The sequence below is a fragment of the Lacerta agilis genome, chromosome 7, assembly GCF_009819535.1.
Source record: "Lacerta agilis isolate rLacAgi1 chromosome 7, rLacAgi1.pri, whole genome shotgun sequence".
In the NCBI taxonomy this organism is placed as follows: Eukaryota; Metazoa; Chordata; class Lepidosauria; order Squamata; family Lacertidae; genus Lacerta; species Lacerta agilis.
The window spans coordinates 30,839,462-30,961,357 of NC_046318.1; the positions used below are offsets into that span (position 1 = coordinate 30,839,462).

The 121,896-nt window shown below is 41.1% G+C and overlaps 1 protein-coding gene across 1 annotated transcript; it reads right to left on the reverse strand.

Annotated features, from left to right (window-relative positions):
- Positions 1-47,092: 47,092 nt before the first annotated feature.
- CTDP1 (CTD phosphatase subunit 1) lies at positions 47,093-97,947 on the reverse strand. Its single transcript, XM_033154761.1, has 13 exons — positions 97,319-97,947; positions 91,392-91,475; positions 89,777-89,870; positions 88,580-88,708; positions 86,284-86,434; positions 79,950-80,040; positions 77,793-77,959; positions 75,226-76,290; positions 74,537-74,678; positions 70,995-71,225; positions 69,674-69,833; positions 61,029-61,201; positions 47,093-48,102 (listed from the first exon to the last, which is right to left on the reverse strand). The coding sequence occupies exons 1-13, from the start codon at positions 97,630-97,632 to the stop codon at positions 47,961-47,963; spliced, it is 2,943 nt and encodes a 980-aa protein (XP_033010652.1). The 5' UTR covers positions 97,633-97,947; the 3' UTR covers positions 47,093-47,960.
- Positions 97,948-121,896: the final 23,949 nt, after the last annotated feature.

Genomic DNA, 121,896 nt, shown 5'->3' on the forward strand with positions numbered 1-121,896 from the left:
ACATAAGCAAGGATTCAAATTCCTGGTGAGGGTATAGCCTAGGAAATGGGCCACTAAGGTAACAAAGGAAGTGGCTCAGCACCAGAGGCCAAATAGGTGGGCTCCCTCCCTCCCTCAACTTGTTGGTAGTTAGAAAGACATAAAGCCAGAGTGGAGAGTTGAGTGATAGGAGTTAGAAGCTAGAAGGGGTTGGGGGGTTGGGGACAACAAGCTGGGAAGCCAGAGAGATGTTTGATTTCTGTTTGAATCCAAGGCTGTGACTATGGGGGCAGCAAGGCCCTCTTGGGGTGTCAATGCTGTCATCCCATCCATCACAGGTTGCATATATATGTCAATAAACCATGTATCATAAAGACACCATCTCCACTGACCCTCATTCTGAAGGAAACATGAACCCTGTGTAAGTACCTAGAACCTAGAATATTGCACAACTCGAGAGTTTGCAACTACCGTATAGATATGCCATAATGACACTGCTTGCCTCTGCAGGTGGCAACTTCATGCAGGGAACAAATTCTAAGAAGCTGCTCTAAGACATAAACCGAGTTAAGGTCTCCCTTAACTTTACCTGGGCTTGACAAAGACAAAAAAAGGGGACTGTGTCTCATGTACACATACACCAATGTACAGAATAACTGAAACAAGTTTATCCTGAATATAAACCAGCAGCTGACTCTATGCTTTCAGCTCTTGAAGGATTAGCTCTTACCATTTACTGTACAAGGCTGTCTCAAACAAAACAAGCCCAAGTCCTCTTTGTCACTTAAATTTCAAACGAGACCTTAAACAACGGACACAAGGGAGCTAAATTACAAGCATTAGATTCCAGATGAAATCTTAAATTATATTGTTACACACAGTACAGTGAACACAGTGCATGCAACCAGAAAGTATATTCTATAAATACTAAGCATAATATGCACAGTATTTTGGCATCTAGTTTTTAAGTGAAAACACCATAACCCCTTGTTGAAAAACATTCGGAGCTCTTCTGTTATAAGGACGACTGATTTCTTCTAAATTTGATAAAAGTGAAGTTTTACTCTTAAGGGTCACTTGGTTCATCCGTGTTCATCCATACATTATAAAATGCAGAGGGCAGATTCACTTTAGCAAAACAAAAAGGCACTTTGATGACAACCCAGCCCAATTATCTGAAAGCCAAAACAGGGATGATCAATTATAGCTTACACACACAGCGTTCTCCTTCTAAAAATAAAACCCACTAGTTTTTCATCATGCAACCGTTTTTTAAAAAACTAATCTTTGATGCATATCACACTTATAAATTATATGATACCATTTTAATTTATTTACCTATCACAGTTCCAGGAAAACCTACTTTCCTATGGGGGTAAAGTAGGTGCCATTTCCCATGCGGGCAGTTACTAGTAGCAATAAATTATCTTACAGATGGAGGAGGTGGTGAGAACCTGGCAGCAGCTTGGCTCTGGGTCACAGAAACTACAAGTCAGCACCCGTCCCATACGAATTCAAGACCACCCTAAACAAGACGCGATGATCTATTCTAAACCACACACACCTTGGTCCTGCAACTGAGCAGATTTTGAGTAAAGTGAGGTCTGGACTTTTGGAGGAAAAAAAAAAGAGAAAGTAAGCAACCTCACTTTTTGGTTTGTTTTTTAATGCCCTTGTTTATTAAGTCAGAATGCAAAATATCAACTATAGCAGCTCCTGAAGTTTGCTTTCTTCCTACCTAATGAAGAAAGAAAGGAGACTCATCCACTCATGTGATGAACCATTAGGCTGATAACAGGCGATGCACCACAGCATTCCATTTCAGCAGGAATCTGAGGAGTTCAAGAGAGGAAAAATAGCAGAGGAAGTCCCTGCCAACGCCTTTACAGACAATCTACGCCACCCAGTTCCTTGCACCCGGCATGAAGGAAGGAGGAGGGGAGCACTTGGGGTTTCCTTAGCATTTTGGTAACCTAAAAAAAAAAAAAGCAGGAGGCGTTTAGATGCTGGAACTGGTTCTCTCTTTGAAATCAAGTTGGACCGGATCTCATTGCGCATATCTAGCCCCTTTAGCTGAGCTACGGCGCTATCCTCGCGCGCTTTAAGGCTGCAATGCTACGAGGTCTTCGCCGGGAACAAGCAGTACTTGCACCCGAGTAATCACGCCGCAAGGGTCGGGCTGCGCGTGGAGCCCTTTTTTTAACGGATCTGGCCAATTCGCAGCTCCTACCCAAACTTCCCGCTCGCCTCGGCGCCGGCTCCTTGGCTCGCTCACCTCCACTTTCCAGCAACTCTCCTGCTTAGCTCCTTCCCTCGCGCTGCGAAGCCGCTCGCCAAGCTCCGGCAGCAACCAAAAACGGACTTTCCCCCCTCTCTCCTTTCTTGCCCCGCGGATGGATAGGAAGGAAGGGACGAGGCTGCGCGCTCCCCCGCCCCGGCAAGCTGCACCCTCTCGGCTGCGCGCTGCAGGTGCTTCCCCAATCCCGTCCGGCCACTAGTAGCAGGAAGCCGCCCTGCCGGCTCGGAGGAGGCAGCCCAGAAACGGGGCGGGAGAGCAGGACGCCTCCCCGCGCCACCTCGCCTCAGGCGCCGCCTACTGCGCGCACACTCGCTTGCCGCGAGAAGCCCCGCAGAAGAGGCCGTGGGGTGCAGGAGCGGAGACTCCGTCGCGCTTCCCGGAGCGGCGCCTCGCCCCGCATTGCCGCGCGTTTGGGCGGGCTGCGGAGGGCGCGAGAGCTGCGTGCGCCCCAGGAGGCCGGCGAGGGCGGGAAAGCGGGCGGCTCGCTCCTCCCGCGCTCCCTGAAGGGGCTTTTTTGGCGGTTCCCCCGCTGCTACGAAGTCCTAAGCAACGAGATGACAAGCGCCTCCGCCTCGTGAGCCTAGCACTGGAGGGTCTGAACTTTTCTGGACGAGCACTCAAAGTGTTGCAGATATTAATATTGCCACTGGAAGGATAAGAACCTGCTCCTCATTGTCCGCAACCATAAAAATATTATTCAAACTTTTACTGGCACAACTCTTTGAAATAAAGCAGAAAACATCAAATGATAAGGCGCCCAAATATACATACAGTGTCCAGCACAGGCTTAGCATCTTACAAAATATGAAATAATCCAAGCAGATCTAAAAGCAAAGGTCTCTTTCTCTCCCCACAGCCTGCATACCAGCCTCCAGACTGTTTACTCTCCCTTCAGGAGAGCTTCTTTTACATATTCATTGACTTTGGGAGAAAAGACTCAAAAGGCAATTCCCTTCAAAATTGAGATTTTGCAACCCAGTACCTCTCACATGATCTTGGGTTACAACATTCAAACATTAGCTACCAGAGAAAAAACCATCAGTTAATCATTAACCTAAGGAGATCTCAAAGTGCTCTCCTTGCTTTCAATATAGCCCCATGGGGGGGGGCACCCCATGTTGAACCTTTCCCCCAATATATATTTAGTCATTTTTCATTTCTGTGTCAAAGCATTATAGTTAATGCATGCCCAAATAAAAGCAGCCACAACATGACCATATACTGTAGGTCTACCTTCACCCCGCCACATCGAACAGGAAGCCATGACCAATTTCCTTCAACCTGACCACGATCCCATCGCTTTTTGTTTTAACACCTGAGCCTGACAGCGCCCACCCCATCCCCAATGCAGCAAGTAGCTCTAAAGGTCTCCTGCAGATATTAAATAGACTTTTCTTTCATAACGAGATTGAATAAAACAATTAGTCTCACTTGATGCCGTTATGTTCTCGCCTTCATGTCACAATCGCAGTTGCCCCAGGCTCTGCATCTCTCTCAACTGCTTTCCCACCCAGCTTATACAACATACCTGGAGAGTTTGTGCTGCTGTGAGACATATTCCTCTGAGAGTTCAAGCAGTTGCAGGGCATTATCTAACATGCAAGAGACGGGGGTCTGCGTGTTTTTCAATCGTTTATGAAATGCTAAGTAGTTGCCTGTGACCTTTCGAGGTATTACAATTGGCATTCCAGTTCCAGCTAAAAGGAGTCAGCTTTTTGTACCATTCAACAGGAACAACTCCCCCTGTTGCTCTGGTGAACCGTATCCATTAGCTCGTCCATTTGTGCGATTTCTAAAACCTTGAAAAGCCTTTCTATAATGTAGGGATGAATCACATTTCCTGCCAACACAATTTTTGCTGCCACCGTCAGTAATAAATTGCAAAATAACTTGCAAGTTATTACCTTCAACATACAGTAATTAAAATCAGTACGGAAACATCAAATTTCAGCAGTATTTATTCTCACTGTCTGGCTTTAAAAAAATCTTATTTCTCCTGTGTCTCAGACTGTTTTTGATGATACCATAAGGGCTGCTTATTGTTCCCAGACCTGGAATCTTTCCTCCTTTTGCCCATAGTTTTGTCAAGCAAGTCTTGCCGCTTTCAGTTTGTAAATATATTGAGAATTTCCTCTCTTCACTCTAGAGCCACCACTACAGGTTTAGTTCAATTTCTTGTTATTTCCTTCACTGCTTATTAGAACATTCTACATTTGGGTCTTCCTGTTTCTACTCTTAAGCCACTGTCTTAAAATGCTCTTGCTTGGTTGATATTTTCTGCTGCTCATTCAAATATTTATACTCTCCTCTCCTCAGAACTCCCTTGGTAATTCATCTCCAGTTTAAGCTTCTTCTACTTACTGCCTACCGTATTCCTCTGTATCACAGGTGAGGAAGCTTCATTTTATGTGACCTTGTTCTTCCATCTCATCAGAGTTGATGAGAGTTTACTTCATCCCCAATGTTATGGCTTGGGGAAAATAAGTTTCCTCTCCACCCCCACCCCCCATCTGACTGAGACCAAATGGATAGTCTTGTCTCTCTCTCCATATGCATTGTGTGTGTGCTGTCTGTAGCCTACTAAAGAAAGGAATTACCGGTACTTTTACTGTAGGCCCTATGCTTTCTAGAATAGTTGCTGTTAATAATCTCTTGTACTTCCAAATCCTTTCTGTGTACATATTTGAGAGTAACCATCCAACTCATTAGAGCTTACTTCTAAGTAGACTGCGTAACCTGAGATAGCAATGGTGAAATTTGGTCTTTATTTCGAATTAGGTAATAACCAAGTAGCCTCTGTCTGCCAGCATGCAAACCCTTGGCAGCAAAAAGGTTGCCCTCTCCTGCTCGTAATCTTTAACCCCAGACTCTTTCTTTATATGTAACAATCTTCTAGCTAAGTCTAAGATTACTGTATTTGCCTCTCCTTTGATCCGTTTTCCCTTGCTGCTTTCTAGCCCTAGAATGTCCTTGCAGCCCTGAGAGACATCAAATTCTATTCCTCTTTTTAATTTATTTTTACCTCAGGAAACATCTGTTCATCCTGCCTTTTCCCCAATTGACCTTCCTTTTCACACCTCTTCCTTTCCTCCTTAAAGTGTCTTACTTTTACTTTTAGACTGTAACCCTGCAGGTGGGGGCTTCTTATTTATTTATATTGTTTTTAAATGCAGCACAATTTTAGGTAATAAATACAGAAATAGCAGTCACATTAACCAATTGAAACCATCATATTTGTATCAAAGAACACCTACACAAAACAGAATAAAAGCCTGCCTGTCAAGCATTACATTTCTAGCACCTAAAAGTGTCTAATCCAAATATTTGATTTAACTTTGCAGGTGTCATATATCATCTACAGTGGTACCTTGGGTTACATACGCTTCGGGTTACATACTCCGCTAGCGTTAAGAACTTTGCTTCAGGATAAGAACAGAAATCGTGCTCTGGCGGCGCAGCGGCAGCGGGAGGTCCCATTAGCTAAAGTGGTGCTTCAGGTTAAGAACAGTTTCAGGTTAAGAACGGACCTCCGGAATGAATTAAGTACGTAACCAGAGGTACCACTGTATGAGGTAATCTGAACTAAGCCGCCTTCAAAGAAGAGCAAAAGGAGAAAGTTTAACTGATAGGACTTAAGTGAATATTCTCTCAGATCTTATCCAGAATAGTGACACCTTAGTCGAGAAACTTGTGTATCACTGTAATAAATAACATACAGAAAGTTAAATAGGAGTGCCTTTTTGGTCCCATCTCCAAGATTATTTATTTCATTTATACCCCACTTTTCCTCCAACGAAGGCAAGAAAGCATTCATGGTTCTCCTATCCCATTCTATACAGGGGCGGAGCAAGGAGGGGGCGTTGGGGCGCAGCGCCCTGTGTCACCTGGAGGGGGGGTGACACTCGGCACCACCCCCGCAACTCCCAAGCTGCTGCCCGGCACCCCTTTCGTGCGGCGGCTGCTCGTGCAGCAACTCGTGAAGCTGCAGCACACAAGCAGCAGCACAGACGGGCGTGAGCTGCCGGGTGTGAGCAGCTGCCGCTCGGACAGGCTTCAGCAGCTCTTCTGAGCAGCTGCTTGCACCTGGAAGCCTTGCAAATTGCTGTGTGAGCAGCCGCTGCACAGACGGGATGCCATTGCCTCAGCCTGTCTGAGCGGTGGCAGCTCACACTGGCAGCCTGGACGGACTGCGCTCCATAGCGCGCATGCGTCATGACGTCACAACGCACAATGTTATGGAGCAGCACCCCACCCCGGGGAGGGGTGCCCCCGTGTTTGCTGCTCCGGGCGGCAAAGCTGCTCCATACACTACTGATTCTATACTCACAACTACCATATAAAGCAGATCCTCACCAGGCTGAGAACTGGTGAACGCTGAGCACTGCGGTTAGATGGTGACCTGAACTCAGGTCTTTCTGATTCTAGACTGACATTTCAACAACCACACCACATTGACACCTTCTGATCAAGTGCCAATAAAAAATAAAATAATGCAACCAGTGACAGCACCAATAAAGCTGCAAAATAAGCAGCAGATAAAGATAGATGATAGATAGATAGATAGATAGATAGATAGATAGATAGATGAGATAGAACTCAAACCATGGCTTAAAATATTTTTTAAAAGTGGGAGAATAATAGATTCTCTGCCTGGCATTAAAATAACAACAACAATGTAGTTACCAGGAAAACCCTGATGAGGAGAGGATTACAAAGTATGTGTGCCACCTCTGAAAATGCTCTCTTTCGGGTCAACAATCACCTTACTTCAGAGGGTAAGGGGATCTGGAGGAAGGCCAGCACAAGCCATTTCGCTGTCTTAGGCAAAGGGCAAGCTGTCGCCAGCCAGTGAGCAAACAGCACCCACCAGCAGGCACAGACACTCATAGATGCCACAACTCGGCTCCTACTGCAGACAGGGGAGCATAGAATCGCAGAACAATAGAATCGTATAGGTGGAAGGGACTCCTAAGGGTCATTTAGTCCAACTCCCTGCGATGCAGGAATCTCAACCTGTGCTTCCCCATCCAATTAAAAACCCAACCTGGACTCTGCTTAACGTTGCAAATGTGCTAGTTGTTTTATTGCTGCGTCCGTCAATGAGTCCGAGCAGCTTGCTACGCAAGCATGTACTGGTTTGGATTTTGAAGGTAAAACGTTTGGCTAGCAATTTACCCATATTACAGCTGAACTACTTTTGCACTTTGAGGCATACATTTTTAACATATCTTCAATTACTTACATTCCATTGCACTTTATGAAGTAGTAGGCATACAAACACTTAAATCCAATGAACAAGTGAATCGTTCCCAAATGTTTATTGTGACAGGCTTTATGATTGTATGGATCCTAAATAAAAAAAACCTATCTATGCAGCCCTTTTTGCATTTCCGCACTTTCTCATATTTGCATTTGGCCATGTGGAGGAAACTACATTCTAAGTTGGAACTGTACATTATGTAATTGCAGTTCCCACTAGTAAGGAAAGAAGCCACTATTTGGTTTTTTAAAACAACAACAACACCTTGACTTTTAAGCAGTGGGAACCACTGGAGAGATCTTGCTTATTGGAGATTAATAAAACTACATCAAACATTATTCCATTTCACCAGACTTCAGAACTGAGCCCTTCTGTTGCTACTGTGGTCATAAAGGAGAAAGAGAAACTTGTCTTGAATCTTCCCATTTCTTTGCAGCTCTGAAAGATATAGAAATCCAGGCTATTTTTACTCCAGTCATAGTGGCATATTTTTTCTTACTGTCATGCACAGTAGATTTATATCTTCAGGAATCATTAAGAGACGGGTTGCCACACAGCAACAAATAACATATTCAAGTATATTATAATTTTCACAATCATTCGTCCTTATCCAATAAACACAAGAATCAAATACTCAACAACCCAGAAATAAGAAGACAAATGTTCAGTTTGGTAAACTAAAACCATACCAAACATATTTTATCCTGTGGTTCACTTAAAGTATCAGTCATGGCAACATTCTGAGGCTTCTTGGTGCATTTGGTGTAGTTGAATTTTCATGTTGAATTGCTGGGGGGGGAGGACTATTGCTCAAAATTAAAAATGCTGTTTAAACTCAGGTATTACATATTAATAAAAAAAAAACTTTTGTAATAATTTAGAGACTAATGGGTGGCTCTTAACCAATTCCCCCTCCTCTTAGGTTGTCCCACAACAGACTAAATCTACCATTCAAGACAAATTATTTTTTCTGGCATGTGGCTGCAACTCTTAGACTGAGTTTACTAATAACACAGAGAGGTGTGAGAAGCTTGCTTCAGATCCAAAACATGGAACAACAATTGGCTGGTTTAGGATCTGACCTTTAACAATGTTTAAGTGAACAGTGTGAGGATAGAGAGCACAAACATGTTCAGGTAGATGAAACATATTTTCCTATCTCACAGAGTTCTTGCATATTTGCTTCTGTAATGCTCATCCCCTATAATGTCCATACACGTGCACTTTCCCAGAATTCAAGCAGTATATGAGGAAGTGAAATCGTTTATTTTATTTTATTTTATTTATACATTTCCAGTTTATTTTTTTACATACATTCATCATCTTATCATAGTCTTGTATGGACTTCTCAACCTATCCTTCATTGACATCCTATTTCACATTCTTCGTTTTGCTGAGGAAAACTGAATTTGGTAAGGGCCCTAGGCAACTCTGTATTTGAGGGGACAGAAGTAGTGCCTCAATTGAATCTTTCAATATTTTCTCTTTCATGTCACTTCCCCGATAGGTTTAAACTACTGCTGGACTGTCCTGTAGTATAGACATTGGCATCAACAAAAAAATTATTATGAGAGAAATCAGACACTCTAGAGTGGCAAGGCTACTTCCATGGACGTTTCTAGAATGTAAAGTCTTTAAAGATTAATATGAAAGTGACCAGAGGGAGGCATCATCTTCAATCTTGCTTCCAGTGTCTTAACTAATTTATAACTTAGAATGTAATGTTTAGGCCCTCCTGTCAGCATTATTCTGTTGCACACATCATTACTAAGCCTAGCGATTTTTAAGGGACTCCTTTAGATCAGGATACTCAAGGTCATCCTGTATTTCATGAAGCCTCACTCTGCTTCCAAAATTCCACCTGTTATTTATAATGAAGAGCTCTTTCTTGACTTTAAGCACTTTTCACAGTACACATCAGACATCCAGAGACAGCAAAATTTTTGACTACATTATTTGCTGCAAGCAAGGCAACTGACTTATTTATATTATTAATACACTGCAGGACACCAAAGAATACAACATCTTTCCTGCATTTGATCTTCATTTCAACATCAGATGCGATCACTCAGTTTATACTTATCTGAATAAACCTGAATTTTTTTTTCTCCTTTGCAATGTCTGCTTCTGATTTCCACACATAAACAGAGCAGCAGGTTGCCTTTATAATGATCATAACAGAACATTCCAAAACTACCTTCAGAGCAGTGGCAACAGATTAGAGAAGGAAACATTTAAATCAGTAAAAGAGAGAGATGAAATGCAAGCCTTATGCATAACTCAGTTTGCTCAAAATAATTGTCCTGCTGGAAGACTCTCATTCCAGAGGTCTCTGAGAATATGTCTGACACTAGATGGCTGGGAGAGCACTACAAAAACTATGTTTAACATTATCTTCAACCTACTTCCGAAATCTTTCTCAGTTAAGGTCTAATAACATTACCGGTAATTAAAATCAAAACCACAGATGAAATAAAGGTCTGCAAGCCCTTGGCAATGCATATACTGTAATATAAATACTGTACAGATGTTTATTATAATAACAAGTTTTACTTCTCTACTCTTCAAGCATAGTTAGTGACTGAACAAAATAGTCAGTTTCAGCACTTCTACTTTCAAACAGCATCTAGACAATTTTTTTTACATTCTTGGAAATTAATATATTTCAATGAATGCCTAGCAAATACCTGATCATGCAGCCACCTTGCTGAGAGTCACTGCATGGTATCATATTATGTACCCTGTTGCGCTAGCACATGCTGTAATAACAAACATAACCAAATCCTCATCCAATTAAAGCCAAACTCATTTTTAAAGCACTAAGAAAGAGTTGATTTCAGAATAAAAGATTATTAAGCAAATCCCATTCTCCATACTCACTTTGTCTCTTTAACATGGAAAAAGTGCTTCTGGGCAGAACAAATTGGATAAATGAAAACAAAAGTTATTCTTAAACCCATGTGAGTATTTTTGATCAAAATGGCAAAATAGGACACCAAAAAATGTGTGTAGTACCAAGCTTCAAATCTACACTCAGAATAGCAACTGCTCAGGTTTTGAAGGTGCTTTGATTTTCTGGAAGCTCCACTTTATCTGTGAATATATTCAAAAGCACATTCAGAAGTTGGAGCTCTGTGTAGCGAGCCATCAATCATTGTATACCAGAGTCTCTGTGACTTGTATCCAATGCCAGTCAGCGCTACACAGTCCACTTTGAAATGCTATGTTTGCTAGTGCCGGAAGTGTCCCTTATGGAATAAAGAGATTAAAAGCAGCATGTGCCTATAGAAAACGAATGAACACTGGAAACAATCACACTCAAAATTAAGTTTAATCTTTCAGTGCAATAGAAGCACCTAAGGTTCTTAAACTCAGCTGTACATTTACTGGGAAAGAATGTTTCCCCCCCCTAAAACTTGAGAATGAATAGCCCTTACCTGGACAAATGGAACAAAGTATTTGGGATTCCAGCTTGCTTCTGGCAATTTTTTTAACCTCAAGCATCAGTGCTCTTTAAGTACAATTCATTGATTAAAATTAAACATCTGCTCTAAAAATATTGCATTTGCTTTTTTCTTCAAACCTCAAAGAAAACATTGGGCTACAAGGCTGAAAATAAGAGCAATAAGAAGTATTGGGGACAGGTTGAACTCTTGTTTCCTAATAAATGCTAATGATGGAACTTGCCAACGGCTATACCTGCACCATGTTGTTATAGTGGTTTACAGAGATATTGTTGCAGCATATCAGGCAGATAATCTAGTACAAATGTTTAGATATCAGGGAGTTTGATTTCATTAACTGGACATAAAAGGGCCACCTGGTGAAACAGATATAGAGCAGACACCCTGTATGGTGTAGACTAGGCCCACCACCCCTTCTATAGCCCCATAGCTTCTCAAAGTGTCTGAAATTTTGTCCTCTCCAAAGACTGATTGGGATTTTTGCCTCTACAGCCCAACTTAAAAACCACAATAAACATACAGTACGTGACAATCTTCTATGCATCATTTGCACTTCTCACCCTACAAATTCTCTCTCTCCACCCCTCTATATGTCTTATTAGTTGTTCACAGTAAAAGAATATCTAAGGGGCTTGCAAAAAATTAAGAGCCAAAGAAATAGCATGAAAATGAAAAGGCTACGTAACAATAAAACCAGTGCAACAAACATAAGCAGAACTAGCAAAACAACAAAACTTCAGAAGCAGAAAATAGGTATCAATAAACAGTGGAAACAACAGGTGGTTGGTTACCTGATGCCAAAAGGCTGTTACTGATAATGCCAGACTTCACTGGAATGAGCATTCCACAAGTGGAGAGAGACACAAGAGAAAAAGCCTTCTCCTTTGTTACTCCCTCAGAACGAACATTCTATCCTCATGCTAGTCTGGCCTGGTGTTACACTGAGTAAATGTTTGGGCACAGCTGAGCTAGACCAAACCCACCTAGACCTCAGTGACACATGTCTCCTTCAGTGGTCAGATTATTGGTGGGCATGGTCTTATATTGACCCATCTGGCATTAAGCAATAGCACCACCAAACCAGAGAGCTCAGCAGATACTTCTGGGGAAATTGGTGAGGGGGCCTAAGAAAGGGATGATGCTAAGTATACAGACCTTCAGTTTTTCAGTGGTGGAAATTAAGCATGGATATATTATGCTCAGATAAGAATGGTCAGATCCATCCGTAAGACTAAATAACAGTCTTGTTGTTTCTCATCCGTGTTCTGAATACCAGTACCATATAAATAGCGTAAGTCATTGAATATTCATTAGCAGCTGAAAATGTGGCTAAAATGTTAGAGAGCTGAAATATTAACTATTGTCCACTTTCTTCCTCTTCCTAGTATTTAATCTAGGTGAGGCTAACACTATTAGGAAACAAATGACCAGAAAGGCTTGAGCTAGATTAACTGCTGCATTAGGTACAAAGCAGACTGCATAATTAATGGAGTATCTGCCTCTATGAATCTCTGCTCAAGCCCAGGTTCTCATAACGCTTCTGCATAGTGTTTGGACTCAGCTGAGCCTGGACACCAAACCAAAGGAGGCCTCATCTGAAGAGAAAGAGCACCCCCCACCCAGACTTGAATTGTGTGGAATCGATACCCTTTGAGGCTGACTTCCCAGATAACACCTTGCAAGAGAGGAGTGCAATATGGAGGGACCAAACATTCCATGACAGGACTCCTCATCATCACTGCCAGGAACCCCACAGCAGGTGCAACAATGGCTTTGTGCCAAATACCAGCATCAGAGACGTTTGGCAGCAGCTTCTCCATCCTTAGTCCTACCTGGGGGGAAGAGACAAGCACTAATCTATGTTCTGGATCAGCTCTAGGAAGAGGTCGGCCAGCTGGTCCACTCTTCAGTTTATGCTTGTTGGTTGCTAGTGCAACAACTCTCGGAGAACAGCTGCCTTGTCCAGCCCTGCAAACCCAAGTCCTGATGAACAGCTCCTCAGCAGGTCTAGTGTACACTATACCTGCTTTTGTGGCTCAATTCATGCTGGACAGCTCCCTGGCTATTTCAGGTCTTCTTGCTTGATAAATACCTGACCCTTGTGCTTTTGTTTCCCTTCAGCACTGGGGAAAGGCGGGTGTCTGACACAAGGCCTCTTCTCCATGCAAAGCCTGCACCAGAACACTTCAAACTACAAGGGAAACCTCATGCTATTAAATGTTGCTCCATATAAAAATGTTCTCTGCACACAGGTCTGAAAATTTATGGGGTCCCTTGTTAACAGTCCTGTGCTGCGCTTTTTAGAATAAACAAATTAAAAAATTAAAAAATTAAAAAAAATCCTTCCAGTAGCACCTTAGAGACCAACTAAGTTTGTTCTTGGTATGAGATAACCAACTCAGACTGCAATCCTGTACATACTTATCAGGGAGAAATTGCTATATAATTCAGCAGGACTTACTTCTGAGTAATATACAGCTTCTTTGGCATAAACCCACACTAGGTTCACCAGGGACAACTTCTGAACAAAAGTAAAGACACTCAGCTGTTAAGTTAGGTGCTATTTGTAAAACTGCAATGTTCAAATGTATATAAGTAGCTTTGCAGGGGAAGATGATTGGGAGAAAACCAGAACAACTTGGCCATACCCTATAACTTCTTAGCAGCCCCACCAGGCCTAGTGGGCACCAAAAACCACTGAGTGTGGCCAATAGTGCTCAGCAACACCTGAATTAGTGGGGGTGTATTCCAGTTCATATAAATATACTTTTGCCCCACCCAAAAAGCATCCTGCTTAGATTAGCAAAAATGTTTTACAACAGTCCAAACTAGATTGCAAACATAAGGACATCAGGCTCAACCACACTATAATCAGGTTTGGTAGGTAATACCTAAAAAAAAAAAAAAGCCTGACACTGAACATGCTGTTTGAAATTTACACTGGTTATTGTACTGATTAAGTTACAGGTGGGTAGCCGTGTTGGTCTGCCATTGTCAAAACAAAATCGAAAATTCTTTCTAGTAGCACCTTAGAGACCAACTGAGTTTGTTCCTGGTATGAGCTTTCGTGTGCATGCACACTTCTTCAGATACACTGAAACAGAAGTCACCAGATCCTTAAATATAGTGAGGGAGTGGGGAGGGGTATTGCTCAGAAGGGTGGTGGGAATGGGTGATCAGCTGATAGGTGTGGAAAACCTGTTGACGACTCTTAGGTTTTCCACACCTATCAGCTGATCACCCATTCCCACCACCCTTCTGAGCAATACCCCTCCCCACTCCCTCACTATATTTAAGGATCTGGTGACTTCTGTTTCAGTGTATCTGAAGAAGTGTGCATGCACACGAAAGCTCATACCAGGAACAAACTCAGTTGGTCTCTAAGGTGCTACTAGAAAGAATTTTCGATTTTGTTTTGTACTGATTAATTTTGAGTTGTTAAAGGTATCGCTTTGCTTGCTCTGTTTTTGAAAGGAAAAGAAACCCACTGTGACAGTTTTGAGGGGCTTAATGATAACATTGACCTTGAATGCCTCTTGCTATATAGTTTGCAATCTGAGGGCGGGAAAGATGCAGCAGCTTCTTGAGTCTAAAGACAAGCTTTGTACTTATTTTATGCAGTGAACAACAGAATGTGGAACTCATCAGGAGCCCAATTAATGTTGCAGCATTATTATTATTTTTAACAAAAGACAGCCATTCAGAACAAGTTCTGCTTACATGCACAAGTCCGGATGTTACTGGACTGTTCAAACCAAATTCTTCAACTTATACCGGTATGTGTTTCCTGTGCCTTGCTTCTACAGGAATGTATCAACCTTTGCTTTAATGCCATGTAATGTTATATATTTGTTGTTAGAATTGTAAAGCCATAGCTTCACAGAGTACTTGTCAGGCATGACCTATCTTCACCCCAGAGGATCAGTAAATGGTGCAAATGAAAAGATTATGTATGAAGAGCTGCTGCTGTAGGGAAAATGTGCCGTGAACAATCATCTCATCATTTAATCTTTGGCTTTATCAAGCAAAGTGTACAAACAAATGTATATGAAGAACACTCAGATTCACAGCAAGAATGGGGGAAATGGAAAAGAAATTGGCTAATGCTCTGTTCCTTACCTATTCCTAAAGTTGTAGTGACACCAAAGGGGTAGAAGGGTGAAAAATCCTGGCCCCTTTGCCTCGTCTTTTGAGAGAACCTCAATGACAGCAGCAACTATAGAACGAACAAGTAAGTGTTCTGTACACAACCCCCTCATACACATAGCGTATATATATACAAGACAAAGTGACCCCTTTAGGATTTAGACCAGGCATAGGCAAAATCCAGCCCTCCAGATGTTTGGGCCTTCAATTCCTATAATCCCTGACCACTGGTCCTGTTAGCTAGGGATGATGGGAATTGTAGTCCCAAACATCTGGAGGGCTGGAGTTTGCCTATGCCTGATTTAGACCCTATGTTGCCTTTTATTTTCTTTTGTCACCCCACATTTTTGTTCTTAGACTGCTACTGGCCATTTCCATTTTCTGGAAATGATCCTGAGGTCTTCCTACAGAAGAGGAATTAAGTGCAAATAATTAACTTAGGTCAAAGCAATATGCATTGTTACCCACTGGACCTTTTGAAGTTCAGTTTGCATAGGATGTGAGACTAAAGGAGACATTAAGTGTCTTTTGCTATCCTTGTTAGCCTAGCGGGTGATTGGAGTCCTTTCAGAAGTGTATATGAGGAAAATTTCACTTCCAGCACACTGAAGGCTCACTATCACTTGGGTTATGTCTGCACTGAATTGCAAAACTTTATTTGGTATCATCTTGGCTCATGTTACTCACAACACAGTTGCCTTCAGATCTGTTCTTCCCAATGCCAGCTAAGCTTTATGTGAAAACAAGGCTTTTAAGACATCCTTGCCAAACTTCCTAGTTCATTCTGCTTAAACCATCAGTTTTTGATGTTGATAAATTCTTATTGGGTCCGAGATGTTCTGGAATTCAACTACTGACCTCATGATAAAAGGCACTTACCCCTTACAATTTCTACTGAGCTGTATCAGATGCAGACATAGCATTAATCTAGCTAAGCAGTTCTGTTTAGACAAGTTTTATATTCTCTTTTGCTTCTTAAAAACTGCATCCATATATTCCACCAGAGGTTTATTTTTGCCTACTGCTGCAACATTGAGCAGACATCTTCACTGAACTGTTCACAGTTACAATTGAGAGCTTATGCTGAGAGGCACCAGCTAATTGAGAAACCAACCGTGTGTATGGAAAATGTAAATGAATTCTGCCAATATGCTTTGACAAAGCTCTTCACTGGTGCCTCACCACAACCATAGGGTAGACATAGGATAATGAGTTAAACCAGAAAAGAACACTGTTAATGTTGGCATGGCTATCTGATTTCCTCCTGTTTTCCCTTATAATACCTCCTCCCCCAGTAAATAATTGTGTGAGACAAATTAGCCTTCATTAGGAATGTTTTGTTGTTGAATTTAATGACAACTACAATGAAAATAAGACTCCTGTGCTCTGCATGGCTCCATGCTAGGAAGTGACTTGGTGAGCGGAACTTCTCTTGGTACAATATTGCAGAAGGAATCTTTCTCTGCCAAAATTCTCCCTGCCATGTGCTTCTGGGATAGGCTGCACAGCTTTTGACATTCACATTAATTTGTAGAATTATCAGTTTTACTGAAAGCACAATATTCTTAATTTTTTTCTACCTGAAAATGATGAACAGTAAGTATAATTAAAAAACAAAAACAGGTCAAAAGACAGGTGCTGTTTAAAATCCAGAGCTACCACTGAAAAATAAATAAGTATTCTAAAAAATACATTTGGCAGTAAGTCTGTTCCAAATGGAATTATTAACTTCAACTTTAGTCTTCACCAATTCCAAACCAGCATGTAGAAATTATTGTTGCAAGTTTGGGTGCTTCTGCTTTACTGGATTCCGCTCTGGATTTCCTGGTTACACTTCCCCAGGAATGTCTTCCATATTTGATCTCACCTAATTGGAATCAATTTCCTATCTAGAATCCAGTTTTGGGGACACAGTCTCTTTGAATCTTCTTAGGCAATCTGATGGCAACATTATAATCTCCATTTGCTTTATAAGGAGATTGAAAGAGTCTGCAACACCAAACCAGTGGCCATGGGGGAAAGACAACCCACCCACTTCTGAAGACCCCTGAAGTGAAGATGCCCTTACCAACTGTCTTCAGGACTTCACCCTCTTAAAAAAACACAACACCACTGCTTTGTAATTCAATGGCAATGCAGTACTGAAGAATATTCTCTTGCCCCAAAGATCTTTCCTGGACACTTGGTATACTGTACTGGGAGTTTATTTGCAATCTGAGGTTATGGGTGTTTGCTAGCACTCATTGTCCTGGTCGGCAAAGCAGTCCTGCACTCGCGCATCACAGAAGAGTTCCATCACCCTGTCAGGGGACCAGCAAAATGTGATGGGAGGCTTTTGAACCCTAATGCCATAGGTGGTGGTGGGTTCTGGCACTACCCTTCCCCTTTATGGTGTTGCTGCTACAGTCCATTTGCTTAGTCACCTTCTGAAACCTTTTGGCTGTGCACTACTAGCATTGGTGAGGAAGGAGAGAGGGCAGCTGGATTGCAACAACCACACAGCTGCGAAAGAAACAGAAGAATATCAGAGTGCTTGGGAAAGTACAGAAAAGGTCAGCCAAAGCAGTCTGGCACTTGGCATTCCTCCCCCCCCCCCCCCGTGAGCACAGGTATAGTGTTTGAATATATTTTATACAGTTCAGAAGAAAGACATGATGGGCAGAGGTTTGTAAAAGAACTAGCTGGAGAGAATGAATGTAGAGAAAAGTTGCTCCCCAGACCTAGAATTCAGGGCCACCCAGTGTTAACTGCTCAGCAGGACAGGCAGAAGGAAGAAGTTATTCATATAGCACATGAATAACTTATGGAGTTCATTACTTCAAGTTGCATGTTGATGGCCATTAGCTTAGCAGGCTTCAGAAAAGATTAGGGCAATATTAATGGATCGATCAATCAATCATCGTTATTAGCCACGATAGCTAAGCAGAACCTTGATGTTCAACATAATATCATCCCCACAATTTCTAATGCTCATGTTTGAGTGCTGCTGCTGTGGGCAAAATGGCACCATCCACACATAATACAAAGGCGGGGGAAAGCTAAATGAGGTGGACTGCTAAAATAGTCCAGTAAGTAGGAGGTGTACGTATGCTCATTGGCCACAGAATTCTGATTGGCGGACTGGGGGAAGGAATGGAAAGCTACGCCACGAAAACTCTTGTTCTAATTTTTATTATAAAACTATTTGGGTTCCAGTCCAGTCTCTTTCTTACAGTGCCATTAGGGAGAAGCAGCTCACTCGCAAATGTTGCTCTCCATGCATGAGCTGCTGATGAGAGAGAAGGGCTTGTACTTGGCAGTAAAGGATTCATACACATGGGAGTTACAGGCATGGGGAGCGGATAATCTCTCAGATGTTTAAATTAAAAATGCATTATTTTTCAAATTATATTTTGAAATGATCCTTGGAGAGGGAAACTAGGAAACAAAAGTAGATTCATTTTATGTAATGTGTATTTTTCTCAAACTACTTATGATTGCCCCAGGAGAGGAAAATTGTTGGCTATAATAATAATAAAAAAATCACCTGCTCACATCACATATATGCTTTCGATTGTTAGTTTGGCTAACTGTGTAAGCCTCCTATACATGTCTAAAGGTAAAGGGACCCTTGACCGTGAGGTCCAGTCACGGACAACTCTGGGATTGTGGCGCTCATCTTGCTTTACTGGCCAAGGGAGCTGGCATACAGCTTCCAGGTCATGTGGCCAGCATGACTAAGCCACTTCTGGCAAACCAGAGCAGCGCACGGAAACACCGTTTACCTTTCCGCCGAAGCGGTACCTATTTATCTACTTGCACTTTGACATGCTTTTGAACTGCTAGGTTGGCAGGAGCAGGGACCGAGCAACGGGAGCTCACCCCGTTGTGGGGATTCAAACCACCGACCTTCTGATCGGCAAGCCCTAGGCTCTGTGGTTAGACCACAGTGCCACCCGCGTCTAGTCACAAGTAAATCCCATGGACTTCAATGGGCTTAACTCCCAGGTAAGTAAATATAGGGTTTGCAGTCTTAGACTTGACAGCCACTAATAGAAACAAGAACATGGTTCCTAAACCCAGCCAGCTCCGAATTAGGCATTCTTGTTAAATGCTGACAAATTATTTATAGAGAGAATTTTCTCATTATACATTCAGATGAAAGGCTTTGCAGTGCCCATTGAAATGTTTTCCTAGGAATAATGGCTGATCAGGTACTCATTAGTATCATGGAGAAAAGGGAAATGTTCAAAGGTGAGGGGGGGGGAGTGAGCAAATTGATGCTTCTTAAAAATGCTTTTCCTTCCGTTTAGAAACACTCATTGACTAAAAGCCTTTCTCTTTGTCCTTTGTATGGTATAATCAAAGCTATTTAAAACCGGAGCTTTACAATAAGAGCCATTTAACACCAGCAAACCATTTTAAATCTAATATGAGGACTGCATGGAAACATGTAAGAACATAATCATGTGGAGTTTGTGATACCTTTGTGTGTGTGTGCAAAACTTTTCAGTAGCATTCATATACCCATTTCCTGGTTTGAGCTGTGTGGTGGATGACCCCTGCTCTGAAAAGTGTGGTCAAAACTAAAGGGTTCAGGAACTCGTACCAGACCAAATTTCATAAAATCATATGCAGACTTTACTAAAACAAAACTCTGTAAGAGAGAAAAACTCCAAATAATTACACAGATTAAAATAGCTCAGGAGGTAAGAAAAAAACTAATACTAACTTATCCAGCTAATTAACATAAACACTTACACTTAAATCTCAGTAGGCTGAGCAATGGAACACGATGCTGCCAAAAGCTCATATAGACATAGACATAGACCTCAGCTTGGTTGGCTGCCAAGAGCTCCCACCAATCCAAGTTTTATGGGAACTTAGACCATGGGCATTTACCTCTTCTACCCAGTTACCTTGTGACACCAACCTTGAAGCCTAACGGGAGACAGCTGTATGTAAGCTCATTATTTCTGAGGTTCTCACCCATTCCCATAAACCAGTCTTAAAGGGGCGATATCACCACAAGCCCTCATTGTTGTAGGGATTAATCTGAACCAGAGTTCCCTAGAACTCAGCTTCAAAATCTGCTTTTTATGCCAAAGCACAGCTCTTTGCAACCATGAGCATGTGCAGAGTGCTTCCCTCTTCCCTACTAACTAGCCGCAGTCAGGCATTCGAGGGACATTTATCTAGGTCAGAAGGCAGAGATGGCCGAAACCATTTAGTGCCTGGGATGGAAAGCTGAATTGGAGACCTCATAACAGTAAATACCTGTCACCTGAGGCAATCTGCCTCATCTTGCTACCCTTCTCAGAAGATGTGGCTTCAGATATAGTTCTGCCGTGGTGCCCAGGCTAGGGCATGCAGATGGAAAGAGTTCCTGGACTTTTTTCTTTTTTAAAAAAGCAAAAATTAAGATCATTACAAAAGAAAGAAAGTATTTTCTTTCTATATATACCACACTATCAAGCATCCATATACAAAAGTCAATTATGCTTTAATAAACTTTATATAACTTATGGGGTGCCCTTAGTTACTGTTATATTTTAACTTGAATGTAAAATTATATGGGTGGAAACAACATACAAGGTTGAACATTGCTTAAGAATTTTACATTCCAGTACTTAAAAACTCAGTTTTTCATGCAGCTTTAATAGCAATGTGGAAGGCAGAATTGCAAAACTAACCACCATCAGGAATTGTTCCTAGTCGATCCTACCAAAGGAGAGGCACATTAGGCAGACAAAATGGCTCCAGGTTTCAGCTCCCACATCCATGTAAACAAGAGACCTCTGTAAACCAACCTGAGCTTGTTCCAAGAAGGTGTCTGGCCTCAATGCCAAGTTAATTTGCTCAGTGCTCTGTGGCGATTTCCCTTGGTCTTTCAGACCTGAGATTAGCAGGATCAGCACAAGCAGCACTGACAAAAAGGGTGACTTGCACAAAATATATCCTCTTCTCCAGGTAGAGGGCAAGGTGTTGTTACCTCTTTCTTGTAGGTGCTCCCACACGATTACAACTTCTGATATGTGCACATAACACTACAAGCAGCTGTGAGGAAGGTGTTGCACTCTGGGTGTAGGACGAGGTTTGGTATATGGCACAAATGCACCAAGCAATAGCTGTTGCTACTGAAAAAATAATAATCATGAAAGAACTACATAAATATAATTGGATTGAATGGATGATGCTCATAGAGCATCCCTTCAGGCTAAAAGGGAGGGGGGCCTGGGCTGAGCCGCTGCACAGCATGGCAAGTTCATTAATATTGCAAAGCTACAGGCATACGAAGGATGCTAGTTTGAAGAGTCTCAATAGTAACATAATTAAAAGCACAAGCTTTTTTTATGCTGTTTCAATGTATTACTAACTATGATAGTTTTCACTTTGTTGTAGATTTAACATGACCATTCTGCTAAGCACATGGCAGCGGTTTTGCATGACACTGAACACATTATCATACCAGGTTAACCAGTGGCACAGGAAACCATGGTTGGTGCTCATATTGAAGTGATCTCTATATTTTGGGCCCTATATTTAGACATAAAATGGCAGCGGCAGGGATGAACGCTTTTGAAATTTTCCCTAACAGTACAATGTTGTTCAGCCTTGTGCAATAAATTCTCATTGATATGTTTTTAATCATTATTTATCACCTTGTGTTTTAAAAAGAATCATTTTAAACATCCCAAAGTACTCTACACATAAGAATAACTGTGGAAACCAAGCAGGCATAGGCAAACTCTGGCCCTCCAGATGTTTTGGAACTACAATTCCCAGCATCCCTAGCTAACAGGACCAGTGGTCAGGGAATTGTAGTCTCAAAACATCTGGAGGGCCGGAATTTGCCTATGCCTGAGTTAAAGCACACATATCACAGGTACACAATGAAAAATAATTTAACAAATTAGCTACTGAAAACCAAATTGGCTAGGGGCAGGGAGTGTTGACCTGCCTTTAAAAGGTTAGCTCAGCCATAAAGACCAGCGACACTTGATTGAAACATTTCTGATTTTAACAACATCTAAATAAACAAAAATAATAAAATACTACGTACCCTGAGGTTATGACTACATGTTTATACTGGATCAAATATAAAGGGTATGTGACGAGTAAGAAGATGTATTTACACTATGTCTTCCTCCTTAAAAAGTTGGCTTTTAAATGTAAAGACTGTGGGATGTAATCCACTGAGAGCAGTCAACTACAACAGTCCTTGTTTTCCTAGAGTGGACATGCAAGGGAATGTTTGGTCCAGCCAGTTGAAACTTCCTGTTCCTCCTGGCCTGGAGCGTCTTTCCTTGCATGTGACCAGTGGGTGGGTGTGACCTTTCCAAACCTGGTAAAAGGCCAAGGCATGCTGCCACTCTCTCTCTCTTTTCCATCTTTCTTTTGTCCTGCAAGCTTCCTGGAATAAACTGCTGACTGCCAGCCAAGCAATCCCCCAGGTCATCTTTCTTATGGGATAAACCTGTTAGTATAAGTTTGTAACTTTAAGCCTTAAGCCTGCCTTCAGGGATCACACTGTACTCCGCCTGATCATGAGTAAACTTTCTTTTTGTTACTTATGAATAAGACTGTGGTGTATTTATTCTTTTAGGAGGGATTCAAGGGGTCTTACCAGGAAAATATTAGAACACATTTCAATCTGGACAAGCCAGATTGAATTGCGTATTGTCTTAAGAAACTAACACGAGTTTGCAACAACTTTTCTGCTGTGTAAAGGGGGATGCACTTTGCTAAGTAAGGAACTTGCTGGCACAAGTTAGGAAGGATATTAATAAACAATATATCCTCTCCTGCCACCCTGAACATTCCTACAAAGACTGAATGCAGAAAGTGACAAGATACTGTTTAATTGGGATTGAACCAAGGGTTCCCTTCCTCCCATTAAAATAATCTTTCTCAGATGTAAGGAGGAAGGGAGGGAAGCTTGGGATCCAACCCACAACCCTCCAGAGACACAGAAGATGTTATTTTAACAGAGACATTCTCAATAGACTGATAAGGAGAGAAATGACAGGAGTCCAAGCAAGGAAGGAGAAAATTGCAGCAAACAAAGCAAGAGATGGCCATGACACAACTAAGGTTTTATATTATGCCTGCCTCATGTGAGGAACAGAGTCCTTGAAGGGTACTTTTAATTCACTTCAGTGAGGGATAGAGTCAAGTGAACAATGAATTGCTGTGCAAATTCTGTACTGACAAGATAATAGAATTGGAAACGAGAAGAGACTGAACTGGAAGTTAAGCCAGGAGAAGGCTCTCCTCTAAGCTTTTCCTGAAGTAAAAAAATTATGTATGGGAATGCCTCTGTGCTAAAATCTTTCCATTTTTCAAGTCAGGATGGCTAAGAAGAACATATAATCTCCATTCTTTCAAACTGCATTGTACATTTAGGCCTCCAGAATACCATTTGATTTCACGGCTCATTTTTAATGCAGTCAAAGGTGGCAGGTTGCTGGTTTAGCTCCAAAACACCTTGAAGTTGAAGTGCGATTACAGCATCAGACTCAGGTTAACAACTTCCATTCACCAGCTTTAGAAGCCAAAGAATGTTAGGATAATTGTGCCGTGCGGCAATTACAACTAATTATTGTTGTTGTAGTTTTAACAAAGAAAATCTCCAACTTCATTTTAACTGTAGGCAGAAATAATACGTTGGAGTGGAATTAACTGAAGGTTGTTCTTTAAAAAGCTGAATGAGGCTTTATTTTAATGCAGTCAGACAGAGTACATTATGAACTGACATAAGGAAGAAACTATGAGAAACAATGATGCTGTTTTAAAGAACTTTGTTTTTCTTACTCAAAGAGAAACAAAGTTCTTTAAAACAGCATCATTGTTGCTATAAGCCACCCTGAAAACTCAGCTATAGGAAGGCCAGTAAATATTATTAACAAATAAATATTCCTGGTTATGGCTGCCAGCTGCCCATTCTTTCGTTAGGCAGGTTTCTGGTTACTAGTGGGAGCTAATGCTTAGGAATTGTTCTGCTCCTTGGGAATGTCTCTGAATTTTTGAATGAGACACTCATCAGAACTAGAGGAAGGAGAGAGGGCAACATTGTTGGCTCCAGGGAAATTGGGGCCTTGCACAACCCTAATGTTTAATAAGCGCTTTAAAGCATAATTTGGTCAGCGGTGACACAGAGGGGTGGTGGTGGAGGAGACAATTCAGACAGAGACTCTTGTCTGCATTGTCTACTTTATCCCCCTCACAACCACATGTTTAATTGGGGTTTTAAACTATAATTAAACTTACAATTGGCAATGGTGGAAGGAAACTGCTCCCTCTTTTGACAGCACCAGAGTGTTCTGGGTGGACCTAAACTGGGGTTCCAGGACTGCCTATGCAAATCTGGGATCAGGCCAACTTCACTCAGTTTGGTTCAGGATCGGGGATTTGCAGAGCCACACATTTCACCTCTTGTGGATCAGAGAAATGTATTGAAAAACTGTATGGCTCCAGTCTTACTTTGGAGTAAGTCTCATTGAAGCAGCGAAAATGTTTGAATCCTTTTTTTAACTGTAATTTTGAAGAGATTTTTAATTGCTTTTTATTGATAATTTTAATATTCCACGTAAACCACTTAGAGGTTTCACTACCATCAAGCAGTATACAAATTTTGCTAAATAAAATTAAAATTGGACTCAGTTACACTTACTTCTGAGTAGCCACATTCGGGATTGCACTGGATAAATAATAACAATAGCCATCAACAGAGATTAGAGAGCTTCCAGTGATTTGACTTCCAAGGGTGGTTGAAATCCCTCCTCAAAGATGAACACAATGGACATGATCCAGCCAAAGTTAGGCAGTTTTAAAATCCTGTTGATTTCAGTGGCAGAGAATTAAAGTTAAAACACATGCATACCTCTCCCATTAAAACCAATAGAACTAAATTGTGCTCCCCTTTAGCTGTTTTGTGCCCATTATTGAAACATTCACAAATGGCACAAATGCTGCATGAGAGGCACATTTAAGTTTCTCACACTTATTTCAAGCCATAATAATCTAGCTTTCATATACAGCATCACTAATAATATTCATACATAATATTATTTAAAAGCTGGCTCTTCTCTGGTTGGCTTTCTTTATGAACAAGGAGCCTTTAACTAGGAAAGTGTTGAGGAATCCCTTTGGAATTCTTGATCATTCTCCTGCTGATCACATTTGCAGGTGTCAGAAAGATTGATGAGATCATAAATAATAAGGGTGGACTTTCTTATAAAAGAGAGATCTGAACTGTCAAAATGGCCGCAGCCAAATGTAGCCAAGGTCATACAGGCAAAGAAAGTAACTCTGTCCAGAGTTCTTCCCTCTAACTTACCTGTGTAGTCAATGTCGCTGCTTTGCCAGCATTCTGAAGGCTTTTGAGGTTAAGGAAGGAGATGTCAGAATCAGGCCACCTTATAGGGCCAACAGAACTTCCCCTAGGTAGAATACACTGGAGTGTCTGGCAACGGTGGAGACCATCTTTCTGTTCCATTTTGCTTCTGTTCATCTGAATATGGTTGTGCCTTGAGTTACTTTCTGCTTGGGCACTTCTACACTATCACAATTTTATTTTATTTTTGCAGGGGGTGTTCCAATCCGATACTACATACCCTCCAATGTTTCTCCGATAGAAATAGGGATGTCCTATTCCATAATAATAATTTCATTATTTATACCCCACTCATCTGACTGGGTTGCCCCAACCACCCTGGGTGGCTTCCAACATATATAAAAACATCATAAAACATTAAACTTTTTTTAAAAAAAATCTTCCCTATACAGGGCTTCCTTCAGCTGTCTTCTTAAGGTTGTATGGTTACTTATCTCACATAACTCCATACCCTCCAACAATTCCTCGATCAAAAGAAGGGTATTCTACAGAAAAGCGGGACATTCCAGGATCAATGGCTTCTGTAAATCTGGGACTGCCCCTGGAAAATAGGGGCACCGGGAGGGTCTGATATTAACAAATGCAGGTTGCACAATTATAGCTGACTGGGAGTAACAAACCCACTTCACCAAAAGATTGGACTTTTTACAATAAGGAAAGTGATGGCGAAATGCCCTGGAAAGGGTAGGCTAACACTTGCTTTGACACAACCTCATCAGAACTTCCCACCAACAAGTCAAGGTGCATGCTCAATAAACAGTTCTTCTGGAAGCACCCCTTGTGTGCCATTGCAGCAGCAAAGGATCAAGCTACCTGACCTGTTCACTTAAAAACAAAAACAAAAATGTCAGGCACATGAATACGGAGGAAAGGGGCACAAGGATGTGGACTCAGGCCTTTGTCTGTTGTCCGAAGAACTAGACTGACCACAGTATTAGAAGTAAATAACCTTCATTAATTGACAAGAGTCACTACCCAAACCTAAACAAGCAGGATGATAATCAAAACGTCACCTTAATATCCTGGCTCACAATAGCTTGAAGCTAAAGTCTTTTGCTCATTTTCTTCAAATGTTAAGAACTTTTCCCTAAGCAGTCTCTCCCTGCTCTAATTGCTGTGAGGTAGATATCAATTTAGTTCCACACAAATGAATTCATCGAGGTGGGGCCTGAAAAACAGGGCTTTCAACCTCCTGCCTGTCAAATGTTTAAAAAGAACCTGTTCCCTCTGTGATAACTTTTTATTAGCACCACACGCTTCACTCTGCACAGAGCTTTTAAAGAGCAGAATATTCTAGAAGTCCAGCTGACCAAAGGTATAATGAGATCTCTAAATGCACGGTGCTACAGGAACGCTAGTTAAATCCCAAATGAGAAACCATCATAATTAAGCCGTGATGCAGAAATGGCTCTGTTTGTTGTGTGCAGAACATAAGATTGCTACTTTGTTTAGGGGCTGAAAAAGAAAATTAAGGTAGTAAAAGTCACGGCACAGTGAGTGATTGGTATCGCTGAACTCTGACAATGCTCACTTAAGTCCTGAAATTAATGACCCAAATGGCACTTAAACCACAGAGGAGTCGTTGGTTGTTAGCTATAATGTTCGGCCTCAACCAGAATGTTGCCCTTTCCCAGATTTTTATTACATTATGATTTCCACCCACCAGCATTACAAGGCTAAGAGCATTACATTAGATTGTACTGCTGAGGGGAAATATTACATATAAAGCAGGGCCACACTCTGGTTTCCACCCCCCTCCCAGTAGAATTCTCTTTTTGTGTGTGTGAGTCCACTGGAAAGTATTTCATAGTTCATTAGGCATGTTATTAATATACTGCTGGCCAACTCTGCTTAACTGCTGCTACTGAGTTAATAACTATAACCATATTCTGTATAATGACATAAGTACTTTGGGAGATTATGTGTGGGATAAGAGCAGCAGGGTGATTGGCCAGATATTTTAAATTATTAGCTTGGGTCCTGAATCCATTAGAGAGCCTGTAGCACAGAGAACCGAAATGGAATTCTACGAAAAGTTAGTTTTCAGTAAGAATCTAGTGCAACAATAAAAATGGAAATGATTGAGCACTTTAAAATACAAAAGCAGGAAGTGCATTGCTATAGGAAGCCATTTGTCCTCTCTATGGGTTATTGTCAACTAACCTTTGCTCAGAGCAGACTCCTTGAAATTAATGAACCTAAATTAGTCATAGAATCATAGAGTTGGAAGAGACCACAAGGGCCATCCAGTCCAACCCCCTGCCAAGCAGGAAACACCATCAAAGCATTCCTGGCAGATGGCTGTCAAGCCTCCACTTAAAGACCTCCAAAGAAGGAGACTCCACCACACTCCTTGGCAGCAAATTCCACTGTCGAACAGCTCTTACTGTCAGGAAGTTCTTCCTAATGTTTAGGTGGAATCTTCTTTCTTGTAGTTGGAATCCATTGCCCCGTGTCTGCTTCTCTGGAGCAGCAGAAAACAACCTTTCTCCCTCCTCTATATGACATCCTTTTATATATTTGAACATGGCTATCATATCACCCCTTAACCTTCTCTTCTCCAGGCTAAACATACCCAGCTCCCTAAGCCGTTCCTCATAAGGCATCGTTTCCAGGCCTTTGACCATTTTGTCATTGTCATTGATTTCAGTGGGTCTATTCTGTGTACAAGTTTGTTGACTACAACTCCAAAACCTTAGCAAGGCAATGAAAGCAATCTGTGCAGAGCACGCACCAAATGTCACCTTCTTAGAAGGATTGGAACCACGACAAAGCTGTGTCACAAACCCCTAATTCAGACACTCTCTCCTGAAGGATACCATGGTCAATGGTATCAAAAGCCACAGAGAGGTTGAGGAGAATTAACAGGGGCATATTTCCCCTGGCTCTCTCCCGACAGAGGTCATCATTCAGGGTGACCAAAGCGGTTTCTGTGCCAAAACCAGGCCTAAACCCTGATTGAAATGGATCTAGAAAATCAGTTTCCTCCTGGATCTGATCCACAGCCACCCACTTAAAAAACCTGCCCAAGAAGGGGAGATTGACAACTGGCCAGTAGTTACTTAGATTTTCCGAATCCAGGGAATGGTTTTACCTCTGCCTCATTCAAGCAGGCAGGGATCACCCCCTCTTCAAAGGAGGCATTAATCACCTCCCTGGCACAGGCAGCTGTCCCCTCCCTGCTAATTTTTATCAGCCAAGAGGGGCAAGGGTCCAGAGTGCCAGTGGTCACCCTGACTAATCCAAGCACCTTGTCCACATCCTCAAGCCTTACTAACTGAAACTCACCCAACACAACAGAACTAGACAGTGCTCTGGACACTCCTTGAGATACATTTGCTGTAACAGGTCCTGATGGATGCAAATGATTTTGTCCTCAAAATGCATTGTGTCATGGAGACTTGGATCAGGAGACCTCAGCACTCCTGTGGAACACAGAGGGGTGCCAGAAGAGCTGCTGGATGAGGGGTCAATGGGAGAGCAGGAAGACAGCATGGAATACCAGGAACACAGGGAAGAAGAGATTGCACAGCCCTCCAGCACAGAGTGGGCTAAGAACCTGGAGGAACATGACTCGCTGTCTCCAAGGGCCAGGAGGAGGATTAGGAGGGCAGAACAGCTGGGACTGCCAGTAGACAGGAGTGCAAGATTGAGAGTGCATGACTCATCACCTGAAGGTAATTAAGATTCAGGCCAGAACTTAAAACCAATGGAGCCAAGACCCAGGTGGGAAGTCTCTGCCTAGCATCTAAGGGCTATATAAGAGGAGAGGTAGTAGGCATTCAGGGTCACCACAACTTTCCAGGTTGGGCACTTGCCCTACACGACAGTTGGAAGGGGATGTTGGAGACCAACAGAGGCAGCTACAACAAAGGGAAGCAAGAAGAAAATTGCCTGAAAAGCCATGCCAGGGAGCTTCTGTGATGCTGGATGGTGAGAGGAGACAAAGGCAAAAGGTACCATTGTTGCCAATATCTAGGAACCACCAGGAACAGAGAACTGCTGTATAGCTAGCCACTGCATAGAAGCCACCAAGCCTGGTGTTGGGATTGAAGACATTGCCTGTGCAATGTCAGTGCAGCACATCACCCACTGACCTCAGCTCTGAACATCCTCTGGGACACTTTGCAAACAAGTCACAGTGAACTACCTGTCACCTCCTTCAGGCCAAGACCTGCATGAGCCTACATAACAGTGGAATTAATCAGAACAGAGCTCCACATTTGAAGGCATCCTTTGCATTAACTTTTGATAACTTGACTATTCAGGTAACCAGAAAGTGAGATACTTGCGGAGGAGGAACTCATTCCAGTGTTCTGATATATTGTGATACATAATAAAGGTACCGGTATATGTCAGATAAGAAAAAAATATATTTAATGAGGCTGTGATGACTAAGAGAAAAAGATAATCTATTTCTCTTTTTGAAAAAGAAACAACCATACTACCATGTTTCAAAGAAGATTATCAAAATAAATCTCTGTTAAGCAAAAGAACTAGAATAAAATCTGACAGATAAAATCAAATTGTTTAAAAACCAAGCTGTGGCTTAACTGGATTGTGAATGAGGGTCTTAGTAATAGGAATAAGCAGAAGTTGATACCGCCATCTGAAATGCTTCAGCATTTAACCTCTTATACAAAACTAAGACAAGCTGTCTGCATCTGCACAAGGGAAGACATTAATATAAGGGTCAAGGCCCATTTCCATGTTTTTGCTGAAGGTAATGTGTCCCCCCCCTCCGTTCAGATTTGTCCCAATATGAAGAAGGATGAATTAGGGATGAACCACCTGTTTTCAAATACATCAAAGAATCTAACAAAAACTTCTGTTCTAAAGGAATACACAAAACATTTAGCAATAGGGATATGCATTGTCAGAAGAAGGAAGGTTCTCTGGTAGCCTGCTGCATTTGAGTTCCACCGCCGACAAGTGATTGTGTCATGGAAGAGCAAGGGATGCACCACTCAGTCATTTAAGATCCCTTAGTCAGGGCTCTCTTCCTTTGCTTTTGTGAACATATTTTGGAGGTTCTCATTTCCCTTGCCACTGCCATCTGAGAGCCATTGAAAGCCATTGCTTAGGGTGTTGAACTAAGGCCTGAGAGACCAGCCATGAAGCTCAATGGGTGACCTCAAGTGACTAGGATGGAAACATGGATGGACATAGCATGCTCATCCCCACTTTCTCTCCCTCACAACACAAACAAAAAGTAGTTCTTCAGCTCGCCACATAGTTAAGTTACAGAATTTGCTACCACAAAATATGGTCATGGCCTACCGTGTAAAAGGGGTGTAGACAAATTCATGAAGTTTAAAGCTATCAATGGCTCCAAGTCATGAAGGCTGTTTTACCCGTGTACAGTCCCCCACCCAATGTAGGAACCTGGAAGACCAGGGCAGACATATAAAACTCTGACTCTACAGGACTTCTTCTTAGAAAGAAAATTAGTTCAATGAATTAAAAACTGAGGCTGGCGAATAAAACTCTTACAGAACAAAAGAGTTGGTGGTCCTTCCACAAGAATGGAATATATATATATATATATATATATATATATATATATATATATATATCTGAAATTGTTAGTGACTATAGCTATTGTTTGGAGATGAGGTGGGGGTGGGGTAGACTGGCTTTAAAAGCTTCCATTTTGCCCAGTAATGTTGCTATTTGTCAAAATAGTACATGCTGTAATAATGCAATCCACAGAAGTGCTTATGGGGTTTCCAGCACTCAAGAATTACAGCACCCAGAATAGAAACAGCAATAACAATCTTGTTACATCTTCACAGCCTGGAAGAGAAGTGCCTTGATTAATTTGTTGTTGCCTACATGTGTGTAGAGCATACTGAGGGAAAGAAATTGATGTACTAAGAAGAGTTTGGATTTGGATTTGATATCCCGCTTTATCACTACCCGAAAGAGTCTCAAAGCGGCTAACATTGTCCTTTCCCTTCCTCCCTCACAACAAACACTCTGTGAGGTGAGTGGGGCTGAGAGACTTCAAAGAAGTGTGACTAGCCCAAGGTCACCCAGCAGCTGCATGTGGAGGAGCGGAGACACGAACCCGGTTCACCAAATTATGAGTCTACCGCTCTTAACCAGTACACCACACTGGCTAAGATGGCGTTCTGTTCAGAAAATGAACTGGTAGGTGACAGTTACCCTCAGGCATCCAGTTCTACAGCCTAGGGTTGGAATAACCAAGTGGTGCCTGCCAAAGGGTGGTCAACAACTCTCATGAGCCACAGCCAGCATGGCCAATGGTCAGGCAAAATGGAGCTGTAGTCCAACAAAACAGAGGGCACTTCTGGCCAAGGCCTAGCTCTGGTCAACACTCAGATATTTGAAGCAATATATATTGAAATGCCTCTCCCAGTAAGAACCTATCCAGATTCTTTGGTCTTCATCCATGCCATTATCTGGGTGCCACCTCTAGGGCAGTTCAGAGGCTGGTAAAAAGGAGAGGGCCTTTTCAGCTGTTGCTTCCTGTTTGCAGAACACTCTCCCTAGTGAGTTTCATCTGGCACCATCATTAACAACCTTTTGGCCCTTCTTTTCTCTGAAGCATTTGATGGATTGTAATAAATGCTCTGTTGCTTTTTGATAAAATGGTCTATGCTACTGAAGTTTTTGCTATTTTGCTGGCTCTGTTTATAGGTCACTGTAATGGATTTATTGCAATGTATCATTTCTGACATTAAGTTATGACTTTGGCTTGTAATCTTTCGTAAGTCACCAAGAGACTTTTTTTTTAATAGTTAGCAACTAATAAGACAACTAACTAATAATACAAATTTGCCAAATGAACGTGTAAAAACCGCCATTTCTCAGTCCCGGCTCTCCATATTTAAAACAGGGGTAATATAGTTTTAATTACTATGCAGAGTGGCTGATGGAAAGAATGAAGCAAACAATAAAGAAAAGTAATTTGCTTGATTAAATTCTATAAATGATTCATACAAATTAATGTAGAATTTAATGCCTCCCAATTAGCTCCTAAAATATTTGCTGTTGAAAATTAGCAGCATTTATGGCTGCTTTGTAAGTATGTTTAACTGAAAAGTCAAGTGCCTGAATGGAGGATTTTTATTAAGACAAATCCACTGCAGAGCAATTCCTGGAAAATGGCTTGCCAAAGCAAATGTCAGGCAGCCTTGGCTCCTGTTGCACTGGCAGACAGCATTCCTTCCTCATGTCTCTTGCAAATGTTCTGTATCAGGCAATAAAGTAGTCCTTCTCTAACAAATGCAAGGGTACTCTGATAAATTAAGAAATCACCTTCATTTAGCAGCAAATCCTGTGCTTCTTCTACGCCCATTCCGGCATCCACATGTACAGAAATAGAAACAATTAGCCTTTTCTTTCAACTGCTTGGCCATCATTCCTTTATGCACTTTTTTTTTAACGTCACAATCACTAGTTTTATCATGCATAAATCCTTTAGGTGGGCTGCATTGTCATTCATAGAATGACAGAATTATAGAATCATAGAGTTGGAAAGTACCCTAAGGGTCATGTAGTCCAACCCCCTGCAATGAAGGAATCTCAACTACATCATACATGACAGATGGCCATCCAATTTCTGCTTAAAAACCTTCAAGGAAGGAGAGTCCACCATCTCTTGTGGACGTCTGTCCCACTGCTGAACAGCTCTTATTGTCAGAAAGTCCTTCCTGATGTTTAGTCAGAATCTCCTTTCTTGTAACTTGAATCCATTGGTTTGGGTCCTAGCCTCTGGAGCAGGAAAAAAAGAGAGTTTGCTCCGTCTTCCATGTGATCGCCCTTTAGATATTTGAAGATGGCTACTATATTGCCTCCCAGTCTCTTCTTTACCAAGCTAAACATACCCAGTTCCCTCAACCATTCCTCATAAGGCTTAGATCCAGACCCTTGATCATCTTGATCACCCTCCTCTGCACACCTTCCAGCTTGTCAATATCCTCCTTAAATTATGGTACCCAGAACTAAACACAGTACTCCAAGTGAGGGCTGACCAAGCAGAACAGAGCAGGGCGGTTACTTTCCTTGATCTGGACATATTCTACACAATATGCCCATAGAAGGATCATGCCCATTTTGTATCCTGTGTAATCCTTCTGCCCCAACAACTGTTCTTGTTACCTGTAATGTTTCATTATAGCTAGTGGGCAGAATAAAGGAACACATGAAGACAAATAAAAAAGGGAGGGTGTTAATATGCATCAAAGTTACTTTAGGAAAGCCAAGTCTTTGCTGAGTTTTGAATTTTAAGTAAAATAAAATGACCACTTAAAAGGAATTCATATTAATTATTAAGTTCAAAGTCAAGAGCTGTTCAGACTAATCAGATTATGACGTAACTATCTCAGTACAAGGCCTGGAGGCTGAAAATTTATTGCAAGGCAATGGTTTGGTGAATGACTTCTAACAGATGACAGTATTACTTCTGGTAAAACATACCATACTATTATAACAGTTAACAACAAAGAAGCACACTACAAATCATTCTCGGAATGACATCTATAATAGTTCTTCAACTCTAGTCCAAATTTTCTTTCGAGACCACAAAAACAATAGCAGTTAAATGTTGAAAAAGCAGAGGTTTCTTTGGCATGTTCACATCATGCTGAAGAGGCAAGCCTTTCCCCCAGTTCAAATTATTACCCACACTAGGCCTCAATAAGGAGAAAAGACTTGCTGTTCTTTAAAATGACATCTCAGTAAGCATACAGTGCTTAAATAAATCATACCATTATCATTTTCTAGAGCAGCCTGCCCACATTATTTCTTTCTCTGTCACACAGACTGCTGGAATATGAATATGAATATATATATAGTAAGTCCCAATCTGTTTTTTTTTTTTTTTACATTCCATGCATTGAGACATATAGCCAGTTTTACAAAAGGAGCTCTAATTTCTGCTCCACCTCCCAAAAAAGAAGCAAATTATAACTCTTAGGTTAGGCCCTGATGTGCTGCTTTTCTTGTGATTTGTGCTTGTGCAAACTGAATTTTATCAGGTGTTCTCTCTCTATTAATGCTCTGTGCTGGGGGTATTTTACAGTGAACATATCAAGTTTATATCTATTCAATCATTTAATAATAAGTAGATACATTTGCTTCCACATTCTCAGTCGAGTGGGGCCATGTAAGCCAGCCTTGCCCTGTATGTTCCCATCCCCATGGACTTCTGTGCTTTGAGAATCATAGAGGTGTAGAGCTGGAAGGGACCACAAGGGACATCTAGTCCAACCCCGCTGCAATGCAGGAATCTTTTTGACCAATGTGGGACTCGAACCCACGACCCTGAGATTAAGAGTCATATGCTCTACCGACTGTTTCCATTTGTGTGAAGGATTCTGAAGGTACTCAGCTGAAATAGTGTGGAGATTCCCTTAGTCTTCCCACTAAACATGTGGAAGGAGGAGCGCTGGTAGGGATCTTGGGGACAGAGTTAGTATGGATGAACAAGCCTATAGGTGTCCCTATTTTCCAGGGATGTCCCTGAATTAGAGAAGCCGTCCTGGTTTCTGATTTGATCCTGGAATATCTCACTTTTCCTTAGGGTGTCCCTATTTTCACTGGAGAAATGTTGGAGGGTAAAGAGTTATCTGACCCATGAGTCATCTGAAGGCAATACTGTATAGGGAAGTTTTTTTTTTTTTTAAATGTTTAATGCTTTATATATGTTGGAAGCTGCCCAGAGTGGCTGGGGCAACCCAGTAAGATGTGTGAGGCATAAATAGTAAAATTATCATTATGGAATGGGACATCCCTATTTTCATCGGAGAAATGTTGTAGGCTATGCACCCCCAGCCTCCCCTTCATGCAGGTTAAGGTTAAAATTATATCTTGCAGTTACCCTTACCCAGGTCATTGTCCCATTGTTTTCCTTTCATCTCCAGGCCTTGTAATTTTGCTTAATTAAAAATAAATAAATAAATCTGAGCATGCACTTTCTCACTTATTCACTCGTCCATACCAATAGATAGCTCTTTCATTTGTTTCGTTTTGTTTTGTACTTGTTTACCTATTGCACAGCCCCAGGTATGTTTCATTTTTTGTTATGCCTTCCCCCTATGGCAGCCATTTTGTGACTGGCGCCTACAGCAATTCCTCAAAACTCAAAATGTTCCCACTGGCAGAAAAAGGCTGGTGACCCCTGGAGTATCTGTTTAAATGCCCCATCACTGTGAGCGTCTTTACTGGTGTCATTGAAATACTGCAACCCTTGGTCTATGATACAAAAAAAATGACTGGACTATTTACTTGCTATCAATAACAAGCATGCTCTGCAGATTATGGCTTTCTTTGCTTTGGCTCTGACAACAGAACTTTATTCAAAACCATGCGCTTGACTGCCACTTGGATTAACCTTGAGTTTGCTTTAATGGGAGTCAGCTTTGGGTTGTATTTTTATGAAAATGTCTCTTTAAGGTTCCACGTTCTGCTACTGTTATTTCTGAAGCTAGGCCATCTGCCTTGAATTCAGAAGTAGCCAGAGTCTTCAGTACTTCGTGACCTCATCCTGTACTTATAGAAATCTTGTCTTTGTGCAAAACACTACAATGATTTCAGCTGTAAAAAAGAGCGCCTGCCAAGACCTCAAAAAGTACTGAAGGCTTGTGGAAGTATGAGAAATGTTATAATTACACATGAGGGGAGATTGCCAGGTAAATTAACTCTTTATGTCTCCTGCCTTCCAAACCTGCTTATAAACTCCACCAAAGCATAGCAACACGATCCTGCTTCTCTTTATACAAGGAGGTACAGCTATATTTAGACAGATTCTAATAAAAATAATCACAATGTTAATGCAGAATGAAACATGAATGCAGAACCCAATTCTGCTTATTGTTATCCAGGGGATGTGGCAGTCTGCTGAGGGTCTCCTCATGTTTTGCAATTTGTGGGGCTTGGTGGAGAGATAAGGGAAAATTGCTTGTCTCCCCACAAGCTATAATGCAGAACATGGCCTCACTGTTTATTTACGGTCTATCCCATTTTTTCCTCCAAGGAATTCAAGGAGACATACATGAGTTTCCCTCCAGATTTTATCCACCTGATGACCCTGTGAGGTAGGTTAGAGGATAGTCACTGGTCCAGAATCACTCCACAATACTTATTGGATGAGTGTGGCTTTGAAACAATGGTCCCCCAGTCCTTTCCCACACTCTACGGCATCTCCCTCCTCGCTCACTACTAATTTCCCTTGCTTACCAATTCCTATGGTTCCTTTATTTGGTACCAGATGCCAGAAGAAAGTGGATGAGAAATAAATAAAAAAGAGGGTAAGAAGATGGTTGCAATCCAACCGCTTCACACTAGCCTTGACAATCTGATACCCCTCCTTTGCCCTACCCCTTCCATCTCTCCTCTTTCCTTTTATGTCTTGCCTTTTTAGTTTGTAAGCCCAGTGGCAAGGCCTGTCTCTTATTACCTCTACTGCTGTGAGCAATAGTAGTCGGAAATGCAGGATAAAAATTAGAGATATAAGAAGGCATTGTTCTCCAGGCCATCCTGTATTTGTCACATGCAGCATCGTTTCCATTCTGCTGCGGTTTGTCTTCTGCTAACAACTATGTTATTAATCTTAGTGTCTGCTGTGGCAAAATTACATAACTTGCGCAATCAATTACATAACTTACAATGCCATTACGACATTATTCCACTCCATTCATTTCAGCGCAAAAGACACACAATGTAAATGAGATGGCATGTAATCAATTACATATCGCTTGCAGATTGAAAGCAGCAGCAGCAGCAGAAACAAAACAAAACAAAACAAAACAAAACAAAACAAAACAAAACAAAACAGTGAATACCAATTGTGTTCACTGGGTTGATTTCTGTTCTGGACATGAGATGAATAATTGAACATTGACAACTTCCACTCTTGTTTCCATTTTCACCAGAATTGTCTGGTATCCCTAATAAAAAAGTAAGCAAATAACAAAATTATAATGCTTAGGAAAGGATGTGATTAACTTCTTTTGGCTAACAAAATGAACTGGTTACCTAACTTCTCTGCAGTTTGGGTCACCAAATATTTGAAGGAAGGGCAGACTGCAACAATGAAGCATTTTTGTTAGCTCTTCTCCACAGGGTAGCTATTTCATCTCTCAATATATTTCCCAGTTGCAGTTTTTGAAAGCTCACTGCAGGAGACGTGTCTCATTCTTCCTAGAGTTGTAAATTCAGGCTTTCCTTCCAAGCTTTCCATCTTTTTTTTTGTTTTGTTTTTGTTTTGCTTGATTGTTCAAATCACGGGCACTCTCCTGCTTATCATTTACTACAAACCATAACTGCAAACGTAGGAAAAAGAAAAGGCTGTGTTTGACTTTTTCTTTCTTTCCTGAATTCACTCTCCTTGGTCGGATGATGTAGCTGGAAGTTTTTATTTCGTTAATATAAATATTTAAAGCATGAATACAGCTGAAGTCTACATAATGGCCAATACACCAGTATGCCTAATGGGCAGAGTTACACAAACAGAATATGAATCTTAGCACGCACAACTATATGAAAAGAGTTTGTCTGAGATGGAGGGGGATGGGGGGGAAGACAGCTGGTGGTGCGGCTTGGTTGGAGCTCTTGTAAGTCTGATGCAACAATGGCTAAGGAAGACCCACCCTCTGCCTAATCCCAAACACCACCTGCCCTGTGAGGAGGGTGAGAAAGGCAGGCACAGTTGAAATCAGGGCCTGCTCCAGAAGGACAGGCAACTTCCTACCCTCACCATCTTTATATGTTATGTAATTTGTTTTAGTCCTTTAGAACTTGACTGGTTTGGGTGCCTTTACAGAAAGGCAGCGTATAAATGCAAAGAACGAATGAATAATCAGTGCAGTGCTGTTCTGCCCCTAAAAACAAACAAACAAACAAACAAGAGGAGAGGTGATGAAAATGAAGGAACTGTGAACATTTTGCCTTCTTCCTCACCTGTCAGTATTTTTCATTTATTGAATGAATATACTGCCCTATACCCAGGGCGGTTCACAGAACAAAATCAGAACATAAAAGCACAAAATATATAATCAAAATAAAAACAACCCAATAAGCCCCCCCCCAACCCACATTTTAAACCTGTGGGCCTGTATTCCCCTTTGCTGCAGATGCTGATTTGCTTCCAATAAACGGTTGGTAGCTTGGACCACAGGTACTCCTTATAGCAAAGGTTTTCTCTTTTTGGTTTTATGGCTGTTGTCATGGTGACTTGGGCCACATCCACACCACACATTTGAAGCACATGGCTTCCCCTAAGGAATCCTGGGAACTGCGGTTTGTGAAGGGTGCTGGGAATGGTAGAGTTCCCAGGATTCCTTGGGGGAAAACTCATGTCTGTTGAAGTGGTGTAAATAGGTGCAAAAAGCACAGGAAGCTCCCTTATACCGAGTCAGGCCATTGGTCCATCAAATTAATAACTTATACGCTGTCAGGCAATGGCTCTCTTGGGTTCACTGCCAGCCCTACCTGGGAGGTGCCAGGGATTGAACCTGAGAACTTCTGCATGCAAAGCAGATATTATGTCACGGAGCCACAGCCCTTCCCCCTGGTTCTTGGGTTCTTTTTGTTCCAACTGGTGCTGGGCACTGGGGGGAAAAACAGTCTGCTACAGAAACTGATGGCCAGCATCTGCTTTGAGGTTGGTGGCTGTGGGCCATCTGCTTTCTTCAAGCCACCCATCATCTGAAATCACTGAGGGGTCAGGCTCGGCAATTACATTGTCAGCAGATAGTCGGCCAGCAACATTGGAGCGTTGCTGTGCTCATAAACACGAAATTTATGGATGCTAAAAGGAGCAACCTGTTTAAACGCAATCATGCGTGTGGCTCTTACACTCTGTCTCTCTTCTCCTTCCCCACGGCTCCTTACTTCAGGGAAACGAGAGGAAACTTAAGAAAGGAGGAAACGTGACCTGGTGAAACAAATGTTTGTGGCAAATGGTACCAGAACTGTATCTTGTTTCCTCAGAAAGATGCTGAAGGTAACTTAAATTGCTACTCAGGAGACAGTGATATTGGCAGACTTGCAATAACAACAGTGCTCTTAGTAAGCACCATCTTTTCTATACAGGATTTTGGAAGCCATTCAGTTATTTTGGTAATTAGCATTGATGGGGGGGGGGAATGTCAAGGAAGACAACAAGATAACTGAAATTTATTTTTTGGTATCCAGGCCAACTTTTTTTGTCATTTAAACCCAATTTATATATTGATGGATCCCTGGCCAAAAAAAGAAAATGTCCAGGACATTTTATACTCTAGCTTTAGCCAACATGCTTGCTTTTGAGGCAGATACTGGCCACAGTTTACATTTACTAGCGGTTGGAGCAATTCCCTGGTGATGAAAGGTTGCAGCACTTGGGCCTTTTTAACATTAAGAGGAAAAGTAAGTTTGTGGGGGGCATGACTGCGGAGCATAAAATTATGCATAGTGTAGAACAATGGATACAGATTCCCCCCCCCTTCCTCCTTTGATAATACTGGAATATAGGGATTTCCAATGGAGTTGAATGATGGAAGATTCTGGACAGACAAAATAAGGCACTTCTTCAGACTGCACGTAGTTAAAAGTATGGACCTCACTCCTGCAAGAGGTGGTATTGGCCATCAACCTGGATGTCTTCTAAAGAGGATTAGAGAAATTCATGGAGGATAAGGCTATGTTCTGCATCCACTGTGGGAGGCAATATGCCTCTGAATCCCTGTTGCTGGGAATCACAGGTAAGGAGAACATTGTTGTGTTAAGGTTCTCCTTGAAGGCTTCCCACAGGCATCTGATTGGCTACCGTGAGAACAGGATACTGGAATATAGACAGGCCTTTGGCCTGATCTAGCAGGGGTTTTCTTATGTTCTCAAAGTTAGGGTGAAAGCAACTACAGTTTAAGTATGTGTAAGCTAAAGCCTTGTACAAATGTGAACACAAATCACAGGAGCTACTTTGAAATTCATTCTGGTATGCACTTCATGAACCTTTATTCTCATGTCCATGTGGAAAAGCTGTTTTAGAGTTCCTATTTTTTTTTAAAAAAAGTGGGGGGGGCAGGGGCGTAGCAAAGTAAATTGGTACCCGGGGGCAAAAAATTTTTTGTCACCCCCCCCCCCCAAGGGGAAGGTCAGGTGGTACCCGGTGCAGAAAATTTCTTCTCAACCCCCCCATTGATTCCCCCCCCCGCAAAAATGGTTTTACGTTATTTCATATTTTCTTACAAAGGAACAATAACAAGTAATAATAAAAATAAAAAACTTTTATCTATATCCCACCCTCCCCAGCCAAAGTTGGGCTCAGGGTGGCTAACATCAGATACATAACATTGGTATAAAATCAAACTATAATTAAATTACCTACTAAAAACATCTCAAAATCAAATTAAAGTCTAATTAGATGGCTTTCCACAGGGTTAGGGTTGGGAACAGTAAGTGTTCTCTGAACTGAAATTTCAGCCTTCATGACATAGGAAAACAGCCAAGTGAACAGCTATTTTGGTGGTGGTGGGTCAAGATATTAACTGATATGCATGAAATTTCATATATAGCTATATAATCCCAAGTATAGTAAGATAAGACCTTCGGAGCAGGCATTTTAAAAAAAAATTCTCCCCCAAAATTGTTCCATGATAATTTGTTACCCCCTCCATTATGGAACCCGGGGCGGCCTGCCCCCCGCCCCCTTGCTACGCCCCTGGGGGGGGGGAGAGAACTGCAGGCAGTAAAAATTTTCAGCCTGAAAGAACAATTCAGCCACAACAGGGTGAATAAAAATTGCTGAGGTAGGTGGTTTCATCTGTAAAAACACACAAGAGACACATTTTTTGGCAGCTACGGCTCTGGCTGCAGTCTACCTAGTCCAACGCACCACTGTTTTCTGGGACAGCAACTCAAGTCACAGCCAAGGAGCATGTTAGTTGAATGACCTTATACTGTCGAGCTAGCAGAAGGTTTCTGCACAAAGAGATGGCACAGTGGAGTTCCCTTGTGATCCGAGGCAATGTGCACCCAACTGCAAGGACAGGAATGGGAGATTAAGCAAACACGCTGAAGGTTTTCCTACTATTTGACACCCAGCACAAAGCAAGCCTTGCAGTGCCTTGTTGCGGTGAAGTTGGGAGAGAGCAAGGTTCAGTTAACACAAGAGCACAGACTTCCAAACTGCAGCCACTCAGTTAAAATGTTAGTCTCAACGTTGATAAAGATGCTTTGTGTGGCACATTTAGTACTTGCGTCCTGGCAGGAAGTTTTATTTCTTTTGCGGTCAATCTGCACTCAGAAGTATTTAATACTGATGTTACTGCTAATAAAGATCGCTCGGTCTTTTGCTGGCATCACCCATAAGGCAAGGTGAGGTGACTGCCTCGGGTGGCAGAATCCATAGGGGCAGCAGATCTGGCTGGGGGTGGGGGAAATGCAATTTTGGTGGTTTGTCTCAGGTGCCAAAATGTCTTGGGCCAGCCCTGTTTCACACAATGCAGAAGCCTAGCCTAACTCTTATCTTATTTAAACATTCTTACATTTATGAGTCCTCCTTGAACTATGCACTGTGTGAATGAGTGCTTTTCTTTGCTCTGTTCTGAACCTTCCAGCATTTAGCTGCATTGGGTGGCTGCAGGTTCTAGTATTATGAGACACACCCAAAAATTTCTCCCTATGCATGCATAATTTTATACAACTCTAACATGTCTTTCTTCTAAGCCAAAAACCTCCACAAATATGCACAAAAAGATGCTTATCTAGAAAAAAAACACAAGCTAACAGTGAAAGGCTTCTGTAAGAAATATCTTTCTTTTTTTAAAGATTCCTTTAAGAGTAAAATTGCCAGCCTGTTAAGGTGGGAGGTCATGACTCTTGCTCCACAGAAATAAGCATCTGCATACAGGCTCATTGCTCAAGTCAATTCTTCAATGACAGCAATATAAACTGGTCAGACAAACAGAGGAGAAATGTTTGCAGGGAATATGAAGCCTCCGCTTGGGTCAAAGTCTCCTCCTCCTCTGTCTTCTTAATTGGAAACGTGCATTCAAGTGCAGGAACACAGATTGAGCAAATACTGAGCCAAAAAGGATAACAGGATGCTTGGTTCTAAGATGGAGGGGCAGAGGGATCTGAGGGATTGCACTCAGGTTGCAAACAAAAGAAAGCAGAACAAATTATTTAAAAGGCCATAAGCAAAATGGGGAGGACAGTGCAGCCTTTGTTGGTGCCTTGGGTCCTATCCAGCCAGGTGCCTGTGACAAGGCACATACATGAAAAACATCCTGTGGCAATGAAGGAGCTAGCTGGAGTTAAGGCCATTAAACTAGACTTCTGGTTTTGGCCTGGATGTTAGGAAAACCACAATGGAGGTATCATACGGAAGGAAGATACCTGTACAAGCCTGCAAGAAAAGGGTTGCTGGCTGCATTGCTCTGCCTTTCATCATTTCCTTTTCCGGGTATCATAGTAGATGCCCCAGACGCAAAAAATCTGTTTTATCGAAACAGCATTGGTGATGAATTAACAGCACGTTGCTAAATTGCGGAAATATTCCTTTTAAAAACAAATTTTTCTAACTGTGACAGAATTGAGATAATTAAATGATAAAATGAAAATATTTCTTTGGTAGTTCACAGTTTAACAAATATCAGTTAAATATGTAGCCAACTGAAATGGAGACAATGGGTTGTTTCAAATGGTGTCTCTCTTCTGATGGAAGGCACTTCTTTGATCCAGTGGTTTCCATCAGTGGAATGGGAAGTCTGTTTTTGTCCATTCCCTCTTCCTCCACAGCCCCTGCCCTGCCCAAATCTACCCTCAAGGACTGGGGGACAGACCCTTTGGAACAATGCTAGAGAGGTATGGCAAGAGCTGTATAGAAGGGAACAAATTGCCAGCTCACCACACTTTTACCATTGGCCCAAATTCTTTCAACCCTTGAATTTTATTTCCACAACTAGCTCTCTTCTGTAGTAATATAAGTTATCTGAAGTTTGTAGAATGTAAAAAGAACTTTTCTGGATCAAGACAAAGATAGATAGATAGATAGATAGATAGATATAGATAGATAGATGTTTATTCAGCATTTGCGCCCATCATGCAATACAAAACAGAACAAGACAAAGGCCAATTGCCAATCTAATCTACTCTCCTTTCCTAGCAGTGGCCATTCACAACACCTCTGGGAAGCCTGCAAGCGGGACCCAATTGCAGCAGCACTCTTTCCATTTACGATTCTCAGGAACTGGTAAAGATTACCTATGAAGTGCTATCTATCTGCTCTCCTGAAGGAATAGTTTCTCTAGATCTTAACTGATAGCAGTAGAAAGGGCATGGAAATGGTTGAGCAGCACAACAGCAATTGTATCCACAAATGACAATGCTTACTAGCAGAGAAATACAAGATTGCCTGTTTTAAAGAAAATAATAATAATAGCCCAATAGATCAATTAGGGACTAACAAGAAGTCGCAACAGGCAAGAAAAAGCAAGCCTGCAGAATGAACTTTGTGTGTAGAGGCCAAACAATATATTTCTTTTCAAAGGAAATTCCTACACACCCCCTTTCAGTAAAAAAGGTAAAGGACCCCTGGATGGTTAAGTCCAAACTTGACTATGGGGTGCGGTGCTCATCTCACTTTCAGGCTGAGGGAGCCGGTGTTTGTCCGCAGACAGCTTTCCAGGTTATGTAGCCAGTATGACTAAAAAGTTTCTGGTGCAATGGGACACCATGACGAATGCCAGACTGCATGGAAACACCGTTTATCTTCTTGCCACAGTGGTACCAATTTATCTACTCACGCTGGTATGCTTTCAAACTGCTAGGTTGGCAGAAGCTGGGACAGAGAAACAGGAGTCCCTGTTGTACGGACTCAAACTGCCAATCTACTGATCAGCAAGCCCAAGACGCTCAGTGGTTTAGACCAGTGCCATCTGCTCCTACTAAAAACTGTGATACATTAACTCCATCTATGGATGAGAGGGGACGATGTTGCCAGCATAACTGGGAGAATGGCTAGATCACTGGATTCCCCTTAGATCATCCCCTACCACTTGTTACATTTGGTAGCTGCGGTCCAAGCCCTGGAAGCCTTCAAATCTTCCCTGCAGCAAAAAGTAAGAATGATTAGGTGGTGCACTTACCTGTGGGTGTAGCATACCTACCTATTCCTAGCTCTTTACATCCCCTTTGTGCAATCTTGCCATATGGGGAGGCAAACAAGTATAAGTCTGCATGTGGCCCTTGATGTGGAGCCAGTATTTTCTTGACCTTGGTCTGGAGAGAAGCCTAAAGTGAGTTGTGGGTCAACCCGGGAGGGGATAATGAGGCATGCAGGTTCTCCCAGGTACTTGTCTGCATTTCTCTTTTCTTTTTCAAAAGCCAAAATTCTTAACCCTGTCACAAAGCCCCCGTAGTTGGCAGAATGTATAAATCTTAGAAGTTTATTGGAATTAACAGAGGTCTCTTAATCTGTATAAAGCATAGTTCTCAACTGCAGAACAAGCACTGCCCCTGTCACCTGTACCTCCTTAGTCCTGATAAATATATTTCCTTAGTAAGTACTGGCTTTATGAACTTTTGAAGGGTCTATCTTTGTACTTCTGCCTTCCTTTGTCCTTACAGCTTATTTTGCTGCAGGCGAAAAGCCAGGCTTGTAACCTGTAATGGAGATTTTTGTACCCTATGTGCAATCATCATCATCATCATCAAACAACTGTTGAGTTGTCTCAGCGGTTTTTAACCCAGAATAAAGCAAATTGTTATAGAACCACCATAGAACCAAGAGAGACTAGATTATTGATCAGTGCAACTGCTTCACTTCAAAAGCTACAGCATTTAAAATGTTCCGTCAGCACAGCTGAGCTATATATTCAGCCCCAAAAAGACTTAATCAGCGAACTAAATTATTCTTCATACGAATAAAGCAACATTCTTATGATTTATACATAGATACATTTATCTATGTACATAGTGCTTCAGACTGATTTTTACCATGGAAACCTTATGATTCGAATTTAGATGGGGAAAGGAACAAGGAAAAAAATGTGAGAAAATACAAACACATTTATTGAAGCTTCGTCCTTGCTGGAGATTAGAGGTAAGCAGCAAGTCCAGCCATCGCCAATCTGGTGCCATACAGATGTTCATCATGCGAAAGGCTGGACTGGATGAATCCCAAACCGGAATTAAGATTGCTGGAAAAAATATCAACAACCTCAGATATGCTGATGATACTACCTTGATGGCAGAAAGTGAGGAGGAATTAAAGAACCTTTTAATGAGGGTGAAAGAGGAAAGTGCAAGATATGGTCTGAAGCTCAACATCAAAAAAACTAAGATCATGGCCACTGGTCCCATTACCTCCTGGCAAATAGAAGGGGAAGAAATGGAGGCAGTGAGAGATTTCACTTTCTTGGGTTCCATGATCACTGCAGATGGTGACAGCAGTCACGAAATTAGAAGACGCCTGCTTCTTGGGAGAAAAGCAATGACAAACCTAGACAGCATCTTAAAAAGCAAAGACATCACCTTGCCGACAAAGGTCCGTATAGTTAAAGCTATGGTCTTCCCAGTAGTAATGTACGGAAGTGAGAGCTGGACCATCAAGAAGGCTGATCGCCGAAGAATTGATGCTTTTGAATTATGGTGCTGGAGGAGACTCTTGAGAGTCCCATGGACTGCAAGAAGATCAAACCTATCCATTCTCAAAGAAATCAGCCCTGAATGCTCACTAGAAGGACAGATCCTGAAGTTGAGGCTCCAGTACTTTGGCCACCTCATGAGAAGAGAAGACTCCCTAGAAAAGACCCTGATGTTGGGAAAGATGGAGGGCACAAGGAGAAGGGGACGACAGAGGATGAGATGGTTGGACAGTGTTCTCGAAGCTACTAACATGAGTTTGGCCAAACTGCGAGAGGCAGTGAAGGATAGGCGTGCCTGGCGTGCTCTGGTCCATGGGGTCACGAAGAGTCGGACACGACTGAACGACTGAACAACAACAACAGATGTTTTAGACTACAACTCTCATTAGCCTCAGCTAGGGCAAGCTGAGCTACGCAATAGTGATATGCAGAATGCTTTGTTATCCCCTCTTGACACATGGTGAGATGCTTTTGAAAAAGAGAAGAACTTACAAAGATAGAGTTTGTCACAGCATGGGAACCAGCGGCTCAAAGTAAGAAATTCCATTGAGCTACTGCAAACCCTTGCACAAAACGCAAGGAAAAATTTGGATCCCAACCACATTTTTCACTGACAAAACTACAGGTGACTCATCCCTTGACCTACACACACAATTAATAAAAAAGAGACTCCAACCCATCAAAATGTGGCTTGAACAATATGACTAAACACATAAAACATCATCTGCTCAAACACAATCCTGTGATCAAACTGCTTTACAAGTATTTCCTGTCAATTCAATTAGCAAGCTCAACAGGAGGGGACAGCATGGAATGAGAGGATTTCCATCAAAGGCATTTTGGTCTTATTCCAAAATAGGTTGCTAATTATTTTCATAGAAGTGTAGTTTTGGAAAAGGTGCATCTTATTGCATGGAAGCAACCAAAATAGAAACATCAGCACAGCAAATCATGAAATGAGAACATAGCTTACAAAATGTATTTTTTATTATTAAATGAAAAGAATCTGTTTTGTAGATCAAATATGAAATAGAATGTACAAAAAACTTTACATCTGTCCTTTGAAAGAAATAAAATGCTATCAGGAATTCGCTAGCAGCAATTCCTTCCAAACATAACACAAAATGCATGAATATGTTTTATGGCAGTACAATACTACACAGAATAGCCTGTGCTAGAACTGCAATTACAGAGAAGTAAAGTTAAAAATCTAAATGGTCTCTCTCTAAAGGATACTAGTCCACAAAGTAACTTAAAAACATGGGAATCAACCATCATATATTCTCTTAGAAGCAAGTGGCAGGTAGGTTGAGTGCAGCGTTCACAAAGCTTGCATATAGCATTCTCAGTTCCTATACAAATATAAATTGTTCTTTATTTTTATTTTTAAAAATCTTTCTATTTGATAAGAATTCACTGTGAAGAAAACATATCCCGATCAAGATCTTTTGCTTCATCCATGCAATATATTCCTTAGGTATTCTTTCTGAAGCTTGGTACCCAAAGCCGTCATGGCAGTATTTTTTTAAATGTTCTGATGCAAATATTTGTACTAACCTCTCATATAACAAGGTCCTGCAGAGCTCACAACTTGTCTTTGGCATCACACCAAGTCCCCCTTTAATACTTTTCCTTTAAAAAAGTATATATTCCTTTAAGTAAAACACCCTAAAAACATCTTATTTCAGGTTTTGTAAAATAATGCATTATCACCTCCTTGGTTGCTTTGCAAAATATACACCTTATTTTGGAGAGGAAAACAGGAAATGCCCACCATTGGAATTCTGAATGGTTGCAAAAAGAAACACATAATTACAAGTCCCCTCCCATATGGAGGTTACATAAAGTCATTCAGTTCGGCTTCCAGTGCTGCCGCCATCTCATCCGCTTCTGAGCTGCTGCCCTCCTCGTCGTCATTGCTAGACCCTTTACTAGATTCACTGGCACCGTCATCCTCATCCAGCTTTCGCTTATGACCCCTACAAATTTGGACAGAGAAAATGGACATGATTAAAACAATATCCTTATGCAGAGGTGCCGGAACTCACCACAAACACCTCCCTCGTTCTCTTAGAATGGCAATGGTGCCCACCTGAGAGGTACTGGAAACATGTTTCTGTGAGTTTTGGCTGAAAAAAAGCCGTGTCTTTAACCGCCTAATAGTGTGGTCTTCAAATGGAAGATGGCAAGCGGCAGAATCCCTCCCACAAATATTCCAAAGCTTTTACACTGAGAAGAAAGGTCAATCTCTAAGCACATAACATTTCCTAAGTGCTGTACAGAGATTGAGACGAAAGCCCCTCACAATATAAGAGACATGAAATAAAAGAGGAAGAAAGAAAGCAAATACAGGGACCGAATCTTGAATTTACACAATCTCAGCAGTGTCATTTACACACACAACCCAGGAGTCTTAGTCCACTGGCCAATGGCAGAAGCCAAAATGTTATTTCTTTTAGGTCTGGAAGCCCAAGGAAAGTGTAATAGGACTGTATTTAAAAAAAGGCATCACTTGCAGTATGATGATGCACTTAAAAGTTCCAAAACTGAAAATGCCCCCCCCCTACCTCCCCATTACAGGCTATGATAAATTCTAGTTTCAGGCAGATCTCACTTTCTACATATTTTTAGCAAAGCATTTATTGTCTGACCTAGCCCTATATTGGACAATATTGCTCAGGTTTAGAGAGAATTGACCTTGTTCTTTTCTTCTTCTTTTTGGTATATTTTGAATTATTCTGCATTCAATTATCCCTAGAAGCAGAGCCAACAAATGTCAAACACAAAATACCTACCATAAGAGATGTTATGGATGCAACAAGCACAGTGTCAAAATCATAGCAATCAAGAAAACCTCACCGTTACACTTCCCCCTCTTCTCTGCAGCATCTCCCAACACTGGTGCTCTAATAAATATGCATGTTACTCTCCAATGTATAAGGACCCTGTGGTGCATTGCTTTAATACTGTAGGGACATGGAAGTACATGCCCTATAGAAAATTAATTTCCTTGCATAATGGACTCTTGAATAAATAGTCCTCAAACCCTAATGCTCCCGTGAGATGCATCAATATTTCCATTTTAGGTTACTGCAATAACCAGAATTAGGACCTGCAAGTTCCTGAAATCCTTTCTGCTCCCCTAGTTAGGAATAAAATTTCATTTATTTGAATCATACTGGTATAGAAAACCAGTTTCACCAACTTTGCTACGAGAGTGTGAACTGTTCTTGCTGGAACTGTAATCACTGCTAATTAATGAGTCACAGAGATGCCAAGTTACAAGTGGCACTACATAATGTTCCGAAATGTAGTCCAAAAAGTCTCTACTGTACTGTCTTGCCAACATAAAAGACAAAATAAAACATGCAAGGTTTGTGCAAGTACTATTCATTACCATTAAGCTGATAGCCAAGATAAATGTGTATTTGTTCCCATGTCTGGCATTTTGCAAAGGGTAAAGCTCATAACACACTTTACACAGCACACAAATTTGCCACTCGTTTCCCTTGTGTCGCTTGGAGAATACTATAATGCAGCCTTCACCAACCTGGTGCCCTCTAGCTGTTTTAGACCATAGTTCCCAACAGCCCCAGCCACCAGGCAGGTTGGGGAAGGCTGCTATGTCTGAAGGAGGAATGCAAATATGTAAAAACGGTGTGTGTGTGTGTGTGTGTGTGTGTGTGTGTGTGTGTGTTATACTGAGTAGCCAGAGCTAGTCCCATCTCCAAACATTATAGGTGTTCTTTGGTTCACTGGGGGAATGAGCCTAAAACCTGTATGTTGCCTAAGTGTAAATTGGCCCCAATACTGTCTCCACTGTCTAGTAGTGGCTGGCAAATGGTGGGAAAAGTCCCACGCTGCATTGTGGGTTTTGTACTACCTCCAGTATCAGTGTGCCTCTGAATACCAGTTGCTAATCTACAGCCTTTTAAGCTGTGTGTGTGGTGGATAATGTTTTTTGTGGTATGTATTTTTGAGTTTTCATATTGTGAACTGGCCTGTGATCATCCGATGAAGGGAGGTATGGAAATTATAACAACAACAATGATGCGGTGGGGTCATATATAATCCTATAATTGCAAAGATGGAAGGGACCACATGGGTCATCTAGTCCAACCCCCGGCAATACAGGCATTTTTTTGCCCAAGGTGGGCATGAACCCATGACCCTTAGATTAAGAACCTCATACTCTACCAACTGAGCTATCCCAAAGCTCCCTGTGATAACAGAATGATGAACTAGAGGGGTCTTTGGTCTTATCCAACAGACCTTCCCTTTGATTCTCTGATGCTTAACATGAGGAATAGTACTGACTTTCAGAAAGGAGAGGCTAACTCCCTCAGTTTAAAAAAGCCACACCAGTTATGAGCCAAACTCAAAGTGGTAATTACTTTGGCTCAATCACCACCTGCCCTCCTGTTAGTGGTTTCTCTTCTCTATCCAAAACATTACTTGTAAGGGTGGGAGGAACCACTAGCAGGGGTTATTTTCATTACTACTGTGATTCTAGTAATACAATGAAAGCTTCAGAGCATGCTCAGAAACTTTCCATCACTTCAGAGAACTATAGTTCAATTCATTCTGGCAGAATGTATTCTACTCTTTTCCTTTCTGTCCCTCAGAAAAGAATTTTAGATTTCCTCCCCTGACTGGCAGGAAGCAAGAGGAAGAGAATAAGAAGAACTGGGAAACAGCAAAGGCTTGTTTTCATTCTACATTTCCCATTTCCTAGTGCAGTACACACAGCATATTTCTTCTTCATACTCTATGTACCCTATATTCTCTTCCCAACAGAATTAGTGAGCTGGGCATATCCTTTACATGCTTCTCCACCTTGCTGTCTCCTTCCTGTGTGTCAAGCATGCTAAAAAGCAGGTGACAGCACACAAGGAAAGGAAGCTTGATGGTGTACATCTTTTGACATACTAATTGCAGTTAAATACTATCCTGGGAAATCCAAGAGAAAATAATGGCTGTGGCCTAAACCACAGAGCCTAGGGCTTGCCGATCAAAAGGTCGGCGGTTCGAATCCCTGTGACGGGGTGAGTTCCTGTTGCTTGGTCCCTGCTCCTGCCAACCTAGCAGTTCGAAAGCATGTCAAAGTGCAAGTAGATAAATAGGAATGCAAAGGGACCCCTGACCATTAGGTCCAGTCGCGGACAACTCTGGGGTTGCGGTGCTCATCTTGCTTTACTGGCCGAGGGAGCCGGCGTACAGCTTCCGGGTCATGTGGCCAGCATGACAAAGCTGCTTCTGGCGAACCAGAGCAGCGCACGGAAACGCCGTTTACCTTCCTGGCGGAGCGGTACCTATTTATCTACTTGCACTTTGACGTGCTTTCAAACTGCTAGGTTGGCAGGAGCTGGGACCAAGCAATGGGAGCTCTATATTACTATATACTATATTTAATTACTATATTTAATTGTCTTCCCTAGGGGGCTTCTTGGATCTCTTCAAATTAAATCTTTCATGCTGCAATATATGATGGAAGCACTTGGGAGTAAGACCCACTGAATTCAGTGGCTTACTTCTGAATAGACATGTATACAACTGCACTGCTATTTTCTAACTTATTCTTGTATGTGTTTTGATGTATAACTGATTTCATATATATATATGCATGGATTCACTTCAGTCAATCCCCATAGTACAATTCAGGGCATATTACATTGAAAGCAACTAGTCCAACATCAGTGTGCAGACATTTTAAGTGTTTACTTCTGTGCCAAAGAGACATTAAATATCATAGTGGTCAGGATTAATGCACTTCAGTTATTACAAAGAGCTGAACAGCACATTTTAGAATTCATTAGGAAAACTATGTTAGATGCATTTCTGATATCATGAACAATTTTTGTATACTACAGATTACCAATGCTCATTTTAAAACCTAGTGGTTTTTTTAAAATTAAAAAAATGGAGTTATAAAAGCATTGCACAATAAATGTTACTTGGAATCACTTGGAATCAGTACAATACATAGAATCCTTATCGGATTTCCTTGCCTCACACAGATTTCAACAGGCTACAAAAAAGAGAGCAGGAAAAAGCAAATAACATGTTGCTAAGGGTCAATGAACAGGCTTTATTAGTTTTCCTGAAAAAGCGAATCTCCATTTCAGACTAACTTCTTTAAAAACCTATGCAGCCCCACAACTCATGGCAAAAATACTTCAACACGGCAAACAATAGATGGGATCAGTTCCTAACATATTTGGGTGACTCAAGTATGCTATGTCACACACTGCAAAAAAGGAGGAGACATTCTAGCATCATATGCCAATCCTATCCTCACCTTGAGATCATATTATCATGACACGCTTCCTTAGCAGGGCGAGGCCCAAACATCAGATTGAGACAGTCACGGGCTGAGGGGCTCAGAGCCAGCAGTTGTGTATGTCACATGATCTGCACCATATGCCCTAAGCTAGTCTGCTACCCTCTGAATCAATGGAGAAGGCTGTCTCATTATCACTGTTAAAAGTAAGATTCAAGTGTCTGTCTAGTTGGTTTCTGCATACAGAATGGAAAGACGAGGGCGCAATCTTGCCTTTGCCCCTGGCAGCAAGTAATATTGAGGTAGTCCGGTTTCTCTGTAATACTTTAGTTTACAACATCAGGTTTTGTTTTGGGTATTTTATTGTTAGCTCCCAAAAGCTACCCATGTCAAAATCCCAGGCTTAATTTAACACACTCGGTACACTTTGACCATAAAACTACGAAATGGTAGCTGAAGAAGAATAAACGAAACAGGGCCTTGTCCTGGAGTTAACAATCGTAACTGGAATTTGTTTTATACTTTCAACAACAAAAATAGAGAAAACCATTGTTTATTGCCGTCCTGGCCTGAGTCCTTGCAACCTTTCTACTTTATTTCCTTAATTTAACACTATGTCTACTGTCACTATCTATCATTCTGCAGTTTTTGACATATAATTAACCTAAATAGCAGCTGTGTCAAGAGTTAAATACAAGCTGGTAACGCTAGGGGGGTGGGAAGTGTTCCTTGCATATACCTTTGACAACTTTCATTGTACTTTTCATATAATAGCAATGGATACTGAAAAGGTATTTCCATGCTTATTTTTAGTGTCTTGTCTCTAAGAAAATCCCAGAGCTTGTATTATATTGCTCTTCACGACATGTTCCCAGAAAGAGCTTGAATAAGAAGACGAGTTTGTACTTGGCAAAACTGTCTCAAGACTCAGTTGTTCTTGGATTCATTAGGAGGCCTTGGGAGAAGCTAGTTATTAGTTTCAACTTTCTGTATCAAAGGCTGTATGATACTCAAATTACCTGTTAGGACTACAATGTGAATGAAAGACACTGGGTAGTATAAAAGTATCCAGTTATCTTAACTGGTTTTTCTACATCGTACAAGAACTTTTTTTTTTAAGAGGTCTGTGAAAAATCCAGATTTTGGAAATAGAAAATTAACCTGAAATATGGTAATCATGTTACCTTCATGTAAAGTACCTGACATTTCGTTGTCAATGCTACATGGAGCTTGCATAATACTTCAAACAAAAGTCACAGCCAAACAGCTTGTTGTTATGTCTTGGGATAATTCTAGCAATTTTAAATTCAAGGTTCAGATGGGAATCTGTATATGAGGGATTGACAAGCCATCTCAGTCCTACTCAGCATTCAAGCAGCAGGAATAATTTTATCTAATTTAGTCTACAGAATGGGGAAAGTGGCAATTCTATTGTAAACTAGCATTTCGGTTGCCTGTTCCTCCTACAATTCCTACTTAAGTCCCTGATTGCATATCACTTTGATGGGACTCCTAAAAAGTATAGTGGAATTTTAAAGAGAAATACATTGCTGCTTCCATAACCAAGAAAACTATTCTGAGGAACCAGCATAGGCAGCATCAATATTAATCAATAAGGCCACCTTTCACAAAAAGGGTCAAAGATCCATTAAATGAACAAACCTAACACTGTTAGGATATGGTCCACTTACACTAGCTGTCTTTGTGGGTGTTATAGAGGAATCCATACACAGCACACCATTTTTTTTGTTTCTGATCTTAAAAACTTACAAACTCTGCTAACCTGGAGTTACCTTGAGTTGAGAATTTTGCCCCAGGATGAGAATGGAAATCGTGTTCCAGCAGCAAGAGGCCCCATTAGCAAAAGCACGCCTCTAGTTAAGAACGGACATCTGGAACGAATTAAGTTCGTAACTAGAGGTACCACTGTACTTCTAAGCCACTATTGCTTGCTTTCAACCTCAGAACAAAACAATGGCTACATTCACAGGGGTAGCCAACATGGTGGCCTCCAGGTGTAACTCACATCAGCCCCAGCCAGCACAGCCAGTGCATAGGGATGATGGGAGTTGTAGTCCACAATGACATAGGCTAGCCTGTGTTGAATAATGGTTTAGAAATGCAAGTATAAATGTTGGGCTCATGCATTCCATCCACACTCTATTCCCATTCCTTCTTTACCTTGCATGCAGCAACTGAATACTCTTCACTCTCTCACTGCAAGGATAGCAGTTAGGGAGAGATGGCGAGAAGGGCCTCCCTTCTATTTCAGATCATTATTTGAGATTGCCTATTATATCTGAACATTTTGATTCTAAACTGAGGGCACAGTTCCAGTTACAGGTAGGTAGCCGTGTTGGTATGCCATAGTCAAAACAAAATAAAAAATTCTTTCCAACTAAGCTCATACCAAGAACAAACTTAGTTGGTCTCTAAGGTGCTACTAAGGGCACAGGTTTGTTTCCAAACGACGAAACAGGAGCAACACAGGACGACAGGGCTTATAAAATACAACTTTTCTTAATTTTTTAAAATGTGGATTTCACTGAATGTTCTGTCTGAGGAAGCCCTGCGCATTTAGTGCGCAAGGACAGCTGCTTGTGCAGCAGGGCTTTCCCCCACCCCCAGGTACAGTTCAAAAAAATGGCTTGGGGGGGCGTTGAGAATCCCTAGAACAATGTGTGGGACGGGGGTATAATTCTGTCTAGCAAGCTGGTATGGTTGCGCAGATGGAATGATTTGAAGAGCACAACACTGAATCCCACCCCCTATCTTGAGTATCTAAAAGGTGGGTTTTGAATCTCCCCACCCTGAAAAACCCCTAAAATGTGCTCCTGGCTAAAGGACACTCATGATCAGTGGAAATTCCCAAAATTGACTAGGAAAAATGTTCCTACTATGATTATCACTCCTCCCTCTCCATCATTCTTTTTGCTGGCATTGCCTTTTTCTGTGAAGAAATCACTGTTTGTGGAGTTTTATTCGGCATCTTTTTGCTACATCTGACCTTCACACTTGCCACGACTATTGTCTCAAAGCTAAGTCATACTGAGGCTAACAACACTCAAGATCAAGCTATGATAAAAGGGTCTTTTAAAGTTCTCTTTAAACCCATGAGAGCTTTCCTTACATAACTGAAACAACTTTGACAGCACTGGAGTCTCAGGACATTAAGAAGATAAGACATATTTATGCAGTCTTAAAATAAAAAAAAGAGAGAAAATATTTTTGAAGCAACATAGCGCTTAAAGTTCAAGTCATATTAACTGTACTTTTTATTCAAAGCAGGAAGTAAGCTCACTATTTAGCACTGATGTAGTGCTAAGATGATAGGCATTGTAGAGAAGTAATAATTCCTGCCCCGAGGTCTAATAATATTCATGAGACAAAAAGTAGCAAAAAAGGGGATACTTGGCCATAGATTTATAATTAGAAGTAGAGACAAGATTGGGAAGAGTCACGTGGGAGTGGAGGAGGTAAACTAAATAAAGGACACTTCAGAAAAGACTTTTGACTATGGAGGAGGAACTTGGATGAAACTACATTGCCTAGCAGTGACAGAAATATTATAAGCTTAAATTTCATTGCTCTGTTTCAGATATCAGCAAGACACCTAGGAATGTTATGCTGGGATGACAGTGAGGAGGATGGGAGAGGAGACATGACATGACAGAAAACTCGACATCAGCAAGTAGCAGCAAAACACATGAGAGTGAATCAACAATTCTGAGAACCATGACAGATGAATGAAGGGGGTAAGGACTGTGGCACATATGAGAATAAGGAGAGATGATATGGTGGATCAACTGAAGCGTAGAATTAAAAAAAAATCAGCTTGTATTAGGTATAAAAATATGCCTGAAAAATATCGCATATGCCAAAAACGTTGTAGTTTTTAGTGCATTTCCAGAATGGCTGCACAATTTATATTTGGCCAAGAGTTTGAAATCAGGGGTGGGGAGTTCTATTCCTCTTTTTGTCTTTGAGTAGGAACTACTGAATATCTGAACTGGCCCTAGTAGTTTATCACTTTAAAGAATTAAGAATTTGGAACTCATGGGGAAAGCTCTACTAAGTATAAAAAAGTTTTGCACATGTATTTTTTGTTCAACAATATAAAAGAAAAATGCTGAAGATGAAAGAATATTTTAAATCTATCACTTGAGCACCATGCATACTTTAAATCGTACCATCTTCTGTCAAGTGATATCAATGCAGTAAAGAACTTAGTAGAATTCAAAGGTTAGATACTTTGTACAGATAATGAAAATCTCTAAGGATAAATCAAAGGGGATATAAGTCATCATGCTCACATTCATGACCTAGAAAGAAAAACTAGGTATGCCTTTCTTAACTATCCTACTGCAACTAGAGTGGTTTGGGAACGTTACAGTAGAGTAACATCTGGGTATCTAACTACATTTTGGCTTTTGTCTCTTTTTGTCTCTGAATATCTTCCAGCTAAAAAATATGTTTATACAGGAAATAACATTATTTTGATGCAGATATATTTTATCTGTGTTAAGTTCCAGGAAAGAATTTGACCTCCTTTCTCATTGTAAAAGCACAATAGAAATATTGATTAATAGACATTTCCAGAGTTCTGTTGCATATATGCACTTTTAGAATCTATTCATCACCAATTCATTACTATAATATGAAAAATTACCCAGACAATTATTTTCAAATTTAGAATATGGGTGCATTTTTCCTGTAAAAGAATGGTTCCCCCCCCCCTTATGAATTCATGAAGTATGGCTTGTGCTCTATATACCACCCTATGGTTTCTCCTGCACCCAAGATCTATTAAATTACTTGAGAGGAAAAGGAACAACTTGCTATTATTGGGATTGGTAGTGTATATGCCATTGTTTTATGAAGCCTCTTAGCTCTTAAATCCTGACATCTCTTCCTGTGACCTTTACTTGTCCAGCTCTACCACTTTCAGCTGTGCCTCAACAACTCTTGCTCTAATACTATGGCGTTTCTTCCTCCTTCCCCTTCCACCTGGAACTGCTTTTAAAGAAAACTTTATTTACCTTACTCTCCCTTTCTGTTGCCTCCCTTGGAAGTAAGCTCCTATGAGTAAGGACCAACTGAGCAATCCATGCTGTTACATGCCTAGTTTGATCCTGTATGTCATGAACGGGGGGCGGGGGGGGGGGGAGAAGCTGTGCATGGGGAATCAGGAGGAAAGGTGGGATTAAAAAACTAATAAATTTTTAGAAGTGCCCAACCTAAATAGTTTCCTGTTCATATTCCTGGGTAAAAAGTGCTCAGCTGTCTACAACTTACAGAATAAGCCTTCTATATCAATATTTCATTCCTGCAATCTCTTTGGATAACTTGGCCAAGTTATAAATGGCAAGAAATGACACTATTTGAAAATCCTATTAAACATCTTGAGAAACAAAACATCAAACCAATGTAGTCTTGACTGGATTGTATAACTGCAAAATTGGAGTCTGCTGCAGTGTAGTATGTAGGACAATGACTTAAGAGTATTTTTCTTATTGAAGAGGATGCTATGAAACGTTTTGTCCAAAATGAGGTTTTGCAGCCCGTTGTAAATCATATAACAGTATTATTCATGAGCTTGAATTCCATCAAGTTGTAGATCTGTGGAAACTGTCAACTGATAGAAGAAAGAAAAATGTATAGACAACAGACGGTGAAGTTAATAAATTGTTCTGGTGGAATACATTTGTCTTCCTTAGAAATAGCCTTTAGAGGCTATATATAGGTAACTTTTTGGTATAAGGACACTGGCAGATAAAAGTGCAAGAGAATCTCATCCGTTTTCTCTTTTTCAGCAATTTCTTTGAAGTTTCTGAAAATAGGTGAGTATTTTTTTTAAATACTGTACTTATGACTTGAATTCTTGCTATTTATTTGACCACTGTTGAAATTGCAAGCACTCATAACATTGCATGTGGAGGAGAATCCATGTGTAATTCTCATGAGATAAACTTCTGTTCCATCTGATGCTGTACTTTAATTCTGCAAAGAAATTATGGAAGAGTCTCAACTAAAGAGGAATGGGGAGGAACTACCCACACGGAGAAGCATCGTAGATGTTTTCCATTCCCAAGCTCTTTGAGAAACTCCCAAGAGCTCATGGGGAACGTGCATGTTCCAACATATCTTGCAACATCCATAATGTATTCCCTGTTTTTGTTTTCAAAAAATTAGTGCTTAATGAACTCTGACCTGGTTTAGATTAATAAATAATTAGAATGTAAGAAAGTAATAATAAGTTCTATTATTGAGCAAATGCAGCTAAATGTAATAAATAAATGTTGTATCTCGTTATTGAGAAGACTGACGTGTTTCCAACTTTGTATACTCCACAGGTAGTGAAAAGGAAAATAATAGTAAGGAGTTATAGTCAAAAAGCACATGTGTTTCATGTGCATGAACAATGAAGTACTATGTTCTAAGAAATGTTGAAGTAAAAAGGGTGAATTCATCATTCTGAGAAATGAGAGACTAGAGCAGCAATCCTATGGCAAGATCTGCTGGGCTGAGCAGCTTAATATGCAACAGATCTTTGGCTCAGCTGGCTGATTCCCAAGTTGGCCAGTGTTAAGTCTGGAACCTTGGCTCAACAGAAGATAGGCTGGCATAATGTGCTCATTCCAGCCTCAGTTGACTGAACCAAAGCTGGTGTAAAGTACCTAAAAAGTGGTGTTCTGCAGATGGAACGGAGGGGGGGGGGCTAGGCTGGGTCCTAGGCCCATTCAGTTCCATCATGTGACCTGGCAAGCTGGCACTGAACACTATTTTAAAGGCTTGTTTTCCCTCTGCCAGACTTGAGCAGCTGCTGCTGCCTTGCTATTGAATTGGGTTTGGATCTGGTGTCACTTTATGCTAGCTGAACTTACCCTGGCATGCTTTTCATCAGCTCTGTGTGCAAAGGATTACTCACTATGCAAATAGCTAACTTTTCACAGAGGTTTGCCAAATCTCTTAAGATATGCGGAACTGGTTTTAGATGGAACAGCTAGCAAAGACTAACCTTAAAAAACGTAAAGGGTCCTACTTGTGAATTATGATTTTAAACTCCCCAGACGTTTTAGAAGGTGCACCTGTCATCTTCACTTATGGGTTTATTAGATTTCTGTAGGTAAAAAAGCATAACAAGTGACACTTGGGAGGCTCTGAAGGTCTGTGCACAGAGCTGTTAATGCATGCTTTACAGTGCATGATAATTGGTAGTTTGGGGTCAAGCTAGCAGTCATGAGAGAATTGTTGCCACTGTTGAGGGTACACATCTTATTTCAAAATAAGTTTCGGTAATTTCATGTATTTATTATAGAAGACGTATTGTGTGTCACATTATTGCCCTGACAGGCAGTACTATAATTTAGAGATCTGAAAAAGCACAGTATTTGCATATCATCTGACCAAGCAAGCATTCATTTCTACAATAGATGTTAATAATATTTAACATGGTAGAAAACCTGGATAATATTCAAAGATGTAGCTTTATATGGTAAAAACGTCATTATTTCATGTTCTGAATTTTTAAACTACGTCTTCTAAAATTTAAAAAGCAAACCTGTGCTCAGTTTTGTAGGGAACTCCTGCAGACTTTAGCCAAAAAGCAAAATGGGTAAGTCCTCAATCTTGTAGTCATACCTTGGCTCTCGAACGGAATCCGTTCTGGAAGTCTATTCGAATTCCAAAAACATTTGAAAACCAAGGCGCGGCTTCTGATTGGCTGCAGGAGTTTCCTGCACTCAATCGGAAGCCACGTCGGACGTTCGGGTTCCAAAGAACGTTCACAAACTGGAACACTCACTTCTGGGTTTGTGGCGTTCGGGAGCCAAAGCGTTCGAGTCACAAGGCATTTGCAAACCAAGGTACGACTGTATATGCATAGAATTAAGCCCCACAAAACAAAGTGGGACTTGACTCTGAGGAATCATAAACCAGGACTGCACTGTTTTGAGTGTGAAATTTTCTAGTCCAAACTTCACCTCGGTCATAACTTATACAGTGGACATAGGTAAGGCACCATTTTCTCAGCCTTGGCTGTAACCACTGCAATATAGGGATAATACTGCCCTAACCTTACAGTGCTGCTATAAGGATTACTGAGACAGTGACTTCATTCAGATGCAACAGTAAACTATGAGTTAGCATTGTAAGAATGAGCCTCAGGGTCATGCATTTCTCCTCTTCTCTGCTGCTGCCACAAGATTGGAGGCATTCCCATCAGGATTAAAGCACTCTCAGTTTATCAACAGGCAATTTTGAATGTTATCATCAACTATGGTTTACTGTGACAGTAATAAGCTGCTGCAAGCCTTGGGTTCACACACTTTCTTTCTCTCCTAGCATAGCTGTAATGAGAGATCAGAGGCTTTTGCATCTGTGTTTTTATATGTATATAAACTGCACTTTAACATTTCATCTACACCCAAAGAACTGTAGTTAATGTAAGCCATGGTTATTTCATCCAAGTTCCAGGATCTTCAGCATTTCTTATGCATACTGGCAGAAATGCTTTGGAAGTCTGTTACATAATTTTTATATGCACTTTAAAGAAGTAGTAGGTGAAAGAAATATAATGCAGATAACACCAACAGTATTCATTTTAATAAGGTAAAGAGCACATACCTGGGTACACTGCCTGTCAAGCTTCTTTCACTTGAAGATGTCGAAGCAGCTCTCTCTTCTATTTTTACATTTACAGCTTCTTTTGCTTTACTCTGTGGTGCTGCCTTTCCATCTCCTGTCTTCTTTTTTTCACTGTCGCTGTCGTCACTGCCTTCTCCCAATATGTCATCAACCTGCCAAATGATCAAGCGTTAGTAATGACACAACAGTTTAGCAGAACAATTGAACAATGACTGCATATCCGTATCAATTACTTTCTGATGCATCGTTTAAAATTCCCAGCTTCTCAGGGCAGCATAAGGCAATACATAAAGTAACGCAACTGTCAAATAAGAATAGAATGCTGAGCAATTACATCTGTGAAAAAAGAGTACCTGCATTTTCATTTAATGTTTTAAATTGGATAAAAGTGAATTAAATTAAATCACAACTTTCCCTCAAAACTGGGTATGGAAAGTAAGCTACAGCTCTTAAAAAGTTTTATCCACCACTTCTAAAGCATCCTTTTCTTTCAGGTTGTAGGAATGCTTGAATCAAAGACAGAAAAACTTCAAAGCACCATATTTTTTGGATTGACAGAGCAAACTAGCACAGCAAGTAGGAGGTATTTGTCTAAACTGGTATCCCATTGGGGCTGCAATCATAATTATGTGTACTATGAAGTTACCTCCTCTGACTTCAGTAACATTTCAGAATAAATGTGCTTAGGATTGGACTACTGAGACAAAAAAGTCTGTGTCCACATTCTGGAGCTTGATATGACTGATATTCCATGTGGATTAATATCTAAGGCATATTTCCTAATGTAAGTACAGTAATAAAAGAATCCAAAGCTGAAGGAACAGGGATATAATAATACATGTCTGGAGAGAAATGTTTGCAATAACTTGTAATTCCATGTTGCACGTTTAGACAATAGCAAAAAACATTATTTGCTGCTATGATTAAATCCAACTGGAGGTCATACTGAGGAAAAGAAAAGTGTGGAACTGTGTCATGAGATCTAAGAAATTCTCTGTTAGCCCTGAATGAAAAGCAGCTGCTATGATTCTTAACAAAATAAGTTTTATTAGATTACAACATACAACATTTTACACACATAAAATACAATACATTCAAAGTAATATCCAAATAAAACAAGTAAGTAGTTATCCCACACAACCATTTGTGTAGACGAGAATGTAGTTTATGTTAACCAAAAAGTATTATATGTTTCATTTTAGTCACGTACATAAAAAAGATGTACTGATCAGTTCTAATTACAGGTAGGTAGCCGTGTTGGTCTGCCATAGTCAAAACAAAATAACAAATTCCTTCCAGTAGCACCTTAGAGACTAAGGTGCTACTGGAAGGAATTTTTTATTTTTTATTTTGTTTTGATCAGTTCTAAAAGAGTATTTATCCTTTAAACCTAGTGTCAACTTTATTTTATTAGACAATTTCCCCACAAGTGCTATTTGACAAACTTTCATTATTATTTATTAAATTTGTGTATTGTCCTATATCCACAGGTCTCAGGGAGGTTCAATGAAGCATTCTCCAAATTCTCCCTGCATCTTGTTATTACAAACCTGGACACTAGTAAGAACGAACTTAGTAAAGGTTTAAATTGTAAGTACCTCCCATGAAAAGATTGAGCAGTGCCAGCTGTGGACACTCAAAGGCATTTTGTTTGGTAATTGCTTTTATTTCAACAATATCTGCTACCAGAAATGAAGTCCATTCCCTCCACGTATGTTGATTAGAGCATAGCAATACACTGTTAATAGAGAAGGTGGGGTGGAAGATAATTCATGTTGCTTGAAACTGCAAAGTTCTGTATTTTCTGCCTTTCACTGAATAAATGCTCCTGCAGAAATGTTTAATGTTAATGTCTGCATACCCAAGGATGGAATCCAGTTACAAGACATGCTGGCGCCCAATGTATTCCTCCAGCACTTGAAATGCAAGTACAGAAATAACTAACATCCTTGAAGCAAACTTATGTATAAATAAAAAATAAGTGTCTTCTTGGTTGTGCTAAATTGCACCTTACTCTTTAACACGCATTCAACCATTCTGCCATTTTAATGAGAGGGTGGTTTCACTAAATGTGATCTGTTTTCCACATGCAGTTTAAGAATTAAGATCCCTCCTGCATTCATGAGAACATTCCAAAAGCTTACTTCAGCTACACAGGCATCTAACATACTGACTTAAGAAGTATAGCATCCTCTCAGTCAAAAGCTTTATAAGAATAGCATCTGAACTAATTTCTAGTCTCTCCCCCCCCCCCCCCACATTGCCTTGTATCTCCAGAACTCTCAGGCTGGCTTTTTATCTTATACAGTTGTATCTCGTGTTGCGTTTGCTGCGGGTTACGAACGGCGCGCAAACCCGGAAGGCTTTTACTTCTGGGTTTCGCCACGCGGTCTGCACATGTGCAGAAGCGTTCTGTGCAGGTCACGCATGCGCGGAAGCACGATATTGCTGCTCGGGTTGCGGACTTTTGGGGGTGTTTTTTTTTAAAAAAATAAAAGCGGGGATGAGCGGCTCTGAAGGGGCGCCACACACCCCTTCAGAGGGCTCATCACCGCTTGCTTTGAAGGGAGCTGGGGACGAGGGGTGAACGCTCACCCCTTCTCCCCGGCTCCCTTTAAAAAAAGCAGGGATGAGCCGCTCTGAAGGGGCACCACACTCCCCTTTAGAGGGCTCATCCCCGCTTGCTTTGAAGGGAGCTGGGGACAAGGGGTGAACATTCACTCCTCGTCCCCAGCTCCCTTCAAAGCAAGCGGGATGAGCACAGGGCGTGGGGTGGCCACCCAGCTCCCCGTGCCGATGCAGAAAGCCTGCTTTTTGGATCGGTGCGGGGTGCTGGGTGGTGGAGGAAGCAGCTGCGATCCCGGCTGCTTCCCCTACCACCCTGCGCCGATGCAGAAAGCCTACTTTTTGGATCGGCGCGGGGTGCTGAAGAAAGCAGCTGGGATTCCGGCTGCTTTCTTTTTTTTGATAAGATTTTATTATTTTCCAATAAAACACCAAAAAACAAATTTAAACAACAACACAAGGCATAAAAACAACAATAAAAACAATAACAATAACAAATACAATAAACATAAAAAGAAAAAAGAACATATACATACCTTAACCATTACCTATCTTTATACTTTCCTTGTTACTAACTTCTTAATTTAGGGACTTCCCCCATTCCCTCCACTGTCTTCAAAGTCAAAAACATCTTAAGGGTAGCTTTATATCTTGTTCATTTAACAATTGCTCGAATTTTTGATATGCTTATCTTTACACAATCATGATCTTAATCAACTATAAATCTTATCCTAATGTCAAAACTTAACTCCTGTTTAACAAATAAATCATTCATTCAAAAATTTTCTTTTGCCAGTTTTATCAAATTTAACCCTACTAAAGCCTCTAATTTATCTCTGCTCAAATATTCAATTTTACTGATTTAACTAAATAGTCTTTAAATTTTTTCCACTCTCGTGACACCGTCTCCTCCCTCTGGTCTCGGATTCTGCCGGTCAGTTCTGCGAGTTCCATGTATTCCATCATCTTCATCTGCCATTCTTCCACCGTTGGTATCTCTTCCCCTTTCCATGTTCTTGCCAATAATATTCTAGCTGCTGTTGTGGCATACATAAAAAACACTCTGTCCTGACTGGGTATCTCTTCGTTGGTCATGCTCAGAAGAAATGCCTCTGGTTTCTTACAAAAGGTAACTTTCATTACCTTCTTCAACTCATTATAAATCTTATCCCAGAAAGCATTTACCGCTGGGCACAGCCACCACATATGATAAAAGGTACCTTTCGCATGTTTACATTTCCAACATATATCTGACATTTTGGTATTCATCTTAGCTATCTTAACTGGTGTCAAGTACCATCTATAAACCATTTTCATTATGTTTTCTCTTAAACTATGACAAGCTGTAAATTTGATACCTTTTTGCCACAATCTCTCCCAGTCATCCATCATGATATTATGTCCTATATCTTTCGCCCAATCTATCATTGATGATTTAACCAGTTCATCTTTCGTATGCCACTCTAGCAAAAGATTGTACATTTTGGAAAGGTTCTTAAAGTTCGATTCTAACAGTTCTGTTTCCAGTTTTGATTTTTCTACTTGAAAACCAACTTTTTTGTCCATCTTAAATGTTTCAAATACCTGGTGATAGTGCAGCCAGTCGGGGACCTGGCTTTTCACCTGATCATAGCTTTTTAGCTTAAAAGAGTCCCCTTCCTGCTGCAATATGTCCATATATCTTAACCAGTTTGCAGACATGTTCGGTCTCTGGATTCCGGCTGCTTTCTCCACCACCCAGCACCCCGTGCTGATCCAAAAAGCCTGATTTCGGGCGCTGGGTGGTGGATGAAGCAGCTGGGATCTCAGCTGCTTTCCCCACCACCCCATGCTGATGCAGAAAGCCTGCTTTTTGGATCAGTACGGGGTGCTGGGTGGTGGAGGAAGCAGCTGGGATCCCGGCTGCTTTCTCCACCGCCCAGCACCGATCCAAAAAGCCTGCTTTTGGGATCGGCGGGCTTCGCAGAGGTTGGTGGAGGAAGCAGCTGGGAGACAGGACTACCTGGGTTTAGGCTGTGTCCATTACGGCCCTAAGGTATTGAAATTTCTGAGAGGGCAGGATATGGCTTTTTATTTCTTAACCAGGAAGCTGTTAAATTCTAGCGTTGAAAGTGTGCTGAATGTCTTGTAGGCTTTCTACCTCGAAGGAGGTGGTAAACTAAAAACACCTTTCTACCTAAGGTGGAATACCACTGCAACAAGGACTTTTGTGAAGACTCTTGGTGATGACAACAAACACGCAAAATGTGAAGTGGTAATGCTACCTTAAACAGGTATGCAAACCTGACAAACTGCTGCCTTGAAGGAGGCAATGGTGCAGCCGCTCGGGGGGGGGGGGACACACACCAGCTTGGACCCAGAAATTTATTTCAACCACTCAGTTGTTAATAACCTTTTGGTGGGGTCTGGTGGTAACATGATTTCCTAAGCCTCCAGTAGGTAGACAAAGGAAAGAATCTCAGAACTGGGAACACTCTTATTTTTATATAAGAGAAAGGGATGGGCAGACTAGAGATTGGGTGGAGTTAGGGGCAAAAAACCATGTGCCACAACATAGCTGCTGTTCCAGAATGACTGGAATCTTGAAGCACTCCTCTTCAGCAGCAGAATGCAAACATTTTGTTGCAGGTTACACTTTGATTTCCTGTGTTCTTCAGGGATGCTAAAAATCAACAAGCAGAATAGAGTCTCCTTTTGATACAGAGAAAAGGATCTTGATAAGAAGAAACAAGTGCATACTGTCTACGCCTGCTTTTGTAGGATACCATGTGGGATAACTTTCAAAAGCAACCTAAAATGAGGTTCCTAGAAATCTTCTTTCTTTTCCAGGCTTGTTATAGTGCCACTGAACTATAATGATGACTCTAATTTGCCTGGATAGTGCATAGACAGAAGCGTGGGTGGATGTAGAAGCCTCTGACATTTGGTGCCTGGTTGTAATCTACTGGACAGAGACAAAAGCCAATCTTGTGTTCTGCCCAGTTGCATCTTTGACCCTGTCTCCTACCTGCATGCAGCTCCCACATTGTCCACAAGGGAATGCAGCCCTCCAGCTGAAACGTCAACTATTCCTGTTTTACTCTGTCTTAGGGAATGCAAATGTATCACAGGAGTCTACAATTCAACTAATTCTAAGTTTCAGGGCACCATAAGACTGGGACACGTTTTAAGAAACAGCCGATAACCCCCCCCCCCCTGCCCTGTACAATTCTACATACATTCTGGGAAAGCAGCCATGTAGATCACAAGTCCATTCTGTCTCCAGCAAATGGACCAGCAGGAGACCAAAACAGGCTGAAACACCCAGCACATTTGATGTGTGTGAACATAAAGACAAGTTGAGGCAGTGCTTTCGAATACTGATATTAGAACTAATGTACCTTTGCAAAAACTTGTAAGGACTTGACTATTTGTGGGGAAATTTTTTATTCAACTATTAAAGTAAACAGTGTGTGGTTCTTGGGGAGTTATTCATCTTCAGATTACAGGCTGCTAGCAGTTTCTCCATAGCAGCAGGGGATCCAGCCACTATTATTTAAAAAATGCCTATGCAGATTGTAGCTATTCTTAGTAATTGCTTATACAGGACTTAACATTTTTACAATTCATACAGAGAATAAAAGCTGAGTAGATGGCAATAAATGAAATAATATTCTCTGGAGCAAGCAATTCTGACACACATATATGCAAAATAAAATCAGTATTAGTTAAGAAACTAAGGAAGAAACCTCCATTTCCCCCATTATCCTTTAGCATCCAAATACAAAAGTTTTACTTCCGCATCATAAGGCTAAAGGGATACAAAGGACATCCTTCATAAGGACACTGCATGAACTATGGGCTGCAGGTGCTACCGAGGCTCTAGTGTATCTGCTAAGATTATCGAGAGTCCCTGGATTTCATTTCTAATTGTGTTTCAACTTCAGGAATGGCAGTGCTAAGTTCTGAAGTGTGAAGCAAAAATATTATTGGGTGAAAATGAGATAAAGGAAAAAATGTATGCATCAAGGTATTTCAAGAAATAGCTCAACTTCATCTCATTTGAGTATAAGTTTCAGAATAAGACTTCATAATATTCAACTTTCATTTCCTATCTGCTACACACATAAAAAAGTGTTATTTCTTGCTGGGAAAGGAAAGCAGGGCCAGATATTAAGTAACTATACAATAAAAATATTTAATATCTATTACATGTTCTGCAGTAATAGTACCCCAGGTAATGTGGTTGCTGACCTTGAGCCAGACATCCTGGAGAGTGAAGTCAAATGGGCCTTAGAAAGCCTTGCTAACAACAAGGCCAGTGGAAGTGATGATATTCCAGCTGAACTATTTAAAATTTTAAAAGAGGATGCTGTTAAGGTGCTACACTCAATATGCCAGCAAGTTTGGAAAACTCAGCAGTGGCCAGAGGATTGGAGAAGATCAGTCTACATCCCAATCCCAAAAAAGGGCAGTGCCAAAGAATGCTCCAACTACCGCACAATTGCACTCATTTCACACGCTAGCAAGGTTATGCTTAAAATTCTACAAGGCAGGCTTAAGCAGTATGTGGACCGAGAACTCCCAGAAGTGCAAGCTGGATTTCGAAGGGGCAGAGGAACCAGAGACCAAATTGCAAACATGCGCTGGATTATGGAGAAAGCTAGAGAGTTCCAGAAAAACATCTACTTCTGCTTCACTGACTACGCAAAAGCATTTGACTGTGTCGACCACAGCAAACTATGGCAAGTTCTTAAAGAAATGGGAGTGCCGGATCACCTCATCCGTCTCCTGAGAAATCTCTATGTGGGACAAGAAGCTACAGTTAGAACTGGATATGGAACAACTGATTGGTTCAAAATTGGGAAAGGAGTACGACAAGGCTGTATATTGTCTCCCTGCTTATTTAACTTATATGCAGAATTCATCATGCGAAAGGCTGGACTGGATGGATCCCGAGCCGGAATTAAGATTGCCGGAAAAAATATCAACAATCTCAGATATGCTGATGATACTACCTTGATGGCAGAAAGTGAGGAAGAATTAAAGAACCTTTTAATGAGGGTGAAAGAAGAGAGCGCAAAATATGGTCTGAAGCTCAACATCAAAAAAACTAAGATCATGGCCACTGGTCCCATCACCTCCTGGCAAATAGAAGGGGAAGAAATGGAGGCAGTGAGAGATTTCACTTTCTTGGGTTCCATGATCACTGCAGATGGTGACAGCAGTCACGAAATTAGAAGACGCCTGCTTCTTGGGAGAAAAGCAATGACAAACCTAGATAGCATCTTAAAAAGCAAAGACATCACCTTGCCAACAAAGGTCCGTATAGTTAAAGCTATGGTTTTCCCAGTAGTAATGTACGGAAGTGAGAGCTGGACCATAAAGAAGGCTGATCGCCGTAGAATTGATGCTTTTGAATTATGGTGCTGGAGGAGACTCTTGAGAGTCCCATGGACTGCAAGAAGATCAAACCTATCCATTCTCAAAGAAATCAGCCCTGAGTGCTCACTAGAAGGACAGATCCTGAAGTTGAGGCTCCAGTACTTTGGCCACCTCATGAGAAGAGAAGACTCCCTAGAAAAGACCCTGATGTTGGGAAAGATGGAGGGCACAAGGAGAAGGGGACGACAGAGGATGAGATGGTTGGACAGTGTTCTCGAAGCTACTAACATGAGTTTGGCCAAACTGCGAGAGGCAGTGAAGGATAGGCGTGCTCTGGTCCATGGGGTCACGAAGAGTCGGACACGACTGAACAACTGAACAACAACAACAAACCAAATATATACAGATGAGCCTCCGGTAGAAAACACTGAGTAATAATTGCAATCAAACTGTGTAGTCAAATTCCCTCTGAACGAATATAAAATGTAAGTTATGCTAAGAAACAGATGATGTTTCCACACTCAAGTTCCAGATGAAGCATTATGATAACCCATTTTATCAATGGAAATTAAAAATCTCATTTTTGAGCTTAACCCTCACTCTTCATCCCATATCCTAGAGGTGCTTGGATATCTCTACTGCATTAAAAATGTGCCATGTCAATTAATTACTCAGCAGTACACAATCGAACTCACCTCTTTATCCATACTTTCTAAATCTTCTTTACAAAGAGTGTATAGTGGCATTGTTTCAGACATACTTGGCTGGCGTTTCCGTTTAGATGGGCCAGGCTCTTCATTCTCACTTGCTGGCATCCCCTCTTCATCAAAAAGCTGTTGGTGTGGTTGAACAACTCTGGAAAAAGATTCAAAAGCTCTGTATTACATAACTGTTATGATCTGAACTGAATAGAATGTCAGGATAGATTCAGTTTGGAATACAGATCCATTTCAAAACTCACACAGTGGAAAACTTTTGATTGCCCTCTTCAGCACTTCAAAGACATCTGAAGGCAATGTCAAAGCTTTAGCAATTAAAAATGCATAAAGAGTGAGCCACTCATGACCCTAATTCTCACTGTAGCACTTGTTCTTCCACGGACAAATTAGGTAAAAGTTTGGGAACCTGTCTTCTTTTAAATGTAGAAACAGATAAGCTCTAGGGGATGCAGAACAAAAAAAGCATTCATATTATAGGATTTGTGCTTTACTCTATAGCCACCTCACTTGGACTCTCACCCCACCAGAACACAGACCGCAAACGAAGCCTATTTTTTTTTTTTGCCACTAAAAATGGATCCAATTTTTCTAAAGCACAACAGAACAACATTATGTAAAAAAGTCAAAAGTGTTCAGCCCCACTGTAATTTGTTTTGGATAATATAAATGTGCTTAGCCAGAAGTAACCACAATAAAGGAGAGAGTGAAGAAGGATTCTTGTTCCCCTGCTTTTACATTACAGGTGGCTAATCCTGTTTGGGGACTTGACCTTTTCTGGTTTCTAAGGCTCCACTGAGTTTGGCAGCAGTGGCAGAAAATTTGGAGCTGGGGTAGGCAGAATCCAGTACCCTAATTGGGATACAAAGCACCTCACTGTTTATCATTCCAGTTCATCACTTCAATTGTTCAACAAGTACAGAGGGAACATTGCCTCATCCTGCTCAGCTGGACAGGAATCAGCTAAGGAGGGAAGCTCTGTGTGTGCGTGCGCACCTGTGGCTACCCCAATAGTGCTTATTTTGGTGTATGCGAGGGTGTGAAGTGGCCACACACACCATTGGCATGTGCTATACGTACCCCACCCCCCAACTGCCCAATGGTGAATGCAGCCAGGCCAAAAAGGTTAGCCACATCTGTGTTACACATTTCTTTAGGAAAAATGTAGTGTCACGAATGGATTCAAGAGCACCTATTGCAAAAGGAAAACACACTTGGGATTATTCTTTCACAATCCTGTTTAAAATCTTAATGCCAAACAAAACTTGAAAATGATTTATGAAATGTTATGTTCATCTACCTGAATAAGGAATGTTCCCCATGGACAGGCAGAGAGAGAGGAGAAGCTGGTGCTTGAATATACAAAGACTGGCTGGTGCTTTGAGATCCTTTCCTAATTAATTTTCCGGTGTTGGGATCATAAAGCCGAACCTCAGGACCAGGCTGACACTTTGGATGAATGGGAGTTGGGTGGAAAAGAGCAGTCTGGAAAGCACTGTGTATATCTGGAAACATGGCAGGACTGTACTCTCTGTTAGATGAAATGTTTAAGAGACTTAAGTTAGCAGTCAACATTCCTCATATACATACATACATACATACATACATACATACATACATGTATATATAAAAATAAGTACACACACACTTGGCCCACCACATCTTCTCTCCTGACTGTTTTAGTCCAGTGCTGTCACACCTGCCCTACACCTGATGTCCTACAGGGGCAGGTATGGGGCATATGTCAAATGTGGGGCAAGTAAGGGCAGGGCTTGGCTGAAAAGTGCTTTGCAAGTGCTGCTAATCTGCAGGGCCTGCAAAGCCCCTTGCACAGTGCTTCCTAAGCACCCAACAACCAGCACAGCATTGTGCCCAGAACTTCTTAAGTGTTAACACAGGGCTTGAAAAGTTTGCTCAGACGTGTGTGCAACATTTCTCAGTGTCTGACAATCAACTGGTGGGTGCACATTTGGAAAGCACTGTGCAAAGGGCTGAGAAAGCCCTTTGAACACTCTCTTCCCACTCCAGCAGGCTAACTTGTTGACATATGTTGATCATCTAGAGTCATGATGATGCCAGTTAATTGACAGGCGGGTGGTCCTGCCCACTTGCCAAAGTTGGCCCACAGTATACATAGTGGGTTTGAACTTTCAACTGTAGATCAGCAACATTTTTGGAAAACAGGATGATCAGAAAAACAGAAAAGTAAAAAAAAGTAGAAAAGAAAATTCATCAGCGATGTAAACACTGGCAAAAACTTCTTGATTTGTCTCAAAAAATTTACAAGTAGTCCACCATTAGGTCATTTAAAAAATAAATACTGTAAAGTGAGGGTCCTTACCCAAAATTCGCAAAAAGAAAAGCACTATTTCTTAAAGTATAGTTAGTTTTAGAACACATACCTTGGCTACATAATGCTAAATTAGGGATGGAGAACCTTAAAAGATGGGTTATGCAGCCCCCGCAAGTATCTCTATCTGGTCTTTGGTACTCTCTCTGCTGCTCAGGACCCACTCCCTACTGGCCCAGCTCCACACCCTCCTTGATTGTTTGCATCTGGTTGAAATATGTCCCTGAACTCTGATAATGCCTCATGCTTTCCTGGAGTATAGAGAGGGGTGTATGAACATCAAGCCCACTGTAGGAAGGTAAAAATTACATTAACTGCTCAGTCCACTTTTGCCTTTGGCCCTACCTAGAATTGGCATGTGTCCCCCAGAAATTTGCCTGGAAAGTAATGTGGCCCTCGGGCTGGCAAACTATGGCTTAGTGAAGTGATGGAAACCCTAATTTAGACTGAACTACATAGACCCCTTCTACACTGATACAAAGAACTGTACATTAAAAATGTTCCCATTATCTCTAAAGATTTCCACATTCATAGCTCAGCTGTAAAACAGCAATTATTTCCACAAGAATTCAGTCTTGTGGATCAGATTTTATTAGAGCACACCAAACAAAACCTGTTATTTATATTAAATAACATCAAAGCAATATTTCCAACTATAGAAAACATGCACACATATCCATCCTATTGAAACTAAGGAGCTGGTCTGAAGTATCCTTATTCCACCTAGTAAAACATAATGTCATTTATGCAATACCCAGCTTGATATTGGCCGAAGAAAAGCCTTGCCCATTCATGGAAACAATGCATGTCTGGCAGCATTAATTATGCGATGGCCCCCTTTAATCCATACATCTTATAAAGGTTTATGCACATATTTGTTGTTGTTTAGTCGTTTAGTCATGTCCAACTCTTTGTGACCTATGGACCAGAGCATGCCAGGCACTCCTGTCTTCCACTGCCTCCCTTCAAGAACACTGTCCAACCATCTCGTCCTCTGTTGTCCCCTTCTCATTGTGCCCTCAATCTTTCCCAACATCTGGGTCTTTTCCAGGCAGTCTTCTCTTCTTCTGAGGTGGACAAAATACTGGCGCCTCAGCTTCAGGATCTGTCCTTCCAGTGAGCACTCAGGGCTGATTTCCTTAAGAATGTATAGGTTTGATCTTCTTCCAGTCCATGGGAATCTCAAGAGTCTCCTCCAGCACCTTAATTCAAAAGCATCAATTCTTCGGCGATCAGTCTTCTTTATGGTCCAGCTCTCACTTCTATACATCACTACTGGGAAAACCATAGCTTTAACTACACGGACCTAATGTCGGCAAGGTGATGTCTCCACTTTTTAAGATGCTGTCTAGGTTTGTCACTGCTTTTCTCCCAAGAAGCAGGCGTCTTCTAATTTCGTGACTGCTGTCACCATCTGCAGTGATCATGGAACCCAAGAAAGTAAAATCTCTCACTGCCTCCATTTCTTCCCCTTCTATTTGCCAGGAGGTGATGGGACCAGAGGCCAGGATCTTAGTTTTTTAGATGTTGAGCTTCAGACCATATTTTGCGCTCTCCTCTTTCTTTCACCCTCATTAAAGGGTTCTTTAATTCCTCCTCACTTTCTGCCATCAAGGTTGTGTCATCAGCCTATCTGAGGTTCTTGATATGCACATATAAAAGATGTTATTACTAAAGAAGTGTTTATAGGAATGGAGCACTAGCTCTACCTATTGGTTCTGGCTAGTTTTCTTATCTGAATGAATAAAAACAAGATTAAAACAAAATGCTCCTAAGTTTGTGGTGCTCTTGGATCTAGGCTCAGACCTGGCTGTTCAAGCTGTGGCCAGGAATGCCTATGCAAAATTAAGATGGACACACCATCTGTGCCCCTTTCTGAAACCTTATTGTCTTGCTATGGTGATCCATGCCTTAAGTCACTTCATCTCGATTATTCTACATGCTCTATGGAGCTGCCTTTGAAGACCAGGTGGTTTAGGCTTCTTACATGTGGCTCATGTTAACATCTTTTTGTACCAACTGCAACGTCTGCTTATTTCTTTCCAGGGATAATTCAAAGTGCATGTTTTGACCTGTTAAGTTCTAAACAAATGGCTTGGGTTAAGGTTACCCGAAGGACCACCTTTCTCTGTACTGTATAAACCTGTTTAACTGGGACCTTCTCTTTCATTACAGGTAGGTAGCCGTGTTGGTCTGCCATAGTCAAAACAAAATAAAAAATATAAAAAAATCCTTCCAGTACCACCTTAGAGACCAACTAAGTTTGTTCTTGGTATGAGCTTTTGTGTGCTGTGTATCTGAAGAAGTGTGCATGCACACGAAAGCTCATACCAAGAACAAACTTAGTTGGTCTCTAAGGTGCTACAGGAAGGATTTTTTATTTTTTATTTTGTCTTCTCTTTCAGCTATTTCTAAGACTGGGTATTAAATGTGAGCCCCATAAGATTTTAAACTCAAGTGTATTATTTAAATAATAAAACATTACTTTTTACCTTTGTGTTTTAAGGTAATCATCCTTCAAAGGAAACAGTTGTTCTTCTACTTTGTCCCAACGCTCCAAGCAGCTCCATAACCAGTCTGGATTTACAATATGGAGATTTTTATAATTCTCAGCTTGCCGTACTTTTTCTGTGCCTATAAACAGCCAAACATTAGCATAGGTGACAGAAAGGCTTTTCAATAAATCAGCATATGAGAACAGTTTACAAGGATTAGGTGCTGAATTCAGCAGGACTTAAGAACACAGCTTGGGTGCTTTTAACGTTCTCCCCATGCATTTAAAGCAGTCCGTAACATGGCAATGACTACAGTTGTATGGTCTGTTATTTTCACAAAATCAGGATCCAGATGCAAAGGTAAGATAATTTTGTGTGTGCAACAGAGGCATATAGCATTATAGTTTTGGTGACAGGCCTAGCCAACTGTTCAGATAAACAACTTACGCATTTCTAGATACCAACAGAGGCAAGAAACGCAACCTGGGCTAAAGGAGGAATGCTCCCCCCAAGTGTACAAATGTTCTTCAAAATCACTGAATCCTGGGGGTTTCTTAAAATATTCATGCACAGAAATATCTTAACAGCAGTATTAGAAGCTTGCTATTTTGCTAGACGCTTCATACGACCACCTATTCACACAGAGCCCTAGTTCACACCCATGTTTTGGATTTACTTTTACTTACCAGCTCTTGCTGCAATAAGGTGTGTTGGCTTATTGGGGTCATCTTCATTCAATACTAGGTTTTTTGCAATTTTAGCTCCAAGTGCAGTAGCATGATAATGCTCCCGTGTTTTTTCTATGGGATAATTGGTTGGGTATAATCCACTAAATAATATGGTAACATCTGACAACACTTTTCGTTTCAGTTCTGGCACTATTTTTCTTATATCTGGAATTTCATCTGTTTCTTTTCTCACATATTTATCATACTTTGAGTAATAGTCCGTGTGCACCCGAACAAGAATCTCTTCGAGATATATTAAATGGTCATCACTGTCTGTATCGTCATCTTCCTCTTCCTCCATGCTTTGATCTAAAGATTCTCCCACGGTTATCCCAGATTGCTCACTATTTTGAGATTCTGTCTCTGCCTCTTTCTTGTCCACACAACCATTTCCTAGGCTACAAAGGCTGTCTTGTTCACTCTCTTCATGTGCTTCCAGATCGAATGCCTTAGGCTGTGGATTGATGCTAGGTGAGGATACAGAGTCTGCAGAATGGTTCAACTGTCCGTCCTTTTCTACATTCGTATCAGTTCCTACCAGAGGCATTGCACTTTCCTCTAGTACAGGCTGTTTTGATTTTCTCCAGCTTCTCTTTCCTTCATTTTCACTATCTGTAGCAGAAGAGGAGGAGGATTTCCTAGCATCCAACCCACTGTCACTTTCACTATCACTAGACAATTCAAAGTCCAAATAATTTGTACTCTTGTTTTGAATCTGCTGTTTGTCTGTAACTGTCCTATTATCATCGTCTGAAGACACATGAGATTCCTTGGCACTCATCACATCATTAGTAACATCCATTCCATGTTTAGAATCACTTAAGGAGTCTCTAACTTTATCATCGCAATTCATATCCCAGGATGGAGTCTCACTGCTGATAGAGTTATTGCCATTTACTTCATTTGCAGATTTTTGAATGCCATTGCTTTGTTCGTCTACATTTCCAACATTCTTTGCTTCTTCAGAGTCTCCCGTTACTGTTGCTGGGTCCGATGCCTCCGCTACTTTTGAAGAATGATTTGCTAATTAAGAGATATGTATGCATATTAAAATGAATCAGTCTTTGAAGTCAAAATGCTTAGTAACAAATATACAAAAGACCTACTAGCTAAAGACACTTAATCCAATTATGCTTATCTTTATTTAAACCAAAAGCCTGGGGTTGTGGTAGTGGTGGTAGGAAATAATAGATGGTCCCACTTATGTTTTTTAGGTCAACAAATAACTTGCTCAAAACCTTACATATGTAGCATGGAGATTCAATTGTTTCAGAGGATGAAAAAAAGGTTGAACATCCTATTACAACATAGCAACAGGAGAATAGATTTCTAGCACTCAAACACAGCTTGACGTACCAACTCACAGGGCACAACAATATGTGTTCCATCTTTGGCACCCTGTGCCTGGGTAACCCTACCCACCACCACCCTGGCATCCACTCTCACCATGCAAAAGTGAAGCAGGGCTAGCTTGTGTGTGACACACGGGGTGGCAGCAGCGGGGTGTGTGTGTTCTGTCATTGTGTAGTTCCTCTTAACGCAGTCATGCATGGAGGAGGATTACAAGCTTACAATAGCACAAGAATGTGGAGACAGAAGGTCCCTTTACACAAACAACAAATAACAAGCCATTAATAGAGAAGTTAGGACACTTGTCTTTTCAGACTTATTGATACTCTGCCTCGGGATTCCAGGCATGGAATGCAACTGAGGCCATAAGCTGCAATATTTTTAATTGGAGAGGGGGTCTGTAAAGTTTTGAAATGAAGACAACTGCCTTAAAATAGATCTGATACAGCATGTCTGGCTTTAAAAGCACATTTACCAAATATAAAGAGGAAAACAAAGGTACCAAAAATGTTAATGTTCAAATTTTAGCACACCCAAATAACTACAGATGGATGTGCTATTTTCTACTAAGCTACTTCAATGGAGCTTATTAAAAATTGGGGGGGGGGGCCCATAAGAGTCATGCTTAATATAATATCTAGTTTGCTCTTCCAAACTATTTTAAACTGCCAAATTTGAGTTGTACTGACTCAAATTGTTAAGTTTTATGGAATAAAAGCAATTTTAGTAATGGAACATTTTTCCCGTGGAAAAAGATGATACAACATTGTATCGTCTTCATAGGAGGCAAGCAAGAGGGGCCCTAACCCTGTGTTAAATAATGCTGTGCACCAATTAAAGCATGTATCTTTGGAGAATGCAACTTGTGATTTTAAATTTGATTTCAACTTGAGGCAACTTGGTGTACTGAGATTCCCCCAAATGCTGTGTAACAGTGCAACAAATTCTATAGACCCAGCAGATCTGCCTGAGAAGTAGTATAAATACAATGAATAAAGGTGGTCCACTATTCTGATAGTCAAACTGAAAAGGAATCTGAATCTGAAATCCTCACTTCTATTGGTTTTGAAAAACTGTTTTAAGACAAGTGAATGAATTGTTTAAAAACACCATATGTTATCAATATGATACCTTGCAAATGAAGAGGAAACATGAATTCACATTAAAACAGTTACCTGTCTTTCTCATTTGAACTTCCCTTGATCCAGGCGGTGCATTAATATCACCTATGCCCTGAAAGTATACGTATTTCTTCACAGTTATCAAATTAGGTGCATATTTCCAGACATCCTCTCTGTCATCAATAATACAAACCATGGAATCACCACAAGGAAATAAGTTTCTAGAAACAGGAGAAAGATTAAGTGAAATGGACTGATTAGATAACTCTTTTAAATGATTCATATTAAGGCATATCTACTCAATAAAGATATAAAATAGGAAGACATTCTAAATTCACATATTGATTACAGTCCTTTACATTATCAGTTTGTTTTCTTAAAGCAACTACCATTTCATCTGTATCATCACAATGATTATTAATCAGTTTTGCTTAAAACTGTCCAGAAGCTGACCAAAGAAAACAAACCATAATATTGAATTGACAAAACAAAATCGAAAATTCTTTCTAGTAGCACCTTAGAGACCAATTGAGTTTGTTCCTGGTATGAGCTTTCGTGTGCATGCCAGGAACAAACTCAGTTGGTCTCTAAGGTGCTACTAGAAAGAATTTTCGATTTTGTTTTGACTATGGCAGACCAACACGGCTACCCACCTGTAATTGAATTGACATACACATAAATATATATGCACATACACAAGTCCTTCACTTTTAAATGCACAGAAAATAAAAATCAGATCCACCGAGAATGGTTTTTTTAAATAATCAGCTGTTACAAAGATGGGCAGTAGAAAGCATCACCTGTAACTCTGCCACCTAGAAAACAATTCAATCAATCACTGCTTTCAACTAAGCTATATTATGTGATTAACAAAGTAGTGTCAGGTACCACCTAGTGGTATGAGTGAGGCTGTTCTTCTGGACAAACCGATAGAATTGGCTTATAATCCCAAGAAATTTAGCTTTAACTAGGAATGCCATTAGAATTTTCAAGTTAGGGTGCAGCTTTTTATGATAGAAATGTTGGATATGCAATGGGAGAACGTAACTGCACTATTTAATTTAATTTTTATAAAGGAATCAAAATACTATGTCTCAGCTTCTTTGGATGGTAAGAGTAATAGTTCCATACTCAAAGCTTTGATACGTGCAGTACATATAGAAACAGCATAACATTCAATCATGTTAAAATAAACCTATTACCCATGAAAATCTGTTTGTATCGATTTGTCAGGCAGGTCAGAGATCCTGCTACACTGATGTATCCAGTACAGCTCTGTCTAACTAGGAGACAAGTCCTACTTATTTGCATAGTATTCTTAGGGCCTGTAATAAATTACTCCCCACTACCAGCTCTACACAGAGACTAAAGGAATCATTGGGTTCATGCTTTTCTGCTCCAATCCGCTCACCAAATCTAGAAGATAATGTCTGTGACCAAAGATGCTGAGAACCAAAGATGCTGAGCCTATTTGAATGCAGGCTCTCTGTTTTTCTAGATACTGAATATACAAAACAAAAATGGCTTATATCCAGGGCAGGGGAGATTTCTACTGAAATACCTGGGGGATGTTCTGCTGTGGGTGGGTGTGCACATGTGTAGAGTGTAACACCTGAACAGGCTCCTATTCTGCAGTTCCCAAGGTCAAAATAGATATGATGGCAGCAAGCCCAACCCCAGTCATGCCAAATCCCTACAAAAGCAGAAGGGGAGGGGGAGGAAGGGGGAGATTTAAAGCATGGTGTGAATGGGCAGAGCTGAACCCTTCCATCACCCATGATTTCTCCTTGAAGCAACCTTAAAAACAACAACATATTTTTGTTCTGATTGAGTTCCATGACACAAAGTAACCTCCATTGGAACAGAAGTAGTTTAAAAAAGAAGTTTGGGGCAGGGAATTCACAGGCAGAAAAAAGATGCACTCCTATAAATAATTCTCTTATTCCTGCCACCTGAAAATCACTTCAAATGCAAACAGTTAGAGAAAAACAAAAGCAATGGTAATCTATTTTCTTATCAGTTTCTGTTAATGTGAGCAGGATAGAATCTCCATTGCTTTACAATAAAAAGGCATTGAGATGTTTATGTTTATGACCAGGAGTAGCAGGTTGGGGAGTTTAAAAAAGTAGTTAGATACTGAAATTATGTTATTTGTTTCAAGCAGTATCCGTCCAAATGCTTCACGAACAATATTCCAATCCCAATACATACCTAAGGTTCCCAGTTTTAGAAAATGGATCAATACATTCATCCCTTGACAATATTCGATGGGAAAAAAGCTTCTTTTCGGAGTCCAAGAATGCTTTTAAGGAAGAGAAGTTCAAAATTAATATGTATTTTCCACAAGATTAATCATACTTTGTATGATTTTCTCTGGAATACCACAGGAACGTTTTAGCCAAAAACAGCTTTTAATATGAATTACTGTGCATAACTAAAACTTATTAATGAGATCCCCAAATACATTCATCTACTACATAAACCATAAATACTACACATAAATCAAGAGACTGGTATTAAGCCATTAAGGCTGCAATCCTATACACCCTTAGAAACAAGTCTCACAGAATTCAATAAGGATTATTTAAGAGTAGGCATGTATGGTATTGTGCCATAAATATTTGTAATTGCTAATATAACTTGCAATTGATAGGGTCACAATAACATGTCTACTCAGAAGAAAGTCCAATGGAAATCTATGGGGTTTTCTCCCAAGCAACTGGGGTTATGAGTGCCTCCTGAATGTTTTTAATAAAATGTGAGTTTTCGTTAGATGGAAAAAAAGATTTTGAAGTTTATATTTGTAGTTTATTCCTTAAGAGTAAACATAGCATATTTAGGTCAACATATTGGCCAGTCAAGCATCGCATCTTGTTTTGTGATACAACAGTATCCCCCATTGTAACACTTCATAGCAAGTCTCAGCATTAGACGATTTCCCTCATTTGTTCAGTGCCATGTCTTGGGTTTGTAGATAGCCAAAGCAGTGGAAAACATCCTACAATTCTTAAGCAAAATGGGCAAGTTAAGGGAAAGTTTAAATAGGAGTTCTTGTAGTTGCAGGTTTTAAGTTATACTTGTAAGATTTGAACATAAATACTTCTGAGCTATCTTGAAATAGTAACAGCTTTGTTTTTAAAAACATGGCTGGATGACAATTGTCTTGAAAAACTGATTTTAAGGACTATAATCAGGTAAGAATTCTGCAATCAATTTCTTGGCTACTTCCTCATGTTACATAAACCATTTTTAGTTTCATCAGTGGGGGAATCGCACTAAAACAGGCCTGCACTTGTGGCCTGCCAGTCACATATTGCAGTTTCATAAGCCTCCTGGTTTAGCTGCTTGCCAGAGATTGTACAAATTACAGGGTTGTCAAGCATCTGGCACCACTAAATATATGTCAGGGTCGGCTGCATTCACTTTGGTGGGTCACAGGTTGCATTATTATATATCTGGAGAAGCTCAGTGCAAACTTTGTTTTATAAACTAACACTGTCAAAATTTCTGAGAAAGTTATTTTAGAATTGTGACCCCTATGGTACTGTGCAATATCCATTTCTAGACATGACTGGTGATTCAGGGAGTGATGTGATGCACTTTGAAGGATTTGGATGTTCAGAGGCTAGTGACGCAGCACTTTCTATAATTCCCTATAAAAGGTTTCAGTGACACACTTCCCAATATCACTAGTCACCTATCAAAAATTGATACATGTAGGCAAAAACTAATGTGTCTTACAGGAATAACTTAAAACCCACAAATACAAGAAAATTTGAGAGTTAAGGATAGAAGTTCAACCTTAACTCACCCGACTATGCTTAAGAATTTCAGCAAATTCATGTAGGGTCATCCCCTTGCAGTACCTAGGCATAACGAATTGAAAGAATTAGCGAGACAGAACCATCACCAAGTAAACTTAGAAAGATGCACTGGCCTACTAAAGTGAAATAAGCCACTTAATGTAGAAAATAAAAGTGAGGTGAGAATATTTTAAATAAAAATGTTAAAACAATATTTCCATAAATGGTCTGTTGTTTTCCCCCATATTCATTATCTACACAAGTCAATTGCTAACTAGATTGGTTGGTGGGCTAGATGGAAACACAAGCCCCTCCTACAAGCTCCTCACAGCTCAGTGAGTTCACTTTTGTGTCTCTTCCTGGAGATAAAGGTAGGACCTTGAATAACAGAAACAGGAAGAAAGGATCAGTATATCAGCCAGTATATCAGCTGGCCAGTCCTTTATTAATCTATATGAATCAACACATGTAGATTAAGGCTAAGGAGAAAGTGGAAAAAAGAAGGAACAGATTCTTCTTAAGAGACCAATTAGCAGGAAAAAACTGCTTACATTCAAGAATCAGTTGAGGAATAAATCGGGAGATACTTTCTTTTTTGGTTTTCACCTGCTATTTAATTATATCAAAATAATACATTATGTGTCAACTGAGACTTTCCTAAGAACATTATTTCATTTATGGGTGACTTACATTACATGCATGAACAATACCCAGTGGCTCGATTAGCAACAAACGCAAAGTAATGGTTATTTAATGACCTGGTTTGCACAATCAAATCATGACTTAACAAGCCAAAATATGAGTGACCCCATGCATTTGCATGTGGCGTCCATCACAGAAGTGGAGAAACAAATCAGGAAGCTGCAATTAGCTATGGCTTCCCATTATGTGGGAACCAGAAACAATGATTAATGGTTTCCAAACAAGCAAAGATTCTCAACTCATCCTTAAAACATGTCCTAATATTCTAACTTGGTTGGAATGAATCTAGCATAGTTTCCCAGTATGCATGTAAAGGGAAACTGTGGTTAAGTATGGCTTCAGAGCTCATTTGCCCACTCACATGAAAAGAGGACTCTGGGGCTGCATGAGGGTGATGCAGCCTGTACAAATCCTAGTTTATTAAGCAGAGTTAATAGATTAAATACATTTCTTTTCAACCAAAGAACTGCATTCCCTTATAGAGAACCTTTATGTGCACCCCATCAGCGTCCATTCCCATTCTCTTTCACACACATGCATACACCCATTCTCATCCTTGACTGGCCAGGTTGGCTGGAAACTGGAATCCAACAATATTTGGAGGGCCACGGGTTTTTCATCCAGGCTCCACTGCACATTAAATGAAGTCTTTATTCAACACAATTTCTCTTTAAATTTACTGCCACCTTGTGTTTGAAGCATGCACATGCTATTGTAAGCAATGACTGCTATAAAAACACACAGTTGGAGAGTTGATTTTCTTCTTTCAAGCAGAACCATGACATTTCCTAGATAGATCAGAGGGAAAAATTGAATCCCTAATTTTCAAAAAGGTTTCCTAAGCCTGCTCTCTCACCCTGTGAATTCTTGAGGGACAACAGTGATTCTCAAAATAGAAGAAAGTTTGCATCTTGGAGCAAAGTCTGCAAGCTGATCTCATGGCTACATTATCAGATTAGCTATGCACGTTCCCCATTTTTATTCCTCCTCTTCCTGCCTCCCCTCATAACTTTGTGTAATGCCTGATGAAGCATTCTGGAGAACCTGAAAGCTTCTGTGACAGTTTGGCTTGTCCCAATGAAGGTACCGCACAATTGCAGATTTTCAGTTTTGTTCTTACAAATGAATGTTGCTTTTTCTGTGCTTTGTAAAACTGAGGGCAATATCCAATGAAGTAGTTCAGATAGTGCATGGACCTCTGGTTGTGCAATGGAACTTCTCCCTCTCTTCTCCCTCAGCAACCTCTATGCTTGTTCTGGGGGTTCCCCCCAAACCCGCAGAACAGATTTGGGGAGGGCATGGGGGGGCATCAGGGAGAGGTGACATTCTATAGAGAAACCAGAAGTTCTTGTGCTAACAGAACTACTTCATTGGATACCACCCTGAGTGCTTTAAATAGGCCAAAGTAACAAGAAGTCAATGATAGAATGCAATAGGATAAGAACGCTTTCAGCACCAAAGAACTTTAATTTACTGCCTGTTGGAATACAGTGGAATCTCAGTTTCCAAACGTAATCTGTTCCGGAAGACCGTTCGACTTCCGAAACGTTTGAAAACCGAAAACTCAATACGGAAGCCCCAATACAATAGGGAAACTCAAAACGGAAGTCGCGTGGCACGTTCAGCTTCCAAAAGGCATTTGAAAACTGAAGCAGTTACTTCAAGGTTTTCGGCATTCAAAAGCCGAAACGTTTGACTTCTGAGATGCTCGAAAACCGAGGTTCTGCTGTATGTATATCCTTCATTCCTCATGTAAATGAAACAATGCACCTAGCCACTATTTAGCTGGATCAAAATTCTAATAAAAGGGATGATCATCCAATTCTCTCATTCCCATGCTAATCTCTTATCCTGTTGTAGACTTCCGGTGTGGGTGCCATTCCAAGCAGTTGGGAACTGTCTCAGTCCCGAGACAGCTCCAGTTTCCTCGGGGGTAGGAGCACCCGCAACCGCGCTGTGGGCTCCGGTAAACCACGGGAAGAGCGTCCCGTGGCACAGGGTTTCTAGCGGGCCCCAGATGTGCCGACCCATTCTCAGGCAACCCTTGTAAAAGGGGCGTCTGAGTGAGCGGGCTCCGGCACGGGGCTGTAGAAGCCGTCTCTAACCAAGGAAAACACAGCGGCGGCAACTGCCGGATTTTGAGCGCCCTGCCCTTCCTCAATCTGGACTTTAAAGAAGTACTCTGTAAGTACGGAACCTAATTTCGGATCTAAAAGAGTAATTTGGCTTATGGAGAGAGATTAAAATGAGGAAGTCCGTTTCTCTCCAATAGCAGCAAGAGGGTAGTAACGTCAAAGAGGCTGGAGCCGTTTAAAACTTGCTTTGAAGTTTAACTCCGATTTTGTATACCTTAGAGTACCCTGTTTTTGGGGTAAGACTGAGACTTTGATTGATTTCTTCAGGCGGATTACAAAGTATGAGGTTGATATTATTGACCCTCTGGCTAAGGATCCCTGGTCGGTCCGGTAATGGCGGCTGCTGACCGGCTGGCGCAGCTGGAAAAGTACTGAAACCTTATCACTTCCGCCCAACTAAATCCCACGGTCTCCGTAGACCCAACAATGACACCAATCCAGGAGAGAATATTGTTGGAACTAAGACTACTTCAATCACTTCAGCAAAATCTTGTAGGAAAGTTTATCCAGATTGCAGCAACTTTGGAAAACTTTGCTTTATGCCCACTCGAAGGAGAGGAGGGAGTGAAAGTGGATCCTGTGGAATTTTTGGAGGATGAATTGGCACAGGCTTCTAAACAAGAGGGGCTTACTCTGTGTGAGAGGCGGGGAGCCCCCAATTTGAACATTATAGCTGACTTTTGGGGTGGCAGCCCAGAAGTTCAAGAAGTTCAAGAACAACAGGGAATCCAACAGGAACTTGAGAGTGGGGAAATGAAACCTTGTTATGATTTTATTGAAACAAGTTATCAAGAAGAATGCCACACTCTGGAGAAGAAGCTACATCTGAAGGGAAGTGTAGAAGTGAAAGTGAAAAAAGTTAAATCAACTTTGAATGTGATAATAGAAGGAGAATCTGGACTGGTGGAAGGTTGGGGGGGGGAGACTGGGGGGGAGTGGGAAAGTTGAAGGATGAGAAACAAATGGGCAGGAGAGGGGTGGGGTAATGGGTGAATTATTAGAAAGGAAGGATTGACCACGGTATCCGACACCAGAGGGAAAATGGAATATGAGATTGGAAGAAATATTTAGGTATAGGTTAATTTGGGTTTTTTAATAGACTGAGAATTGGAATCAGAAGAAATATAGGCTATAGCATAACAAAGTTAAGTTAAGAAAGGATATAAGAGGTAGTGATGTGTAATTTGATGTTTGTTTTATAGAATAAGATTTTGGAGTTAAAATGTGTTGACAAGAATAAGGTTTAAGATTTAAGATATAATGAGTATGATTGTATGATTAAGATTAGAGGGTAAAAGTAGATATTACAATGTTATAAAGTTACTAAAAGAGGATTGGAAATGAACGCAGAGGAGAGGACGTGAGGAGGTCCCAATAGAATGTCAGAAACCTGGGAAAGATAATGAGATTTTTGTATTTTTGTAGTATTATAGTTTTGTATTTTTGTAGTTTTGATATCTGTTTTTTGTTTGTTATTGTTTGTTTGATTGTGGTTTGTATTTTGTCTTATTGGAAAACTTAATAAATTTTTTATAAAATAATAATAATCATCTCTTATCCTGTTGTAGATTAGCAGATACTATTTTTTGACATTTACTCTCAGCATAATTTGTATAAGCCTTCTTGAGTGCCGATCAGGGAAAAAAGCAGGGTATAACAAGAATACTTTTGAACAAGATTTGAAAAGCAATTTGGGAACAACGCTGCAGTCACTTGATAGTTAATGTTCCATATTATGTTACTTAGAATAGAACCGTAGAGTTGGAAGGGATCCTGAAAATCATCTAGTCCAACCCCCTGCGATGCAAGAATGTCACCTAGATCATACATGACAGATGGCCATCCAACCTCTGCTTATAAACCTCCAAGGAGTGAGAGTCCATCACCTCTCATGGAATTGCTTACCTGCAATTGTATGTGCATAAAGTCTGCTTCCAAAGGTAAACACATGTAGTTCATACAACTTGGCAATCTTTTCTAGAAATTCTCTGCAATGAGGACGCAACCGTGTATGTAGCATAGGCTCCCCTCGACCTAACTGAAAATGGAATATTCCCTGAAAGGGAGAGATAACACTGGTAAGACTTAAGCTATAACTCATAAATAAAACCCATTTTCTGGCATAGACAGAATGATTTTCAGCTTATAAAAGAATTTAGTTTTCAACCACTATTAGATGTACCAAACTTTTAAAAATTAGCAGTTTGTATACACTTAAATGCGGGTGGTGCTGTAGGTTAAACCACAGAGCCTAGGGCTTGCTGATCAGAAGGTTGGCAGTTCGAATCCCCGCGATGGGGTGAGCTCCCGTTGCTCGGTCCAAGCTCCTGCCCACCTAGCAGTTCGAAAGTGCAAGTAGATAAATAGGTACCGCTCCGGCGGGAAGCTAAACGGCGTTTCCGTGCGCTGCTCTGGTTCACCAGAAGCCGCTTTGTCATGCTGACCACATGACCCGGAAGCTGTACGCCAGCTCCCTCGGCCAGTAATGCGAGATGAGCACCACAACCCTAGAGTCGGACACGACTGGACCTAACGGTCAGGGGTCCCTTTACCTTTACCTTATACACTTAAAAATATACATTATAAAGTTCAATAAAAAGAGCATTTGCTTGCCATGGTTTTTATAATATCTCACGAACTACAACTTCTGTCAGCCCAAGCCAATACCCAGTAATCATGAGAGTTGTAGTTCAGCAACATCTGGAGTCACAGGCTAGACCAACTTATCATAGAATGACTGAAAATAGTCACTATATGATGAAGTAGTATTAGCTATTTATCAAGTAGATCAATTTAGTTAAGAATATTTGGGAGCTAGCTAGGTAACTTCAGTTTCATTCCCATTTCTCTAGCTACCGTGTTTCTCCAAAAATAAGACACCGTCTTATATTTATTTTCCCTCAAAAACCCCCCACTATGGCTTATTTTCAGGGGATGTCTTATTTTTATTACCACAGATTTATAAACGGACCAAGTGAGAGCCATGGGAAGTACTAAATGTGGGTGCAGGCTGCCAAGACTGCACAGCTTATGTACGTTCTTTGCTAAACTTTTTTTTTCTTTTAACACAAAGGAAATTCAAATACAATGGCAAGTATTTTTTTTGGGGGGGGGAGGAGTAATTTAGTCCCAATCCCAATAGTTTAACCTCTTGGGTTCTCTGCTGGGTCCCGCTGGCTCGGGGTGCTCCACACGGTTCCAGGCGCCGAGCTGGCAGGCGGAGGCCAGGCCAGGCAGAGGCGAGGCTGCTGGTTGTTCCGCTCGGTGCGGCGCTGCGGTAAAGAAGATGGGCAGCAGCTGGAGGGCGGCTCCTCCAGCAGGAAGGAGGCTTTAAGGTGCGGGCAGCCTCGACTCTTCCTTGGCGCCCCCCAGAACTGCGCCCAGCACTACGGCTTATTTTCGGGGTATGTCATACATTTCGTAAATGCTTGAAAATCCTGCCATGGCTTATTTTATAGGGACGTCTTATTTTATGAGAAACAGGGTAGGATCCAGAAAGCCCACATGGGCAGCAAGTGTCTTTTCCAGCTCTATCAGTTGCTACACTGGAGAGTACACCAGACCTCAGAGCAAATTTCATAACAGCTGAAGTAGGAGAGGTTCTCGAAATGTCCCAAACTTTATGCACCTTTAGTTGCGTGGGCAAGTACTTTCACTGAATATTCACTAGATGATTATTTAACCAAGTTTCACTCAGAGAAGGTCTATTGGAATTAATAGACCTAACTAGTGTTCATTAATTTCATTTAGTCTATTCTGAGTAAAATTTAGTTGACTATCACCCACTGTTCCTTTTCTGGCAAAAAGCAATACAAGCAGATTTCACATGCATTATTTTTATATTATTGATTTTATCCTGTCCCATCCTGAAGGCTGTATTTCTTATTTTCAATGCTTGGACATCAAATTCTAAAGGTTTCTTGGTAGTTACTGCAGACATAGTATGTATGCCAGTATTTTTTAATTTTTTATTGGTTTTTTAAAATATTTTCTTACTTTCCGTGCTAGATGCCTTGAATTTCTTCTGAAAGCTAGAATAATAAACAAGGGCTCAGGATCTACTATATATTTTGGAAAGTTTGTATTTGCTATGAATTGGATGCCTCTTAGTTTTGGAACTTTATAAAGCATTTCATTCTTGAAATATTGAACAGTTTTAATGTATTTTGGCAAAGAACAATAATCAATAATGTTGCTTTACTCGGTTAGACATCTGTTGGCAGTGCTGTTCTGTTGTATGGATCAATGTCTGGTCCAAATCTACCATTAGAACCAGTTTTCGATTTCTGCGTAGCCTCTCCTGGTCTTCTCTTCCCAACTGTTCAGCTTGCTACAATAAAAAACATCGAGTATCCCATTAAGTGTATTTGAAGCATGAGGATTAACTTGATTAGATCTCAGTGGACACAGTGCAATGTACAGTAATTTCAAAGAAGAAAAACAAACAACAGCCAGCCAAAATTCAGTTGACTAAATAGCTCCTTTCACTCATATTAAAGAACAAATGGGAGTGGAACATCATCTTAGAGTTGCCCTCTAGGCCTCCAAAATCCTAGCAATTTGTATGTATCAAACTCACTGCATCAACACGTTTAATTAGTGGACTTTGCAGCAGGGCGTTTATTTTAACTTCTGGTATGTGGCAGATGCAGTGTGCATTTTTCCCCTACAAGCAAAAAAATAAGGAGTGCTATCCAATGAAGTACTTCTGTTAGTGCTAAGACTCTGACTGCAACAGAACCTCCTTCTCCTCTCATGTGCAATCTAAATTTGTCCTGGAGATTCCTCCAACCCCCCAGAGCAGAACCCCCCATTTGTGCAAATGGAAATCCTTGCACTAATGAAACTATTATGCATCTTGTACAGAGTACTCTTGTAATTTCCCCTGCTCTTCATGTGCTGTAAAAGCAGCTGGTTTCCTGGGTATAACATTTTACTTGCACCCAAGTGTTTGATGGCCAAAATATCCTGTTTGTGACTACTTTTAAAATATTAGCTGTGGTGGTATGTGACTGTTATACACATTTTTATTTCAATTTCAACAGTATTTTTAATTGTGTTGCTTTACTGCTTTTGTGTTTGGCAAAAAGACTGGGATATAAATTTAGTAAGTTTGCCATCTAAACTAGTCTTGGCAGGCTTTGTGCAACAAGAATATAGAGTGAAATCCAAAGGAGCAGGCAGTAGTTCTCTCTTCAAAACTAAAATTTGATTACAACATATCAGAAACATGTATAGCTTAGGATTCTATCTACTTAAAAGAGTTGCTTTCAACTTCAAATTTAGCTAAGACAAACTTGCTGTATTACATGCATTCATAATGAAGAAATTCTGCTAATTAATCTGCTGAACTTTGGACCCCTGCCAAAAATAAGGGGAAGAGTAGGAGTATACTTACTTCAGAGCTAACCATCAATTCTGGTACACTATGAACCATTGATACAGTTGCTGTGGATACTGGCATATTTTGTGTTCCATTCTTGCTTCGTAGCCTAACAACAATGTGAAAGATATCAGGCAAATCTTATTAATTACAGTTACCAAAAAAACACAAAACCCTCTAACAGGACTGATTTGTGCCATATGTTTTAAAGACAACTAACTTATTTACCACTTGTACCAACCAGCCTTAAACAGTGTACACAAACAGTGAATTTACATGATGTTTAATTGGCAAGCAGAATAATATAATTTAAGAACAGAAAAAATGGCACATCTTGGTACAGAGACCAGAGTCACGCTTTTTAAACCAAGTAAAAAGTACTCAAGTACATATATACACCGATGTACTTAAATTACTGGCATCCTCTGAAGCATATAGAAAAATGGTGAAAAGGATTAGGATTCATTTCTGTTTACTGAGGGAAATGTTAGGCTTTTAGAAAGTCTTAACCATTTACAACAAATACCACATTTCTGTTTTTCAATATAAAATTGTTTGGGTTTGTGTATGTTTTGTTTTACGTAAAATTCCAAAAGTGCATTTGCTCTCAGAAAGAATTTAACTGGAATATAGGAATACAGGGTAGCAGCATCCCAATATCTGAATAAAACTGCTTTCAGTGTAATGTAGGGATTAGAGTGTTGGATGAAGACCTGGGAGATCAGGATTCTAATCCCCATGCAGCAATGAAGTTCACTTGGGGGCTTTGGGCCAGTCACTGTATCTTAACCTACCTCCATAAGGTTGTTGTGAGGATAAAATGGGGAGGGGAAAAGCCATGTGTGCTATCTTGAGCTCCTTGGAGGAAAAGTGGGCTATAAATCAAATAAATAATAATAATGGTGCATGAGCAATTGTGCAATACTGATTACGCTTGGCTTCAAAATGTTGTTGATCTTCATCCACCCTGCTTCATCTGCACATAAGCTACCATATGACATCAGTGGGCAGCAGTGTATTTTGATAGTTATATCAAGAATGTCCTGTTTGGCCTTTGTGAAGACAATGGACACAAAATGCATATTCAAACATGAAGGTTTCTTACAGGCAACAGCCTTAATCTTTATTTCAAACTCCCAAGACACTCCAATCAATTCTATTAATCAGAACTATTTCAAGAGGTTTAACAAACTTGACTGTTTTCTATGTACAACATTGTCACCCATTTGGTTCTTTATTGTTACATTCATGCCCACTAGTTCAGCAAGTATGTTTTACGTTCCTTTTGAAAGAATGATTCTTTGGTTTATCCATCAATTAACCTGTGCTCATACCTACCAATGTTTTAGTCCGCTGCATACATTTTATGAAGAATGCCATATTTATTATCAACAAACTGATGTTTATTTCTATTTTGTAATATTATGCTGGTGCAAGTTCGCATGCTCCATATTCCCACTTATTTCTGGCACTGCTGGGCATACAATAAACATAAATTGTTCTTTCCAGATATGAAGAGCATTATTCCAGTGCAACACAATTGATTTCAATTTAAGTTCCTCAAATGTGACAATCCTCAGTTTAATGCAGCACCATCAGTAGAAGTCAAAGTCCATACAACAATACTCACTGTGTCAAATCCTGGCCACACTCTGCACATAAGCCTTTCATAACAACTGGATGGCTGCATCCTTCCATCCGCACCAGGACACCTCTGGAAAGCAAAGAAAAATCTAATTTAAGGAAAAACTGATTTCATTATATTATATTATATTCTGTATCAGATTAGAAGTAGGGAAATCAGGGTTTACACTGACTGTCACGTTGAATACTAGAGCATCAGTTACCAACCTACCTCCTCCCGCCGGACCACCTGAAAATTGCTGGGGTGTGTGTGTGCATGGGGGTATCTCAGTAGACCAGTTAAAATTGTTCTGTATATTAAAAGCACATATAATGCACATTTTAATATCAGTATTCTTGTTTTCTTAATGGGATGGATATGCCTGCTTTGTGAATGAAGTCCTATGAAGCTAAATGTAATGTTTGTTAGCCTCTGATCAGGTTCAGTGCTCATCTTGCTACTGCATTTGGAAGTATGGTAACTGTCTTTTTAATACGCCATCTGTGTGGTGGTCATGGAGAACTAGTGATCCATAGATCACAGTCTGAAAATCTTGGCAACAGTTGCTTGGTGGACACAAACATAAAAACTATCCACGATATTTCACAACTTTCTTATGTTTATTCACACAATACAGAATGTGTTTGCTTAATAGTTTTCTTTATGCTTATTTCTATTTATTTTTTATAACAGCTGAATCTATCACTGTTCACTTTAGTTATTAAAAAACCCTCTTTTATAGGATTTAACTGATCCCAGAAAGCATACATCTATCTGGGCACAATCCAAAGCACAAAGACTGTGCCATACTGCAGTGGTAGAATACCTGCTTTGCATGCAGAAGGTAGGACAAGGTATCTCCAGGTAGGGTTGGGAAAGAACCCTGTCTGAAATCCTGGAGAGCCAATCCCAGTCAGCATACGCAATACTGTGATAGATGGACTGATGGTCTGACACAACATAGGGAAGCTTCCTAATGTTCCTTATTCATTGGGGAGTTCTCCTGAACAATGTCAATGAAATAAATGGATTGTTTGAAATGAATGCCTGATTAAGATCAGGGAAATGGCTTATTGTTGGGAGAGGGCTCATAGCTATATGAAGTACAGTGGAACCTTGGGTTATGAACTTAATTCATTCCGGAGGTCCGTTCTTAACCTGAAACTGTTCTTAACCTGAGGTACCACTTTAGCTAACGGGGCCTCCCACTGCCACCGCACGATTTCTGTTCTCATCCTGAAGCAAAGTTCTTAACCCAAGGTACTATTTCTGGGTTAGCGGAGTCTGTAACCTGAAGCATCTGTAACCTGAAGCGCCTGTAACCCGAGGTACCACTGTACTGGTTGACAAGTCATTTTAGTTTCACCTCATAGGAATAAAGTTCTTGTCTTGAATGGTTTTTTTTTTTTTTTAAGGAGCTAAAAATGTAGACCAAGTACTATTTTAAATGGTTTAACAGCATGGCTCTCTTACCATCCTAGAATGGGCTTGTAAAAAGTATGCACAATATTACAACCTAACATTTTGAGATGATGTGAAGTTCTGTTTCACTAAAAGGCACACACATCTAGAAAATCCCAAATAGCACATTTTCAAGACACATTTCAATCTGATTTGCCAGTTTTAGAATTGAAATTGGTTTGGTTGCTCAGTGGATGACCTTCACTGTAAAAAGGACTGCAGAGTGTAACTCTGCTAATAATCCTGTGTGCCCTCAAGGTTTCTTGGCACACTCTTGCATTATGTACTTCTTATCTGCCTGCTCAAAATGGGGGATACCTTTTTGAGACATCTACATGAAACTGTTACGGAAGATCATACATGCTCTGGAATAAAGTGTCATCAGTATGTACAGTCCCATCCAGGTGAAATGGTGGCATTTTCTAAGCCATGGGTAGCCAAGGTGGTGCCTTTCAGCTGTTGTAGGACTCCAATGTGCCTCAATTCTAGGCAGCAAGGTCACCAGGATATCATGCTGACCAATCCTGTTCTAAGTTACTGCTTTGACTCAGTAATAAGATGGGTGAGCGCTAATAAGGTGAAACACTGTATTTGGCTTGTCCTTGCACTACTTGTTAGGGATGCTTAGGCCTGCTCTCAACTCTCTGTTTATGGGTGCCTAAGTGATATCTTTGCTTTAAGCACTCTTTACCAACTTAGATTAGTGTGCAAATTGTGGTCTTCCAGAACAAATGCAATATTCCCATTGTTATCCATGGGCTTTCTGTGAAAAGCATTATACTCCTGCAACATGGCAGTTCAAACAAAATAAAAAATAGAAAAATTCATTCCAGTAGCATCTTCATGCACATGAAAGCTCATACCAATAACAAACTTAGTTGATCTCTAAGGTGCTACTGGAAGGAATTTTTCTGTTTTTAATTTTGTTTTGACTACAGCAGACCAACACGGCTACCTACCTGTAACTAGAACTATGGGAGTTCAAGTTATTAATAGGTACCCAGCATGTTAAGCATATTTTGCTTGTATTGACAAAATGTTGTATTGAAATTGGCTTCCAAACTGCCTGGAAGTGAGGTATCTGAAGGATTGTATTATCCCATATGAACTCTTTTGTTAAGGTCATCTTCTGGGTGTTTCCTCCTTTGAATAACTTTTCACTTTATAACAGCCTGATTGTTGAATGCTCTTCCCAAGGAGGTTCAGCAGGCATCTCTCGCAATATGTTTTAGGGAGCAATCTTAAGTATGGGAAACCAGTATGATTTATGCAGACCTAAGTTAACTAGTGTAAAGTACATCATATCCAAACTCCACTCAGGAGCAGCCTGACAGAGGGAAAACAAGACTTTAAAATAGTTTCCCATCCCCACCATTTGCCTGGAGCCCTATTTCTCAGGGCTCACAGTAGTGTAAGTTTTGTTAAACTTGACTCAGCCAGCTTAGCCCTGGTTGAGCTGGGATGAGGGAATTATTTACACCTGCGAAACTCTGGCTGAATCAGGCTTGGGGACTTGTGCGTGTATAGCCCAGCTGAGCTGGGAACTGGCTGGCTGACCTTGAGATCTGCCACATCCTAACTTGTTCATCCTGGTGGATCTAGGGTTAGGACCATGCCCTTAGGCATGAAGTAAGAACCATTCAATTCTCAAAAGCCTTGTCTTTTGTACAGTGTACTATTGATAATCATGTTTTGGTTGATGCTTTGAATTTGCTTTACTTTTACACATACACAAACTTAAACAAACAGTCAGGATATTCATTTCAAACAATAAGTAAGGATATACATTTTAAATAAATAAATAAATAAGACGTGGTAGATGCTTTTATCCACTCTAAATCTGAGCACAAACAAAAACAGACACTGAATACTGATAAGGCCATTTGCAGAAGGACATCTGCAGGCAGGTAACAGCTGAACTACTTGTTCAGAGCAATATAGGATCCTTGCTGCATGGGAAGAAAGAAGGCTAACCTAGAGACAGACCACTAACATGCACATTTTTGTGTGTAAGTATATGTCTGGTACATATAGGAAACTAGACATTTCATAAAGGCAAATGAGAAGATGGGGCAGATTTGATCTACTTGATTTCTATACTAACCACAGAAGGAAAAAAGCCCCTTCTTCCTCAGCCTGCATGGAAACCAAGCAGGCACTTGGAGAAAGGAAAGATCCACCTGTCATTCCTCCACCTGTATTCTTGATAGTGCATCCACAGTGCAGGTCAATATCATATGTAGTTTGCTATCCCAAGGTACGGTACTATGTACCTCAGTATCTAAATGCACATCCCAAACATCGCAGCATCTTTTTGCATACATATATCTCTGGAATGAAGTTAGAGAGTGTAGCTACTCTGAAATTTCTTTAATAGATAGCTATGTTCAGGGATGACAAGAATTAAGTTCAATCAACTTCTGGGGTGTGATTCCCCACCCGAAATTTAATGTCTAATTAATTTTACAATAGCGTTTCCTACAATTTTTTGTGTTCAGGTACAACATAGGTCAAGAAATCACCACTGCAAATTAGGAATTAAAGAAAAAAGTAACCAAGATGAAAAACTGTTCTGAACTGGATCAGACTTGGGTAATTGTGTTCTTGAGTATTAGAATGAGTGTTACATTTGTATAAACAGACATAAATTTAAGTGATAAAGTGCAACATATTTAATTTTAACATTTATTCTACATTTTACCAAGGCCTGCTTCCTCCACACAGTCTACACTCATGACTGCAGCTCTGACTTATTCAGGTTAATTGTCTCTAATCATAGGCTGTTTATCTTGCTGTTACTCACTTTGAGCCCTTGGGCTAGGGTGTACTACACATTTAAACACAAACAACACACTCTACATCAGGTTTACATCCCACCCTTCCTTCAAGGAATTCAGGCCCTTCCTTCTGTTCTCACAACACCCCTGTGAAGTAGGTTATCCTGACATGGCAACTGGCACAAAGTCACTCAGTAAGAACAAAATAAAACAAATTCCTTCCATTAGCACCTTAGAGACCAACCAAGATACACACAGTGTATCTGAAGAAGTGTGCATGCACACGAAAGCTCATACCAAGAACAAACTTAGTTGGTCTCTAAGGTGGTACTGGAAGGAATTTTTATTATTATTTTGTTTTGACTGTGGCAGACAAACACGGCTACCTACCTGTAACTCACTCAGTAAGCTTTGCAATTTGTACTCTGTTTCTTCCAATCTATGCCAAATGCTCTAACCATGGCACCACATTGCCTTTCCATAAATATATAGCTCAAGTCACTGTATTTTATGGGAATCCCCATAATCTGTCTTCCTTACCTTCTCCTCGCCTTTTATCATCTCTTCTGCTGTCAAAGTTTTACTATAAGGTCCCCAATGGAGAAACCTTGAAATACAACAACTGGAGGGCTACAGGTTCCCCAGCCCTATATTACAGTAATTAGTTCAATGTCAGGCAGAACAGGCACGAAACAGTAAGTAGCTAGTCAAGCTGTACTATGATGTCACAACAAATCACCAAATGACAGAAAGAATTGAGTAAAAAGGGTCTTACAAGAGCTTTGAGATTTGCTGAGGAGGCCCTTCTTGCAATACCACCATACACTGAAATTTGGGGGCCTATGATTAGCCTAGAAAAGCTTCTGGGCAATGGCAAAGGCTATGGAAAACCCTCATCCCTGATATATATTGCCCACCTTTCTCCCTTTTCCTATAGGCCTCCTGAACATTAAAGGTGATGGTCTGTTCAGTAATGTAGTCAGGTGGAATAGTTTCTTTAAACTGGATTGTGTTCTTCGGGGCTTTTAAAAGCTCGTTTTGAATTCCCATTACTTGCTATGCTCTGTGGGCTATAAAGAAAAGAAAGCTGTTTCACTCCATCTTTGGCCCTTAGTTTTCAAGGTAAGCTGCCTGTGGCTCGTCTGCACATCTTTGAAAACTTCACCTCAGAAGTGTTAAAGCCATGTGGGAACCTACATTATTGCAACTGCCCTAGCAGAATGCAAAAGCAAGTAAAAAGGGGTTGTGTTTCGCCCTTCGCTATTCACTCCTCCTACTTCCTCCATGGAGACGGGGAGCAAAGATCGGTTTCCTAACGCGCTTCAACCGAGACCCAAGGAAGGCGGGCTGGCAGCTTGAAGCGCCGGACGAGCCCACCTCGCTGCGGCGCCTTTTAAAATTTGGGGCCGCATCTGAGGCAGAGGAACAGCGGGGCCTGGGCAGTCACAGGCGGCGCCGTGTAAGAGGGCGGGGAAGGCACCGGCTGCTCCTCCCGCGCTTTCCCGCCTCTCCTCACCCTGTCCCGGATCTTCGCAGGAGAGCAGAGCAGAACGGATACTGGAGGCGCTTCCCAAGTCCAGGCGTAGAAGCCGAGAGGCAGAAGCCACCGGAGGTGGCGCTTTCCCGGGGCCCGGCCCACCGCCCGCTGCCCTCCCCAAGCCCCGGACGACCCCTCCTCCTCCTCCGCGCTCTTACCCGGGCGGGATGACTTGCCCGCGCTGCGCGCACAGCTCCCGCACCACTCCCGGCCGCTCCGCTTTGACCTTTCGCTCGGCTGTCCGCTGCGGGCCGGTCTCGGCGGCCGAGGCTCCAGGCCGGGCCGGGCCCACGATAGGCACGCAAACCGCCAGCACCGAACCGATCTTCACGGCGGCCCCGGCCGACACTTTCCATTCCAAGAGCCGCAGCGGCTGCGGGCCGGAGACGCGGATCTCCGTCACTTCGGACGCGGCGGCGGCGTCCCCTCCTGAGGAGGAGGAGGAGGAGGCGGCCGCTCCCGGTTCCTCCATGGCCTCGGCCGCTGGGGCTCCCAGGCCGGGCCCGACTCGGCTAGGGACAGGTCGCTATGGCGACGTAGGCGCCGCTGCCGGTTAAATGAGGAGAATCGAACGCGAAACGTTGCCCTTCCCCCTCCCCCACCCACCAACTACCACCTTTTTTTAAAAAAAATAATAACAAGAAGTAGTCACGAGCAGCGCCAAATGAGCGCGAGGTCAAGGCTCCGTTGCGCAGGCGCGGGACAACCTTTTTTTTTCTGGCGCCCGGGCCAGCTTAAAGGGGCCGCCGCGTTAAATCCGGCCCGCCTCTGGAGACAGCGAAGGCAATCGAATAGTATAGTAACCTCTCAACACGCTCTTCCAGCTCCTGGGCGGGGCAAGTTTCAGCTACGCCTCCCGGTTCCTTCCTGTATCGAGCGCTCCTACCTTACTGGAGACGCAAGCGCGCGTTCGCTAACACGCCCCTCCGCGTGCGCTACACAACACTGCCCCGTGTTTTTCTGCCCCGTCGAAGGGGATTGTGGGATATAGATGCCGGCTTGCAAAGTTCTAACGCTAACTACAAGTCCCAGCATGCATTTCTCTGGCTGTTTGGGGCATGTGTAGCTGGATACAGCAAACAGGACGGCAGCGGCATTTGTTTGCTTGTTTGCTGACCTGATTTCCTGGTAGTTGACTACAAGGGACCCTACAGAAATTCAGGAAATTTTTTTTGTGTCCGCTAACGAAAAACAAAAAGCATTCCAAATAACAAGCCCGTCCTTTATCAAACTTCTGGTGTGGGGATGGAGAATTATGGATTTTAGAAGTTTTAAGAAAATTGCCATGTGCATCCTAACAAGTGTTAAAGGTAAAGGGACCCCTGACCATTAGGTCCAGTCGTGGACGACTCTGGGGTTGCGGCGCTCATCTCACTTTACTGGCCAAGGGAGCTGGCGTACAGCTTCTGGGTCATGTGGCCAGCATGACTAAGCCGCTTCTGGCGAACCAGAGCAGCACACGGAAATGCTGTTTACCTTCCTGCTGAAGCGGTACCTATTTATCTACTTGCACTTCAACCTGCTTTCGAACTGCTAGGTTGGCAGGAGCAGGGACCGAGCAACGGGAGCTCACCCCGTCGCATAGCTGTCAACTTTTTCCTTTTTTGCGGGAAATTCCCTTATAGCATTGGGAAACAGCAGGGAGGGTTGACAGCTATGTATATAGCAGTGGGGAACAGCAGGGAGGCTTGACAGCTATGTGACGTGAACCGTGGACCTTTTGATTGGCAAGCCCTAGGCTCTGTGGTTTAGACCACAGCGCCACCCGCTGTTTTAGGAAGCGAAAAATCAGCTAACAGAGGTGTTACCAGTACTTAATGTACTCCAGTATGATGACTGATGCTTATGACAGTTCTATCGTGTACTTGTTAAATGTCCCCACACTGTAGATGAATGTGTGTGGGGAGGGAAGTTAAAACCACCCTGAATTACTATCACCACATTTTCTGTGTGTGCTTTGGTTTTCAGTAACTTTCTAATAAAGAGTTTATTTACTTCATAAAATTCATACACTGCTGGATTGTAAAAAAAAAAAAACACCCATCAAAGTGGTTGACCAAAAGATAATACCATACAATCGGGGGGGGGGGGGAATGCACTACTGTACATTAAAACATACAGCAAATTAATAAAACATTAAAATTCACATCAGCATTTCTAAGCATTTCGGAAGGCTTGTCTAAACGAGAATGTTTCTAGCAGGCGCAGAAAAAATACAGTGTCTGCTTGATATCAATAGGAAGGGAGTTCCAAAGTGCTGCCACACTAATCAATAGATTTCTTGCAAAGGTGGAATAGGTATTATGTGTAACCTCTTGTTGTTGTTGTTGTTGTTGTTGTTGTTGTTTAGTCGTTTAGTCATGTCAGACTCTTCGTGACCCCATGGACCAGAGCACGCCAGGCACGCCTATCCTTCACCGCCTCTCGCAGTTTGGCCAAACTCATGTTAGTAGCTTCGAGAACACTGTCCAACCATCTCGTCCTCTGTCGTCCCCTTCTCCTTGTGCCCTCAATCTTTCCCATCATCAGGGTCTTTTCCAGGGAGTCTTCTCATGAGGTGGCCAAAGTATTGGAGCCTCAGCTTCAGGATCTGTCCTTCCAGTGAACACTCAGGGCTGATTTCCTTAAGAATGGATAGGTTTGGTCTTCTTGCAGTCCATGGGACTCTCAAGAGTCTCCTCCAGCACCATAATTCAAAAGCATCAACCTTCTTTATGGTCCAGCTCTCACTTCCATATATCACTATTGGGAAAACCATAGCTTTAACTATACGGACCTAATGTCAGCAAGGTGATAGTGCCAATTACACTGATTGAAGGGTTTGAGTGAGCCTAAAGCCAAAACCTATTGAATAGAAACCAAGGGTTTAATGTTGCTCTAAAAAAGGGTGTGAAGCAACTCACAAGCTAAAATGGTATGAATATATAATTTAAGAGTTTATACAGTTACTATATTTTTTGCTTCACTCATTATTCACACTAAATGTATTTGATTCTGGTCTGTGGTGGACTCTTTTGAGAGGGCAACAATGGCTTTGTACTGCATTAATATTCTCTTAGTGGTGAGGATGATGTAACACAAGTATAATAACCAGTGGTGAGATGAGAAATGTGTTTTCCCTGCTCTCCTTTAGTCCATAGTTTATGATACAAGGAGATATGTTCCTTCAGTTATCCTGAGCGGCAAGTTGCCTAGGTCTATATAGGTCAACACGAGCGTATTAAATTCAGCCTGGAAACAAATAGAGAGCCAGTGAAGATCCTTCAGGATTAGTGTTATATGATCCCTGCAGACTGCCTCGGTAATGTTATGTACTAATTACAGTTCCTGAATAGTCTTTAAGAACAGCCTTATATAGAACATATTACAAAAATCCAAAAGATAGATTACCAGACCAGGGACACTGTAACCAGGCTCTCTCTGTCCCGGGTTCATTATACCCTCACACTATGCACTTGTTCCCACAACATGCTCATTGGATTTATGAAGGTTTGTGTGAAGGAAGATTTATTGGTGGGTGTAGGTGATGAGTTTGGAAGGTGAAAGGTACATCGATGGGAGTAGGTTTGCTGCCATTCTTCAACACACAAAATAACTATTTTTGCAAGAGGTGCCTGCCCTTTCAGTGAAATGACTGAGCCGTGCAAAACAAAACAAAATTCAAATTCATGAAAATGAATTCTAGCATTCGGACTCATAAAGCTTTGTGTTTCATGTGATTATGAGATTTTGCATAAATAAAATAGTCTATCCCCAGGAGGTTTTACTTCAGTTGGTGCTAGCAGCTAAGCTGGAACTTGCAAAGCCCTGGAATAACAGTCATATTTAATAGGTAATCTACTTGGCAGTGGTTTTGCAGACTATGGTGTTTTGTGATCACTGGAAAACTACTCAGTAATTCAAAGTGTCAAATGGCAAAACAAAGCTGAAAGGTGTCTTGTTCTACAGGCATTGTCTTCTGCAATTTGGGCCAGTGCAAAAACACAAACTAATAAACAACAGCCGCTACCTATTGTCATCAAAAGCTGCAGTCCTATACATACTCAAAAGAAAGACGGATTAAAATCAGTGGGACTTCTGAGAAAATGTATATGAGGTTGCAAATGTATAAGATTCAGTCATCAAAAATAATTTCAGACAATCCATCTTTTTTTTCAGAATCTCAGGATGCGTAGCAGTGTTGTATAATATGAAAAGGTAACATTTCCATAATGCCAAAATCTCTCCACCCAAATTTAGAATGTAAACAAAAGGAAGGTTAAAGTTGAACCAAAGCCAACCCATTTTATTTGCACTTCCTTAATTGCACTTCACTGCTTCAAGTCACCATGGGTTGGATCCAGGCCAAGTTACAGAATAATCCTAACCACGTCTACTAAGAAGGAAGTTCTATTGACTTCAATGAGTCTTAATAATTGGGGTTATAATTATAGCCAGGAGTCACATTTAGGTCTCACTGAAATCAACATAGTTTCAGTAGTATGTTACTAATTTTTCACATTGATATGAACGATTCCTAAATACAACTTACTTGGTCTGGATTGTTTATTCCATATAAAACCCTTGACCTATCAAAACTATTGTTTATTATTATTTATTAACTATACCCTGAACACATATACCGTACTTAGACATATGTTTTAACTCTGTTACACAAAATGATCATTCTAAACAGTGCCATGCCTCACTCCATCTATGAAAAGATATGGCTAAATAAATATAATGATAGAATTAATTGCCTGTGCAAGCTATCTTCTGGTTGTCAATAATTATTTTGGTTGACAATAAACAGCTCCCTAGATGGTGATCCATGCTTTTATCATGTGCAGTGCTGACAATATATTATCCTGGCATAGTTTCATTAGGGAGCTCAAATAAACTTAGTAGCTACAACCATAATATCAAGACTGTGATTTCAGGGAGGGGAATTGACAATGGCTCATATAAACAAGGAGTGGGGCATTATGATGGAAGCCTATGTAAGATTAAATGAGAGAAATAGCATTGAAAAGAATGAAACCTAACAAAGCAAAGCTCTCTATTAAAGCAGCAAAAAGCAACCTTACTAGCTTTTGCTAAAGTTGTTCAGTAATAAAGCAAATAAATTCCTGGAAACCAGAGCTGTTTGCAATTAGATCCTTGGCTGCGCTGATGGCACTCTGTAATTAGTACCATAAAAGATGCCCAAGTGAAATATTTAACAATGCTGAGGTTGTTGGAGAAAATTTAATCTTTTTCCTGGCCCAAGAGGCTGTTCTGCTTGACCAGAAGCACCCATTTGACCAATTTGTGGATTCTCGTTTCCAGAAAAATGTGCTGCAGTTTCTGACATGAAACCTGGGTGAATATATTTTGTCATTTCATGGAGTCACCAGATTCACTCTCTGGTCCTCAGATTCATTCTTCACTGATATTGCATATTATATCCTTATACTTCAACTATTACAACCCCAGAAACTGACCCAAGAACCCTGGCTCATTTGTGCTATCAGTAACATAGCAAAGCGACAATGGCATGTGTTTTACCTTTCCCCACAAGATGGCACCACTCTCAAGTTTGCATATGTTGTGCCCCCAAGAACTTCTTTTTTGTGTACTGAGTGAGAGGTGTGTGTGTGTGTGTGTGTGTGTGTGTCCGTGTCCATTGTGTGTGTGTGGGAGCAACTGTGTGTCATATGATATTCTTCATATCCTTTGGCAACCCTATGGAACAAGATGAAAGATGGAGACAAAACAGCAAGATCCCTTGGTATAAGGTTGGCTGTTAATCTAAACAAATGAGCAAATCACAATAAAAGGATAGGGCAGAACCTTAAGACATTCTATATAGTACAGCTGTTGTTGTTTTTCTTAATGGTATGTGGGACATAAAAGAAGTCGACATAGTCAGATGTCTTCAGACATTAAAGGAGTGTTGTGCACATATGGGAGGGGAGGAACAAAAGGCACACAATGAACTCAGGATCCGCAGGTTTGAATAACTGAGACTGACGTATTCTATTGTGCTGCAGCAAGTTTGTCAAAAGGTGCACAAGATTAAAAGCAGTATCAAAGGGAAGAGAAGATCTTGGGATTCTGTTCAAGATGCCCTGAGCGGGGAGTTTGAGTGGGGTGGGGTGGGGTGGGGGGAGGAATGGAAAGTTTGAAAAAGAAAAAGAAATTAAAGGGATGAAAAGAGAATGATTTGTGGTCTGGAGCTCAGAATGGGCCTTTAATCATGAAGAAGTCGCAGTCCTCTGAAACACATGAAGAAAACCAGGCCAACTCTGATCAAGGCAACTGGAGAGAGAAAGAGAACAGAAGATGATATTGAAGTGCATCTGTTCTTAACCCAAGAGGAAACGAAGCTGATGACAGGATGTTCATTAGGAACTGAAGGGAAGATAAACAAGAGTTTCGTTTTTCAAGAGGAAAGGCGCACATTTAGCAGACATGATGTTAAAAATTATAGTTCATTGGGAGGCAGGCAGTACAGTGATGCTGTTCTGCAGCAATGTTAAGGGACTGGAGAGGATGCTTATTGGTTTAACAGTCACCAAAGAACCTCAGGCTGCATAGACACTGTACATTTAAAGCACCCCCCCAAAAAGATCCATGGGAACTGTAGCTTGCACACACAGAGAGCTACAATCCCCAGCACCCTTAGTGAACTACAGTTCCCAGGATTTGGGTTTGTGTGTGTGTGCTTTAAATGCACTTTAAACGTGTGGTGTGTATGCAGCAACATCACAAGAAAATAATGTTACAAAATCCATAGCATGGCCTAGATTAGTGGTTCCCAATTGGTCCATGGACCCTAGGGTCAACCAATCCAAGGGGCCCCTGGCACCATTCACACAACAAAAACTACCACAGAGCATCAAGATTTCCAAAAGTAGGGGTCCATGGCTTGGCTTTTGAAAAACACGGGATCCACAGTTCTTAGCTAACTGGGAACCACTGGCCTAGATACTTCCCTTACAATTCTGGCTATAGAGGATAAGATCTATAGCCTTCCTTTTGGTTAACTAGAGAAAGCCTGATATCCTGGACTGCAAGACTTCATATCACCTTTCTTAGCATAAATATATTTTTTTTAATCTGAAAAGAATAAATGTGGGCAATACCCCTATTATTAAGGTCAGGAACTACTCTTCCTAACAGGTCACTAAGCTAGATAAGAACAGTGTGCCTGAGGTCCAGACACAGAATTGCCACTGCTGTTTCCATTCTGCTGCCCCACGTCTGGGGTGTTAACAGCAGCCTCATTCACTCCACAAAGCAAGCCAAATGTGTAGGCATGGAAATTTGTCATCCATGCTCTTAAGTACAAGGCATCAAAAAGCTTCCATCTGGAAGCAACCTCAGTTGTCTGAGATCTGAGCATTCTCAAATGAAATGATTCCAAAGCTCAGAGAAAGTTTCTCGGAGTTTGGCCACGGTGAATCTTTGTTTGAAAATAAAAACTCACAGCACACAGGCCTATGCATGTTTACTCAGAAGCAAGTCTTATTATGTTCAGCAGTGGACCTTACCCTCAGGTAAGTCTGCATAGGATTGCAGCCTCAGAAAGGAAAAGCATAGAATCAGAATGGTAGAGTTTGAAGGGACCCCTTCTAGCCCAGCCCCTGTAACGCAGGGATATTTGTGTTTAGCCCAACTTCTTTACTCCTTGTGGCAACCTTGCCAATAGTTCAAAAGCTAAGGTTGCAGTTCATTATATGCCCAAGTCAGCCACTCTGTGGATGCTTACCTACTGTAAGCCATAAAAATTAACAGAGCAGTGGGGTGGGAGGAGGGCATGGAGTGGCAGATTCTCCACTGCATCCACAGACCTCCTGGCTCCTGCTGGCCAGGGTGGGAGGTGAAGGGTTGTTTGTTTTCCCCACTAGGAAATGGGCTGGCTTTGGCTCTCGCATATCCATCACTGGTTTGGCTCTGCTCCACCCACAACTCCCTGCTTTGGGATCTCATGCCAACTATTTAGCAACAGGAATACCAATGGCAGTAGGGTGCATTCTGCCACGCTTTCTGCAGGTGCAGAGAGGGCCTCTGTGACAACAGGCACCCACCCACCCCTCCCTGCCAAGAGAACCTGGAAGCAGGGCAATCCCCCCCTTTGCTAGCAGCACAGATCAGGATTTGCCTCTAAGAAAGCACAGGATTTCACTACAAGCTCCACTGATTTCAACAGATAGGACTCAGGTGTGCTGGATTATAGCTGAAGTGTTTGAGCAATGGTTGTGTACATAATATTTGCTTGCCTGACCTGTTTGCCCATGTGGAAACCGGTGCGGTTTTGCCTTCTCTTAGTCAAAGGGTGGGGGAGCCTTCTCATATATGCTGCTTCAGAGAAGAGGAAGATTTTTTAAAAAATAAAAAAATAAGGCACCCCTAGCACAGTCAGCCAATGCAACAACCTTCAAAGCTGGTCCTTAGGCGAACAGGGCACAGCCCCACTAACTTCAGTCTGACTTCAGTCAGATGTTAGCTGTCTGCCTTCCTGATCACAACCACCCAGAGCATAGGAGCCAACTCCTAGGGGCCAAGGGGTCTTTGCCCACCGAAGTTGATGGCCATTGCCATGCAAATGGTGTGTGCGCACCGTGTCATATGATCAATTATGCAGGGTGGGGCTTACCTGGCCCTCCAATATTTTATTCAAGTAGGCACCCCTGATCCAGAGCATGACACTAGGTCTCAGCTTCCTCCTTCTTAGTCTCAATGCTGCTCTTCTAAAACTCATCAGGGAGAGAAAGGACTCAGCTACATTAGTAAAAATAAAATGTTATAACACTGTGACACCAGATGGCGCTGTAGAGCTGAAATTGGAACTCTATGAAATTTTCCATTGTGAGCTTTAAAATGTCCCCCCCCCCTGAGCATTTTCAGAGTGTTTTTTTATAGCTGTGTAGATGCAGTCAAGGGGACCAAAACGAGAATGAGTTGGCTCAACTTATCATTGGCTCCAGCTCCACCTGCTGTTAACCTCCTGCCTTTATGCTCTTCTAATTTCACCACTGGGTGAGAGTAACAGTGGGAGGGAGAGACTCAGCCTGAGAGCTCACTCCTTCTCCCAGACAAGCTGCCCGCTCATATATAGCAAGGTCTGCCTTCGAACAGAAAAAACCCCCTGTAACTGTAAAACTCTGCTCTGTTAAACACATGTTTATGTTATGATATAAATAGCAGAAGTAAATGTACACGTTTATGTGCATAACAGAACACACTAATGAAACTCAAGCCTGCATGCAACCTAGGGTGAGTACAGATGGCCATTTACCAGAGAATAAATTACCACTGCATGCACGCAACTCATCTATAAGGCACTGTTGAATGGTGAGGAGAGGTTTTCTACACATCTGCAACCAGTCAGAAATCTGAGGAAGTCAGGGAGTGGTAAATTCTTCCCTCTGCTTGGCAGGACCTCACATATGACTGCATTACTAATACATAGTTACAGGCATATAGGCAGTAATTCCCATTCAGTAAAGGATGGCCAGGTCTTCTTTGTTAGCAGTTTCCTGCAATATACCTAGTACAGTGGTACCTCTGGTTATGAACTTAATTCATTCCGGAGGACTGTTCTTAACCTGAAACCGTTCTTAACCTGAGGTACCACTTTAGCTAATAGAGCCTCCCGCTGCCGCTGCGCCACCGGCATGCAATTTCTGTTCTCATCCTGAGGTAAAGTTTTCAACCCGAGGTACTACTTCGGGGTTAGCGGAGTCTGTAACCTGAAGTGTTTGTAACCCAAGGTACCACTGTAATCAGAAACATCCCAGAATTCAAATTATCTCAATGACAGATCGCAAGTAGACAAAGTGTGACACAATCATACGCTGGGGTTAATGTTTCATAGCATACTATTGGACCGTTCTTTGCATTTCTGCTATTTTTTTGGCCTTGTTCATTTGGTTTATTCTCTCGTTATCTCAAAAACATCACCACTGTTGGCAACAAACAGATACATGAAATGCAACCATGTACTATCTAGTCTAGCCTTAAGACGGAGCACTAACCTGTTTGTCGCACAAAAGTGTAGTTTTACTCAATCTGAATTTTTTCCTGCTTATCCTCAAGATGATGCTTTCAATCCAGATTGATTCTAGACACTTCCATCCAGAAGGGCGGTGTGATTACTTGATATGGGTTTGAAAACTTTCCCTTTGATTAGGTTATCCACACCTTTTCCTCCCTAAGCGTTCCCCTGATGAATGAAGAAGGAAGATGTAATTGCAATCTTGGTATAAGCCCACTCACAATGTCATTGGGCATGCATGGATACATTTCCTTTGCTGGGGCCACCTAGATATGTTTTGGTCAGTTTTCAAATGGACACACTGTAGAGTAACACAGACTCAGTCTGCGATGAGCTTCATTTTCAGAATGAAACCATTTTCTCAAACAGTGTTTTCAGGGACAAAAACTATGCAATACATCTGGATTGTGTATGGGCTATGTAGAAAAAACAACTATTCAGTCTCCACTGAATCTAGAATAAAACAATTCTGTGTACACAGCCCAAGACCCTTTGGTGCAATAGACTAACACAGCCAGATTTCTAGAAACCATGTTTTTCTGTCTTTCACCACATGATGGCACTGCAAGATTTAAGTTTTCTGCCTTAGTGCTGGAGTACACATTGGTGCCTGTGTTCATGTTTTCATGTAGTGAGTCCAAAAATTAAAAGCAGCATTTAAAAATATAGACTCAGGGGCTAGGTTTCAAATAGGTTTGGCATGAAAGGGAACAGTGCTGTCTTAAAACTCATTCCCAAACACGAAGAGTCTGCAGTTTCTGTAAGATTTAGGCAAGTAGTCTGCGTAAAATCAGATATAAAAGTATGTGAAGCAACATTCTGCTGAGGGCCAGTTCTCACATTACTTTGGATATTGTTCGTTTGAAAAATTCTCAATTACAAACACCCTTACAAAGAAAGAGAAACAAATGACGACAACAGCAGCACCTTTTCATTTTCCTAATTTTAAATACCTGAAGCTATAGATAATGTTCATTCCAAAAATTGAGAAGATCTAATTTAAAATCAAACTCTTATAAACTCTTACCTACTCTAATTTGAGGGACGTGGGTGGCACTGTGGGTTAAACCACAGAGCCTAGGGCTTGCTGATCAGAAGGTTGGTGATTCGAATCCCCGCGACGGGGTGAGCTCCCATTGCTCGGTCCCTGCTCCTGCCAACCTAGCAGTTCGAAAGCACGTCAAAGTGCAAGTAGATAAATAGGTACAGCTCTGGTGGGAAGGTAAACGGCGTTTCTGTGTGCTGTTCTGGTTCGCCAGAAGTGGCTTAGTCATGCTGGCCACATGACCCGGAAGCTGTACGCCGGCTCCCTCGACCAATAAAGCGAGATGAGCGCCGCAACCCCAGAGTCGTCCGTGACTGGACCTAATGGTCAGGGGTCCCTTAACCTTTACCTTTACTCTAATTATAACTAAATGCATAAACGTTATCATTTATGCTTTATTTCATACTCTGGACATTATCTCTGGACATTAACTTATCTGGAGAGTCTTATTCTCTGGACATTAACTTATCTGGAGAGTCTTATTCTACAATCTTCTACTACAGGCCCACATGTGGTGGACCTGTAATAAAATTAAGAGCTTGTGGGATATGGTATATGAAGAGCTGAAGAAAACGAAACCTATATTGAAAAAACAGAAGCTTTTCTGCTGGGTATATTAGACTCTGACATTGCAAGTGAAAATAAGAGAATATTCCTGTATGCAACACCAGCAGCGAGAATCTTAATTGCAAAAAATTGGAAAAAAGAGATAGCACCACCAACAAAAAAGAGTGGCAAGATAAATTATTTGATTACCTTGAACTCAATCAACACCAGGACTTGCTTTGAGTAATTTTTGCAAAACAAAATATGGTGTAAAAGTATAAAATATAGAGAAAAGTAGGAAAAGGAAATGAGAAAGAAACAGTTTACCAAATATGAAATTAGACCCGCATTGAGGACGAAGGAAGTCAATTAGAAAAGAATAAGAATTGAAATATGGATATACATTTATTATTTGCTTTGTATCTGTATTTGTATTTTCTAAAAGTCTGTTCGTTGTGTGTGTTTGTGTTGTAACAACGAGCTAATAAAAAGCATATAATAATATTCCACAATCTTCTGTGTGAGCAGCTATTGCTCCTTACCAAGACAAATAGTAGCGATTCAGCTGTTAACTTCCATGCCTTTCACAACGAAGGCAATCAAGAGTTCTCCGGCACCTTATAGCAAAGTACACTCAGGCAGCCTAGGGACATTTATTGCAGAAGAGAGAAATGTGTGGTTATCATATGAATCCCAAGGAAGATTGGCTCGATTCATCACAGTGAAGGAAAAGCAAGCTAATGAGAGATTAACATGCAGGCGGCAGTGTGGATATCAAGACAAGACGACTTTCCAGACAAGCTGAGTAAGAAATTACAGAAACAGCTTCCCACTTTGTCACCTTCTCATCACCAGCACCATCCGCAAAGTCATTTCCAAATGTCTCAGGTGGCACATGTTGCTTGCATGCGGTGCCCTTTCGTGGCAGACACAACTCTCCAAGCAGTTTCCATCCGGAGCTACACACAGTGAAAACAATGCAGTTTGCAATTAAAGGTCAACAACGAAATCACCATCCCAACTCCTGATAGCCATGCCAAAATGGGAGGGCAGTTCTTCCATTACCGGCAAAGTCGGGAAACTTAAAATACGCTTTAGCAGCTTTTAGAATGGCACTTTTGTGCTTCCTACAATCTTCTGGGTGGTGGGGGAGAGCATGCAATGAATGGAATAACGCTGCAATATCCAGGTGTTTGTGTGGTCCATGGGTAGGTCAAAAGGGATGAGTGTGATGCTAGTGATGCTCCCATGTGCAGTTGCAACCACCAGGCTATATCAGCTCTGATCCAGAGCCTGGTTATACATGCTTTGACTTCAGGAGAGCCTAAGCAGGCACAACTGTGTGCCATCGTGCAACTCATGCCACGGTCTAACCAGTGAAATGCTAAGTCCCATGAAAATTACCATATTTTTCTGTGTATAAGACGCCCCCATGCATAAGATGACTCTTATTTTTTGAGCCCAAATTTAAGAAATAAATATTATCAACATTTCGTGTATAAGACGACCCCCATTTTTAAACTTTGAAAAATTGGTAAAAAAAGATAGTCTTATACACAGAAAAATGCAGTGATTGTTCGAGACTTGAACTACCCTTCTTGTTAATTTTAATGGGATTTAAGTGTGCTCATTGGGACTTAAACCCAAATAAGTGTGCAAATTATTTCTGTCTAAGGCTGCAGTGCTATGAAGTTTTACTCAGCAATGTCTCACTGAACTGAGTCGTACTTCCTTCTGAGGAAACATTTAATTGCAAACTGTAACATGCATAGCTCTTTGTTGGATTTTCACTAGTGGCTGCTCAGGATGATTGTAGTTTTTTTTTTCATACTTAAACTCAGCCTTGCTGGTGCAGCTGATAAGTGCTAAGATCAGGATATACTAAATCAATTGCTAGCATGATGTCACTAACCAATGAAGTTACTCCAGCACTGAAAATGTTTAGAATTTTGATATTAGGTTCCCTAACATGTTTTGATGAATAAAATGAACAAACTAAACTTCATAGCTGCAGTGCAACAGCTTGTAAATGTAACTGCAAAGTTAACCAGGGAGGGGAGAATTCCACCATTTAAAAATATGCTCTTAATTTAAATCTGATTTTATGAAATTGTGCAGAATTCTGATTGACTTAGAATTATGTTTTGCATTATAGACTTTCTTACAGTGCATCAGCAACTGTCAGTGCCTTACTGAGATAATGTCCCAGTTCAAATGGTCATCTGGAATGATTTCTGACTGAGAACAAACCCGCATAAGCCATGTGTTCACACACACAACTTTGCCTCCTTTGATCATGAGAAGAGAGGAGAGAAAACCTTTGCTTTCACTTCAGAACACACCACAGTTTCTTGTTACGTACAAACTCAGGGCACTTTGTTTTGTTCTAATCACAGTTAGTTAAAACCAACAAGGATCAACTCAATGTAAAAAGTGAGTGAACAAAGCACAACTTTTGCACCATAAATGCCTAGTGTGGAAGCAGCCTTAGCATTCATACACTAATCCTCTTTTAAGCCATACAAGGGCTGATCCACACTTACATTTCCTTTGCTCTTTCCAGGCATGGTCTGTGCTTTAAAGCTCCATGTCCAACACCCTTGTTTCCCTCTGGAGCTTTCTCCACAAAAACCCACTCTTTAAAACGTACAGCATATGGCAATTCACTTAAAACTCAAATTGACTTTTGCTCTGATTGAGTGCTAAAGAGCAGCTTTTCATGGGGAAAACTCTGGGGGAAAACAAAATCATGGGTGGACACAGAGCTTTTAAGTGCAGACCTGTGCTTGGAAAGGTAAGTGTGGATAAGCCCCAAGTTGGTGACCATCACGACTTCTTAGGAGATCAAATTCCATACACTGGGTGAAATACTTCCTTTTGGCTGTCCCGAATCTTCCAACATTCAGTTTCATTAGATATCCGCAAGCTCTAGTATGATGGGAGAAGGGGGGGGGATCTCTATCCTTTCTCTACAGCCATGTGGCACTTTTTTACACCTCTATCATGTCCTTGCTTTCTCACCTATTACGTAAATGAAAAAGCCCCAAATCTTATAACTGAAAAACTGTTGACTAAAGTCTATTGGAACTGACAACAGTTGGTTGGAACCGAAAAAGTTGTCTAAAGTTTCTTAAATAATCATCAACATAGTCAGATTTTTAAAAATGTAGATTGTCTGTCTGGTTTATTGTGAACTTTTAGAACTTTTAGTTTTCTTCTTCTTCTTCTTCTTCTTCATCTTCTTCTTCTTCTTCTTCTTCTTCTTCTTCTGGATTGTTTGGAAAGGAAGGAAATGTTTTGATTTCTTCACAATCTAACTTTTACCTTTGGTCATCAGTCGCCTGTTCCCATGACCTATTATCCTGTATTTCTTTTCCCTTGACAATTCACTAATAGCTTCATTCCCTTCCCCTATCATTGGCTCATCTTTCTTCCTATGTACAGGCATAAGTCAGCACCAATGTGCATATCTTTCTTGTCTTCCCCCAAGATCTGATTTTTTTTTTTAACATCACCATTAACTTTCAAACATACCTGTGGAGAAAAGTAAATGATTGTTTAGTTGTCATTTGTTCTAGGTTTAGAAGCTAACTGGAAACCCATTACATCCCTGTATAGATTTTTATAGTTTAGTTTCATTTATGTTATAAATGAATGCCTAACTGTACTTGGCACTGCATATATTGGCTAGTGAATAGACCTTCCACAATAAATGCCTGAAAGTTTAATACCATAGTTACTGGGCTGGATTACAGCTGAAATCTATTGCTTATGTCAAGTGTGGTTCATTTCAAAGTAGCTAACCAGGTGTCCAATGTCATGGCAGCAGTTATACATTGCATACTATTGTTGACCTACTTACAAAAATCCTCATGTGTTGGGAAGGATCCAGTAGTTTCTTGTATTTATTGTGGTCCTATATGTGAACCTTCAGCTCAGTCATGCTTACTCTATATCAGCTGTGGGGAACCTTCCAGATGTTGCTGGATTTCAGCTCCCATCAGCCATGAACACTGGCCATGTAGACTTACAACATCTGGAGGGCCACGTACTCCCCATTGCTGTTCCATACGTCAGGAATAAGGAATCAGGTAACATCCAGATATGTTGGACTCCCAGCAGCCTCAGACAGCATGGTTCAGTGGTCAAGAATGGTGGGAACTGTAGTTCAATACCACATGAAGGTTTATGGTTTACCCATCCTTGTTATATATGAAGACACTTCATGGCAGGCCAGTATTGCTCTGCATTGTAATTTTTTTCTCCTTGCTAATCTGCTGCTGCCTTCCTTGTACTACATTACAGCTACCACTGTGCCTCACACTGATGTATTTGGTGATGCATGCCTCCCCAAGCCCCAGATATCAAGCAACACTCAGTAGAAGTAGAAGTAGTGCACTGTATCAGTGTATAGAGAAGAGTGAGCTTCAGGGACAAACCAGCTGTGATTGGAACTTCTATATTTTTATGCTACAAAAAAGCAACTAAAAGAGGGACTAGGTTCAGTGAAGATCAGGGTTAGAGCCTCTTCCTCCTTTTGCTTCACACATGTACAGGAGGGAAGCATGCCTAACCTCTCCTAAGCAAGGGCTGTCATACATCCAAAATTTCCCGGACATAGCTGGAATTCATCTATCAAAATTGACGTACGGGCGGAATCTTCAGAAATCAGTTAAAATGTCTGGGAAAACCTATATCAGAAGTGTTGATTTTTCTGGTGAAACCCCCCCCCCAAAAAAAACCCTTCATTTTGGGAGGAGTTTTTGCAAGAATAGCTTAACAATCTCCCCCCCCCCCCCCCCGTCTGGATTTTCACTTTTCAAAATAAGGCAACCCTACCTAAGCCAGGTGATCTCCCCGCCCTGCAAATCCTCCCTCCTGGTTTCCTCTGGTTTTAGATTCTAGTTGGGGGAAAATGTGTTTAAAATTGCTCAGGGGAGATACACGCAAATCAAATTTGTTCAGTGCAGAAAGAATCAAGCAGATTCTTCCTTCTTGCTAATTCTGTCTTGAAAACTGCATCTTGAAGCTCCACGTCAGAGTAAAGAGGCAAAAATTAGGTTGCAAATGACACATCCCCTTTATAATACCTAATAATATGGAGTGGAAAGTATTTAAAAAGAAAAAAAAAGAAAAAGTAAGAAGAGAAAATATGAGCTACTCAGATTTCTGATGAAGCTACCAAATTCTACAGGAGATATCTGTGCTCACAGATATTTAACCCATAAATATAGGCATTTCTTGACTCCAATAATATCCATTCCAAGAAATACCCAAGCAATCAAAATGTCAATATTTGAAAAAGTAAGGAGAGAAAATATGAGCTACTCAGATTTCTGATGAAGCTACCAAATTCTCCGGGAGATATCTGTGCTCACAGATATTTAACCCATAAATATAGGCATTTCTAGACTCCAATAGTATTCATTCCAAGAAATACTCGAGCAATCAAAATGTCCACTTGCACAGTTTAAGGTAAGAAGGCCGTGTTTTTTCCATTTAGCAGAATGTGTTTAAAACCTTTGTCTCTTTGGGCCATCATTATATTCTGATACTGCCTGCATCAGCATAGCCAAGAACCAGTCAACCATAAAATGTTTCCTGTGTGGCGTAAGATGCATATATTCACATTAAGTGAATGAATGAGGAAATTTCTGCTGTCTTACAAATGTCTGGATGAGAAACACTGTCGTGAGTTCTGTGCTAGATCTAGTAAACAGGCAGCAGGTTTTTAAACAACCAAGATTAAATGCCCAATCATGCCTGGTTTACTCAACTCTTTACTGCAATGGGTAATTCCACATTTACTAACAAAGGAGAGATTATTTACAAGGACAGGTACAGAATCAGGACTTATATATCAAGTAAATTGCAACAGCTCAATTCCTGTACCCTGTAACATGTTGTAAATGACTTTTCAAAAACAAGGGAACTTAAGTATGACCAAGGAGACACACGGTTGCAGTTGGTGAGCACAAGGCTAGAACTTATAAGTGATTACATTGAAATCAGTGGGATTCAAGCAGTGGCATATCATGGGGGGACAGAGGGGATGTTGCTTTGAGAGTTTTTAAAAATAACAATTAAGCAGTGTAAAAATTCCATGAAATAAATAGTACTGAAATATATGGCTGCTGCTGCTGCTATCCAATCCCCAGCTTCCCTCTGTTGGGAAGACCCTTCCACACCACCATCGCCACTGCTTGGTCCTGACATAGGGTGCAATACTTGCTGTGCCCCGGGTACTGGCAACCCACATTACACACTGGATTCAAGCATGCTTAACTGATTCTAGATACAGCACATTGTGCTGTCCAATCCCCAGCTTCCCTCTGCTGGGAAGACCCTTCCACACCACCATCGCCACTGCTTGGTCCTGACATAGGGTGCAATACTTGCTGTGCCCCGGGTACTGGCAACCCACATTACACCAGTGGTCCGGATTCAAGCATGCTTAACTGATTCTAGATACAGCACATTGTGCATATTTCCCGATCATATGCTCCTAATATGTCAGCAAAGCCAACCTGTTTATTGAATCTATATTTTCACGACAATATTTCTTATGGGCTGTCAATAATGTTCCTTTCAGAAATTATATCTAAATTAAAAAAAATCCCAAACCAGCACATGATGATAGTGAAAGCATAATCCCCATGGTACTTAGAATCATAAAACTGTAGAGTCGGAAGGGACCATGAGGTTTATCTAGTCCAACTCTCTAATCCCCTCTCTGATATTAAAAATACAAGAGTTAAACAACTAACAAGTTGCAGCCTTTTCATAACACCCAAAAGCAGCTGCCTGAGGTGGCTGTCTAATGGTAGGACTGGCTCCCTCTGCACACATAGAACTGTTCGTGGAAATGCACCCACAGAACATTGAAGCAAATGGAAAGCCCTCTACACAGAACTTACTATTAGTGTCGGCCAACTCATGGATTTATGGACTGGACAGAATGTTCGAATTGGTAGTGTATGGCTCTGATTCTATTACAGATGTATGACATTTCCAACCCATACTGGAACTCTGGGTTGCATGGCTTTGGGGGGACTACTGTATGTTATATTTACCCACTGGAATAATTCCTGCATCTGCTATCATAATTAGAATGAGAACTGATAATTTGTAGTCTTGCCTGTTCCAAAATTAATACAAATTAATTAGAAAAAAACCCCTCAGCTGGGCTTTCTTGAATTGATATGTGGAGAGTTGCACTGTAAAAAACAGAAAGCTGAGGTTCTTGTGAAGCTAACCAACATCAAAGGGTGATATCTATTTGCACTAGAAATTCAAAATGTGCAGCCAAAGAACAAACTGTGTTTAACTGAGGTGATTTCCACTCTCTTCCCAAGGAAAAACAGCCTTGGGAGAGAAAGTGAGAAGGAACCCCACCTATACCTGAACAACCTTAATGCATGGAATTTGAGGGTTATAGAACTTTCATATACAGTGTGTGTGTGTGTGTGTGTGTGTGTGTGTGTGTGTGTGTCCTGCCCACCTAGCAGTTCGAAAGCACGTCAAAGTGCAAGTAGATAAATAGGTACAGCTCCAGTGGGAAGGTAAACCGCGCTACTCTGGTTCACCAGAAGCGGCTTAGTCATGCTGGCCACATGACCCAGAAGCTGTACGCCAGCTCCCTCATCCTACAGAGCAAGATGAATGCCGCAACTCCAGAGTCGTCCGCAACTGGACCTAATAGTCAGGGGTACTTTTACCTTTAAATGTGTGTGTGTGTCTGTCTGTGTGTGTGTGTGTGTGTGTGAGAGAGAGAGAGAGAGAGAGAGAGAGGGAGAAAGAACTTTCCTATCTATCACTATATACCAGAAATTTTACCAGAAGTTATAATCTCAGTGGAGGAGTCTCTCTCTCCACCCCCCCCCCCCATTTCTAGCCTGCAAATATTGGGAGCTAAATTAAGCAGAGAAACTAGTCATACACCTTGTATTCTGGAAATATTGCTTTGTCAGCACGAGTGTGATGCCCAGGAAATGTGTCCTTCTTGATCAGAACAAGAAGTCTGTCTCAAGTGACTAATGGGAGAGGTTGGTCATGGTCGTTGAGCCCTTGCTTTCCGTCCATGAGTCTTCCTTCTGAAAGAACATATGGCAGGATATATTCCGCATTGACGGATGTTATCCTTAAAAATATGGTAGGGACAGGGCTTTCTAAATTTAAAAAGGGGAAGTTTGGTTCAGCTGTGCTTCTTTTTGTCCCTTTTGAAGCATACCATTTCCCCCTTAAAAGCATTGTCTGATACATGTATTTGTAAAGAGGTGAAGAACACACTCAGCCAAGGAAAGCCCCTGCTTGTGGTTTGGAAATTACACTAAACCATTTCAAAACCTGCAGTTGAGGCATCAGTAAAAAAAGGATCTAGGCAGAAATGTTTTGCAGTAAATTTCAATTTCAATTTCAATAAAATAAAAAACAAAAACAAATCCTGGTTATTGAATGGATTCTGGCCAATTTCCAGGCTCAGTTCCAAATCCCAGTGAGCCTGGAATGGTTTAGAACCTTGTTATCTGGCAAATTGACTCTTCCCAGGCCCTGAGGTCATCAGCCAAGAACTTCCTTGGAGTTTTCCCTCAGTCCAAGCTAGGGAGGGAGGCCACAGGTGGAGGCCTTTTTGGAAGTTACTCCATGGTTTTGGAATGCCTTACCCAGAGAGGCTTACCTGACTTATTGTGTTTTGGGCAGCAGGCAAAAAACAAAAACAAACAGGTCTTTAAAATTCTGCCTGCAAATCGGTTCAGAATTTGAACATTCAAATCATTGCATTCATTCACTCATTACATGTTTTAGCTCTATGAAGCAGATTTTGTGGCTCTTTTCATTGTCATTTTTTTGTTTATGACCAGATCTCTTTTAATTTCTGTTCTATAAATTGTTGCTGTGCTTTACAGTGTGGCTGTTATTTTCTAGGGCGGTAGTCAACTCGGTTTTACTCATAGTAAACCTATAGAAATTAATGGATTTAACTTAGTCATGTTCATCACTTTCAGAAGGTCTACTTTGAGTAAAACTTAGTTGAATATTGCACATAGTGTGCAAATATTTGACTCTAGCTGGATCTACACTGATCTGTAAAAATGCTATTAAAGGCTATAAAAATGTTCTGTTGCTCTCAGTGGAATTTGTCATTGCCAACAGATTGCTGCTCTGCAGTGCCCTCTGGTGTCACATCTTTATAATGCATTTTTAATGTTATAACCGACCAGTGTAGATTCGCCCTCTGTGTTCTATTGTATTTTCATGATACTAAATTAGTTTAATTGTTTGGTCCCCAGAAAACTTTTGTTAAGTGACAACATAAACATGCATTTCTTTCATTTCATTATTATTTTAAAATATTTCCTAATTGCCTTTCTTCAACAGATTCCAGGAACAAGTACAAAAGGGTGAATAAGATCAATTCACACAACATAACCATACAATTCAAAGTCAACAAAGAAGCATAAAACTGAGCGTAACTGACAGGTTCACTCACCTCTAGTTATCAATCCATCCAAAAAGAAGTGGGGTGCCATCTCACCTCACTTGGAGCATTGGGTGGCTGAAGTATAAGAATGGTGTCTGGTTCAACATGGAGAGCACTAAAGAACAAATCTAATCAATGTTGCTCAGTGAGAAATGTTCTCATTAAAGTACATTTGTCCTTAGAGACAATCACAGAATGTTTATCCCTGCATTTGATGCATGGAAAAATAGAACCTAGTGCTTGGGGGAACATATACACCCAGTAAATCATTTACAGATTCTGTGTGGGTACAAATAATGGACAGAGGAGCAAGTGACTGAATCAAGGAATGGTTGTTCTGACATTGCATCCAATGAGCTAAGTCAGTCTTCTCCCAACCTGGTGTCTAATGGACATTGTGGTCTCCAACTCCCATCATCCTTGACCATTGGTCATGGGATGATGGCTGTTGGAGTCCAACAACATCTGGAGGTTGAACTAAGCACTGGTGGCAAGTGACTTCTACTCAGTTGGCGGGGGGGGGGGTCCCCTTTATAAAATGTGCAGGAGCCACTGCATCAATGGGAGGGAGGAACCTTTCGGCAAGCTATATTAAAGTGGTGTTAATCAATAGCCATTATGTTTGTAATAGAAACATGAGCAAGAACAAGGACTGGTTCACAAGGCACATGCTGGCACCTTGCATTTTCTATGGTTTGCACCCGATTGTCCAAAGCATGTGACTGGCTGGCCATGGGCAAAGAACCAACACACGCAGCCATTTTCAGCCAATGCCACAAATCAAATGATTGTGTGAATCACTCCTGAACCCAGTCAGGGGTGAACAAAGGCTAACCGACACCCAGGGCGGGGCAAATCGCTGGCTGTGCACGCATTGCGCTGCTACGTACAACGCATGCATGGCGTTGCTACGTAGGGTGCATGTGTGGCGTTGCTACATCCAGCGCATGCGTGTGACACCGGTGGGATCCCTCCATCACCGCTACAGCCGCATGCATGGCGTTGCTACGTAGGGCGCATATGTGGTGTCGTTATGTACAGCGCATGTGTTGTACATAGCGGTTTGCCACCGGCACCACCTGAGGGCCGTATGGACGGTGGTGGGATCCTCCACATGTGGCGGTGGCAGCGCGATGGCTGCTTGCGCCGCTGCGCCCAGTGGTGGCGGGGCGAGCACCCAGCAGGGTGCCTTCTTGTCACCCCTCCAGACATGGCACCCAGGGTGCACCGCCCCCCTGCCCCCTTGCGATGCCACTGAACCCAGGAAGTAGCAGGGGGCAACCTGACCGCCACACTTTGCTTGATTTAATACAGTGGGCACGTCAGAAGACCTGTGCGAGCAACTCAGCCCCCATATTTGAAGCAACATTCAGGCTGCAGGAGAAGAGGCGAGTAGCAGCAAATGGCAGAGGTTTAGGGGAAACTTATCACAACTGCCGAGGCATCAAAGTAAACAGAGTAGAGGCAGATTTTAGGTAGGGGTGGCAAAAATAGAGGACTGAGAATGGAATGACTACACAGTCCTGGGTCCTGGAGATACCCAGGGGAGGGGGAAATGGCTCTAGAGCTCTGGAGGTTAATTAATGCTCTACAATTAAGCCCCACAGGAACCTTATGATAAGATGAACCCAAAATCTGCTTAACAAAGGTATGAGGGACTGCTGTACAGTAGTGAGTAGACTTGAGGCAGCGTCTTTCTGGGCTAAAGACACCTGACTTTATTTGGCACACAGACAGAAGACAGTTCTTCAACTGCAGAACATATACACCTGTATGAGCATATGAAGTTGCCTTATGCAGAATCAGACCATTAATCCATCTAGCCCAGCGCTGTCAATCACTGCTCTACTACTGAGCTATGACCCCTTCGCAGAACAAAATGATTTATTTTGAAAAAGATGGATTATGCTATATGTACCAAGAAAGGTGATGAGAATAAAATGACAGAAATTCCCATTGCAGTGAAGGAAATTAAAATATCAACTTGTCGTAGTTAATCCAAGCTGGAGTTCTTCTGAGCTTCTTCAGCTTATCTTGAGAATTGTGAATGCATATCTTGGACAGGATCTCTTGATATTTTTTTTCAGGCGGTGGGGTGGATGGATGAATCCATCAATTTAAGTTTCTCTCAGTTGCTCAGTTTTCCACTCTCAATATCAGTTTGCCATGTTTTTGTATCAGTTCGTGATTTATTTGGTTTTAAAAACATCTGTACAAAAATGGATACAAATATTTGCACACAATTTTATTTATTTCACAACATTTATGTTACACTTGGTTTGCAAAAAGAATAAAACAATAAAGTTATCACTAACAGCAGTTAAGGACAAGTATTTAAAACATTTGAAAAAATAATAATATAAAAATTGGCAATAAGCTAAAACCAAATTGAAACACATGACAGTTTCTACATGTCTGGGAAGGCGTACCTAAACAAAAATGTCTTTAGCAGGTGCTGAAAAGAGTTTAATGAATGTGTCTGTCTGATGTCAATTGGCTGGGAGTTCCAAAGTGCAGGTTCTGCCACACTAAAATATCAGCTTCCTACACGTGCAGAATGAGTACTATGTGGCACCTGTAACAGTGCCAGTTCCACAGACTGATGTAGTCAAGTGGGCATATATGAAGTAGGGCATTCTTGCAAGCAAACTGGTCCTAAGATGTTAATTTTGCCTAATATGCTCATATTGGGATTTTTTTTTGCCAGGATAATGCATTCCCCCCTCCCAATTGTTCTCACTGGTATACAGATTTATGTGTACACTTCCTCTAATATATTCATTTTTGTAGGATTTTTTTTTGGGCGGTGGGGAGGTTGGATACCTGTATTGTAACAATTCAAAGAAGACTGAAGTGGGAGTTAGTTGTGTTTACCTTGAAATGGGAGTGGAACGTATTTCTCCAACACCCCTATTTTCTCTCACCCTTGCTACCCTCCCCCCCCCCAGAAAACCCTGAAAGGATTTGCTTAAGTTTACAAATCGGCAGTTCTCAAAACATTAGGGAAACAGACTGTTTGCTAAACTTAAAAGGCCCTGTGCTATTATTGTGCAGATTGTTTGCATTTGAGAAAATTATATTCACACTAGTACAAAGGAAGTTTATTTGCAGTTTTATGTTCTTTTTAATAAAACTTGCAATTATCGATAAAAACTGTGTGTTCCTTCTGCCTGCCCTACATTACCTCTCTCCCTCTTTAAAAACACAGTGCATGCAATTTAAGAGCTGGCAACAACACTCAATGCCTTCCCCATCAGCATGTACCTCTAACAGACAGCTGGATCACCATAAATATGACAAGTCCAGTTTACAGGAGCCTGCTTCTGTATTCCCTGTGTTCTTCAGGTATTGATCAGTTTCAGATTTTCCACATTACATATAATGAGTCTTAAAAGACTACCCAGGGGAGTCGCTCCATTCAGAGTTCACAGCACACACTAAATGGGGGGCAAGGTGTGCTAGGATGAGTGGGTTAGGATCCGGCAGATCTCTGGGAAGTTCTTGGCACAGCTCAGCTGTGCCAGCTTAACTCCCTCACCCTTGGCTCAGCCAAGACCCATCTGGTTGAGCTGAGCTCAGTGGATCTTAAGCTGGCATGTAATACCCCTCAACTATCCAGGTAAAACCAGGGCATCCCATTTTT

Bases quoted from the DNA above. Each gene is read 5' to 3' on its own strand.
- CTDP1 (XM_033154761.1), bottom strand. From the start codon at position 97,632: ATGGAGGAACCGGGAGCGGCCGCCTCCTCCTCCTCCTCCTCAGGAGGG. The intron at 86,435-88,579 runs GTAAAGCAACAT...TCTCCCTTTCAG, and splicing joins GCCAACAGATGTCTAACCGA to GGAATATTCCATTTTCAGTT. The intron at 69,834-70,994 runs GTAGATGAACAT...ATCTTTTTCCAG, and splicing joins GGGGAACATTCCTTATTCAG to AGTTGTTCAACCACACCAAC.